At 32.0% G+C, this 144,179-nt stretch overlaps 2 protein-coding genes and 1 long non-coding RNA gene across 4 annotated transcripts; 2 read left to right on the top strand and 1 right to left on the bottom strand.

The window, feature by feature from the left end:
- Positions 1 to 26,528: 26,528 nt before the first annotated feature.
- On the top strand, positions 26,529 to 60,627 carry LOC113516263 (carboxylesterase 1E). Its single transcript, XM_026900654.3, has 5 exons — positions 26,529 to 27,118; positions 48,641 to 48,747; positions 49,214 to 50,462; positions 57,686 to 57,815; positions 59,866 to 60,627. Exons 1-5 carry the CDS (start codon positions 26,710 to 26,712, stop codon positions 60,398 to 60,400), a joined length of 2,430 nt encoding a protein of 809 aa, XP_026756455.2. The 5' UTR covers positions 26,529 to 26,709; the 3' UTR covers positions 60,401 to 60,627.
- On the bottom strand, positions 60,570 to 129,132 carry LOC113516264 (MOXD1 homolog 1-like). The gene is made up of 13 exons (XM_026900655.3): positions 128,923 to 129,132; positions 99,220 to 99,694; positions 75,864 to 76,013; positions 74,799 to 74,957; positions 71,782 to 72,094; positions 69,108 to 69,209; positions 68,218 to 68,381; positions 67,415 to 67,531; positions 66,881 to 67,027; positions 66,237 to 66,391; positions 65,353 to 65,456; positions 64,413 to 64,579; positions 60,570 to 63,377 (listed from the first exon to the last, which is right to left on the bottom strand). Exons 2-13 carry the CDS (start codon positions 99,652 to 99,654, stop codon positions 63,204 to 63,206), a joined length of 2,187 nt encoding a protein of 728 aa, XP_026756456.2. The 5' UTR covers positions 99,655 to 99,694; positions 128,923 to 129,132; the 3' UTR covers positions 60,570 to 63,203.
- On the top strand, positions 82,870 to 95,744 carry LOC128202037 (uncharacterized). 2 transcript variants are annotated; one of them, XR_008253571.1, is made up of 3 exons: positions 82,870 to 82,996; positions 94,314 to 94,491; positions 94,963 to 95,744. It is a non-coding gene; the product is annotated as an uncharacterized LOC128202037 (long non-coding RNA). The 2 variants fall into 2 exon arrangements; XR_008253570.1 differs by lacking the exon at positions 82,870 to 82,996 and adding an exon at positions 92,350 to 92,424.
- Positions 129,133 to 144,179: the final 15,047 nt, after the last annotated feature.

The following is a 144,179-nucleotide window of genomic DNA, read 5'->3' as shown; positions in this document are numbered from 1 at the left end:
CCGGTACCTTTCCTGCACTGGATTACCCAAATTAATTTATTTTCTCTCTAACTAAACTGGGTTGGCTGGAAGAGATCTTTTTCAGAGATAAGTCCTCCCTTGCTAACAAGTTGTTAAACTAATCGTCGCATGTATTGTTTAAGTGCAATAAAGAATATATAAAAAAAAGTCCGTGCAAAGCTGGGCCTGTCGATTTACATGTATAAAGTATTGTTTTGAGGTTTCCTTTTCTACCGAACAAACCGATAGCCTGTTTAATAGGAAATGGTAATTGTCGTGTCATTACCATTCTCTGCATATACTGTGATGTCTAATAGATTACCCCTTATGCGTTATTATGCTTGACGACTTTGACTTTTATCCTATGGGTGAATTTATTTGTTACCTTTTGATTAAGGCTCAACCAATCGTCATAAAATATTGTTACAAATTCTATGTGATAAAAAAGGACCTGGAATACTTTTTATCCCGGTCAATGAACAGCGACGCGGATGAAGTCACTTGTAAAACCTAGTTCATAATTTTTTCTATACCACGAATATGGCAAACAAGCATATAGCCGGTCTGATGGTAAACAGTTACTGTAGCCTATGGACGCCTGCAACGTTAGGGTTGTCACGTCCACAGTCTAAACGTTCGCGTAACAAGTTTTTTTTGAAAACTCACAGTACATGACCTTCAGGTATATTACTAAATATCATTTCACAATATTATTACTTTAATTTATATTATTTATTAAATGAAATCAATTATATTTCAAATTATCTAACATTTTGTTCCAAATATTATCTCACATGTTTATTACAGATATAATGAAACAGAAGTTGAGGAGTACTAGGATTGCCCCTTGAACCTTTTGGAGGATCATCGTCGATATTTTGTTGAAGTACTCTATTTCTATCTATAAGTTGTAGACTTTGTCACAATTTAGTGAGAACAAGAGAGAAGGGTCTTGTCAACATTCATAAAAAGTTAGCAACTAATATTCGATTGTTCTTACAACACATATAACAGACGCCATGTTACCCATGTCAAATCGCGAGGACATGGCGTCTCTCTGTTGGAAACTACAACTTATAAAAAATAATCCAATTGTTCTCCATAAAAAGTAGATATATATTTTTTTAGTCACACATATTACTTTTTTATTATTGTAGAATTGTAAACTTTTAATATTTTATTTATTTCGTTAAAAAGGTGAGCTATTTAGTAACCTATCTAAATCTATCTTTTACTAGAGGGAGAGTTTGTACAAAAGTCGTCTGCTTGGGTAGCTCTGTTCCACTGGTATTTCTGTCGTAAAACAGTTGTATTTACATGGCTGTATTTCTGTTTGAAGGGTTGGTTTTTGCCAATGTAATTATAGAGTACAGAGACATAAGAACTTAGTTCTCAAAACTGGCAGCGCATGAAGAGTACTATCCGCGACACAGTATACTCTGTTATGCCCATGATACTATTTATATTTATAAAAACAAAAGTAAGCAAGATACAAAAAAATATCGTGATGAATAGATACATATTTTACAGAATTAAAGCTCTCATTGGTGAATATAGCTGTGTCCCACGGTTTTACTCTCGTCAATGGAGATCTAATATATCCAACATCGTAATTCTAGTTATGGTCTATTTGTGTTTCAAATTCTACTCAAATCTGTTCAGTAGTTCATGAGTAATTGAGTGATAAACATTTTATTTCGAACATTGTTATTTATACATAGTTAGATTAGATACTTGGCAATTTATTACATAATTGATAAATGTTATTAAAATATTCACATATGTTTTCAAACTTTCACAGTTAGTTTAAAACTACTTGGATACGCTCATTTGTGCTCGCATCTCATCTATAATTTCTAGAACGTAGATATTTCTATTTCAATTCATGTAAATGTAAAATTGTAATGTAAGCTAGAAACAATACTTGGCTGAGTTTATCTATCTCTAGATAATTGATTCTTAGAAGTTGCCTAAATTGATATCGCATGTTATACTCGTATCTACTACTTACAGAAATGGAAAAGAGATGACGTTAATATAATATTTGATATTAAAGATATTAAGATGCTTATGATATTATAAATCTTTTAAGAACCATATTTTTTTAACTCCTTCCCATTCCGCGATGCGCAACTGTGGAACAGACTTCTTCTAACATATAGGATAGTCCTTTCATTACTTCCTTCAAGAAAAAGTAGAAGTGTCACTTTTTAACTAGTAATACATAATATGTACTTGCTTATAAATGTATTGTATATGTATATATACTGTATACTTATTTTATAAATATACATATATTTATTGTTGAGAGATAAACAGTAGCGTACCTCTTAAAACATCGCCGAAGTCTAGCTGCGGTTGTCAACTTGCCTCCCAAACGTGGCAACTACTGACGCAACCCCCCTATAGGGGAAGGCCTATATTCAGCAGTGGACAGTCAATGGATAATAATATGATGATGATATACTTATTTACAATGTGTATATTTATTTTATTTGTATTCTTTTATATTTGTAATAACGCTATTTGTATTTAAAATTTTACAAATAAGTTCATTATAAACTACATGCACGATAGAAAGCTTTTTTAATAAATCTCTCACATAAAAATCTTAAAAGTTAATAGATCAGACGAATATTTAAAAACTGGGTGAGTCCACTGAACTGAGTACTTTTGCCCAAATTGTGTTATGAAGGACAGGAACAAACTTTCAGAATCAGAAATAAACGCACCTCGAATGGTGGTCGTTTGATCTTTAGTTTCTTTAAGAACAATTTGAATGTATTTTAAGAATTAATGAACACGCCTCAGTTTTAAGCTACTATTATATATTTGGGGCCATAATAATAATAAGACGATTTAATTAAATAACAAGACAAGAAAGGAAAATGTACAAAAGTCATAAGTGCTTGGATATCTCCAAGCAAAGACAAATGGCACACCACATGTCTTTTCTTAGAGATTTCATATTGGCTGTAATTGAAATTAATATTATGAGAATATTTTTTTTTACTTGATCCATCGCAATCTCTTGAACGTAGATTAAGGTTAATAAAATCTCTCGAAAAATATCTATCTTGTATTTTTTTCCCTGAATTAAAAAAAAATATATATCTGTTTTATACGTTCGGCTGTTAAGACACCACCAAGAGATATAAAAAACAAACAAACAAACTCACTTTCACATTTATAATATTATTAAGTACAAACACTAGTAGTTATAAACAACTGCTAAAGGCATAAATATGGTAAATACTTCTTCCTTCTATATCTCTTATTTTTATAAGCTTCTAAATATGGTTTACAACAAACAGGAATTAATGCGATCATTTAAATAAACTATTATTCTAAACCACACACACACACACACACACGCACGCACGCACGCATGCACGCACGCACGCACGCAAACACACACACATTTTATAAACTATAAAACTTATAAACCATAAAATTAAAATTTTAATAATTGCTTCTATATTTCTTTGATAAAAGCTTGAAGTTGTTGCAATGAAGTGAAATCAACACCCTGAGTGGTTATTTAGAAAATGAAATACTTAGTATTGTTTACATTTTATTAAGCAATAAGAATACAATATCTGGTATACTGTATTCTTATTACTAGGATTATTTATAGGAAGTAATTACATTTTACTACATCTTATGAGATTTTGTGCGATATTATCATACTTTATCAACCTACAATATCCTACTGTTGAGCACGGGTAACTTTGTAGAAAGAAAAAATGATACATAAAACTAGTATTACCACGTTAAGCAAGTAGTATCGTGTATAGTATTTTGTTTCTCTTTGTTGTATTGTGCTTTATTTTCTTAGTTGTCTTTTAAAATGTAATAAACATAAATTATACCTTTACCTAAAATCTACTAGAGGGAATGGAATTAAAAAAAAAAAATTATAAAGTTATAGGTATAATACTTAAGTAGGTATTAGATTCAGTAATTGTATATTATATCGATAAATTTATAAAATAAATAAATATACGATATACTCCATGAAAAATTAATGTACAATAGAAACATATCGTAGATATAAAATATTATATATGATATAACCTTGTATTGTGATCTTGCTAGTGGTCTTAAGTTAATAAAATAAAGAAATATATCCTCACAATTTTAAACCCTGAAGGAGTATGAACTTAGACGCATTTGTTGATTGTTACCTTTGTGGTGAACGTAACACTCGACATGTCTGATATATATCAGTTGATTGATATAATTGAGTTGGGTACAGGGACGCAAATAAAAGACAACTCTCCGTAGCAGATATCACTACGAAAGAGGATAGGGTTGTCACCTTTACTTAGTAATTTCCAATTTATTTAGTTTTTAGTTGGGAAACTTGTTTCTTGTCACACTTAATATATGCATATAAATAACACAAAAATCCGCGTAGTTTCCACAAATAAATAGATCATTTAGACAAAAATAGATTACCCATTCTTAATTATAACAAACAACAAAGCCTACTATTCACCAAGCACATTTGAATACAAAGGCGGTGAGGAGTCTGCCTCCTACATATATACACTATGGCAAATCTATGCATATTACCTTCTTAATTTTAAACAGCTAGTTTGTTACTATACATTATAATCTGTAAGTATAAATCAATGTTCTTTTATTCGTTAAACTATCTAGTAAAAATATTCTAGGCAATAACTCACTGTACACGAGTATTTATTACCTCCATTGTAAAATTGGGAAAAATGCAAAGAAAGAAAATTTAAAGAAGCCTTTGTAATATATTTTATAGAGAAAACTTTAGAGAAAAAATAATTTTAGTGGAGGTTGCTGGAAAAAATATGACTGATATATCTTAATACTATATACTTAAAATGAATCGTAATTATAATATTGTAATGCTTATGCTACTTACTGATACTGTACCTTTCTGTAGGTCAAAAAATTTAAAAAATGGTTGAGTACTTTCTGAGTTTATCCATAAACAAACAAACATTCTTACGGAAATATAAGTTATGGAAATATATTCATAATATTATCATATATTTATTTTTATTTATTTTTTTTGTTATATATTTTTTTAGGAAAGCTTACTGCTGTAACATCTTTTATAATTACTATACATGACAATAATAAGGTAATCAGAAGCTACCATATATAATTAGTGAAAATTGAATTACAGTCTAAATAAGTAATACATTTGAAAACACAGGCTAAACGTTGTTAAAAACAAATGTTAAAATAAAATGAGTAATTTGCGATGGTTTTTCTTATATAACTGCTGCTACTATTAAATATATCTACTTCGTTATCTTTACTACATACATCATTGAAAATAGTGGAAGCTCGTATTATGAAGCAATTGCTTCTGTACTGGTTGCGAGTCAGTGGAATATTAAAAAGTCTAAAGTGACGCGAATTTATATTAGAAACTTTTAGAGAAATTTTGCTTAGCAGTCGATCAATATAATATCAAAGGTGGAATATTGGGATTGATTCTGAAGTGCCATTTAAAGCTTACACTTATTTATATAACAGCGACATCTTTGTTTTAAGAAGCAATGTGAACTTTTAATAGATTTAAGTCTAAATCATTAATTTAGTTTATAGTAATCCATAAAACAGTAATTTCGCAAATTTGTCCAATTAAAATATTAGGTTAAGAGTTATATTTAGGGAAATGGCATTGCAGAACCGGCCCCCATTTTTATTGACTATCAGATAAATCATGCACTTACTTTGGCGGAGATATCGAGTAACAGACACATACAAAAAAGGCGAATTGAGAAGCTGCTCCGTTATGAATTCACTTAAAAATACATTCAAAGTAAAAGCGTTAAAGTTAAATCTACGTTCCTATTGTTCAGTAATAAAAGAGCAATAAACCCTACCCTTTTCATTTTTTCATGGCGCTTAGCACATTATTTTCAATTTAACCAAATCTGTTATGCTGGGCAAACTCATCGTTATGGAGCCAATAATAGGCTATTATTGCATCTCGGCTGTTTAGCCCGAGATAGGCCAATTTCATGGAAGATAAATAACTTTACTGAACTTTGACATTATAAAATTGTACAGCCATTCGCGTCAGCCTTAGAGGCTATTTAGAAGAATGCTTTAACATAATTCAAATTTAACGGCATCGTTTTGAATTTAATAAGTGATTAAATAGCTATTTTAATTCTAACAAGAGTAATATTGACTAGTAATTTTCGACTGACTTCAATGAGATGGTTCTCAGTTTGGTTGTATATTTTTATGTTTATTACTTTATAACTCCGTTAGTAAAAAACCGATTTGGACAATTCTTCGTATTTAATTCTTGAATATACAGATTGATATCATAGGAATAATATCAAAATTGTTTTAGAAATTTAGTTTTTAATAATAAGTGCCATAAGTTCTTTTTATATGAAATATTATCTTAAATTATGCTATTCTTATTTTAAAACAAATAAAGCAAACCTGTGAATCACAAGATTTAATATTTCAAAGACATTTTAAATTTGAAATATTTAAGTTAATGAATGAATCTACTAATAAATATTTAAACGTAAAAAACCTGTGTGTATCTTGATAAAATTTATGTTAACCAATAATCAAAGAATAATAATAATTACTAGTAATTATTATATAAAAAAATACACTGGTAGATTTTGCACTGTAATGAGCAGTATTGATTCGATATAAAAAACAGTGGAGTAATTCTCGTAGTCCCGAAAGTTTACATGTCTACAAAAAATACTGTATTGTATTATAAAATCTTTATTGTGCATATTTCTTATTGGCTTTTTTTTAAATATTTATCTATTTATTTATAGAAAGTATACAAGATCAGGCATCTTGGAAATTATAATAAACACCAATGTTTTTCGCACTTGCAACATTATAAGACCATAGACGTCGACCGTCCAACCGTTAGATTTTATTAACGGATAACCTTAGTACACTATTACTACACGCACCTTTGTATTATTTAATTTGTTATAAAAATTAAAACACGAAAAATGCATTTTATTTCATTATGATCTTCTTAGTTTCAAACGCAAACAAAAACTAAAACGTACCACAAATCTATTTTAACTATTACAGTGACTAGCCACTGTCTTCGTAATTGAGAAAATAGTGTAAAAAAAAATAAGATAAAACATTTCAATAGCTAAAATAGGTTTATAAGTGATTTAATATTTTTATAACAATAAAATGAGGTTAATGTATAATGGCAGACTTATCGCATACAGGAATTTCTTACAGTCAACCTTTTAGAAACTGAAAGAAGACTTTAGAATGTTCAAGGGTAAAAACTGTATAGCTAAAGATAAAACCTTATACCTAGTTAAAATTAAACAAATATTATAATAAGAAGTAATAGTATACACCTACTTATACAAATAATAATAAGTAACCTAAATATACAATATATATGTATATATATAGAATATATTTATTGATAGCTGCTTTAAAAGGATTTAAATACTTTTGAGACTTAAGAGGGAGACTTTGTACAAAAGTCGATTGCTTGGGTACCTCTGTCCCATTCGTGTTTCAACCGTGAAGCAGTTGTGTTTGCATGGCTGTGTTTCGGTTTGAAGGGTGGGATATGGTGTGAATTTACTGGGTACAGAGGAATAACACCTGAGTCCTCAGGAATGGCAACGCATGGGGGTTATCATAGGCGAAACAGTATACCCTGTTATATCCATGGTACTGCTCATGTCTATAGGCGAAGGTTACCACTTTCCATCAGGTGGGCCGTCAGCTTGTTTGCCATTCTAAGTTGTATAAAAAAAAGTAGGTAATCTAAATTCACAGGGATTCAAACTCGCATCTCTCTACTGCCCGAGTTGAGTGTATTTGCTGAAAAAAATAGGTTTGAATATTTACCGATTATTATATCCCTTCTTTAATATAACTCGAAATAGACTCTAATTTAGACCAAATTAATCCCAGTAATGGCGGTAGGCTCACCCCCCGCCATGTTGGATTCTAATATGCGCGGCGTAACGTGAGCATGTTGAATTTTACGTTCCCCACAATAATAACGACAAATGTCTCTGACTACTTCATTCCCGATTGCACTCGTAAGCAATTCTTTTTTATTTAATAAAAAAAAAATCTGCAAAAATTCTTTCATTTCTATTAAAGCAAAAATGTCTATTATCTTTGAAGGACATTTAACAATTCATCTAAATTTTTCCTCATGCTTGAGGGGTTTTTGGTAATAAAATGTGAAACTCTTACTTTTTTTAACTTACTGGCTTTTACCCGCAACTTTAACTGCGTAACCGAGACATGGTTACTGACTGACAAGTTATCTTACTACCTCATTAGGGATTACAGTCCTGAGCATCATCATCATTATCATCTCAGCCATTATTTGTCTACTGTTGAATATAGGATTTTACCTCCTCCAATTTATTTATTTATTTGGGCCACCTTATACGACATGACGATTTTTTTAAGAGCATAGTAGAAGGAAAAATAGGAGGGCAAAAGAGGAAAAGGAAGAGCCAGGAATAACTACATGGGACAGATAAAAGAAACACTAGTTGTCATGTCGTATAGGGAGGTCAAGGATATGGCCTAGGATAAAGCTGGCTGGAAGAAGATGCATGAATTAGTTGCACCGACAAGAGGAAACTCTGAAATGAAAAGAGAGAATATAGAATAGAATATAGGCTTCTCCCATAGACCCACTGAGTAATTTTAAGTTTGTGTATAAAGGCAACCGTATAAGACCATGTTTCAGTTCCATAGGTCATCACTGGCAACACATACTGGTTAAAGACCTTTGTCTTCAAGCTTAAAGGTATTTTGGATGAAAAATTGTGGCGTAGTTTTCCAAACATTACCCAGCCTGAGCATATTTATTTTTAGCTTTTGGTATACAAATGGATCATAATATCTCAGGTTATATTTGTAAGTAGGCTATTTTTTTATCTAATTCATCTGGGAATAAAATTTTCGCAATTCTTTCAATAGTCATATTATAAATATTGATTTGTATGATATAGGATTGAATTAAATTTAGAACACAAATAGACTGTATATTTATACTAGATTAATACATGACACTTTTTCTCCTAATTTACGTAGGTATACCCGCTATAAAGTAAATGGAGTGTGACAAATAAAATTTGGTACTTAAATGAAATTCAAACCTGTTTCACAGGTTATTGGTACATACAGCTCCCTCAGTGCCTCATTCTTCTACGTTTCTGTCCAAATATTTACTAAAATTATAGACAAAGAAACGACGCAATTTTCACTTGAAATTACCGTGGACAATTTTAGGAACCTTTTAAATAAACAACTAAGAATCCCATGGGAACATTACAGATTCACAAAGAACATTCTCATACGAGGTTTGTTTCAGACAAGTACAAATGTGACCATTTGTAGAACTAAACAAAGAAATGTGGCGAACTAGCTTGTAGAAGCGACTTTACCCGCGTGACTGGGATATTTTCACTGACCAGGATAAAAAGTAGCCTATGTTCTTGTCCATTCTGTATTGTACGTAAATACCAAATTCCTAATATTCCGGCGGAAAGGGATTGTTAGTAATGGAGACTGAGAATCCCATTGCTAGCAATACAGCCAACCAAGTCGACCTCCTCGCGGTTCTCCCTGGAAACTATCATGGTTAATTCCTGATGAATTCATCATGATGGGCTAACTGGCCTGTTTTTATTCTCATCTATCACCCTACACTGGTGCTCCGCCAGAGTATCCCGTTAGCGCAGGCGGGGTTACCATACAATTTTTACCCATAAAAAATTTCTAATATTTGGTATGCCGTTAAAGTCTTAACTCGCTTTCACATTTATTTATTTGTGGAATGAAAAAAGAAAGCAATATTAAATATTTACTAATATTATCATGTATTAAAATATTTTGTTATTTGTTTGTTTGTTACCATTTAGCTTGACTAGTATTATATTATCTGTAGCTTAGCTAATCACCATGAATTTTGGTATACACTTAGGTTGGAGAAAGACATGATATATTTATTGTCATGGTATTTTAATGTTATTAATATTATTCCTTTTAGAATTGTAAAGTATGTGTTTGTAAAGTATTGTACTGATGCTTTCCTGGGCATTTGATGAGCATATTGTGAGACTGTAAAGCTCACCCAGTTGATGAAATAAATAAATAAATTATCTTGATTATGCAGACGAGTAGATTATCTAATCCAACTGTTATCAAATCCTTTGGTTTTTTTAATTAATTCTTTTTAAATGCATCGATTGAGAGCGTGGCGTAGCTCTTTTTGCATCGTTCATTAACGATGCGTTTATATTTATCAGACTCCCAATTTGTTTTCGAAAATCCAAAATAAACAACAATACAAACTGCTATTAAACATAAATATTACTGAGCGTAAACACCCTTATTCATTATTGTAATCTCCGAAAGTGTATCCGGCCGTTTGTTACTTTTTCGACCGAACCAATTTAGATAAAATGACATAATAATAAAGGAAAAGGTATTACAATTAGGCATGGGTAATATCGGTATCTATATATTGGGTTCCTCCGGATACTGATGGCGGAAAAACGGGCAGTACACATTTTGATATCACTCATATCAGTCAGATTTCAATATTCATTTCATTTCGATATATATATAGACATTGTAACTGCAATATATAAATATTATCATCATCCTTAGTGACAATAACTATATATATATATATATATATATATATATATATATATATATATATATATATATATATATATATATATATATATATATATATGCGACGAACTATTTATAATATATATTTAATATCAATAAGAAATAACCGGTCAGGTGCGAGTTAACCTTACAAAAGGGTTCCGTACAGAAATATCTACAGCATAAGATGATCTTTACTGAAATAAATACCTAATAATAATTATACTACAATTATTAATATACATATACCATAGTTCATAACATTCATTTGTGCCATAATTATCGTAAAAAACTGAACCGCATAATTAAATTTGATTATGTTGGTTTTTTTATAATTTCAAGTAAAAAAAAGTTATAATCACCAACTAATTCTCGTGGGTGCTGGTGCTTCCGAGCATCCACCCACCAATTCAGCGCCCCTGATTACTTGCTTTTTTTATAAACAATCCTATGTTGTCGTATAGAAAAAGAATAAACTTCCATTTAGTGTAGGTTTTATCAAAAAGAACCAATTCCTTATAAATACGGCACTATCGTCTTTAACAAAACTTTAGATACAGATAACTCTTACTTCCGGCTATTATTCCTATGCAACCGTATGTTACTGTATATAGAAAAAAAAATCCATTTGGCATTTTAATTTTACTAAAAAGAATGATAAGTTAACTAAATGTACTAAAATTTTTGCCTATTTTCATTTAGCAGTTCTAGGTTGCGATTAATTGAGATCACGAAACCCCGATGAATTGTATTATACTTTCGCTCATCATTCAGTTAAATGCAAGTTCCATTAAAAAGTTTAGTACCTGCAGAATTTAGCTGCAGGCTCTTAGGCTATAAGCAGTCTAATGGTATGAGATAAGAACTTTGTTTCATTATATTATACAAGGAGTAGTAAAGAGGATCCGATATCCCGTGATACAATTCATGAATCTAAACATCCTTAATTAAGAGATTATGTGCCAATATATAAAACAATTTCAGAACTCATACAATTACGGATTACGTGCCTCTACGGGTTGTATATATAATATATAAGTAAATTTATTCCAATACGACAATTACATATATGTATATTTTATGATTAAGATCGATATTACAATTTACAATATCTGTTTTTACCATAAAACATGGAACATCTTATCAACATAAGACAATAATTTCGTCGTTATTCTTTTGAGCTAAATTCTTAATTAAAAGTAAGTGTGAAAATAAACTTGTAAATACTTACAATTTATAATTTTTTTCCCCGGAAACAATATAAATGAAGGACATATAGGTAAGGTGAGGATGAAAGTTCGGGTGAACTTTAGGGTATTTCCGATTTTTTTCATTTAAACCACCCATGTATTATAATGAACAAAAAGAAATAATTAAAATCGGTCAAGCCATTTTTGAGCTTGGAGACTTTATCTAAAAGTTTTCTGCGTGGTTGTCTTTGTCTCACTCATGTTTCTGTAATGAAATAGGTGTCACAGTATATTCTGTAATGTCCATCATACTGTTCATGTATGTAAGCGACAGTTACCGTTTTCGTCAACTTATATTTTATTCTAAATATTACGAATAAATAAAGTTTAAAATAATTGTATAATAAAATATATGAGTCATTATGCTCAAACGGAAGCAAAAATGCACCCTCAAATTGTATTTTTTCTATCTCGTTACCCAAATTGAATTTTTCCTGAGATGACACTTAACTAGATCAAATCATTCCAGAAAACTCAAATTTAGCAAAGTTCATGGAAATATGAGAGGTTTTCTTGTGATTCTAAAATATCTTATAGGACGTTGGGGGAGATTTGTTTTTTGTAGTATTTGTTTTAAGTAAAGTTTGTGGGTTTGGATGTTCGGGGTAATCTCCGGTACTACTGATCTAATTTTTAATAATACTTTCACAGTTAGAAAGGTTATCCTTAAGTATTATATACTTTTTTATTTTTGTAAATACATATTTTCAATAAATAATCACATTAAATGTAATTCAAATCGGCAAAAATAATTACTTTCAAGCTATTCATTACTTTTAGCTTTACATTGTACCCGTGTGAAGCCGGGGCCGGTCGCTAGTTAATTTATATGGGAACAAAGTTACGACTTGCAACCTTCTCGGACCTATGAACGATGAATGATGGTCGCAGGTTCGATCTCTATATAGTACAAGCATTTATATTTATAACTAATTTTCATGATTGTAGTACTTTCTATGTGTGTATCTAGAAATAAAAGTGTTTAAAGACCTGTATTAACTGTTATAGAGATGGCTAAAAGAACTTTATGGTCCAGGATGACCAGTAGCGTCCGTCTTAAGATATCACTAAAGCCTAACTGCAATTGCCAACCCGCCTGCGAAGCAACTATGGGGAAAACACCTCAAGAGGAAGGCGTATGTTTTGCCATGGACAGTTAATGGCTGTTATGATGATGATAATGATTACTGTTGACTGCGGGTTTCAACTACGCACTTGTGTACTTATGAAAAAATTCTGTCAGTATTTTCGAAGATCTCACCTCCTATCTTCTCTCTCACTTATTAACTCGCTTCTTTCATAAAATCTCTGTTCTAATATTTACGACACACAACAAACATAAACACAATCACAAATATATAATTAGTGAATTAAATAGTACACGTGTTCTTAACTGATGCGTTTATATACATTCGGAAATTTATTTTTATTTAGATATAATAACATCTATAAATTTTGCGTGAATAATATTCCAAGTTATTGTAGAACCGTATTTAATGTAAATTATAACTTAAAATAAATCGCCATAGAATTATCCCCATTATTCCACTTCTGCGAACGACGGGGTTAATTATTTGGCTTTCCATTTGTAAAAGACAAACTTCGAGTTTTAACATAAAATAATTGATTCTCCTGCCATTAAAGACAATCGGGTTTGTTCTTCAAAACCTATTTAGAAGTGAATGAATTAATATTCAGTCCATCACTGAAATTCAAAAGGATTTTACACTGTTTTAAACACATTTTTCGTGATGGATCAGTGTAAATAAAATTTAATAAGTATTCACGAACTTCGAATAGAATAATGCCTTCTAATTTGAAGTATCTTTTTTTAACCAACTCTGATAGCGAATCAAGCTAATGGTCCATCTGATGAAAAGTGTTAGTGGTAATAGTGGTCGAAACTATTTTATAATTGTCCTTATGCATACATGAGACTTGCAAATTAGAATACAATTATTTTTATGTACATACGTTTTAAGATTTTGTGAATGACGGGAATCATCATCAACATCTCAGCCATTATCTGTCTACTGCTGCACATAGATCTCTTCTATATTCTGCCATATGGAACAATTCTGAGCCACCTGCATCCACTGACTCCCTGCAACGCATTTAAGGTCGTCACTCCATTTAATGGAGGGTAATAAAAGTATGGAAACCCCACAGCGGGGAAAAAGGATTGTTAGTAATGGAGTCAAATAGCCCCATTACTAATAATATACCCTATCAGGTCGACCTCCACGTGGTTCCCCCTGGAAACCATCGTGTTCAATTCTTGTTGAATTCGTCTGGATGGGCTAACTGCCCTGCTTTCATCCTTATCTGTCATCTCTCACTGGTGCCTCGCCAGTGTATACCGATAGCGCAGGCAGGATTACTATATAATTATCACCCATTAAAAAAACCCCACCTAAGCTATCGTTTATACATTAGCGAGGCACTAGTTAGGAATGATAGGTCAGAAAAAAGCAGATCAGTTAGCCCATCGTGATGAATACATCTGGAAAGGGGGGAAGGGATTATTAGCAATGGAGTTTGACAGCCCCATTGCTAGCAATATCAGGTCGACCTCCACGTGGTTCCCCCTGGAAACCATCGTGAATAATTCTTGTTGAATTCGTCACGATGGGCTAACTGACCTGCTTTATCCTCATCCAACATCCTTCACTGGTGCCCCGCTGGTGTATACCGATAGCGCGGGTGAGGTTATTATTTCATTTATCACCAATAAAAAAAAAAAATACACCTGGAAATTAGCATAATGATTTCTAGGGTACGCCATAAGGAGGCAACCTGATAGGATATATTGCTAGTACTGGTAGTTTTCATTACTAACAATCCTGTAGATACTTTTTATTGATAAATTTTAAGAATTCTTAATGTAGATACAAGTACCTAAGAACTTTTATTTATTGATTTATATTAACATTTAATATTTATAAAAACGTCTCACAGTTAATAAAACAAAAATATGTCTCAGAATTTAACCTCATACATTCTAGAAAGTAATAGTATTATGCATAGGTACTGTTTTTTCTATTTCTATGTTACCAACTGCCAATCTGATAACGGCCAATTGGACTTCATGAATAACAAAATGGAGCCTTGAACTGTTTATACCGCTAAATGGTGGACGGTAGCCCCAAAATCAAGGTCGATCAAGACGTTGATTTAGTGTTAGGTACTGAAATAATAGCGAAGAAATGCTCTGTAACCGTAACTAATTACATCATATTGCCATAAACGCACCATAAATGTAGTAATATTTTATTTTATTCACCATTTTATTATTTATTTAAATTGCAGTTTACTTATTTCATATAATATATTTCATATATTATTAGTAATATATTTACCATGTGGTCCGGGCATAGAATATTCACCCCTTCTTATCACGTGGGTATCTTAAGAGCTGACTAAGGGGGGAGGGGGGTATGAGAGATGGGCAGCAGCTCTTAAAATTTTCTAAAGTCTGTGGTTGCCAATCCAGGGCTGATATGATATGATGATATAATATAAATAAACGATAGTCAATAATTATATATAAATAATATATTGTGAGTTTAAAATTATATATATTCACGACTATAATACCTAATTAGGATAGATGCATTTGTCAACTGTTACCGTTGCAAAGAATACGAGTAACGCTCAACATAGGTACCTACTGTAGCTAACGGTTTAATCGTTTTTTTGTTTTTTATTTTAATATCATTTGTTTGTATTTTTACATTTTATTTAATACATCATTTTAATTTTTTGTTCGCGTGTGGATTTTTTATTTTTATAAAATAATAATATTTTCATTGAAAAAACTATTTTTCTTTATAAAGGACATTACAGCCACCGCAATGACAGTTCGTCAAGAATATTAAAATTCAAATTGCAAAGGCAAAAATATACCTAACTATATTTTAATTTTGAAGAATATTTCAAAATTTTCGTTTCTAAATATAATATCAAAGCAAAATCGATATTAGGATGATGAGGACAAAACCTTAGGTCATAATTTATAAGTAACTAATCAGTGCAATAAGCCACGATCAAGTAATTTCAAAGCTCAAATCCTTTGACACTTTGATCGTTGAAACCATTAATTAGATTTTGACATAAATCGCTTAAAAGCCAGTATAATATTTCAAAACTTTTGACTAGTTAGAAACGTTGAAATATTATTAACAACTCCAGTATTTTTGATAAAAATATAAATTTAATCACTCTCCGTTGATAGCGGAAACTTTAAACACAATTTTTTAAAATCTAAAACATAATCTTTTCATGTTTCACATCATGTGTAATTCGATGAATAATACAAATTGTCCAACTGTCCTTTACAATGGGATATTTTGGACGGACTTTTTATTTATGTCTTCTATTCTAACTTCTAACTACGATGTAGATAACCTGAAATACTCAATTGAAAACTTTTGGACTCCGCAAATAGGTGATCACATATTTATTCCGATTCAATTGAGTTCCATACGACCCTAAAGATTAGATCATCTATCCACAAAGATGAAGGTAAAGGAAGTTTCAATCGCAAAATCTTTGAGTCAATTTAAATTAGTGAGAAACTGCCCGATAACTGAGAACACCGTTATTAAACGCATTTAATCAAAAGTCTAATTGAATCCTTTGCTATGTTATCCTTCCTTTGCTATACCATTATTCTTTTCTAAAGTTACAAGAGTTACTATTTATAAAAATAATATATCAGAAAATGACTAGAACAGACTTTAAAGATAAATATTGTATTTATTTCGACAGGCGACTGTAGAAAAGATGTAAATTAAGCAATAGCATAACTCGCGTTACACACACTTTTTTTGAACACTATACCCTAACCAAAATTAAGGCTCAATTTATAGTTATTATTTAAACATATTATAATATCTTAATTCTGATAAAACTTAGAAATTTAATAAATACTGTAAATAACTTTACATAGACATTATAACTTCAAGTATATTTACTTTACAAAATACTTAGAATAACAAACAAGCTGATGGATGGTAACCGGTATATTATCCTATGACATCATTAAATTGGGTAATAGAATGATGTCATATTAACAATTTAAGTTAGTTAATTGGGTAACCACGATAATTAAATGGTCATATACAACTCCAATTACGTTAAAAATACAACAATACTGAGCAATTTCAGACATAATAAAGATAGTATGAGACAAAAAATTAGAATGGTTTACTCCTGAAAACCATTTTTATTAAGAAAAGTATCATCATCATCGAACCACAACTGGCGAAGATATCACATTACTTGTACACAGAAATAAAAAAAATTACAATCTAATCGAGAATCTCTTTCTTTCAGTCGGTTAAAATTACTTGAGCTTAATGAAAACTCATAAATTTAACAAACACTTCGCCGCTTTAATTTAAACTTACTGGAGCTATGGCAACTCCAGTTATGTTCTAATAAACAGTTTTCAGCACCAGCCCTAAACTATAATCACAGATTATTCGGACAGTTAAATAAATTGCTGGTATTATGGTAACACTGGCCTTGAGTTTTGACATTAGAAACGATGCGATTATTTTAAGTAAACAAATGTACTCGTGACTTTGTCTGTATTGAAGTGGATTAAAATAATTCACAAGAACATTTATTTTTATACAACATGAAATGACAAAAAAGATGGCGACTCATATAATGGGAAATGGCAACCGTCGCTTACATATTTGTATCTATGAATATTATTATTAAACTAATATTATAAAGAGTAAATATTTTTTAGTATGTTAATGTATCAACATTAAAAAAAATTATAAGTAATTTTAAAATTTCTTTACATATAGAATATAGAAAGCTACGTTATTAGCGAATAATATGAGCTGTATTTTCTTTTATAAAAAGTCCTGAGAAGCCGGGGTGGGTCGCAAGTATAATAGTGACAATCACGGTATCATGTATTGTTATTTTTGAGAATTAAGGTGAAAATATATTCATTTATTTATACTTTTGCAAACATTAATATATGTATATAGGACAGACTTAATGGCATTCTCTACCAGTCAACCGTTACGCTAAACAGAGAGAGAGTAAATGACAGTGCATTGATCTGACAAAATCAAATTGTAGAAGAAAAAAATATTTTAATAGTTTAACATTAATACATTTCATGATGAATAAATATATAGATTAATAAACCTATAAAAATTATACATACATATATAAATATATATTAATATAATAAATATATAAGTCATAGCTAATTATATAATAGTATACGAGGTTTGTCCGGAAAGTACGTATAAAAGTTTTTTAAAAATTTTATTTTACAATTATTCAGGTAAATCAATTTTATCCCCTTCAAAGTACTCCCCCTGTGACATAATGCACTTGTGCCAACGCCGTTTCCACTGTGAGAAGGCTCCTTGAAAGTCCTCTGGTTGTAGGTTTCTCAGCTGCCCCGTCGTAGCTTTTTTTATCTCATTTATGTCCCCCAAATGCCGCCCCCGAAGTACCAATTTGGTTTTTGGGAACAAGAAGAAGTCACACGGGGCCAAATCCGGCGAATAGGGGGGTGTTCGGTCACCGTAATGGAATTTTTACTCAAAAACTCACGGACAACAAGAGAGGTGTGGGCAGGGGCATTGTCGTGGTGAAGAATCCAACGCCCCTCTCGCGCCAATTCTGGACGAACTCGTGCCACACGAGCTTTGAGGCGTCTGAGCACATCGACGTAGAATTTTCCATCAACTGTCTGGCCTGGAGGGACGAATTCTTGATGGACAATCCCCCGAACATCGAACTCTTTCTCGGCCCTCTCTGAATCTTTTTAGCCACTTGTGGACGGTTGGTTCCTTCACAGCATCATCCCCATAAACTGTTCTGAGATCGGCAAAAATTTCACGGCCATTCTTGCCGAGTTTCGAGAGAAACTTGATTACGACGCGCTGCTCTTCAACGGAAGCGGGCTCCATGCCGACGGGGTTTCGTTAAGAGGTAACTTCACAGATGGCGTGACAAGCCAGTTCGCACCGCACGGCGGTCAGACCAGAACTGAAACATTGTTAGGGACATAAGGAAGGGGTCCTGCGCTTACCTGGCCTCCCCACTCCTCTTTCTCGCATTCCAGAACACTTTTATACGAACTTTCCGGACAGACCTCGTAGATTGAAGCTCTTCATTGTTGTAATAATTTGAAGTAATGTTCAAACATCCTTGAAATTAATTTACATTGTGGCAACCATTATAACTCTCCTGTATAGCAATAAACCGTAAGATGTCCTTCGTACCTTGCAATTTTACTGCCATACCTCACCCTTCAAATTTAGAATAACTATGCAAACACAACCAGACACTGACAGAAAAGGGCTCGAGCTACATGATTTTTATATAAAGTCCTACTCTGGTACGCATAATATGAATATTTCTTATGACAAACATTTGGAAAATATATATTTCGCAATGACATAAATAATGTTAATAAAAATTTAGTTAACAAGAAATATGATGCTATATCACATCGCCTTAAAACAAAAGAGTATACTAAATATGGCTTCAAAAATTTACAGCAAACAAACAGATAAAAGAACCGTCTCTAACAGAGTTTCAATCCCAATTACGCAGAATTTTAATAAATAAATGTTATTACGATTTGGACATTTTTCTGACAGATCCATCATTCTGAAATTATAATTGTGAATAGATTTGGTTTTACTTTTTTATTATTAATGTATATTTATTATAATCCGATTCAATTTGATTCATTAACAAAACTATCCGTATTAAACGTTATGTAAATTGTACGCCAAATGACGATAAAATACAGCGATATATGAGTATTAAATAATAATACCTGTGTCTATGTTTATGCACATTATTGATTGATTGAACAATCTGTTTGACGAATCAAGGTGTATCTCATTACTCGCTCGTTCTACATACATACATACATATCTGTCACGCCTGTCTCCCATTAGGGTAGGCAGAAACAATGGAATCGCTCGTTTTATTCTGTTAAAATATACACTTACCGATTTTTAAGTTGTTTAATTTATTTATTTAATTTATATACATTTTAGTGCCTCAATTATAAAAATAATAATACAATCATAATGAGAAGTGATACAAAAGGCGGCCTTATTGATAAGCGATCTCTTCCAGACAACCTTTGGGTAGAGGGCATTGAGAAGAAAGGCAAAGGTAGGATGCGCACTATCACTTACTCGATTATAAAGTATGTTTGAAATTCATTCGGCCATTTTCTCATATACTACCGACTGTATGAGAAAGGTTCAACCTATTGCTGACAAATCCTTTTCTCTGAATTTAAATGGATATGCCTGGAGTTTGCTTATCTTATGATAGAATTCACAATAAGGAGATCCGCAGAAGAAAAGTAACCAATATCTTTCTAAGGATTGACAATTTAAAGTATTAATACGTATATATTCTACATAGCTTGATGTACCAGTAAGCGAAGCAAGACTGAAAAATATTTAGTCTGTATTTTTTTCTGAATATTACGTATACGAAATCTCTAATCAATAACTAATTATTAATCTAGGTAATCGATTTTGATGATTATTTTTTATTTTACCTATATACCAGAAGGAGACTTTGTACAAAAGTCGATTGCTTGGGTACTTCTGTCCCGTTTGTGTTTCAACCGTGAAGCAGTTGTGTTTGCATGGCTGTGTTTCGGTGTGAAGGGTGGGATATGGCGTGAATTTACTGGGTACAGAGGAATAACACCTGAGTCCTCAAGATTTGCAACGCATGGGAGGTATCATGGGCGAAACAGTATACTCTGTTATTTCCATGGTACTGCTCACGTCTATAGGCAACGGTTACCACTTTCCATCAGGTGGGCCGTCAGCTTGTTTGCCATTCTAAGTTGTATAAAAAAAAAACATTTTTACTTTTTTTCTATACTTTATGCACATGAAATTTTATCAAGTGAAATGTGAATAGATTTTCTAAGGATTACCTTTATACGAAACCTGTATTAACTGTGTTAAGAACACAAAGTTCCGCTTTAGTAGTTTAACATATACTCGTAAATGCACCGATACTGAAATGCGTGTTAACTTTGAACATAAAATTAACTCGCGAATCAAAATTGACAATGCATTCAAATGGAATAATTTTCAATCGAACCGTGTATGCTGATTAAACTTAGAGGAAATTTTGACTTTGAGACTTACAGTTAGTTGAAGTAATCCCTACCCTTTACCTGGCACTGGGACTCAAAGCTCTTATTATAAAAGCATCAACTTTGAACTACCGGGCTTTGCAGACTCACCGTATCCCTAAAATTTAAGCTTCCAAAAAGTTACCCTACGAAATTTCAGCATTTGTTATGATCCTGAAATAATTTATAGGTTAAAATTATAATCATTATTACCATTTTAGGGGTGTATTCTATCTGTATAACTGAATTCCTTCCCATGGTCGAAAAACCATAAAAAAATTGAACATCTCTTAAATATTATGACGCTTAAGCGTCATAATATTTAAGAGAATGAAATGTCATAATGAAAAAATTAACCTTCCATATTAATATGGAAGGTTAATTTTTTCATTATGATTACGATTTTACGGTGATAAAAAAAAATATTATGTTGAAGATAATATTCAATATTGTAAAAAAGAACAATCCTACTCCTTTTACTACTACTACTACTACTACTGGGATTTTAGCTTTTTAACAGTGTTTTTTTGACAGAGAGTGGGAACTTCAAATTAATACACAAAACTTTGGATCTCCACAAGATTCGAATTACTGACCTTTAGACCGTTATACTATAAAACCATAGACTTTCTGTTTCTACGGTCTATAAATGTTTAACATAATTCAAAATTATAAATTCCATATTCACAATCTATTAATACAGTGAGTAGTATAGTGACGAACTATTGTAATTAACTTATAAAATGATTTCTATTTTCTGACATGTAAGGTTCTTTATGGATGTTTATGTAAACCTATAATGGAACTACAACTACAGGTTATATAGTGCCAATACCGTAGTATTCCGTGTCTGGGTGCTATAAAATCGAGCGGTATTGAATACAGAACCTTTTTCTATGCGGAACGTAATTATGAACTTTGAGTTTTTCAAATATGTATAATTATTGTGAAAAACTAACAATAACGTAATTCATGCAAATTACAATTTTATTTATATCTAATAATACAATCTATATTTTATTAAAACATTTCTTGAAACGAAATAAGTACCTTAAGCAAGAGCTTGTTAAAGAAATCAAAGTTGTCTCGCAATTAGTAAGAAATACAGACACGAGAACATGTTAGTTCTAGTAGATGTAGGTACTACTTAGATGTTATTGAGTCTTAAGATTTTACTATTTAATTGGCAAATATTTTTTACTTTCGTTTCTCATATATAAGTTTCTAATTATGAAAAAAAAAACATTTTACGGCTATAATGTAAAGATTATAAATTTAGGCACATTATTACGAGTATGGACATAATCTAGAGTTTGTTTGTTTACTTGATCGCTGGAACTACCGTTGCATTTGAAACATTATTTTTGGCGTTGATAGAATATTTCTTGAAGATGGTTATAGACTATTTAACATCACGATGCGACCACGTGCGGAGCCGAGAATAAAGCTAGTATAGTGTAACTGTTATTACTTCAATTTACTATTATAAAAGGTCCAACATATATTAAAAGATTATTGCATAATAAATTTAGGTAACCAAATTATAAACGATCTTTACCTCAGGTGTTGACGTCATAAATTTGTCCTTGTTATTTTTATCTTTATTATTTTTGTTAATCAGACTCTAAAATAGTGATGCGCGACTTTACTAATCTGACCACTAATTATTAGATTAATCAATCCATTCGGATTATTCGAATAATTTTCAATTTATTCGACTACTAATTTCATTACACTATTCATTTCATTCGTTTACTAACAACTAAAATTATTCATTGGTAGTTGTTCATGTACGAGTCGGTCCGAACATAACCGAGTCGAGCCGATCTCTGGAATGTTCTTACTTGTCAATGGTTAAGTGTGTTGCCAATTTATAATTAGTAAAAATTATCATTTTTGATACTCGATTTCGATTTGGTCGTTACTTGTTATCATTTATTGTTAGGGTTTAGTGGGATGATGGTAATGGATACAGGGAACGGACTTGGTAGTAGTAGTCACAGAAAAAGGTCTTTGTTTTTATTTTTCTACTTGGTTACTAATTAGTAAAACCATTTAAATACGAAAATTAGTATATTACTAATTTAGTAGTCAAATAATAAATTTAGTAATTACTAATTATTCTAATAACAAACTCATTCGGATTCGGATTTAATTATATTGCCATCGACTGCATACGTGCAGTGACAAACAGCGCGCTAGATACGCAGTGCTGCTCGCGACACATGTACCGTGCTCATGAATAAGGGATCCCATTGAGTTCGAAACTAGTTCGAGTATCCCCGAATATAAAACGTAACTCTAGCTGTTATAATAATTACAATACAGTATGACTCACGATAGTTACTATTTAATTTTTTTTTAATTAAAATATTTATCGTCTTTATAAACAGACTTATTTGTAAATAAATGGAACAATTGATGAAATTTTATATAAATTTATTGTATTGAATAAAGAAAATCTATCTGAATATTATTAATGTTTCTACTGCTAAACAGCTAAGGTTGTGTTTCGATTTGAAAGCTGCAATATTACAACGAAATTATAAGGTACAGAGGCATAACACCTGAGTCCTCAGAGAATACCAACGCATACGCATGTATATATATATATATATATATATATATATATATATATATATATATATATATATATATATATATATATATATATATATATATATATATATATATATATATATATATATATATATATATATAAGAGTAATACAGTATATTATGTGATATTCATTGTACGGTACATGTTTGTAGGTAATAGTTTCCATTTTCAATCAGGCTTCTTGTAAGCTTACTTGCCATTCTAAGTTGCATAAAAAAACTATTGTAGCAGACTTTGGCACTTAATGTTATTGTTATTATTTACATTTTATATTTGTGTCACTAAATATTAAAAATTCCGTATTTCGTTCACGGAAACTGCTCAATAGTTTTTAGTAAAATTTTGTACATATATATCCTTTTCTTAAATTTGAGAAATAAGAAGTTGTTACCCAATAAGAAAAAATGAGCCTGGTAAATGGCAATAGACAAAACAACGTTTGTCGAGCTCGGTTAGTTCATTCTGTAAAATTTAGTCATAAAGATATGTACAAATCGATAGTGACCTATTGTGGGGGAGATGCGGAATGTAAAAAGGCGACCAGAAGCCGAATGCAATGACTTCAAGCTTAGTCTCGGTCACGCGATACTTTCGCGTCACAAGCTTGCTGCCTACTTAATATTCACTTCATAATATTTAGACACGGCTCTGTTACAACAAAACGGTATTTATTTCAATTTATTTTCTAATTTACGCGAAATCCACTCTGAACTTGGTTGTATTACCACAATATTTAATTCCGGTAAATAGATCATTAATGACACCTAGTTTATATTCAGTAAATGTGGCTGCAGTTCGTAATTTAAATTTTCAAACAAATACATTTACAGAAAATAGGTACTTTAGTAGGGATAGGATACATTGATGAACGACGAGATACAACCACAATTTGTTTTTTTACAAACACTTTCTACTTTGTGTTTATAAATAATCTGTTTCATTTTTCATCTGACTTCAAAAATATGGTTCTCAATACGATCGTATTTTTATGCTCTTTACCTCATAATTCCGTCAGTTATAAACCAGTTTGGAAAATTCATTTATCAATATCGGTTTCAGTAATTTAGTTCTGTAAGTAAAAGTTTTGTCACAACGAAGTTTTTTCTTTTTGTAGAATACAATTTTATCTTTAAAAACAACGGTTTCAATCGCATTACCAATACAGAGATAAACCTTATTAATTACAAAAAAATAATCAAAATCCGTTCAGAATTTACTCGACATAATCGCGTAACATGCAGACAAATTGTAAACTTCCTCCTTTTGGAATTAATTGCAACATAGAAGACAGTGAGTGCTCGCATCTCATGATATGTCACTTCACATTAGACTATTTTTTTATACAACTTAGAATGGCAAACAAGCTGACGGCCCACCTGATGGAAAATGGTAACCGTCGCCTATAGACATGAGCAGTACCATGGACATAACAGAGTATACTGTTTCGCCCATGATACCCCCCATGCGTTGCCATTCCTGAGGACTTAGGTGTTATTCCTCCGTATCCAGTAAATTCACGCCATATCCCATCCTTCAAACCGAAACACAGCCATGCAAACACAACTGCTTCACGGTTGAAACACGAATGGGACAGAGGTACCCGACTTTTGTACAAAGTCTCCCTTTGGTACAAGTAAAATTATTGCGCAGGTTTTTTTTTAAACGGATGAAAATTAAATAATAAAATAAACTCGATTACTCTATTTATTCTGGCGGTGTATTAGTAAGAGATGACTGCTGAGGAATATACATACATTGGTTTTCAGTGAGGACCGTGTGGAGGTCGACTTGATATGATCATGACTACAGCAATAAAACTACAGCAATAATTGTAATTATTTATTTCAATTTTACTCATATTTTAAATTCGAGGATATCCGACTAGTTTCAAATTCAATAGGAGCCCTTATTCATGAGCGCGGTTCACGGTTGTGTCACAAGCAGCATTATGTAACCAGCAAGCTCTTTGTTGCTGTGTGCGGCCGGCCGTGACGATGGTAGTAACATGAATAAGGGTTCATATCTAGTTTGGAACTGGCCGGACATCCCCGAATTTAAAACGTGAGTAACATCGAAGTAAATAATTATAATACAGTATGACTCACAGTGCTAGTAATTATTATTCAACAAATCCTCTATATTTCGCCGGTAGCGCTCTATCTCTTTAGTTTCAATAATTATATGTAGGTTTATTGAAATATTTTATGTGGTCCCGGCATAGAATAGGTCACCCTCTATCTTTCTCGTGGGTGTCGTAATAGGTGACTAAAGGAAGACGAGGAATGGGCAACAGCGTACCTTTTAATACGTCTCTAAGGCCTGAATGCGGTTGCTAATCTGCCTGCCAAACATGGCAATTGCTGGCAAAACGCCTCTTCCTTCCTTCTTTTTTCCTTTCTTCCCCCACTTCCCACTTGGATGAAACTTATGTTCAGCAGTGGACAGTTAAACGCTGATATGATGATACTGAAATATAAAGGTAAAAAAAAACATTTAAAAATAAAGCTTGATTTTGTTTAACAAATTCGCAATGACGTAACCGATATATGCAATTTATTTGTAGGTTTACCATACATAAAATTGTTTATATACACTTAAATATCATTAAATTACCATAAGTTGCAGCAAGAGAAATAACTTTTCAAGAATATTGGAAATCCACAAAATGTTCTCACAATACAATCAAGTAGCCACTTCTAAATCACACTAACCCACAAAAGCAATTCCTTGGTCGCTATAACGACGGACAGCCCCACTGTTTACGAACCGAAGTCTGCACGAGAAACAGTAACGCACCACCTTCGAACCCGAACGAACACCACCCGCCCTGAACGGCACCACCTTAATAAAATAAATATCACACAAAAATAAACCAAATTTAAAATTAAAATGAACATTACATCGGAAATTGAATCGGATACAGCGACTGTTCTATTTTCAAATTAACAACGAACATAAAAGTTTTAAATTTCGAACTATCGTGTGATTCGCTGTTCAAAATGATTTGTGTTTTAGTGTTGGCATTGTTGACAACTCTCGCATTATCGGCACGGGAGCCGCGTCAAATTACTCTTGCGGATCAAGGAACAATATCTGGAATGTATATAACGAGATTCCGAACAAAGAGAATAGCTGCGTACGTGGGTATACCATACGCACAGCCCCCGCTTGACTTCAGAAGGTTTGCTCCGCCCGAGTTTACGGACCTTCCAAAATGGGAGGAAGTTAGAAATATGACAATATACGCACCTGATTGCATGCAAACCGACCCGAAGGGGGAAGATGTGCAGAATCCATTGCCGAAACACGACGAGTTGTTCAATAAATTGTTGGAATCTCAACTAGAGGAGCCGAGAAAGAAAGAGTTTTCTGAAGATTGCTTGTATTTAAATGTTTATGTGCCAGATGGTAAGAACTATTTTAATTTTATTATAATCGTTGGGCCATTTTTAACACAGATTAAAAAAATCAATGGTTCTATCGAATATAACATTTACGTCTGTGACGTCAGAGCTATTAAATGCATATTTCATTCAACCAATCCTACATCCAACTATTGGACATTGGTCTTTTCTAACATGAGAACATGTTATTTGACATTGTTTTGGTTTTATCTCTTTTGCACTAGTATACGTAGTTATTGTTAGTATACGTGTATTATTATATTATTACTTACCTTTTAAGACATTTTGGGAAAATTATATTTATGAAAATTTGTAAAGCACGAACCGTTGTTAATTACGCTCAAACTAATGAATAGGTAAAAATAAAACTAAGTACACAGATAAATCATAATCCCAAATTACTGGATACTTTTTATCTTATAGGCTTAGATTATACCTACAGACTAGTTTTGTCTATACATATAATAAAATTGTAGAGGGCGAATGTCTGTACATAGAAAAAAAACGCTAAAAACTGTATCAGGGGGATATTAGAAGTGAAATAGAATACATCTATATATTTTTAATTTTTTTTTATATTATATATTTTTTAAATTTTTGTTTATCTGTCTGTTTGTCTACTTGTCTGTTTGTACGGGCTAATTCCCGAAACTATATGATCAATTTAAATGAAATTTTGCATGGTGGTACGTTATAACACCGGTCAATATTTAAGGTACTTTTAATCACGGGAATTAATTAAAGAGTTCCCGAGGGATAATTACAAAACTACAGTAACTTATACAGCTTAGTATATAACCTACTTAAGTAAAGTTATTTTGATCTAAGGCAAAGAGTGAGAACAACACGTCATTTGTTAATTTTGATCCAGTATTCCTAAACATAATAAATAGGTAGGTACGTACATTGATACATACTAAACAGGAATTACAAATACCACGCGGATTATGTCACGGACATCAGCTAGTCTAAACTAATATTATACAGATAAAAGATTTTATTTTTTATAAATATCAGAGGGAGACTTTGTACAAAAATCGTTTGCTAGGGTACCTCTGTCCCATTCGTGTTTCAACCTTAAAGCAGTTGTGTTTGCATGGCTGTGTTTCGGTTTGAAGGGTGGAATATGGCGTGAATTTACAGGGTACAGAGGAATAACACCTGAGTCCTCAGAAATGGCAACGCATGGGGGGTATCATGGGCGAAACAGTATACTCTGTTATGTTCATGGTACTGCTCATGTCTATAAGCGACGGTTACTATTTTCCATCAAGTGAACCGTCAGCTTGTTTGCCATTCTAAATTATTTAAAAAAAAATTTAAAAATATTTATCGACTTTACAAATTATTTTACGTATAGAAAGTTACATTGTCAGTATGTAACATGCGCTGCATTTTATTCTCAAAAGAAATACACATCTTCGTATCAACGCGTGCGAGTCCGGGGCGTGTAGCTAGTCATATATATGTCGACCTCTTCATAATAAACGAGTCACCTCATTATCACTCAATATACACTTGTAACTTGAAGTTAATTAAATATAATTGGATTATGAGACTTCGTATATCGAACAGAGCATCTGTCGACCATTTTCAATAAAATACTAAGGAATTTTGTCCATATTAAGTCCTTTATTATTTTATATTCGAAGGGGCTTGCCCCTAAGTGAACGTTTGACATTCATTTGACATTGTGAAATTCCTACGCTCAACCCTTCTTAGGATTATATGCATAAATCTATTGACTATATTAATATTATAGAGAGGGAAGATTTTTCTATATAATTGTTTTTAAAAATTCTTTCGCCTATAAAAAGATACATTATCAGCGAGTAACATAGACTATATTATCTTTCTATTTACCCATGCGAAGCCAGAGGTGATTCACTAGTATTAAATATACTTGGTAAGTTATTATGGTACATAAAAGTTTTATGTGCCTACGAGTATGTATGTAAAGTTGCCCAATAAATTGTTGTCACAGCTTCGTTTTCAGCAAGCAAACATTGTAGATGATAGGTAATGCCGATCAATATATTTTTCTTTAGTTCACGATAGATAAAGGTGACACTAGATATACATGAGTAAAAGGAATGTAGTAGAAAAACGAGCTATGAAATAGGGAAATAGTCTATAAGTATGATCGAGCGAATTTTTTTATGTATATATATATATATATATATATATATATATATATATATATATATATATATATATAGTTTTAAATTTACTTATAAAGTACAGAAGATGATTTTATCACTAAAGCAATCTCTTTTTCTGGATAGAGGAGAAAATAAAAAGAGGACAGTAGCTATTTAACTAGAAAATCAGCTGACGGCCCATCTGATGGAAAGTGCTAAATGTTGTCTGTAGATATAAACAGTACTTAGGTACTATAATGTTATAGAATAAACTGTGACGCGTATGGTATACCTCGTGCATTGCCATTCCTGAGGGCTAAGATATTATGCCAACGTTAACTACACTGCCATATCCCATGCTTCAAACAAAATCACAGACATGCAAATAATTTTTGGCAGCAGAAACACAAGTGGGATAAAGGTACTTAAGCAAACGAATTTTGTACAAAGTGTTCCAGCATAGTCAAATGTACAATAATGTTCTTGCAAATGTCACAACAAAGTTCATTAAAGACAGTATTTTAAATAGGTTTATTTTAAAATTATTTTATTTTATAATTGCATATTGTATATGATATAGTCGTGTGGTCCGGCATAGAATAGGCCACCCTTTCCTTTCTCGTAAGTATGGTCAAAGGCGACTAAAAAAGGGCGAAGGATGGGCAGCAGCATCATTCTTAAAACATCTCCAAAGCCTAACTGCGGTTGTCACTTCGTCTGCCAAGGATAGCAACTCTTAGCAAAATCTTTTACAATTACGTACATTTTGCTCTCTTTTTTATTGTATCGTAGCAATAAAATTAAAACAGCATCTATTTATGCCTTATGTTAATACATATAAGACTCTTTTCGCTATTTCTTTTCCTAACCGTTATTTCCTTCTTCCTAGTGGAGAACTAACCTAATTCTCAATATCATAGAAAATGTGAAGGGAAGCACTTGAATGATTTCAATTCCATTGACGACGTCCCACATCTGTAACAAATCGATTCGCACCTCATTCAATCTGCTACGAAAATTCTTTATCATAGGAATATATTATACTGGCTAAAGTTATCAATTGATGCTATATGATTTTGCTCTTACAAAAATTCATGATATTTTTTTTTTCTGATGGAAAATGTTAACCGGAGAATAAAGACATAAGCAGTACCATGGACTTAACAGAGTATACTGTTCTATCCATGATACTCTTCATGCGTTGCTATTCCTGAGGTCTAAGGTGTTATGTATCTATACCCTATAAATGCACTGCCATATCCCCCCCTTCAAACTGAAACATATATGTAAAAAACTCATAGCACGATATTTATTCGCTAATCTCTCAAACTGTTCATTTTCATTCAATCGATAATATAAAAATTATATAAAACATTAAAAAAAAATTGTAAGTGTATATTCTTTAGAGAGAGAATAGTTATTATTTTAATATGAAAAATGGGTTCAGTAGGTAGCGGTAGGAATTAAAAAAACGTTTGATACGGTATCAAATTTTTAAGCATAACCAAAAAAAGTAATCGAGCTAAAATTTATATGTAAATGAGACCGCATAACATACAGGACAAATAATACATTCAACAACATACAAAAAATAGTCAAAACATTGACTAATACTCATCTATATACTAGTAGATACAGATATGACTCGTAGATACAGATGTCTGTACTGCAGCTACATAGATTTTATTTAATTTATATATTAATCAATCGACTTCATGGACACTCATTGTTATAGTTCTTTCATATACACCCACTCTAACTTGCCTAACTTGCTTTAGACTTATAATTTTCGTTCATGTAATTAAAATCCGTTATTGGCTGTATTTATAAGAGACTTAGTATGCAAGTTATTTTTTAAGAGCTGCAGATTTTTAGATTAAATAATAAAAAAATATTATAATACTATAGATACAAATTAATTACCGAATGTATGTAAATATATCACTTCAGAACAACTGTATCTATTTGACTAATTTTTTGTTTGTTTTATTTGTAATCATCAAGAGAGGGCATGGTTTGTATGGATTAAAATGTTAATGTAAAAATGGGTGTATAATTCTACTGTTACTACGCATTAAAAAACAAATACAAAAATATTTATATATAAAAAATATTATGAAACACAAAACAATTTTCTTATTAGATTTTGTGCGACTAAATTATAAGTTTTACAATTCAATTACAACATAAAACGAATGTGTAACAAACAAAACAAAAAGTCCTTCGTTAACCTAGTTTTCCAAATCCACAAGGTCCCCCTCGATCTGATAAGGGAGTCATTTTCTTCGGGCCCTTATATGGGCCGCCATCATTGCCATTCTACGCTGCCCTCGTTCGATTCTCATGCATTCATATTTTGTAATGATTCATTTTTGAGGCCTTCACATAGTTAAAAGTATTTTCAAAAAAATTTTAAATAATAATTTTTACTAATATTATAAGTCTTTCACCATTAGAAAGCTACATTCACCCTCAGTAACATAGGCTATATTTATTGCTAGAAAAGATTAAGGATTTTAACTTAAACTTTAATAACGTAACGAGTGCAAAAAAAAGTGCTGTAAAATATCTTTTGTCGCGTGCGCTGCGGAAACTATTGGTGATAGAACAAAAGTATATTGTACAATATTGAACAAAATATCATTAACTACAAAAAACTTCGCGATACTATATGTCCAACTATTATCGTTATGTCACAATAATCACTTTTTAAAATGTTGTAAAAATGTCCATCCGTGCGAAGCCGGGACGGGTCGCTAGTGTAATTAATATTTTAAATTGAAAATTAGTTTATTCGTTCGTTCTCTTAGCGTCTTAATGGCTTAATCAATCACTATGAAATTTGGTATATACGCACTATGTATGATGGAGAACTACTTTTATCCTGATTTACGCATACAAATTCGTGTAAAGCTAGTTATATGTAAATGTAAGTTAATAGGGAGATTTTGTACAAAAGTCGATTGCTTGGGTACCTCTGTCCCATTCGTCTTTCTGCCATGAAGCAGTTGTGTTTTCATGGCTGTGCTTCGGTTTGAAGGGTGGGATATGGCGTGAATTTATAGGGTACAAAGGAATAACATCTGATTTCTCAGGAATGGCAACGCATGGGGGGTATCACGGGCGAAACACTATACTCTGTTATGTCGATGGTACTGCTTATGTCTATAGGCGACGGTTACCACTTTCCATCAGGTGGGCCGTCAGCTTGTTTGCCATTCTAAGTTGTATAAAAAAATGTATGATACCATTTGGCGTTCTAACGACTTAATTAATCGTCGTGAATTCTTTTATAAATATAGTATTTGGGATGAAAAAGGGCTGAAACTAATTTTTGTCCTTGCCAATAACATATCCTGGTGACGCGAATAAGATCACGAGGAATGACCTACATCGCTATTAGCCATAATAATAATAGTATTATTTAATAAATGCAAAAGTTTGTAAAGAAATATGAATGAACGTTTGTTACTCTTTTACGCAAAAACTATTGAACGGATTTGTATGAAACTTGGAACACGGATAGGTTACATCCTAACTTAGCAAATAGTATTAGTATACTCTAAGTACCTACTGATTCAAGCGGGCGAAGCGATGAAATATAATTAGTTATGAATAACGTGAATTTGTTTTGAATGTATACGATTTCTACTTACTGTGTGATGCTTATTTCATCATCGTCATCATCATATCAACCCTTAACCGTCCATTGCTGAACATAAGCTTCCCCCGTGGAGGATTTTGCTAGTAGTTATTACGGTTGTCACTTGCCATGCTTGGCAAACGGATTGGAAATCACAGTTAGACTTTAAAGATGTTTTAAAAGGGACGCTGCTGCCCATTCCTCGCCCTTCCTTAGTCGCCTCTTACGACACCTACAGGAAAGGTAGGGATGGCCTATTCTATGCCGGGACCATACAGCCATGCCTATTTACTAAAGATGACTTGTTATTTATTATATTAATACTTAGTTAGTAAAGAAGATTTATAAAATTATATTTTCTCTTTTTTTTTTGTTGCTAAATTTCACATTTCGTGACTGCCATTTTGACTATAGACGGCATACGTCATAGACGCGAATCAATCATGAATAATATAATGATGTCTCATTTATCAAAATCTGTCATACCATTACAAGCGGTCACTACAACTGCCTAAAGAAATCCATTCTAATGTTGTAAATTATGCGAAAATAACTCTGTCTGTTACCTTTACACCCCAAAACTGGATCAATTTTGATGCATTTTTGCATGATAAATTGTACTTTGGAGATGGATATAGGCTACATTTTGTCGCAATAATAAAACTGAAAGGTGTTGAAATAGAAGTTAAAAGTTTGATATAAAACACAGTCCTAGGCAGACGAAGTCGCGGGCATCGACTTGTTCATATATATAAACTAGCTGATTATATATTTATAAATGTATATTACTACTTTTTACCCGTGACTTTTTATGTGAAACTGGGTTAAGTTGATAAAGCGGGATAGAAATAGCCCGTGTCCTTTTCCATCCCAAATACATAAAGTTTGATGACAATTGGTTGAACCGTTAAAGCGTCAAGTGATAACAAAAAACGTACCCACTTTCACACTTTGTGTGCTTTCGTCGGATCGCATGTGCAAAATTTGAATGATTCTAAAATATAATACTAGCTTTTATTCGCGACTTCGTCTGCATGACTGGATGTATTCACTGAAATTTAAAAATGATAGGTTAAGCTATTAAAGCATCAGGAGGTAATACTCCAAAAGAAGGATATAATGTATGTACATATGTATGTGTGTATATATATAATTATTAATTTTATTGAATCCTTTCCAATTTTGTCGAAATAAATTTCATCATATACCTACACATTTTTTACATAGGAATAGATTGTTGTTGATAGAATGTTTTTATAAGGATAATAAAATTATATGAAAGACACGCAAGTTATGTCATAATTTTAGTGCTTTACATAGTAATAAGAATTCAGCTTCAGTTTCCTATAAAGTAGACAATTAGTTCATTTGCTTCTAATAAAAAAAAGCAGGAAATTAAAAAGACCATCCAAACCGATTATTAATTACTAATACTATTATACATTTTTTGCCAAGAGAGAAAAAAGAAGTGTAATGTTTTTAGGGTTCACATATATGAGTATCTTTGTTTCACTATAACTTCTAAATGCCTAAATAAATTTGATATATGGGGCATCGTTAGAATCCATATATTATTCAGAGTAGCACTAACTGTAATTTTTTTTATATAGTTTGTTTCAAACACGGAAAACGTGTTGCAAAGTAAAATGTGCTTGTTATTTTCTACTTTTCAACCGACTTCAAAAAAGGGGGAGGTTCTTTGCTTCGGTTGTATTTTCCACTGTTTATAAATTAATTTGGAAAATTATTCTTTATCTGAAAACATATTTTTTCTTTATATAGATCTTTATATAGATAAATTCCATAGAAAATTTATCGAAGTATCTAGCTTTGTCACGATAGTTTTATATCTAAAAAATCTATTTTTTTTTACAAAAGACAATTGATCCTAAAACAGTTTTTTGAATTGCTAAATCGTTTAAGACATTTTCCAAATGATAACTTCTACAAAAGGACAGCACTTCATTTTTATTTTAATCCTGTTATTTTATTAATTCAATTATTATTCCTATTACAATATTATAAATGCGAAAATTTGTGACGATGAATGGATGTTTATTACCCTTTCATGTAAAATTTCTGAACGAATATGAATGAAACGTGGAACGCGGTAAAGTCAAATCCTAACTTAGCACGTTGAATACTTTATGTACTGATTCACGTGGGAAAAACCGCGGGATAAAGCTATCAGATAAATATAAGTAAAACTTTGTATTCATACCCACACTCTTATTGGTATTTTATTGTAAATAATAAATATATGGTAATAAAAGTTTTTTAATATAATCAACAAGTACTTATAATTATGCTATCCACGTAAGACATTGAAGTAGTTAAATAAACAGGTAAACTAGGAGGACAAAGGAAAATCTAATGGAAAAATTAATCTTATTATTTAATTATATTGCTAAAGTTAATTACCATATTTATTTATATTGTGTAGTTACTTATGTTAGAAAATAAGAGGTGGCTTAAACTGCCAGAATTAAATTACTCGAAAGCTGCGATTAAGGGATTTATTGAAAAATACTCAAAGAAGTTAACTTTTTTAAATAAAAATAATATTTGTGTATTAAGAAGGACTCTGCAAATTAAGTAAGCACATGGCCCATCTAGACTTATGTCCAAAATCTGCTTGCAAATTACGAATAGAATAATTATGACCGATCATAATAAAGAAGAAATGCTACAGCGCGTCATTTATAACTGCAAACCACTCATGCATAAACGTAAACGACATATCGTTTTTGAAAAATACACTTCATATTCTATATACACATAAGTGATAAAAAAATCTTTAAATTCTTATCATTGATAGGAATTTGTAGCGAACTTTAAAAAAACGATCACAGTAGATCACAGAGGTCGCAGTGTTACAGATTTTTCTATCTTACAAAACCCATTATTCAAAAATATTTAAATAAATACAAATATTTTTATTTTCTCTTCATAAATCATAATAGTTAGGCCTTATATTCATCCTATGGGATGTAAAATATTGGGAATGTAAAATAATTAACAGATGAATTATAAAAATGAAATCCATAACAATACAATCGAAACAACGCAAATGCTCTTTTTCATTTGTCCTAAAGTTATTACATGTTCCTCGCCTTTCCCAAGAATTACTATTAATTCGACTTACACAGAATATCCTTACAAATTGGTTCGTTGCCTCACGTTACGCCTACATATTACGTGCTGACGATATCAGCATTCAGGCGAATGGAATTAGGCTCCTGAGAACAAGAAAGGATAAAATATTTGTCATTGGTTTTACTGAAATTAGGATTAAATTGAAATATATGTATATCCAAGTGATTTGAGGTGTGGATACAATCAATTTATTGATAGTATATACTACTTTATATGTGTGGTCCGGGCCGTGTGGTCCCGGCATAGAATAGGACCACATGACCCACCCTTCCCTTTCCCGTGGGTGTTGTAAGAGACGACTAAGAGAGAAGAGAGACAGAGAGAAAGATGGGCAGCAGCGTACCTCTTAAAATATCTTCAAGCCTAACTACAGTTGCCAATCCGCCTGCCAAGCGTGACAACTACTGGCAGAACCCCCCTAGGGGGAGGGGTATGTTTAGCAATGGACAGTTAAAGGCTGATATGAAGATAATTTCTTATTTTTATCTCTTAATATTCTATAAGATTATCTCTTAGCGCCTCGAGGACTTTTTTTTATACAACTTAGAATGGCAAACAAGCTGACGGCCCACCTAATGGAAAGTGGTCCCCATCGCCTTTAGACATGAGTAGTACCATGGACATAACAGAGTATACTGTTTCGTACATGATACCCCCATGCGTTGCCATTCCTGAGGACTCAGATGTACCCTGAAAATTAAAACAGGCCAGTTAGCCCATCATGATGAATTCATTAGGAATTAACCATGATAGTTTTCAGGGAGAAGGTCGCTTCTCGCGAGGAGGTCGACCTGGTTGGGTATATTGCTAGCAATGAGATTCTCAGTCTCCATTACTAACAATCCGTTTCCCCCCGTTTCTTCAGGGTTGACAACGGACGGGTAATGTAGAGTCTTCCTCTGATAAACAATGAAAATACTATAGTTACAGTACAGTATCAATCTCAGTTATAGTAGTATAGATTTATACAAATTAAGCAACTAATAGCTTACATAAATTGTTCATATATTTAATTAGTTACACGCCATTATATTATATACAAACTTGGGAACTTCGGTTTACCCATCTGTTACCTATTTGTGGAGTTTGGTGATTTAATTTGTTGCTAACGGTTAGATATTTAATGACTGATACTGTGATATATGTCTAATTCGTTTTTGTTTCATGAGCAGATTAGTGATACATCTTATGTCAAGAAATTCTAAGTCAACCTCGGGGTCTTAAATAGCTTATTTAGTCTCATGTGACTGGAGAATAAAAAAAAACGAAGTCAAGTCGTTTGAAGACATACATATACATATACATACATACATATACATACATACATATATATATATATATATATATATATATATATATATATATATATATATATATATATATATATATATACATATATATATATACTGTATGTGTGTGTGTGTACTCTGCCGTGATCTTGGCTGTTTTGATTCTTATAGAATACAAATTAAATGTATAGCTTTGGAGCGCATTTCTTTTACATTTAAAAATACAAAAAAATTTCAAGAATGGCAATGCATGGGAAGTATCATAGCAATACAGTATACTCTATTATGTCCATGGTACTGCTCATGTCTATAGGCGATGGTTACCACTTTCCATTAGGTGGGCCATCAGCTTGTTATGCGTTATGCGTTGTCATTATTAAAAACGATGATATTACGTAATTTCACTGATATATCCCTAACCTTTGCATTGCTGTGTTACGGTTTGAAAAGAGAGGATGAATTTACAAAATACAGAGGTATAACAAGTTAGTTCTCAGGAATGGTAATGCATGAAGTAAATTATAGGCGATATAGTATTCAGTTTGTATGCCATTTTAAATTTTATATATATATTTTGTAGCTTATGTATTGATTAGTATTAATATTTATTCGTATTCGTAGTATTGAGAGTCGCGCGTACAGCACTCGTGCACTTTAGCTGCCTGCTAGCGACATGCTTTCCTATATTGTGTTGACTGGAAGAGATCTCTTTCAAAGCTAAATCCACCCTTGCTCACATTATTTATAAATGTTATCTATGTAATTTACATATATATGTATATATAAACTTTATTATTCTGAAAAATGCGGTCGAAAACTCTAAATACCATAATTGAAAGTATGTACTTAATTATAAGAATTGTTCAAGCAATCCGAATGTATATATGCGAGTTTTTTAACGTTGCATGCAAGTAGAATGTAAACAATCGTTGTACAGCTGAACATTTGCCGTTTTAAAATTCTCGTTGTTAGCATTCGGGGTACATTAGCTTCCTGCTTAATTACCTAAGCTAATAAATGCAACAGCTTTCCTACTACGTGAAAATATAAACGGAAAGCGGTTTATTGAATTTTGATGTTTGGATTTGCGTTTGCATTATATTATTACTAGCTATATACTGCGGCGTTGCTCACCTAAATTAAAATATACCCTATGTATTAATTTTGGATTTAGCCTAACTGCTTATAAAATATCATTTAAATTCGTTAAAACACACAAAATTGAGTGACAAACATCCATATATGTTTTTAAATTTTCACATTTATAACATAAGTAGAACTGCGAGAAGCAATGAAACTATATTTTGATTTGAATGATGAAGTATAAAATTACAAATTACACCAAAATAATTTCTTAGTCCTCATGAATATGTACCGCGGGCGTCACTGTATATTCTGTGTTATCTATGGTGCTATTTATCAGTGTGTACAGACCACTTTCCATCGGGTGAGCCGTCAGCTTGTTTGCAATCCTAAGTCATCCTACTAATCCTATTAATATAATAAATGCGAAAGTAAGCGGATGGATAAATATTTGTTACTCTTCTATGCAAAAACTGCTAAACTGATTTGAATGAAATCTGGCATATGAGTAAGTTATATCCTAACTTAACACATAGAAAACTATATATAAATATTGGTTTGTACAGACAAAGCCGCGGCAAATAGCTAGTTGTTGATGTTTGTTCCTCAATCAAGCTTAATTGGCTAAACAGATTGATATAAAATTTGGTTCACGAGTAGGTTATATCCTAAATTAAAACATAGGTTACTTTATATATTGATTCACATGGGATAAGTCGTGGGAAAGTTAGTAAAAAATAAACCCACCAATCTACCTAAAAAAATATTAAGCAGAAATATTATTGTTACTTAACCTCTTTCAAAAGAGGACTATTGAAAACACAGGGGCAAACGAGCATGCGGCTCACCTGAAAGTAAGTGATCACCCTCAACACCAAAGACATTGCAGGTACACTTCCGGCTTTTTAAAAAGGAAATGCTCTTTTCTTGAAGGTTATGATGTCGTATCAATTCGAAAATACTGGTGCTAGAAGTTAATTCCAAAGAATGGTTGTGCGTAGAAGAAAGTACCTCGAAAAACGCACCGCATGGTGGAAGATTTGCGGTCTTCCATAAAGAACAGCAATAAGTGGTAATACTTTCAGAGACCCACTGATAATAATATAAAAAAAAATTCGAACGATTCACCGCAAATACCCAAACATAAATTCTTCAACAATCAAATCAAACCAACTATTATAAAGATTATAAATATAAATATAATTTAATTGCTTCAATATTTATTATGATCTATTCATCGATATATTTCCGTTACTTAGGGTGAGAAGTAGCACGTGGATCATAAATAATTTATGTCTCCTGGAAACATCGCCAACTTTAGAAAGATCGATCGATAATAAATTAAATTACATTGGTGTTATTACATCTTGTTCTATTTTCAAATGGCCAAGTAAGGATGTGCACGTTTTTTTTATTCGACGGCAAAAGAAACTGTAATTAGTATATGTGTTTAACTTTGCAATTATGTTAGGCAGGTATATATAAAACTTTGGCGGAACGTACCTTCGTAACAAGTAATATTCTTTCTCATTTCTTATATTATCATATTCTTCGTAATAGTCTGAAATGTCGATAGTTTCTCTATAAATCTATATTTTCTTCGTGGAAGTGCTATTATAATATTGTGTAATATATATATATATATATATATATATATATATATATATATATATATATATATATATATATATATATATATCTCAAGGCTCCGCCCGCGTTAATCAGTACATGAAGTATTATATCTATCGTGTACCAAATTTCATTAAAATCCGTTCAGTAGTTTTTATGTGAAAAATTAACAAACATACATCCATCCGTCCATTGTTACAAATCTTCTGTATTCATTATTTTAATCATAATAGGATGCAATTAACTTATATATTCTTATCCGTTCCTTGAAAAATTCACATGACAAAGACATGGACATTACAGAATATTGTCTCGTACCGTAACTACATATTTTTTCTACTGACATGTTCCATATTTGAAACTGAAAACAGCTATGCACACACAGCTATTTGGCAACAGAAATATCAACGTAGATATATATTATACTATATATACATATATATATATATATATATATATATATATATATATATATATATAACCCTAAATAAAAGTAAATTAAAAAAAGAAGCAGCTGATACTATGCAGTTGATTTTTATAGTTTTTACCCTTTACTACAATCCCCGTAAACAAGTACCTATATTATTAATCGCTCCGTCCTCCATAATTATAACGGGGTAATTAACAGTGAAGTATGTAGTTTCCGTTACTTTTTTACACTCAACCATAAATTTTTATATGGAAATTTATATTGTATCCACTTAATAAATTAGCATAATATTGTTAAGCACCTACACGTAATTCATCAAATTTAAGGAACAAACGTGAATATATTCTTCATAACACGAATACTTCCATACTTTCTTGACACTACGTGATGGAACGATTCCCACCGCTTGGCAATTTTTCTTAGAAATATTCTTATATATAATTATTTTTATTGAACACGTTTTCCCCTTCGATATTCTTTTAAAATTAATATTTTATTGCAAAAAATGACTAGCGAATTTAATTTTATATTTTATTTTTGTTTATTTGAATTCCATAATATTGCTATAGGTGTCCGGTGACATAAATTTATAACTATAGTGAGCTATATGGCTATTGGGCATAACGAGTAACAATAAGAGAGATAGCCTTATTTTTTTCTAAAACAAATTTGATTCACGAATATATATATATATATATTTTATACAACTTAGAATGGCACACAAGTTGACGGCCCACGTCAGTATTCTACGACTATGACGATATACAATATCAGTAATAACTCTCATTGTAATTTATATTTATATAAAATAAATTTTATATTATATTAATATAAAATAATTGCCACGTGATCTCTGAATATGGGCTACCCCTTACTTTTCCGGGGGTCTCATAAGAAGCGACGAAGGAAACTCAATGGTCAAGGGATAAGCATCGGCGTCGCTTTTAAAACCGACAGCGGTTGCCAACTCGCTTTCCAACCGTGGTATCTATGAGGAAAACTTCCCATAAGTAGGCCTATGTTCAGCAGTGGACAGTTAACAGTTGATTTTAAGTGTGAAAGTAATGACGGGAAGATAATTTTCCAACACTTATTTTTGGCATTTTTATTAATCATTACAAGTATATTCGCAATATTATACAAACGATAGCGATAATTGGATCTAAAAAAGTCTTTATTAGTCTCAAATACTGTATGTATGCTAAATATGTTTATTTATTAAAAATATTAAAAAATGCTTAATTTAAAATTAAATTAAACGGCCACTTTCTATCATCGTACGGCTCGCCATCGACAGAGAGTTCACCCTCATACCTTACAGCCTAAATGTATATATATTACTATATATACAATTTAGGCCTATACCTATACCTATAGGTTACTTACACGTACAACGCGGTTTCAGAGATGTTTTCTCTCACGAACACTCAGGTTATGGAATGAGCTCCCTGGTTTTCCCAAGAGACTACAGCATGAGGTTCTTCAAAAGCCGAGTAAAGAGATTTTTTTAGGGGCGGCAACGCGCACGTAATACCTCTGGCATTGCAGGCGTTCATAGGCTACGTTAACCGCTTACCATCAGATGGGCCGTATGCTTGTTTGCCACCTCAGTGGTATAAAAAAAAACTTTTGGGTTCTTCATGCTGATATTATATATTAGATAACCAATATTTAGTATATTTTTATTGAGTCAATATATAAATATTGTGACCAGAATATATAGATATTGCTAAATATTATCCACTCTTAATATTCACATTTATAACATACCATAAGTAAACTATAATGAACAACTATTATTGCAAAACAAACCGACAGATTAATTGAACCTAAATAAAAAAGTTAAAATGGCAAAAATTAAGTTAAAGAGTTAATATGTAAACTGATTCCATTCGAATTTTCCTATCTGTATAACCATCTGTATAAGTTTAAACAGTTTTATTCGCCAAAAAGAGAAATCTCTTCTAAGCATTATCAGTGACTTTAAATCGACTTAATCCTTTAAGACTTGGATTCCAAAGCTTATTGAATGTAAGGTCTCGTCGACATCATTTTTACAGTACAACTCAATAAAAAGTAATTGAGCACAGCTATAAAACGAGAGAGTAAATTAAATTTAAATGTTACTGGATTTTACTCATTAACAAAATAATCAATTTGTACTTTTAAATCGTCTTAAAATCCTTTACTATTTTAAATTTATGTAATTTGTCATGATTTATGGCAGTTCTTTTTTTTTGTGGAAAAACATTTGAATCTGTCATTTTAAAATTTTAAAACTGTATTTGTTTAGGATTTGGTATTGGTTTCAATAAAGGAACCTTTCTAAATTATTATTATTTATTACCACTGTTATGTTATTTATATTTATATTATTATATATATTACATTATATTTATATTATGACTACAGCATGGGGTTTTTTAAAAGAGGGGTAAAGAGGTTTCTTCAGGGTCGGCAACGCACGCGTAATACCTCCAGTATTGCAGGCATTCATAGGCTACGGTAACCGCTTACCATCAGGTGAGCCGTATGCTTGTTTCCCACCTCAGTGGTATAAAACGTGTGGTACCGGCATAGAGTAGGCCACCCCTTCCTTTCCCGTAGGTGTTATAAAAGACGACTAAGGGTAGGCGAGGGATGGGCAGCAGCGGCCCTCTTAAAACATCTCCAAAGCCTAACTATAGTTACCAATCTGCCTGCCAAGCGTAGCAACTGCGGGCAAAACTCCCCAAGGGGGAGGCTTTTGTTCAGCAGTGGGCAGTTAATGGCTGATATGATGATGATAATGATACCTATTATCCTGGCTTTCATTATCACATAGATACAGTTATAGTGTGAAAATTATTGAAACTCAAACTGAATAAAGTATATGTAGTATTAAACAACTAAATACATATTTTAAACACATAATGTAATAATAATAATAAAAAAGATCTAAATCAATACAAGCAAACAAATGATTATTGGTCAATCAATGTTTATATTATATAGGGAGGTAGTTTGTATAAAACCGTATCCAAACGGAAGATGAAGCAATATGTTAAACCATCAAAACACCAAGATGTACGTGTAAGATCACAAATCCCAATTTCATTATAAATTTATTACACAATCACGTTAGGGTTGTCAAAACTTATTTTAGTTCAAGGTTATTGTTAATATATTATTAAAGCGGTAATATTAGTTGATTGGTATGTACGTAAAAGGTCAAAATGAGTGTGTGACCCGAAATTCTAATTATCCTCCCGGCAATGACCTGGATAAGTATGTAAATTCCTAATGAACGATTTAAACCATTCGTTCATTGGGGCTCGCAATTCCATCTACTTTAATTACTCTGGCATATTTTTTTCTTAACGATTCGCCGTCTACGATTAATGACTATTAAGAAATGTTGAAATTGAAAATATAAAGAATAATAGATTTTTTTAAACAATGTTTACTAGTCATAGCTATGTGCTGTTTTACTTGAATGTTTCAAATAAAACATGTTGTGCTACATATGTGTTTACACGATATGTACATACCCTTATTTTATTTTTTTTTCTCTCATTATTTATTTGCTCATTACGTTGCACCATCAATTATATTTACTATTATTCCTATCTATTTTTTTTTCTTTACTATCACGGCACATTGATTTTATAGCCACCTGATGGAAAGATTATAATATTTATCTGTATGAGCCATAGGTCCAACTCAAGATTGCATCGGGGGGAAAGGGATTGTTAGCAATGGGGTTTGACAGCCCCATTGCTAGCAATATGCCTTATTAGGTCGACCTCCACGTGGTTCCCCCTGGAAACCATCGTGAACAATTCTTGTTAAATTCGTCACGAAAGGCTAACTGACGTACTTCATCCTCATCTATCATCCTTCATTGGTGCCCCGCCGGCGTATACCGATAGCGCGGGTGGGGTTACCATTCCATTATCATCCATTAAAAAAAAACTCAAGATTGCATCTAACTTATCGTCAGATGCAATCTTGAGTTTTTTTTTAGCCATTATAGTGTTAAGTTCGCATATCATAAGTATATATTTAGATATATCTGTATATTATTTAGGATAAACTTAAACACGAATAAAATCCAATCCAATTTCTATATATTGGGTTCATCGATATTTTGATAAAATGTAATCACCCATTTCATTTCAACTTAATTTTTTAAATATTTCTATGCACATTTAAACCCTAGTAATTTTGGTCTGGTTTAATTTTAGTTTCTCTCTAGGAGTAAAGGCATTTCATTTAGGCATTTAATCTTCTTAATTTATTTTTATCTGCTGAACTAAATTATACTTAAATTCGAGTTTGTATACACATAAAAATATATTTTAGTTATCTTTTATTTGGGACTCCATAAGTCCATTGAATGCGTAACTACTTTTATTTCTTTCAATATAAATAACAAGACATAATAGCTTGATTAACACCTATAGTGGGATTAGATAAATCATTTTTTTTTTTAATTTATCGTCATCATTATGTCAGCCTTTAACTGTCCACTGCTGAACATAAGCCTCCCCCTTGAGGGGTTAGGCAAGTAGCTGCCACGCTTGCCAGGCGGATTAGGCACCGCAGTTAGGCTTTGTAGATGTTTTAAGAGGGACGCTGCTTCCCATCCCTCGTCTTTCTTTAGTCTCCTTTTACGACACCCACGGGAAAGGAAGGAGTGGCTCATTCTATGCCGGGACCACACGGCCTTCTTTTGTTATAATCCTTAAATTATGAAACCGCCTGAAGTCTTTATTATTATAGAAAGATGAATAAGCATTCAAACATGAAAATGAGTATATTTGGCGAAAGAATTGCTTAATATAACACAAAATTTCACTCGACTTAAGAATCACTTCTTTTAAGTTGTTTGAAAATAAAATTCTATATTCATGGTTACTTCAAGCTCGGTAGCTTTGTGATAGATTGAGTTACTGGACAAAGTTTTATAACATGATTTAATACAATGATGTATATGCGTTCCTCATACTTGAGAACAAGTATTCTAACATAAATGTTTTGATGTTGTTAATCAATTTAAGAAGAAATATAAATAAGTCAATCAAAATTTCCATACTAAGCAGCTGTCCCTATTAATAATAATAATAGAAGTATTATATCTGCTATTCTTATCTTTGTGTATAATAAAGTATACCTTATATATGTATAACTATATTTGTTATTTATATACATATATATTTATTATGGCAGTCTAGCATAGTCTAGCAGCATGCTGGACATGGGGAGGTTTATGTATACGGACATAAGCCTCCCCATGTCCAGCAGTGGACGGATAATGGCTGAAATGATGATGATATATTTATTTATTTATATATGTAAATTGTAGTATATATGTATATCAATTATCAATTATTATTAGTACCGCATTCGAGTATTCGGACACTTCCCTAAGGTTGACTAGGAGATAATGCTTTTGGCATTGAGTTTGCCTTGTGCATATATGTACGAATGATTAAATAAATAAAAATAAATAATTTTATTTTTATTGATTTGAATGATTGATTGATATGGTAAGAACTTAATTATTCAAAATTCCCATCCCCAGCCGTAGACCGTTGATAGGTTGTTGTGATAATGTTAAAAACAAAAAAATAATTAGTTACTCCTAACTCAAAAAACACATAAAAACAATAATAAGCTAAGAAATCAGGTGACCTAAGTTCCACCGATTCACACCTACCAATGATTCATAATATGCACATACCCAGGGTGAATTTCCAGTCATTAATGCAAGAATTCCGTGACGTTGCTACACTTCGAGCAATCGACTTAACCCTAATCTTTGCGGTGACCTAGATATTAACAGTGCTGGATTTTACTCGCAATTCGAATGATTTCATGGCAAATAAGTACTACTTACTTTAATAAAAATTAGCTCTTGTCAAATAGCTTTATTTTATTTTATAGTAATAAAGAAATTTGCAGTAATGGACAATATTTATTGACCTTAAAAAAATTTCACACTAAAAGTACAAATCATACATATGGGAACACTTACAGCTAAAGAATACTTTCTTAGACAAGTGAGATATGAATCTATCGATAGAATCGTTATCGCTAGTAGATCCACGAAATAAAATGAGATGGTGAGATCTTATATCTTATTCTTTCTCAGGCGAAAGCTTTGTGTCCAGAGAAGTAATTAAGGATTAATCTGAACTTTTAACAAATAGCTGTAGAAATTGGCAAGATATTCTTTTGAGGATAAACAATATATTATAGTACATTCAATACTTTGTAATACATTTTTTTATTACATGAAAATTTATAAATTATATTACTTTGTATTCATATTTTTTTTCAAACTTAATGCTTTAGTATTAAAAAAAAGATATATTGTTATTTAAAAAATTGCTTGGGTACCTCTGTCCTATTCGTGTTTCTACCGTGAAGCAGTTGTGTTTACATGGCTGTGTTTCGGTTTGAAGGGTGGGATATGGCGTGAATTTACAGGGTACAGAGGAATAATATCTGAGTCCTCAGTCCTCAGTTTCGCCCTTGATACCACCCATGCATTAGCATTCCTGAGGACTCAGAGGATTAACCTCTGTAACCTGTTCATTCACTGCCATATCTCATCCTTTAAACCGAAACACAGCTATGCAAACAACTTCTTCACGGTAGAAACACGAAAGCGACAAAGGTGCCAAAGCAAACAACTTTTGTACAAAGTCTCACTCTGGTATTATTGAATTTAAAATTATTCAAAATAAATAGTGTAGGTTGCTGATAATGCAGCTTTCTATATGTGCAAGAATTTCATCAGTTACAGTCAGTTAACCAGTTTTAAGTCCATTACAAATAAATAAATAAACAAATCTTTTCTCTTTACAATATTCGAAGAGATGACTTGCTTGCTGTTATTAAATATGAATTTTATCAATTGCTGCAATGTAATTATGAAAGACGTTTCTGTTTTAATTTTTATTTTTATTAATATTTTTTTATAAACGGTTTTAATTTAAATTAAGTTCGTTTATCATTTATAAACGTGGCTAAATTTAAATGTATAATAAACCGTTTAAAGGTGTAGCCTATATTATACGTGTGCTTACAATATTTGTAGAGAGATTACTAAAATTGATCGAGTGGCATTGATATCATAATAATGATAAAGGTTTTTTTATACCACTGAGGTGACAATCAAATATACGGCCCACCTGATGGTAAGTGGTTACCGTAGCCTATAAACGCCTGCAATACCAGGGGTATTATGCGTGCGTTGCCAACCATACAGAAACCTCTTTACCCCCTTTTGAAGAACCCCATGCAGTAGTCTTGATAGAGATGATGATGAAACATTTAATTTTTACGAGTAAAAATAAAATCAAATTAAAGAATAAAAAAATATGAATATTTTTAATTAACAGGTAACTTATTAATACTGATGAGAACCGGTTATTTATATGTTAAATTTAATATATTGTTTCTGTTAATGTTACGCTAGATGATTCTATGCTCTTTTGTTTTAATAGTTTAAATCCACCTTTATTCGAAATCATCAGAAACATTGATTTATCCTGTATTCCGTCTGTATACCTAAAAGTGCAGATTTTTCAAATTGCATTCTTTATTTACGTCACTTTATTTTTTTCCTGTTGTAAGAATCACATTGTTAAATGATTAAATTTTACATTACTCACCTGAGTTATTGGAATGACAATATTATCTACCTATATCTATATATAATATATAATATTTTACAATAAATGATAGTAATACCTCTAATTTATATATTGTTTACCTTGTTTTCCAAACATATTCTTAATAATATATCATTTACACAATAATATAGCATTTTTATTTTTCCATTTAAACTTATAATATAATTTCTCTCATATACTGTATAATAAATGTGCCTTATGGTATCCCCATTCATGGATATGTGTCCAGTTATTCAATTAGTATGTCAAATATCTTTTTTTATTTTCGTTTTAGTTTTTGAATGTTTAAATCATGAAATTTTGACATTATTCTAATGTAGATGATATGAGAGTAAATTCATAGTTTTACATATAAATAAGGGGTTCACTTTCATCTCATACAAGCAGTAGTTTGTACAAACAATTAACAACATGATATCGAAAGCAAACTTAGGTATTCTAACAATATCCTTGTTTTCTGCTTGTTACAGATTTCAAAGTGGAAGGCTATCCGACAATGGTGTGGTTTCACGGTGGGAACTTTGTCCGAGGCAGCCCCAATAATGTAAATCCGTTCCATCTTGTGTTGAAGCATAAGGTACTATTATATTAATATTATAATATTAGTATACGAATACATAACTGATTATTATTTGTAATTATGTTTTATTACTTAATTATTACAGATACAAATATTTTCAGCAAAATTTTTTGAATCTTATAAAGACACTAAATCATTATTGGAGTCTGTTTAAATATTTAATTATTAAATTTTTTGTAGAATAAGTGGTATAATATACTCATAAATTTAATTAAACCCGTTTTAAATATAGTTTAACCTTAATTTATATTAATGGTTTTGTAAGTACTTAATTTGGTAATAAATATTATTGTATCCTGATAGGCAAAAAAGATCCCGACATTCTCTGTCTTAAATACTAGAACAAATTACTTTTAATTGTTCATAGTTACATGTTTGTTTATTAAAAAACCATAAATAAATATAATGTGCACCAGAACATTGAAAATCCTTGATTCAAAATTTAATTTTCATACGTTTTCAGGTCATTTTCGTTTCTGCTGCATATCGATTGAACATTTTTGGATTTTTCTCATCATTAGATAATGAATCTCCTGGAAATTATGGATTGCTCGATCAAGTAGCAGCTTTAACTTGGGTCAAGAATAATATAGAAAGTTTTGGTGGTGACCCTGAAAATATATGTATCTTCGGTCATGAAGCTGGTGCAGTAAGCGTTGGTCTTCATTTAATATCTTCTCATTCTTCCGGACTCTTCCAAAAGGCTATAGCCATGAGTGGTAATGTACTGTCACCAAATACAGTCAACACAGTTAGCAAAGAACTTCTCACAGTAGACAAAGTAGCTAGTGCTTTCGGGTGCTATCGAAAACCAACAATTCAATTATTAGATTGTCTAAGAAGAGCAAATTATCAGGCTCTATTAGATGTTGGTGGACCATTGGCTGAATGGGGCCCTATTGTAGATGGTTCTTTTAGTAATAGTTCGATGTATGTACCGTTTTTACCTGATTTACCGAGCAAAATGTTCAAAAGTGATATTTTTACGCCAATACCAGTTCTAACTGGTTACACCAATATGGAAGATGCTCTCCGCCTTCACAAAGAGGATGATAAAAATGATGGTTTAAGCCCTAGAGAATTTGAGGTAATGCGTGAAGAAATAATATTATCAGATATAACAATAGATAATAGTTCTTGTTTCACAAACCAACACCATATACAGGATGCAGTAGCATTTTTTTACAAGCCTATACCACCTACTACAAATGAAACTGTTTTGCGAAAACTCTTTTTGGAGTTTTACACTGACAAAGTACACGGAGCTACTACTTATCAACTAGCACAATTTCTTAGTAAGCATTCACCTGTGTATCTATATAGGTTTGATTTGAAACCTTTTTCGGATATAGCTAACGAAGGTATACCAGAATGGATAGCAGTACCTCATAATTTTGATTTAACATTCACTTTTGGCTTGCCCCATTTAGCTTTACCTGAAGATTTTGCTAAATGGGATATCAGGGATAAGAGTATTTCTGACGTTATAATGAAAATGTGGTCTAATTTTGCGTGGTATTCTAATCCAACTAACTCTGGAGTTAATATAATGTGGGAGCCTTTTGAAATAGAAAAACCGGGATATCTGATTATTGATCGTAAGAACTTCACAATGAGCACACCAGAGACAGTAAATTATAAAGCATTCGAGTTCTGGACAGACTTTTATCCTAAAGTTGTTGAAATTGGAACGAAATGCTGTAAAGAAAAAGATGAAGATTCTGGAACTGAATCGGTTGTAATGAAAAGAATTATATCCAGTTTATTGACTTTACATTTACTTTTAGTTTTAACGTCATAACCATGTACCCAAAAAGAACTAACGCTGTGAGACCTCGTAACGTTATTTTTGTATAGTTTATTTATAGACTTAAGATGTATAATTTATTTATGGGAAGTTATTGCCATGTTACGAGAATAAATATTAAGAAGAAAACAATATTTACCTTTATAATGTAAAAATCTGTCGTGAATAAAAATATTTGTAATAATTTTTCTTTTTGTTACACTATAATATATAATTAAAATTAATATCTATGTGGAAAGGGATAAGTTGAACGCCCCATAAACTTCAGACCTTGAAACACAAGGTCGAACCAAAGCGGTTCCAAGCGTGTCCTCAAATCTATATCAATAAAGTCACGACATACATTTTTCACGAAATGGCTATGAATTTTCTTAGAAAACAAGGATTACAGTAAGTAATTATGTATTCTAAGAAATTAAAAAGTCATTAAAGTGTTTAAGGTCGAGGAAAGCTAGAAGTACTTAAAACTGCTTCGTAGTCTTGCAAGTAATATTTTTATATTGCATAATGTTGATTTTAAAAATTAAACATAATAAAACCATTATTTGCATGCATTAGTTAAATCATTTTGTGCCTCTTACATTACTAATATGATTTATTTAGATAAATGATTTAAAGTATGAATATTGCAGAACTTTCAGTTTAGAAATTTATATAACGTTTTATTTACTGTGCAATGCGATATCGTGCTAAAACCATATTATTCATATAACTCAGCTGTTCGAACGTCAAGCATAGACGATAAAACTTGAATAAACACCTGGATTTGCAATGCATGTCATTCCATGGATTTATAAAAGGTAATAGGTAGATTAGAATGATCAGTTAGTAGATATACCGAGGCATAAGCAGCGCAATTTAATACATATTTATTTATCAATGATGATGATGAGAATTTCTTTAATTTATCAACCAACTTCAAAAAGATGGAAGTTTTCAATTGAGTTGTATTTTTTTTAAGTTTGTTACCTAATAACTCCATCAGTTTTAGAAAATGGAACCGATTTGGAAAATTATTTTTTTATCTGAATGGTTATAAGTTTTAGATTGGTCCCATAGAAAGTTTATCAAAATAATTTAAGATTGTGTTCCACAAAAATAAAAAACCGACTTCAATTGTGGTAAAACCAGTTTTTATGATTTAAAAACTATTACACCGATTTTGATAATTTTTTTTACAGAAACAATCAAAAAATATATATTCTTTAAATAAAAAAATAATTTCCCAAAACCATTTATAACTGACAGAGTTACGTAATAATACAATTAGTTAACAAACGTAAAAAAAACTTAATTGTGACACATTTTCTTTTAAAGAAGGTTGATAATGTATACATAATAAAGATAAACATAAATAACAACAAACAAAACAACAACAACAAGAACAGTAACAACAAAATCTATAAAGACACACAAAGAAACGAAACAATAATTACAAATTAATTATTAATTTTAAACTTTCGCGTTGTTTACACGTATTTTAAATTTACAATCAGGACTAAACGCGACGCGATTGCAGGTAAACATTACCTATATACCTGATTTTTGTTGCGAACGTTTCGAGTTAGGTCGCATCACTATTTTTTCACTTTAGTCCTACCCTGATCACGACGTGGTGCAATAGAAATCATGCATCTAGGAGTACCTAGTAAATAGTAATTTACCTGGCTGAATTATTACATAATTCAGCAGTGGCCAGTTAACATCTGATATAATAATAATCACGTCATTTCATCCATCCCTCTCTGGTACTCCACCAGCGTATACCGTTAGTATAGACAAGGTTATTACCATATAATAGGACCATTCCATTTTTCATTTTTTTTAAACAACTTAGAATGGCAAACAAGCTGACGGTCCACCTGATGGAAAATGGTAACCGTCGCCTATAGACATGAGCAGTACCATGGACATAACAAAGTATATTGTTTCGCCTATGATAAAGTGCGTTGCCATTTCTGAGGACTCATGTGTTATTCCTCTGTACCCAGTAAATATAAAAAAATAAAAATTTCATCCATTAATAAAAAAAATATTCTGTTGCTAATACCTAAATCTAAATCATTTGATGACTAATTGTAATTTTCCATTAAGCTTTAACTTGTACTAGACAATAATTGTTAGCCTCGATGCATACATTATATGTAGCATTTAACTATTGAGTACCTAACGCGTTAATCATTTTCCTACAAATATTATAACACTGCATTTATTGCATTTATTACAGTAGACCAAATGTTTATTTATTTATTTATTCTTTATTGCACAATAAATCTTTGTACAAATCGCGAGCTTAATGCCATATGGCATTCTCTACCAGTTAACCATTAGGTAAAACAGAAAGCGTATGAATTGCAGTTGTAGTGAAAAATATGTGACAATTATACTAACACATTAAAGCAATCATAAACAATATATAAGAAATGCAGATATAATACATAAACATTACTTTTAATATATATAGATATACTAATACATATGAAATATATACATTTACTAACGGAAGCGAAGTTAAACAAAATAATTTTAATAAACTAACTAGTGATATAGACTTCCGCAAAATAAAACCTAGTTCAGTAAAATATTTTCAGGTATTTAATCTAATTTATTTATAATAAGAAAATTTGTAATACTAGTGTATATAGCTGTATAAATTTACCTCAAGTTTACCTCCTATTACTATTATGAGATAGTAGTTTCAAACTTTCACAACAGTAAATCTGTAAGCAACTAATTAAGAACTGGTTGAAGCTAATGTGTAAGTACGTAGTATATTATGCTAAGTCTACGGTTTCTACCATCTATATTATATATATGTATCTGAGATGAAAAAAGAAACATTGTCTTAAATTTTACTGTGAGATAAAATGATGTGAATCATAAAATTACGTATTGTTGAAGATTATTGTTTATATGTTACCAATATAATAAAATTGTAACTAGACGATATCTGTATGTGAAAGATATTCAAGAAATATTTATGTGAGGCGTTTATATGAAGGAAATAGAAGCGAAAAAAATAATTTCGATAATTTTTATATAATATTATTTATATAATACAAAATGGTCACAACTCAGCTTATTGCATTACCCTCAAAAGAGCAAAACACTCACATTCTTTTGTGGCTAAAAACCAGAAGCAAAATTCCAAAAAAAGTATTTTTTATATATAAGTGGCGCGCCTTGCCGATCCTGAAGAAACCACTTTATCTAGAAACCGTTTTTTGAAGAATCCAATGCTGTAGTCTCTTGGACAAACCTCAATAGGTAGCTCATTCCATAACCTGAGCATTCGTGAGAGGAAACATCTCTGACACCGCGCTGCATGCAACCGTCCAAGCTCTAAGGTATAGGGGTTAAGTTCCTCTCGATGGTTGGTACAATGGTAGAATGTAGCCACGGGCATCATACTGAACAATTCCTCTGAACACAGTTTGTTGTACAAGCGTTAGAACACGCAGAGAGAGCCAAAATATCTCCAAATATTGGGTTCGATACCACTTGTAAGCCCGGGGTCATCGACAATTCTCATAGCTCATCGTGCATTGAGTCGATGAATTAAAAATCATCATCATCATCTTCCTACCCTTATCCCAATTATTATTTGGGGTCGGCGTAATATGTTTTTATCCATACTACAAAAAGATTTGGCTTTTAGTTTTACGACCGGCCGCCTGCCTGACCCCAACCCTATTTTGGGTAATTAAAAATAAATAATAAAAGTGAATTAAAATTAAATAATAAAAAAAATCTCTCACTAAAAGTTTGCACTTATTTCACATGTCGCTTTGGAATTTTGACCAGCAAAATCAATATTTGCAATGAAAGATTAATGAAAATATTATTGCACAATCAATATTTTAGTTTACTGGCATTTATTTAAAATAATCACTTAAAAATATTGATAATTGTTTTAAAATGTTTTTAAACATTAACTGATAATTGCGACGTTGCCACACTTCAGTATACTGAAGTTACGAACACTCTTAATATAATTAACACACTACTTAATGCAGCTGCATTATAGAACTTTTTTGTAACATCGTAAATAAGATTGTGATTCACAAAAAAAACCGACTTCAATTGTGGCAAAACCAGTTGTTTTGATTTAACAACAAAAAGGTGTCCCGCGCCAAAACGAACTTTTATCTATTTCTTCCTGGTAACAATAATTTATAATATTAATGATGACGCTATTAGACTTAACGACTATATCTATTTCCTGGGGTAGTTAGAAATTTTGTTAACAGCTGTCGATTATAGATTTTTTTCCTTTCTGGCATTGAAAGGTTGACAGAAAGAAGTCTCCTTGAGGAATATTGTTATTATTTTCATTAGTACATTTTACTAATAGGAATAACACCTGAGTCCTTAGAATGGCAACGAATGGAGGGTATCATGAGCGAAACAGTATACTCTGTTATGTTCATGGTACTGTTCATGTCTATAGGCGACGGTTACCACTTTCCATCGGGTGGACCCTCGGCGTGTTTGCCATTCTAAGTGGCATAAAATAAAATATAATTAGTATCTACAATAGCGGAATTATCCCATAAAGTGATAGCTTGTCTTTATTTTATCGGTTGTTACATTATACAGTAAAAATAAAAAATTCACAATCAAACCTTTTTTTAGATTATCGGTGCATAATAAAACCAACAATTTAAAAAAGTTAATCGGCCACCTATTATTAACGATTCTCGAATACAGATTTACGTATTTTAAAATATGCATAAAGGACCAAATTGCTGTGCATTTTAAAATGCTTTTAAATAACAGGAAACAATACTTATCACTTTCATGTGTATGATGGATTTTATCATACAGTGGGCTTTATGTCTCAGAAATTAAAAACAGTGACGTCATAAACCGGTACATCCCGACCGTCAAGTTTTCCTCATTCGTTTTTGTCATTTTGCTCGATGACCAGTCGACTCGATATCGCTTAAGACGGAGGTGTGTACGCAGATTTATAGCGGTAAGTTTATTTACAAATAGTATTGGCAAGTTTACTTTTACATTGCCTTATTTTATTATGTTTAGATTAATAATTTGACTGTATTTGGACATAAATTGTTCGATCTTCGTGATTAAATAAACAAGCCTAATGCGAAGATCATAAAAAATTACGAGATCACTTGCGATTCTCTTTTATTTATATTTGTGTAATGTAGCTAGCAGTAAACACAAAATAGGTAAATCTTTGCAATATCTTAGCACTTACATCCTTTGTAGATCCTCGTTACATTCTTATGAACATTATAAATGTGAAAGTGAGTTTATTCGTTTGTTACCACTTAGAACTTTATTTATAAAGGCTCAATCAATAGGCATGAATTTTTCTAAAGAAGTTGTGGGTAAAAACTCATACTACATAAACATATGTAGATGGAGATTTAAATTCCTAAGAAATTGTGGGTAAAAATTGGTACTACATAAACATAGATGGAGATTTAAATCATTATATTAGATTATATATATATATATATATAAGTAATCTGTATTTTGTAGATACTGCACAGATAGGTACCTACATCAAAATAGGTCATTGAGGACAATCATAAAATCTAAATTTGTAACTATCGCTTGTGACCACACAGTCATATTAATAGATCATATACCAACAATATTAATAATGTACCAATATCACCTTTATTATACCTAGTGTTATCTTTTTTTATTTTTATATACTAAAAGTGACGATGACAGTTCCATCTCATATATACTAATTTTATACACACAATATTATGTGTATAATATTCACTTTACTGTTAGGCAGTATAACATTTTTACTGTATTCGAGATTAGTTCTGTTATAAGATACGATGGACAGTAACATTTGTGCTAGAGAATCCCTGTGTTACAGTTATGTCCTTCTTAAACAATAAATCTAGTTTTTTTCTTTTTATTATTATTTTAAACTATATATTAAAGAACTTAACTATATAATATATAATAAAAACTAACTATAAATTTTATCATAGAGTTAGTGTTTGGATAATTCAACCTACCTAGTGTTATTTTAACTATATTGAATGTGATACTTGAATAATATGCATAATTATTATATTACATTCATATTTATCTATCAACTTTAGATCTTAATTTTGCACATAATATATCGTCCAATTCTATGTATTGTTCAAGTTAGGAGTCGTACGTAATATATATCGACATATAATTGCTTAACTTATTCAATGAACAACAACAACTACTTACCTACTTTAAAATGATTAAGTTTATAATAAATGGGTACCTGTGAGTATTTATTTTTTCTACAATAATCTAGCAGATGGACGCGTCATATTAGGTAGTGCGAAAGAAAATATTTTTGCCGTTTTTCGTCCGAGGTTTTATTTAGAAAAATATTATTCCGCTGGCAGGTAGAACACTTATAAAATAACTAGCTTTTATCCGCGACTTCGTTCTCGTGCTGAGATATGGTTACTAAGCGGGATATAAATAAATAATTTATATCCTTCATATCATATAGTACGTGTATACCCAATTTCATAGTGATTGGTTAAGCTATCAATGCTCTATAAGATTACAAACAAACAAACTCAATTTCACATTTATAATATCAGTAAGGATGTAAGGATTGTACTACTATTTGCGTGAAAACTTGTGATGATGGTTGTTTGTTACTCTTTCACGCAAAAACTAGTGAACAAGTTTAAATGAAATTAGGTACTATATTTATACGGAGGGGGGAAGGGATTGCTAGCAATGGAGTCTGACAGCCCCATTGCTAGCAATATGTCCTATCAGGTCAACCTCCACGTGGTTCCCCCTGGAAACCATCGTGAACAATTCTCGTTGAATTCGTCACGATGGGCTAACTGACCTTCTTCATCCTCATCTATCATCCTTCACTGGTACCCCGCCGGTGTATACCGATAGCGCGGGTGGGGTTACTATTTCATTATCACCTATGAAAAAAAAAAACTATATTTATACGCGGACTTACGTTACGGAGGATACAGTTAGTACTAAATGAATGCTTTGATTTCACACTGTATAGATAGAAAGTTATTCATATATTCAGATAATGACTTGAAAAGGGATACAAATGATTTCAAACCCTTTAGATATCCAACTATTCAAACTTGCAGACAATGACCCTACTACTGTTTATGACAATCATATCAGCGACAATGGTGATGGGTCAAAGACCCCAATTTGCGGGTAGCAGACCCATCGGTTACCCGGAACTTTATAACAGAACAACCACCACGCCAGATGGTCTAGAAGATCGGTAAGTGCATAATCATAAGAACAATTTATCTACTACTTATCTATATATTATGTCGACTAAGTAATCCCTTCTCCTTCCCCCAATTTCCGTTTATTAGATATCTTATGAAATATCCAGATAACAGCAATTTCTTATAAATATTCAATTAGAGCCGAGTCTTTACTGCATTCATTTGAAAACTACAAAAATATACTTACATATGTATTTGCAATTGGTAACGTCATCAGAGATTTGACATAAAAGTGTGTGTTTTTATAAAATCCTCACATTGGTAAATTCTAAGGTTTACTGGTAAAACTTAAGACTTACCAATGTACGAGTTTTTACAGTAACATATATGCAATAAGTCCGCCATTGCATACTAAATTATTTAATGTAATTTACAATACAATACAATATATATTGTAACCATTCGTGTTTCAACCGTGAAGCAGTTGTGTTTGCATGGCTGTGTTTCGGTTTGAAGGGTAGGAATGTGGCAGTGAATTTACAGGGTACAGAGGAATAACACCCGAGTTCTCAGGAATGGCAACGCATGGGGGGTATCATGGGCGAAACAGTATACACTGTTATGTCCATGGTACTGTTAATGTCTGTAGGCGACGGTTACCACTTTCCATCAGGTGGGCCGTCAGCTTGTATGCCATTCTAAGTTGTATAAAAATAAAAAAAAAACTTTGCAATAAAAAAATTTAAAGAGAAATTATTAAGTTTAACTAAGATATGTATTCTTAACAGTAAATAGTAAGCTGATATTTATACGATCTATTTTATTGCCATAAGTAAATAAAACGGTTTCTTGTGGCAATAAACTCAATAAAAATATATCCATTTCGAAGCAAAAATATAGCCGACACGAATTCAATCCCGTTATGATAGTAGTAAGCACTTTCTAAAGATGTAGGTAATATCCTCAAAATAACTTATTAATACTAAGTTTGTAAGAGTTCATAATTTACAAGTTATTTACGTACTTTACATTACGTTATTTTAAGTACTATATTTTTTAATTAAATTTAAGTATAACAATATAATTCATTCAAAAATATCAAACATGCCTGAATACATGGTAAATATCTTTATTAAACACTAGCTACCCGCATCAGCTTCGCACAGCTGGATAGAAAGATACATTATAGCAATTTTCGTAGGGAACTTTTTTTTTAATAATTAAAAACATAAGGGGAAGAAAGGTTCTTGAGTGGCGGCCACGTACGGGTAAATGCAGTGTAGGATGACTCCCCACTAGTTGGACTGACAACCTGAAATGTGTTGCAGGGAATCAGTAATTGCAGGTGGCTCAGGGCCGTTCTTTATGGCAGTCTATGGGGGAGGCTTATGTCCAGCAGTGGACGAATAATGGCTGAAATGATAATGATGATGAAGACATAAGTAATTCGCTGATAATGTAGCTTTCTATAGGTATAAGAATTTTTAGAATCGGTCAAGCAGTTTTTTAGTTTATCCATTACATACAATCAAATATATCCTCTTTTATACACTGAAGTTTCTTTTGTATACTGCATTAGATACCACATATCACGAGTATTTTTGTTACTAACATAATATATAGAATGCACCGAATAAATAGATATTCTTTGTTTTTTTTTTCAAAACGTACAATATAAAACAAAAATTACAAGAAATGGTCTCTTCCAGGCTTCTATTTTTATATTATTGTAGCTTTAATCGCTTTTATCAATGGATATACTTCGGTCCGCGACCTGATCCTCGTGATGGGTATATGTTTATTAACTAGGGTAAATGCTCTCCTTCATCCCTTATAATAGGTACGTGTTTACCAAATTTTATAGTGATTGGTTCAGTCATTAGGGTGCTAAGAGGTAAAAAACATATTTTCGCATTTGTAACATTGGTAAGGATAAAGATAGTAATATTGCACTTCCAAATAAAATTGTTAATGCATTTTGCATATCATATTACGTTTTCTTCAGGGTAAATATCGACAAATACCTCTGGCTCCCTTATTACTAATTACAGCTGTTCACATATTTTATTGCTTAATATTTACGTAACATATTTTTTTCAGATTCGGCGAAGGTACTACACAAAGGCTACCCATAGAAGCTAATGGAGATAGGGACCTTATAGATCGCCTTAGCAAACTGCCAATTGACAAACAACCCTTCTGGTTCATCAATTGGCAAGCACTTGAAGCGAATAGAAAAAATCCCCAGACTTATCCTCAAAAACCAAACGTTTTTATAGATCCTATTCCGTTAAGTAATCAACCGATTTCTTCAAATAATTCATCAGGGTCCAATTCTCAAAATCTGTCAAATACTGGGTCCAGCTCCCAAAGCAGTATAGGATTAAGTTCGAGAAACGGTGAATCAAACTCCTTGCTTAATACAGCATCCATCTCACAAAATAATGGAACATATAACCCACAAATTCCAATAAGACCAAACTTCAACACTGGATTCAGTAGTCAAAATTCGTCTAATCATACGCAAATTTTAAATGATAATTTTAAACAAGATTCTTCTTCTGTGGGGTCCGCTTCTCAAATACGAAATGCTAATCCGCAAATTTCAACAGGTTATTCGAATGTGAATGCATAAATTACTATGTTTTTTATATTTTAATAAATAATCATACGATGATGAATTCTGTAATTTATTTAACAATGGACTAACATCGATGATTCGTGAAGAGGATGCCACTTGCTTTGTAGAATAAATTATTTATTACTCATATTTGTAATCAATAAGGATAAGTAAAACAAATATATGAAAGTAATAAAACACATTATATTGACTTTTTAAATAAATAAAAAATGAATTACTAAGCGTATACTTATTAACTAAACCTTAGAACAACACCTATAAAATAAAAATTGAAATGCAGTTACTAACATTATGACTCGAAATACAAAGTTCGTTACGGAATTGATATCTACTATATAATGTTCCTAAAATACAACAATTAATATGAAAAAGACAGATTTATATTTAAAATCTGTTATTATTTCGGGGCTCCGGTTCCGGTAGAATTAAAATGATTTATCATAATCAGATAGGTCATACAATTCGAGGAAGCAGGCAAGAGTCACCGCCGACGTGCGTGTATAGGGGAAATTATTTATATAAAAGTGTTATGAGGTAAGGGCATAGAAAATTATAACATTACACGGTAAGGATGGTATACTAAGGCAACCATAATACATAAGGCCACCTACATTTGATATAGCTATTCAATTTAATGCAAATAAAAAAAAATAACATTATTATTACGTTTATTACTGGGTTATATTGAAACTTTAGCGCCCTCTTGAGTTATCTATCAATGAATCTGAACGCTTTTCTCAAATAACATGAGTTAAAAACTGATTAAAAAATATATTTTTCCATTTTTTTTTAAGATTTTTAATATGTTTTGTCATTTTTAAATTTGCGTTTCTATAAGTTTAATTTGAGACAGAAAAAAAATCATATAAGGTTGCTATTCATTTCGAATTAATTCTGTATAAATGTTGATTCTAGAAACAATATAATAGTAGATACAATAAAACACAGCCGTGAAATATTATACGATATGTTCTTAGAGTTATGACAAGTTCAGAGTTGCACTAATTTATACACGAACCTTTTCCTTCTGACAATATATTTCAAAAAGTATATTGGAGATTTTTATTTGAGCTTAGATTTAAGATAATATAGAGTAATGCTTGCATTTTTTTTTTGTTCATCTTTAACAAGCGGTGTATTATGAATTGACATTATAATAAATTTATAAGATTTGTTTTGTCCAGGTGTTCAGAACTTATGCTGAACCGGTTCTGATTGGACATGAGAATAATAATAATATAAAAGAATATAATCCAATGAATAGATATTTAAATCAAATATCGCATTGATATAATAGACATGGGAAATTATATCATCGGTTCTTAGTAAAAAATAAACATTAGAAAAAATAAACAATATGTAGCAGTATCTGTCAATTCTTCATTAAATTTGACATGATTGACTATACACCTATATTTTCACTATTTTTGATATAATTCGATACCTAGGTACATAATGGTACCTACAATAAAACATGATATTGAGTTCTATATAAGATTAATAATAGATAAGTATGTTGTAACTTGATCAGAGCTCTTGTACTAATATAACCTTAGTAATAATAATAATAAAAACTTCCAGTCTGTTTTTTTTTTTGTGGAATATAAAAATACATGTATTTAAAGTTTGGAAATATAAAAGTATGACAACTAAACCCCTTATTCATAAAAACGTTAAATGTCTCGTACCTCTAAGCTATTGATTTCTTTTTTTTTTTTTGGGCTATATTCTTATTTCAAAACTAATAACAAACTGTATTTGTAAAATGTTTTGTAATAGTTTTTATGAATAAAACGGGAAATATAAAGATTGACAATAAATTGTACAATTGTAATAAATAAATTAAGAAATATCCTATTAACATTTTAATGCGACTTAATAATTAATTTTATTGCATTGGAACATTGTACAGTCGTTAAGGCATTTATCTTATACGTAAATTGAGCCTATCGTAGTAATTTATTTTTATTCATAATTATGGATCAGTTGATGATAAGACAGAATAGAATGTATATATAATTTATTAACGGGAATTTATGAAATTGTCTTTTCTGATAACTGTTTCGAATTTGATTTCATCCGGAATTCTTTTTTAGGGTAAGTATCATCTCCTTTCATTGAATTCTCATTAATCGATTATATATAAATACAAAAGTAAACATCAGCTTTAAAAATAATAGAAAAAAAAAACACTAAAAACCACCAGTTGCTTATTTAAAAAATTAAATTGTAGAATAGACTCATTTAATTGTAATAATATTGAAAAAAAAAGACTGAATAGACAAAAACAAAATTGGAATATATAAAACAGAAAAACAAATCTATTTAGAATTTATTTGATAAAATTTGATTAGATACTTAAAATTAATTATTGTGGAGCAAATTATATCCATATAACATTTAATAGTATTGAATACCACAAATTTGGTATCGTTGCTAAATACGACCTCGCTAGTAGTTGCGTATCATGAGCAAAAGCTCATAAGTACAAAGATCACAAAATATTCACTCAGTTTCGTACAAACCATAAAGAATACGATTATGAACCTTTTTCAAACCTATGGTTAGGTTCATTATACATTAATCACATCTCTCACAAGTTGCCATATAAAGTGTGTACACACAAAAATATATTATGACAGATTGACATACAGTATAATTTGGCAAAATAATACTAAGAAAACCGAGTAGGTATCCAGAGTTTTAACAGGAGTTTCTTTTTTGTATAAAAATTCAAAACGAAAATAAAACAACATAACATCATTGGTTGCGAATGTACTTTAGGACACTTTTTTTATTACCGTGCAACTATTACAGTAAGGCATATAGCCAAGACGGCCGGCCAAATATGGCTTCTATGTGATCCTGACGCCGTCGTCACCGACGGCAGCCTGACTCGTTTGTAATGCTTCTCTGATACATCGTTGCTTGGCAACGCGTTGTAGGTTGGGTAAGCTTGAATTTGAATAGGCTGAAATTGTAGAAAGCATTGGTTGATTGATGACAGTGACTTAAACTTAATTCCCTTATTTATAGAAACATCATACCTCTTATAAACCTATTCTAAATAGTTAGCTTCAATAGTTGAAGTGCTTATTTTTTTTTTTTTTTTTTGTTGCGCTAATTTCTTAATTTGAATGACAGTGGCAAAACATTTTAATAGTTAAAATAGGTTTGTAGAATGTTTTAGTTTTTATAAATATGGGGGTAAAACAACTCTTTTATACCACTTAGATGGCAACAAATATACGGCCCACCTGATGGTATTGATCACCGTATTCTACCAGAGAGAATGTGTGTGCATTGTCAATCCCCTTTTTTTAAATACTCCCATAGTGTTAGTCTTTCAATGTTTCAAAATCTCACAAAACTCAATGTGTGGAAAAAAGATATGTATTCTGATAAAGGGTGAGATATATCTCTGAAATTACCAGTAATTGTCCCTCCATACTATACTCAAGGTACTGCATTTAACCCTTAAATACCTGAAGTTTCAAATTTGATACCGGGGTTTGCACTGTTTTATTGTTAAATAAATTTAAATATTTTGATTACCGTAATGCCTAAAGTATCAAAAATGATACTAAGTGTTAGATCTCAAAATAAATATATAAAAATAGCATTTTGTTTTTTTTTTTTACTATTTTTCCCCATTAGTAAACACAGTAAAGGGTACACTTATATATTTTTTAATTTGATTAAAAACAAATCAGGCTTTTAAGGGTTAAACAAATATAGACAACAACAGTGATAATGTGAGGATGGCCAAAGACTATCATTAGTGGTTCTGCCACAAAAAAAGTTATTTGTGTGACTTTATTTCTATTTGAAGGATATGATGTGGCAGTGAAATTACAGGGTACGGAGATATTACATTTCATTTCCTAAGAATCACAACGAATATACCTTAGTGCTATTCATATATCTATAAACGACGGTTTCCGCTCTTAATCAGGTAGACCGTTAGTTGGTTTGTTATTCCACATAGTATAAAAAATATACTTACAATTCCCCAACTATCATCTTGTTTCTTGCAGAACATCATATGCAAACCTCGGTACAGCCGCTGTTCTATTGGCTCGGTCAGTAAAGGTTCAGACCATTGCATTTCATTCAGATGTGCCATGAACGATTTGTTGCGAAATTCCGCAGGGTTCTTTATAACTAGGGATTCTGTAAGAGATAAATAACTATTATTTTACTGAAATACGTGTTATTTTACGGAAACCCATATCACTGGTAATTTGATTACAATTATTTTATTCATCACAATTACTAACTTTGAAATTTCACAACCTTCCATGTTAGCCATCAATCTCCGACTGCCATTTTGTTCACGCACGTTTTACGACACGTGATTCACCTCTGAAATACGTGTCTTCGAGTGTTAGCAGTCACACGCATACTAATAGTAGCGGAAGTAAACGAAACAATTCTAATCAAATAACCAGTAAAATATTTTTTTTTCTTAACAGTAATTTTTTTTTAATGTTTTACGAATTTTAGTAATTTTGTAAATATTAAAGTGAGTTTATTTGATGTCTTTGGCGCCTTAAAGGCTTAATTAATCTTCATGAAATTTGAAATACTATATGCAGAAGAATACTTATTTCGATTAATGATATATCGCAATCACATAGATGAAGACGGGGATAAAATTTAATAATGTTATATAATCGACAGGGCCAATACTGAGGTGTTTTATTTCTCTAAACCTATCTCTTACCTCTACCTTATATTTTAGTTTGATCGTTTCTCGAAATTGGTTCATTCTTGATGCATTCATCACGATGGGCCGACTAATCTGACTCTCAGCTATTATCTCCTAATGGTACCGCGACAACGTATACCGTCAGCACAAGCATATTTTCGAATTTATTGTGATTTATTAAAAACAAAAAGGATATAAGTATAAAATACAAAAAAAGTATATAAAAGTAACTAACTTAATAATCTCACGCCCTGGTCGTCTCCCTGCAAACCAGTCTCTTCTACGTAGTTTCTACTCTTCATATCGAACTCCCATGGAGAAGTTATATTTTCTAAATTTCTGTAAACAAAAAGTTATTAATTCATTTAGAAATTATGGATTATTATTAATGGATTTATTATTATTATTAATGAATTGAAACTCAGCAACAACCAGTAATCTAACACCTTTGGCATTTCCCGAAGGATTTCAGCATTTCGGGACGAGTGTTATATCTCTAGTTCATAGATGGCATCCGTGCTGATTAAAAAAATCATGGAATCTTCAAATACATAACAATTGTTGTACAGATAAAAAAGTTTAAAGTTCATTTTTTGTTTTTAATTTATTTAATCTACATACCCACTGAATAATACAGAGTAATCTGTGACATGTAGTAATCCCCCCGCCTCCCTTATATATATATATATATATATATATATATATATATATATATATATATATATATATATATATATATATATATATATATATATATATATATATATATATATATATAATGTATATAATGCTATATATATTATATATACTATTTTACATTATTACATATATCATATCTCTATATTAAGAAATAATAGAATTTCATTGTGTTTCCGATCAAATTGTTTACAATTACTCCTCTCCATCCAAAAGTTGCCTGGAAGAGATCGCTTTTAGCGATAAGGTCGCCCATTGTTTTCTCATTGTGATTATTTCTTGTCATTGTTTATATTTATAAGTTTACCATTGTAATCTTTTGGAGGAAACAATAAAGAGTATCTATCTATCTATCCCTCCTATGGAAGCATAGCTGCTCCATAGTAGAACGGTTAATTTTAAAATTAACTGACAATTACTCACCCAGACGACAAGAATAAATTTTGTATTTTAATCATGCTCATGAAATAGAACTCCTTGACACCAAATGTTTCGAAAAATTCGTCGACTGGAGTCATCGAGTAGCAACCAGCTAGCTCCGTTCGTGGGTAATACAGAACGAAGGATAAACACATCTCCTGTAAATAGAGATATACATTTTTAAAGAAATTTGGTATTATTATTAGAAAAATTCATATGACTAAATAATCCTGTTTAAAAAAGTTTTTAAATAGATATATTTAGTCCACCAAACGTGATTTGACTCCGAATATTTTGTGAAATTTTTACATCTTAAAAATGAATGCTAAAACATATCATTTTTAAATGTAAAATTAATACTTTATAATAGAATTAAAATGTTGTGAACGATTTATAATTTTGTTGGAAAAAGGAAAACTGATACTAAATAAATAGGATTTATATATATTACCCAAAATATGTGAGGATTAGAATTATGAGATAGATAATATGGGGTCTGTAAGACTTGTGGAGACGGAACCCTAAACAACATTAAAGATACAGATCTTCAGAAGAATCCAAACTCATGCACTGGATTTAGTTTTTTATTGCTATTTTATTTATTATATATATAATTTTCTTCTCAATTGTTTCATTTCTTTACTAACCTGTGACGTAGAGTAACCCCCTAAAATAGGCTTATCCCGTGCTGTAGTGTCGTAAGTGCATTCCGTAATCATAATATCCCCTTTCAAAAATTGTCTTCCGCCAGGAACAACTCGAGATTGTTGATAACGAGCATCATATGAGTTTTCCTGTAATGCAAATAAAAATATGAATAAAAAAATGTTAACGCCATCTATTAGTAATAAGATAAACTAAAATTACATTAGTGGCAATTATATTTTCCATGCCCAACATATCTGCCATCTAGCGTAGATTTTATGAACAAAAATCTCTTAAAAATACAATAGGGTTCGTATCTGTACACCGTTCGACAAACAGAATTTTCTTCTACTTTTACATATCATTATTATTTATTTATGGTTTATTGTATAGATGTCTCTCAGTACCAATTTCAATTTGATAGCACAGTACATAAACATGTTCCAACTTTCCACCATGAGTATTTTTGCCATTCCAGGTTGCATAAAAAAATAATACATAAATGTATTTATTAGTTGATTGAATTTGCACTTTACCTCAGATATTACAGATAATTCTTGCTGCCCTCTCACGTGTTTGAGAGAGATTTTTCGAGCGGTTCCATGGGCGTGCAATAGTACTGACACAATATTTATTCCGGTGTCTGGCAAAGTCTGGAAAAAGAAATAATATGCTGAAATTCCATATAGTTTATGTTTATATATAAAAATCTACTGTAAACGAATTGAATTATAATTTATAGCCTGTGTTAACAAAACGAAATGAAAATGTAACCAAATTTTATTGAAATTATCATACAAATAATCAGTAAATGAAACTAGTAACGACTCAAAACATTCAGTCAAATGTTCGATTTTTGATCTGTCTTACTATTAGATATTAGCAGACCGGCGCATAGTTGAATGAATTATACGTTTGTTTACAATTGGTATTTCATGCATGTATATATTAATTTAATATGTTTATTATATATTAAGTATTTAGTTTATCTATATTCGTAACTCATGTATTATATACAACATGAGTACATTGGACCCTGTACTAGACGAACCGCGGGGATCCATAATTGCCAAGACACAGTGTTTTACAAATATAAATCAGTGAACCAATTTCACTGAAACAAACATGATAGAAGGACATATTTACCTAATGTAAAAGTACTTCGTGAAGACATGCGCATTGTTACTTCATAACTCCGTCAATTTAGACCTTTTTATCTTTCAGATTACTGCCATAAAATTTTTATCATAATCTGTTCAATAGTTTAGTTTTTAAATAAAAATAACTAGTTTTAAATTATTGCTAACTTTATGTGGGGAAATTGGTGTAAAACACTTACGCTATTAGTACATTCAGAACTGCAGATGCCCACTGTTCTGTATTGCCTTTGTTTGGGTGGTATGAGGTGCAATGCTGATACCCCAACTCCCGCCCCCAACAGCGCAGCCTCATGCTGTCTTAGTGTTGGTGTGTGTAGTATACGGATGCCAGAACTGTCGAGCACTGTAACAAAAATAAATAAATTATTATAATAAAATTACTATTGTGGGGAACATAATATATTAGATATCTACATTTCACCGAATATATTTGAATTCATCGTGGCTAGGTGTACATTTTCTATGCTCACTCGAATAAATATGGTTTGATAACGATATTTTACATCCCTAAAGTGTTTTTATTTTTTGTCGAATTTTTTTACAAAAATTTTGATGTCGCTCAAATTGGAACTCAGCAACAACCAATAATCTGACACCTTTAGCACGTCCCGAAGGACTTCAACATTTCGGGACGAGTGTTTTCGTGTCGAGGAAAGCTCAAGATGGTAAAAGTGCTAAGAAAAGTATACAGGGGGTAGAGAGCAAAAAAAATTTTTCAATATTTTACTGAATAAGTGTTACATGTGTTGCAAAATGTGCGTGGACGTAATGGCAGTCGGAGATTGATAGCTAATATGGAAGGTAGTGAAACTATAGTAGTAATAGTGGTGGTCAATTTTCGAATGCTAGTAATTAAACAATGGTAGAGGAATTAATGTTTAATGTTTAACTTTGTTAATGACGAATATTTAAATAAAGTTTTTCGTTTATTCTCTTATCACATTAAGTAAGTAAGTAAGTAAACAAAATATAACACGTGTTCAGATCTAGTTATACGAGACTACACAATGAACAAACCCAAAACTTACAAGACACGTTACGAAGATATACGAAGGCATAATAAACTTACCTTCATGAAGGGCTTGGTTGTCGTAGTGAATCTCAAGCATGTAGAACGAAATGCCCCCTTTCTCGCCTAGAGGGATGCCGACGTTGTGAGGTAGGAATTCACCTGGAATTATCGTGTTAATTATCTAACTACATGTATATCAGTCGAAAAATAATTTCAGTCACGCAGCTGAAGGATGCTGGGTCCATAACCTTTTGATGTTATCGATTTTTGGTAGATATAAGCAAAATTAATTTACAAATTTCTGTGTCAGTTGTCAGTCATTACCTACAATACTTATACTATTAATACTGATATCTACAATACATATTAATACTGATATTTTCAGCAGAAACCGCTTTGTATGAAACAGATCAATAACGATATTAGCATAACCCTTGTCTATAACATAAAATAATAATACTAATTTCATTACACAGAAATAAATTTATTCACATCTCGTACTTTATATGGTAATCTCTCTCTCTCTCTCTCTCTCTCTCTTGATCTTGATTAGATATTTCACATTTTTATGAATAAAGATATTTGTTTACAATGATTTAAACAATTAAAGAGTATGGTACTGTTATTTTTTTACCCAAAACGTATGTGTTTAAATAAAGGACATTAGTAACTAAGCTGGGTCCATTACGATCTCAAAACATAACACGTACACAACATTATGTTTATACGAGTATGTGACAATAATAAGAAAAATAAAAGTACATTTTTATAGGTTAAGACAAAGTTTAATGCCCTTTATAGAAACGGACGAGACGTTGTTTACGTTATAATCCACATAGACATAATAAAATTGTACGTAAACAATATCTGTACATAAGACATAATTAAAAAAAAAAATATGAAGAGACTTAATAAGGATAATAAACACCAAAAATAATATTTTTTCGAATTTTGGTTTGTATGTGTATTCTAACATTACTGCATTAAATTGGAACTAAATAACTCTTAGACTTTTGGTTTGTATGTGTTCTGGCATCACTGCATCAAATTGGAAGCGATTTTCAGTTGTTTTTTCGACTTTAAAATCCTAAAGTACAGTTCATCTTAGTACACTCGAAGGTTAGTACACTCGAAGGTTAATACAAAATGTACCATTAATGAAAATTAATTTTATGAGAAATTTTGTTGCTACTTCTTGGCGTCTAAACTGCTAAACAAAAATTATGAAAGGCATTCATTCACGTGTTATTTGGCAATGGACAAGAATGGAAAAAGACCATTATATATTTTTACCCTAGTCATTCGAACTAAATGGAAATAGCTAATATTGCATACAAGTCCGCTGTTTAAAGTACTATTTAGGTAACAGCCAGTTAAAATATATCAAGCAGTACAAGTAAATATACTTGCAACGAAACTAGAAAATTGATACAATTGTTTTTAAGTGATGTTAGGTAAAACACATACACGAAAATGAATAAAATAAATAAATTTTAAAAAGAGTATATTATAGTTCAGATATAAGTACTCCAAATGTGCATACAATTACGATGTGTAAATAAATAATTATAATTACCAAACAGTTTGCGAATAATTATTTATTTATTATTTATTAATGATGTTACAAAAAATGTTTGGTACAAAACGCGAACTTAATGTTATACAGCATACTTGTGGGATATAATTAAAAAATGCATTTTTTTATAGATGATAATGAAATGGTAACGCCGCCTACACTATCGATATACACTGGCGTGGCCAGTGAAGGGTGACAGGCGCGAAGGTAAATAAACAGACTATTTCTGTAAAGACTCATCCAAAACAATAGAAAATTATGAAGACACCATAGTTTGCTACAAATTGATTATATAGAAGGAAAACAATAAATTATAATTACCCTAACTGACTCGACGGAATGTCGAGATGATAGGCTAACTGGCCTGTTTTCATTCTCATCTATCACCCTTCACTGGTGCTCCGCTAGCGTATCCCGTTAGCGCAGGCGGGGTTACCATACCATTTTCACCCATAAAAAAACTGACTCGACAAACATTGTTTTGCCTTCAGCCACCTACACGGTCCATTTATTCCTATCGGTATAAAACCTATCTCTTGAGTTGAAACAATCAATACAAATTTAAATACGAAATATTGTTAAAATTGGTTCAGTGGTCTCCAAGTAATCATCTCGCATCGTGATATGAGATTTTTATATATTAAGATTATTATTGTACTAGCTTTTATCCGCGGCATCGTCTGATTGACCGGAATAAAAATAGCCCTATATCCTTCTCCATTTCATACATAAGGTTGCCTGTAAGAGACTGCCCTAGTGATAAGACCGCCTTTTGTACCTTTATGTGTATATTTCAATCTGTATTTATGTTACTGTATTGCACTTGGATTATTCACTTGTCATTGTATATTTTTGTTTATGGTGCAATAGAGTTTAAATAAATAAAATAAAAATAGTACTAAATTTCATAGTGTTTAGTTAAGCCGTTAAGGCACTAAGAGGTAACAAAAGAATTCAGTTTCACGTTTATAATATTAGTTAACATTGTAAAAAGTTTCGTAAATACACATATTATAGTCAGGTTCGTGCTCACATTACAGTCGCTCATGACTATACTATACTATATGGTCTCGGATGATTCTTAAACTACTCTAGCTTTTTCCACTAAAATACACGGTAGTTCTTACATTAAAATATAAAAAAATTTATAAGTACCTTTGGATCCCATAGCCCAAGCTGCTATTGGCGTGGCGCATATCGCCCACTCGCTAGGTCGGTTCGGTCCAAAATACCCCACAGATTCGGCCCACTCGTTCCACGAATACTCATCAGGATCCACAGCACACTCGTACAATACCATATGATGTACTGGAGACAGACTGTTCTTCTCTACGACCGGTACCCCATTTCTAATCGGTCTACTATCTATAAGCGGTAGGTATCCAACAATATGATGTTTCTTTGGTAGATCGGGTACTTTGAAGATTTTGCACCAGAATAACGTTGCCATGTCATGTGGAATTGATAGCTGTGAACGAAATATTAAATATTCAGCGAGGAGAATAAAATAGAAATAATATTTATTCAAATAGAATAGTTTACAAGCTGTTTTAAATCGTCACTTTTTAGAAAACAACTATATAGTCAGTAATAAAATCTCAGAAACTGCTAAATCTAATTAAACGAAAATTCGATGGATAATATAAGTGTCGATATTTTTTAATTAACGTGATAGTCCGGGATATTCCTAAAGTTATTACAAAGAATTCAAAGGAATTTCCGAGAATAAGTTAATATCGACGCAGTGAAATCAGGACTAATAGATAATTTTATTATACGCTTTTCGAAGACGTTCCATAAGTTCCGTTATTTTATTATCAATATTTTATTATTTAATTAATATTTTATTTCATTTTACATTTTAATTGTCAATATTTATTAGTAATATTTGAAAATACATATACTTATTTAATCATGAATAACAAGTTAGTCGAATTATTGGTTATTACACCATATTAAATAAAAAAGACGTAAAATTGATTGTAAATTATCGATTACTTGTACTTAACTAAACATAATGTACTTATTTTGCAATAATTATTAAAATAAGAAATAAAACAAAAACTCAAAAGATAATTAGCTGATTATAGTCACAAAGCCAGTACAATTTATTTTAAAAATAAGTTGTGTATTTAGTTTTAATTTATGTATAGTGCTGGTAGCACTTTTCACTGCAACAATGCGCATAAAATTATTACGAGATATAAGTAGTGTTGAGTACTTTTGACCCCGCCATAAACAAATTAGATTGTCTAGTTGTACGATATAAAGGTACAGAGATTTTAATATAAAAGCTACAAATTGCGGTGAAGATACAAGATTACAATTTAAATCTATTAAAACTGCAAGGATTAATTTATAAAGCGCCACTACACAATACCACAGAATAATTAATTGTAATAACAACACAAGAATAAGAACTTAAAGATTTTCTTTTAAATCTTTTCTTTGAATTGTTTTTGCAAGTTTGTTACTTTGAACCTACTTGACATATCACGTATGGTCTGGTTCAAACTAATAAAAATGTAATCAAACCAACCCGACCATTAAATGCAGGCTGCTAATGATCAAATAAAAAAAAAACAATAGATAAATTATTTAAATGTTTTGAATTCTTAGTAATTTTATTTAGGGAATCTTTCTGTGATAATTTCAAAAAAATATGGTTATCTTATCTATTGAAACAGACATTTTGATTTGACCTGTATGTCCTTAGATTCGCAACTCCAGAAAGAAAGCACAGAAGAGAAATATGAAATGAATACGTAAAAATAGGGTCCTGTATCAAAAAAGTACAAAGGAACCTTTGTAGTTCGACTTTCTCCATCCATCCTTCTGTCACAGCGCTATATTTCAGAAACTATATATGATATATGTTGAAGCGTAAAGAAATCATGTATTAATGATTTTTTGATTTGATTTGAAATTTGGAATATTTTTACTTTTATTGCTAGGGTGTCTAAAAGGGGTATACAAAATTTCAAAATAGAATCGGTTGCAACTTTTGAATGTTTGTTGCAACTATTCAATTTCTAAATCGATGTAGAAAATTCCCGATTTAGTTTGTTCCCATTTAAATTTTATTAACATCGGTTCAATAGCTTAGTTTTTAATCAAAAATAACTGGTTTTGTCACAATTGAAGTCCGTTGATTTGTGGGACACAATCTTTATTTTTATTTTCAAATAACCGCAAGTAGCACGCAAATATTTAAGCACTTTTTATATAGAGAACCTAATTATTTTTAAATTGCCTTTTAATAGTGTTTGTCGTTACTATAGACTGTGTAAGGGGCTTATTAAAGCTTGTAATACAGTTGTTTTCTCATACAATTTGTGCTTGTCGAAAGATTTGTGTCTACATTGTTCTATTATTTAGTACACCACCATTGAAAAGGTAAAATTAGCCGAGCCCATTTTTCAGCGAAACTAGGATATGTTTTTTGACTGACAAAAAGTAATTTACTTATCCATTCTTTATGCCAAGTTGTCTGTAAGAGATTGCTTTCAGCGATAAGGCCGCCTTTTGTATATGCACATTCTGTATAAATACTCCTTGTATACATCTCTACTGTGCGCAATAAAGAGTTTATTATTATTATTTACGTCCTTTTCTATCTCTATTGCTACGTAAAAGACAAGTTTTTTGAAGATTACTTTAGGGATTAAAAACAATCTTCCTAAATTAGAATATGAAGTATGTATTAATGATATGATTCATGATGTGCCAAGTTCAACACAATTCTTTCAGACTTTTGAGACTGATTGAGTGGCGAACATCTAAACATCTCGTGAAAACCGCAAGATCAACACGAGTATATGTTAAAAAAGGGGCCGCTAGTCATTATTAGTATCATTTCCATCACAGTATTAAGCGTAAATTAAAACAGGATTAGGAAAAATGCCCTTTTAATACAATAAATCCAAAAGTTTGTTACGATGGAGGAATGGATGTTTGTTATTCTATCACGAAAAAACACTGAACCTATTTGAATAAAATTTAGTACATGGATAGGTTACATCCTAACCTAGCACATAGGTTACTTTATATACTGATTCACATGGGTTAAACCACGGGATACATCATCATCATTTGATCATTCGTTTTTTAAAAAAAATTGAGTCAATATTGATGCGACTGCTTATTAGAACTTTATATATTTTTCTACTTACGTTATTAATCGTCACATCCCAATGCATTTGTGGTGCGGAATTAGGACTTGTAAATGGCTGCAGCAGCCGCAATGGCCTGGAGCCACTGTCCACATGTTTCGGCAGTTGGCCATCCGAGCCTGGAGGTCCGAGAGCATACAGAACTTGGGTTGTATCGTCCTGCAATAAAACATTTATTTAAATTCTTCCCATTTGTTCATCTGCAAATATAGGCGTATTTAAGTGCCCACCCCAGATTTGTCTCGTGCCCACACCTGATTTGTCTGGTGCACACCCTAGCACCAGAAATAGAGCTTTCAGTTATGGATTAATACACACGTCTAAAAGTACATGTGCGCCATTTTTAAAAGTCCTTGCCCTTCCTGGAAAATAATCTCAAATATGTCAATGGCTGCAAATACCGTTTAGTTATACCAAGGGGTTTATTTATCCTGTATATGTTTTAAACATGTAATTCTCAAGAATTTTCTCTAAATTTTCATAATTAAATACATCCTTTTAAAGTAATAAAAATGGACCGGCATATAAATTATGTATATGTGAGCTTCATATCGAAAAATGTTTCTTGTAAAAAAAATTGGTACGAGAAAAGTATGTATGTACTGGATGTCTATGCTTTCAAATAAATACACAACCCTAGGAATATAAAGTAAGCATAACTTTTCAAATATTCAATATCTCGATCAGGTAGGTAAAATATAATTATTTATTTATTTGGCTACCCTTTATAATCTTCTAACTTTTTATTTTTTAGTCGTCTATTCTTTATATAGCTAACGGCCGAATGCGGGGCCAGAATACCGTAATAAAGAGTATCCTCTAGGACAGATTCTGTCCAATCTGAATGTTAAAATACCTATATATTTTCAATTTTGTAATCTATAGAAATTAAGTGCCATTGTGATTGAAAATAAAGGTTATATGGAGTTCAAATAAGATTATGCGACGTGAAAGTCAATCAATATCTTTGATATTTATTTTTAGATTTACTGTAATCATATTACATATACATATTTTTTTTTCATATATATTTTTTGGCAATGTAACTGAAACAAAAGTACTTACACCGATGACAAAGTCCTGATTGTCTTTTGTGTTTAGTAATCTCCTAAACTCAATAGTGGTATGCGTACGATTCTGGTGACCTGATATCAATTCATAATTCTGTACTTCATCAGCAACTGGTTTCCCTTCTACCTCGAGACCATGGCAGTCCTGGAATAAGAAGAGATGTTTTAATTATAAATTTATTGCGGAGGAAAATATATATAACAGTGAAGTCGGGTTAATTGGCTCATCGGAACGACGATAGGGACCAGGGTATATTGATAGTAATGGGGCTGTTAATTCCCATTACTACAAATCCATATGGAGATTTTATACAAAAGTTGTATGCATGGATATCTCAGTACCACTCGTATGTATGTCTGCCACTAAACCGCTGTACTTGTATGTCTGTTTTAATTTGAAGTACCTGACTGATCATGAACTTTAGACATAGTACAGTTAAATAAATACATGTAAACTTATAATATGCGTTAACAAAGCTTTAAAAGAATAACTGTTGTGTTTCTTGCCGGCTCTTCTCAACAGATAACCTTCCGAACCCTGCAGTAGATTAAAAAAAAATACGATTTAAAAGTGCTTGTAAACAAGTCTATTTGAAGAAAGATAATTTCAAGTTTGAAATTTTTTACAGTAATAACATACGGAGGCATAACTTCATAACCTTTAGATTCTTAAACGAAGAATGGCAATGTAGACAGCATCGTAATGTATTCTGTGATGTCGATGGTGGTAGTAACGTTTACTGACTACAGTTACCACATTCTATCAGGTCAGACGTCAACTTGTTTGCCATTCTATTCAGCGTAAAAAATAGGTGAATGAGAGGCCTGTTTTGATATCAGAAGCTCATAATAAAATAATAATAAAAAAAATATAAAGTTACAGAGACTATAAAAGTTAAGACTGAAAAAAGCTTTGCAAAGGGCACCAATACGTTAGAAATAACAGAAGTTAACATTTGAAAGGCAACCAACGACCTTTCAATCTAACCTTTTATATCTGAAGAATAATCTAGTAACATGCTTTGTTCTATGTACAAATTCGAAATCATTGCAATTTAATCTTTATATTCTTAAGAATGAGTATAAATTCGAATTTCTATTTAGGGAAACATCGAATAGAATCTAAGAGGACAGATGACGGGATATTAAAATAGAAGCAGATGTGTCGGAAGAGCGCAATAAGGTAGGTACTAATAATAATTTTTTTTCGTTCTTTTTTCACCAGCAGATGTCGTAGCACGTGCCTCGAGCACCTGGCTTAATGATAGGGGGTTATTCTACAAATGTCATGGTAAGAATGATATCCTATCTTTAGTATTAAGAACAGCTGATGCTTATTGTGTAAGGACGGTTACTTGGATCATGTAATGGTATTGAAGATACACTTTTGGCCGTATATGTGCGTTGTAGTGTGATGCTAATGTCAGCTAATGATATAAACGATATCACGTATCGTCGTAAAATAATTATAATATATTTCGGTGAGACTTCGAAATTTAAATTTATTCATTAAACATTATAGTTATCATAACCAAATGTTTTGTTGAATCCATTTCCAATTTAATATTTTTTATTTCTCTATAAATTTAATTAGATTCCTGTCACACGCACTATGTTGTATGAATAAAAGAAGCATAAAGGGAAAGTATAATACGAATACAAAAAATTAAGTGACATTATTGTATATAACATGAAAGTAAATATCATTAGACAAAGCGCCTTCTAAGCAGAAGTTGCACTATGGGTATTAGACTATTGATAGAAAGTTTTTGTTTTTTGTAAATTTATCTTTTGTATGAAAGGGTGGCAAAATGTATTTATTTATTCATTACAAAGTTGTTACATCCTAATACATAATTGATTCAACATAACCTAGTATTTATTTTTCCGTATACTTGTATATATACAACACATACATATTATACATAGAAAACACTGAGAACAATACAAACATACTCATGAATACAAATGTTTGTATTGTGCGGTAAATGGCATCTATAGTGCTTATTATATCCACAGGCAATAGTTACTATTTTCATTCGGAAGACTAGCAACTTTTTGACTTTACAAATTTCATAAAAAAATAAAGAAATACATTGCAACATATTATTCACACCATACTGGGAGAGGCATAATGAATAATTTTCAATTTTATTGTTTTAAAACATTAAAACAATTGTTGTCGTATTGTTTCTGCCCTCTACTTGAAATAATAGTTGTATTTAAGTGTTTTATTGCAATGTACACAAATAATATGATTGCACATTTTTATTTTTTAATAACAATTTTATTCACATGAAAAGGTTTGCTGGAAGAAATCTCTTATTAGACCTTATCTTCTCTTATCTTATCGATAAGCTTAAGCTCTTAGAGATAAGCTCGCTTTTGTACATTACTTTTAAAAATAAATGTTTGTGTACAATACAGAATAATGCATTAAATACAAACACAATAGGATTGTTGTGGGTACCTGAAGATTATTAAGTCTACATTATACGTAATAATGTTCTGCTAATTATCAAATACTAACTATCCACCCCAACTTTGCACGAGTAGATAAAATATAATATTTAGTCTATGTTACTCGCTTATAGGTAAAAGAATTTTTAAAATAGATTAAATAGTTTTTGAGTTTAACCATTACAAACAGAGAAAAAATCATTACAAAGAAGGAAAAATACAAAAACTCAAATCTTTCATATTTATAATATTAATATAGATAGTAGAGACGTTACGGTAGGTCTAAAACGGGTGAAGGATCAATACCTTAATTTTTTTTTATTAGTAACTTCTAAACTACAAAATTTGAAATTGTGATTGTGACATACACAGCATGATCACAATAACAGGAGCAAAGGCACCAACATCTAATACATACAGCCAACGTACATATTGTCCATAAAAATTACTCGTAAACTGGATTTCGCGATAGCTGTAGTGTAGGTACGTTCCCACGGTACAAAAAATATGTACCTACACATAATTACATCCTGGGTTTTTAGCAGATTTACTTGATCAACTGGTTTACAATTGACATTCATATTTCCGTGATTATAATGCTGCTGCCATTAACCGTTCATTGCTTAATATAGACTTACCCCTTGGGGGTATTTTGGCAGTAGTTGCTACGCCTGGCAGACGGGTTGGCAACCGTAGTTAGGCTATGGTGAAGTTTTAAAACTGCTGCCCATTTCTCGACAAATAAGTTTCCTTAATCGCTTTTTACGACACCCACGGGAAAGGAAGTGGTGGCCAATTTTATGCCGGAATCACACTGTTATATTATTAAATTACTAGCTTTTTAGCTAGATTAGCGCGATCAAACAAATACTTTGGCTGTACTGCTTTATATAGATATGATCACTCCTCAGTCACATAAAGTTGTAAAAGCTAACTAAGTAGTAACTAGTAAAATAGCAATATATAACATTGAGTGTGCAATGTTCAATAACGGTAAATGTTTACAAGATTATCATTAATATATAAAAATCAAATAAATTACTTTTAAGCTCCAATTAAAAACAAGCTGTTATCGTAAGACAAGGTGTGAGTGGAGTCAAGTATTTATCGAAAATGTGCAATTCCTTAGATGTTTTTATTTTTGATAAAAATACACGTACCTTTAACTCCAAGTGCCTTTCTCAGATTGGGAATAATTTAGTTTAATTAGTGCAAAATTCAATATTAATAATAAATTGATTGAACATTAAATTTTCAATGTTACTTTCAATTGAAAAGAAAGAAATATTTATATACTGTTTAATTTAACACTTCATTACAAAAATATTTAACAAGAAATAAAAGTAAACAAAAAGGAAAAGAATTAGATGAAATAAATATTCAAGAGGAATTACGTAGTTTTACAATATTTTAACTGAGCATTATAAATTTAACTGCCATGCCACAATTTAATTTTGGATATACTGTAGGATTATACTCACAGATAAATCGCAAAAAAAGACATAAAACTGCTCTAGTCGAATTTTTAATGGCCTCATCGCACCTGAGTATAAAATAACAATTTAATACATGCTATATTAATGAATGTGATGTACATTTTAAACTACCCTATACTGATTCACGGTCATTCCCAGAGCTTCAATCAGATATTCATTGATCTTGACTTGCATATCGTATGCCCAGTAGGCCTATATAGACAGTGGCTATAAAATTGCTCTGTGACACGTTCAGAATTGTAAATGTAGCAGAATGATTGCGGACTATCAAGTGGCGGTATTACGTAACAAGCCATTTCTATTGTGCTATTTTATACCAAGTTCAAACGGAAGCATTAAAATTCTTTCTACATTCACACAAAAGAATAAGTTTTAAGAATCGGCTGGATGGTTCGCGCATGAGAATCGAGGCACAATGGCTGCGCCATACGGAATAACGTCAAACACCCGAGGACCTGGACAGGCGATCGATTCTCCACTTTTACCCATCGTAATAAGATTGTAATTAAATAAAGTAACCTCAGGTAGATTGGAATTCAATTTAAGCGGAATTTGCGCAACATGATACAATTTAATATCGTCCGTGTATGGCTGTATGATTGCAATCTTGCGGTAGTTCCCATGTTTAGTTTTAGCATTGCTGTCATATTTTTTGGTATGCCGCTTAGTTCTTCGAAACGCAGCTTCTCGGACAAATTAAGTTGGTAATTATTTTTACTGTACTATTCTCTATTTGCATTAGATTTCTCATCATATTGACTTATATAATACTATTATATTCAGTGCATTATCTAGCATTTCTAGTTGGTTACACGATAGAATGGTCACAAATTATCGCAGTCTAAATAAAAAAATCTGACAGCATTGCTTTATTATCGCCTTACCTTCACCCAATAAATATAAAAATTCCCCATATATCAGATGTCAATACCATATACCTATGTATATTAACCTACTAATCCTTACGTTGCCGCACTCCTCATGGAAAATCCAAATTAATTTTAAGACCTGCGTTGATAAAACATTTTGTCTGCGAACAAAATTTTTGATAATATTTGCCTCGTTACCCTAGGCTTTAAATCCAATACGAGACAATCGTAGGAGTTATTTTCTTTTGGTTATAAATCTCTTAAAACTGCTTGCACACGTATTGAATGAACGGATGCTTATACAAAAGGAAAATTTGACAAAATGTACTGTCTACGCAGGCCTTTACATTTGTTTTATGATATCTAAACAGTAGAGATTGTATTTTTTTTTTTAAAACAACATACAGAAGCAATAGAGACATTGTAATTAATCGAGAACGTGTCTCGATGCTGTCGATGTTCGTTATCAAGTTTAGCATTGGACGGGTGCCAATTGGCTTCATTAATAGAAAGCTACAGTATTCATGCACGTGCATAGAAAAAGTCGTATGAAAGATGGCTAAGTTGATTGTAATGAAACGATAAAAGGATTAAGAGCTTAGGAGATATCTAATTGAAGGCATTGGTGTCTGAGATATAGGCTAGGCCTAGTTTAGACACTAATGTGCTAGGCATAATGTTACATTTTATACTTATATATTAAACTTTGTAATTACTGTTGCCCATAGATATATATTTCTATGTTCAATAAATATTTATTGCACATAAAAACATACATTTATTTCAAATATATACTTTACTACTGTTATTATTAATTAATGAACTAAAAAATAAACTCGTGGAATAGTATCATTACTAAGTACAACAATAACGAGGATAATTTAAATATGCTAATAGTGCCAAATGGAAACGTTGCTCGGATTTCTTATGTAGTTATTCTAACTCTAGAATACAATTTATGTTATTCTCCATTAGCATATATTTCGAGTGTATTTGACATTAATACAAGATTAAATTGCGCAAACTTACTTATATACAATTAATGTAAGTCTGAACAGAGATATATTTGTTCCTTTCAAGCCCCAATTTCGAGATTGCTTACAATATTTACATATGCCTAGTATCTACTCAACATTAAAATCGTTTAATGTAATCGCTTGTCAAGAATGTACCTAATGAATTATTAAATAGAATTCGTATTACAAAAACTAAAGTTTGAATGTCTGTTCTTCAATCAGAGCAAAATGCTTTTTAAGCAGTTTCTTAAAAAGGGCATAACAATTCTTCTCAATAATTCATGTGTACTTTTAAGGCTATGTTATGCGATAACGTCAAACGTTTGAACAGATTTCGATAATTCTTTTTGCTATCAATTGGGTATAACGCTGTTTTATGAGAGGAAAGGGATTGTTAGTAATACGGGCTATCAGATACCATTGCTAGCTATATACCCTATCAGGTCAAGCCCCACGTGGTCTCCGTGGAAACCGTCGTGCTGAATTATCGTCGTGCTGCTGTAATATCCTAATAAATAAATAGCCCTTTTGTATTAAACAATTAGTAAATGCATTTAGGCAGAACAGTTTTGCAAGTAGGTATAACCAGCGGCCATACATATATATAATTAATCACTTCATAAACATAATGTATAGATTTCATGAGCTTCACAAATTCACACATACAGTTTGAAGAATACAGATAAAAGATCACCTATCAATTACTCACTAGCGTCTCGAGAGAATCTCTATCCATAATCAATCATTCTGTCATTCTATAGTTTCTAAGGCACAATAATATACGTAACCTATTTAATACAATTACAAATGTAACACATTAAGTTTACTTGACTGTCAGATCGTTTATTTGATGAGTATATTTTGCTCTGCAAAAAAAGCCTTTCAATTGTGACGAAACACGCACACATTGTTTTTTGGGTACATTAATTTGATATTGAAAATATGATATTTGAATTTAGAACGTCGAATCTTAATTAATAATCGACGTTATTTCTTGAATACATTAATTTAAAAATATGATATTTAAATTTGGAACGTTTAATTTCGTGAATCGATGATGTTTTTCAAATATGTAAGTTTGAAATTTTTTGAATTTAAAATGTCTAATCGTGTCAAAATGCAGATTCTTGCTTCACTATGAACATATAAGTAAAATCTATAGATTACAAAAAAAATCTAAGAATTTGAGATCCTCTTCCTGTAGGAAGTCGCTTCATAACTTGGGATGAATATCAAAATTGAGCACCATCTATTACCAACGATTTCGTACGGTATTTGAATAAGAAGGTAGCTGCTACAGTACTACAGTAATAGTTACATCTATTAGGATATTTATTTATGAAAGTTCAATATATAGCGTCTAATTAATACAACACTCGCTGTATTGTATGAATTCAATTAGACCTTTGTATGTGTTAACTTGTATCTATACTTGTACAAGTATATTCAATTCTGTTACACATCTAGTATTTAATATTCATAATGCATTATATTTACTTAAATAATAAATTTTGTACCATAATGTGCATCAGCTAACGTCCATCTATTATACTAGTCTAAGATATTTGGATATTTCCTACTTAATCATAATTAAACAGATGAATCAATTTGAATGAAATTTGGTACAAAGATAATAATCCGGAATTAACATATAAGTTTTTATCTAAATAGTAATAATACGATTTTACACCAGACACCCTATGGCAGAGAAGTAACATTTATATTTCACTCCTCCAATTTCAATTCTTCGAGATATCCTTAGAGTATAAATCCCCATCATAATTATTAATACGGAAATAAACCCTATCGATTGCAAAAATTCTGAAATTCAATATAGAATCTGCGAAGTAATCGTAACATAGCCACAAAAATATCTCATTGAGAACTTCCTTTTGAAGTGCTTTAAAAACTGTAAACGAAAGGAAACGACTTCGCGCTAACGAAAGCAGTTGGCTATAATTAAGCATATCTTAATCTAGATTAAAGTCGGGGATTTACGAAGATTCAATTTATACAGTGACGGAAGGGAATAGTAAAAAGCTGTGGCCAACTTAACTAAGTTAATTCAAGCTGCGTTCGAACTACGAATACATAATCATAAGGTGCAGGTGTCAAGTGCCCGCATGCACCTTGCACGAGTGACTATTATCAACGCCTTTGTTTTAAAACGCCCGGTAATGACACGATGTTCACAATAAAATACATTTAATTTTGTTGTGTCGTAATATATGTAAATGATTACGAGATTTACATGATACTAATTTTGACCTATGACTTCGTCCGTGTGACCTTGATACATTTATTGCCCAAAAAAAAGTAAATCCTATGCTACATTCCTGAAAATGTTTGTGAACTAAATTTTAAAACAGTCAGTTAAGACGTCAAAAGTAAACAAACAGTTTTGCTCAGATTAAGATTGGATGAAAAGCTAAGGTCCCAACTGATAGAAAATATGACCGTCAATTACATCAGCATGGATATCACAATGTAATTATATACTGTGACGTTACCTAAAGATTTAAGCTGTTATGCTTTTATAATAGCCATAAGCATTAGGAATGGAGAACTCTATATATTGTTTTTACAATATCCATATCTTTTTCCGCCATCAATGCCCAGAGGAACCCAATATATAGATATCGAAGCAGTACTGATATTACCCATGCCCAATATACATAGATAGCGTAACGTAACGCTTGATGCATATGTAAGGGCGAAATGATCGACCTTTTCGCATACACATGCCAGCTCCATTCCATGAAGGTCGTCGAAGAATGTCCGCAATATTTCTAAAATACCTGTTCTTCCTGTGAAATTGTGCTTTACACTTATTTCTATATAAAACTTATAAAATATAAGGAATCTCATAACAGGAATCGCATTTAAAATTTTTGTCTATATTCTATTTTTAATACAATTTTAAAACATTTCCATATTTAAATGTCAAAATTGTTCTAGGATCAAGCTTAGTGATTGACGTAATAGTGTTCGATACATTTATCGATATTTAAGTTCGAGTCAAATCGTTTGACTTGAGTTGATCTCTCAACTTAGACTAATAGCTTACCTAAATTTCATAATAGTAATAAAGAAAAATGCATATAATGAAGAATCCTATTGATAAGCATTTTGTAGTTATTACATTTGCGCGAGCGATGATATCCAATGTATATCGATATCGAGTTGTGGATTTATGTCAATGCTATCTAATTCCTAAATTGAAGGATTGTGTCGAGTCGACACCTGTCATTATGACAGATGAACGAAGACATCCGGCCCCTGTATAAAACGCTCAAAATTATCCATCTCTATTTAAATAGATATGAACACGGCCTAATGAAACCGAAATACAGATAAGCAAGAATAGCTGTTTGCCCTGTGGTCCCGATATAAAATAGGCCACCCCTTCCTATCCCGTGGGTGTCGTTAGAAGTGACTTAGAGAGCTTAATAGTCAAGAGATGGGCAGCAGCGTCTCTCCTAAAACATCTCCAACGTCAAATTACGGTTACCAACCCGCCTGCCAAGCGTACTACTGGCAAACCCCTCCAATAGATGGAGGCCTATGTGCAACAGTGGACAATTAACAGCTGATGTGGTATAGTATGGTATAGCATAGCTATTCGGCAATAGAAACACGAGTAAAACAGAGTTTCTCTTGCATTCGACGATGACGACAGCATGGTCTTCTTCTAATATAGTCGATCGCGACTATTAGTCCAGTCGATCGTGGCAAGGCAAAAATATAATATTTTGTTCTTCTAGCGGAAGATGCTCAAACATAATGCTCACACTAATATAAATAAGTAGTTACTAAAAATAATTTTCAGTTTTATGTTTTCCCTCTTAATTGTACTGAACTATGTCATTTGAGATCTCTAGTATGTAATTGGTAGATCGCACAGGGTTTCGCCGGTAAACAGTAGATCTTGGGTCTAGTCAAGTCGGCCATCTCTTCTCTAGTGTATATATGTGTATATGTTATTTTTACTTACATATAACATAAAAACTAACCCCAATCACTCGATCCAAGATCATGGAGATACCGAAATCGGTGAATATTCCATGAAATACAATTATATATTCAATAAACGTAACACACTAAGTGTGTGATATACTCAATGTTGTAAGGTTAATTCCGAGTTCATTTAAAACTCGGCGTCAGTAGTGGAATTTCAAGTAACTCACCCGAATAAGACGTGACATGTTTAATGCAAGATCGAAGGGTATATGGCGTCCGTCGGTCAACATACGCATATATCTTTCAGATAAAGTGTAGCCAATTAAATAAAAAACTGGTCATGTACGAATCGGTCTCAAACGTCGAGGGTTCAGCAGTTAACCCTCTTGGATTTTTATATTACATGTCACACATTTGATAATTCTACTTCTTTAGTGCTGAAAGAAATATATTTATACTCTATTAAATGGGTTCTGCATGATGGCACTCAACTTACTGCCAAGGTATCAACATACTAATTTAAAAGCATACTTAACAAAAAAAACCAAGTCAAGTGAGAGTCGGATTCGCGCAACGAGGTTCCGTACAAAATCATTAAGTTTTTTATGAAATAACTACAAATTTATATTTTGATTGCGTCGACTTAGAAGCTTGAATTTTTCACTGCTTCAAGAGATTGCAAACTTGAATATATGATATTAATTTCCACTTGATACCTCCATGCGTTCCTAGGAAAAAGGGTCTTGACGGACGTACAAACGAGCAGATGGACGGACAACGAAGTGATCATATAAGGGTTCCGTTTTTTATTTTAGAGGTACAGAACTCTAAAAAAGACAGAGTTGTTTGTCAACATGTGAGTAAATCCAATGGGTTGAAAAAAATATATTTTGAATCAGTAACGGAAACGAATTTACGTTTTAACCTTTGGGTATTGAACCCTAAAAATCGTTATCTTATTCTCAAAATAATCATCCCACAATCAGTAGTCAGGTTCTCTCGTTAATCTCGAGCATATGAAAAACATTTAATAATTCCTATTTCACTATTTCTTATTGTCCTTTCAACTTCGATAAATTAACTACAATTAATTAATCAATGATAAAATTTTACAAGGGAGAAACTACTTAGAGTTTTATTAAAGACTTGCTGTTTACCGTGGCTTTGCTTACTTACTTTATATACATCAGTATATAAAGTATTCTATGTATTAAGTTAGGACGGTTAGTTATCTATCAGTATATTAAATTTCAATTAAATCTGTTTAGCCGTTTATGCATGATTAACTAACATATTATATATTTAGACATCCAAACATCTTTACAAACTTCCACATTTATAATATTGGTATGATTCCGCTAAAATAGATAGATAGATAGATATTCTTTATTGATTGAGCTCAGAGGAATTGCTCAATATGATACCCACAGCCACTTTCTACCATCGTACGGCTCGCCATCGACAGGGACTTCATGTCCTACAGCCTCAATGGTCGCGTACTGGGCGGTTTCAGAGATGTTCCTCCCACAAACACTCAGGTTGTGGAATGAGCTCCCTGCCGAGGTTTTCCCAAGAGACTATAGCATGGGGTTCTTCAAAATGGGGGTAAAGAGGTTTCTTCTGGGTCGGCAACGCGCGCGTAATACCTCTGGTATTGCAGGTGTTCATAGGCTACGGTCACCACTTACCATCAGGTGGGCCGTATGCTTGTTTGTCACCTCAGTGGTATAAAAAAAAATTATAGCAATAAACTTATAAACACAAAAAATTACAAGAAATGATCACACTGAGAAAACAATGGACGGCCTTATCAGTAAAAGCGATCTTTTCCAGGCAACCTTTATATCTTATATATAATAATAAATCTATATCGGCTGTACAGGTATTAGAATGGATATCATACTTTCCATCACACTAAAACATGTAAAATACGAGATAAGCTAACTTTTTTTTATACAACTTAAAATGGCAAACATGTTGACGGCCTACCTGATGGAAAGTGGTGACCGTAGCCTATGAACACCTGCAATACCAGAGCTATTACGTGCGCGTTGCCAACCCAGAAGAAACCTCTTTACCCCCATTTTGAAGAACCTCATGCTATAGTCTCTTGGGAAAACCTCGCCTATAGACATGAGCAGTACTATGGAAATAACAGAGTATACTGTTTCGCCCATGATACCCCCACGCGTTGCCATTCCTGAGGACTCAGGTGTTATTCCTCTGTACCCAGTAAATTCACGCCATATCCCACCCTTCAAACCGAAACACAGCCATGCAAACACAACTACTTCACGGTTGAAACACGAATAGGACAGAGGTACACAAGCAACAATTTAGAAGGTCATTAAACAAAATGCTCATACTAATTCTAAGTATGGCTATAAATTCCAAAATTTCAATATTCAATAACAAGAAAGGGAATTTTGGGTAGCCCCTGCTTCATGGATACGAGTATATAGGTTTATGGCGTATATGATTATAGCCGGAGGGTAACTAAAATTAAATTGCCCATTGATTTCTGAACTATCGCATTCTCGGTATCTTCTAAAAAAGGACCAATTATATATTAGTCTCACTTCCTGCAGTTAATCAAGTTTGAATAATTTTAAAATGGCGGCCGCATCGATATGTAGAAAACAATAGACCAAACAATGTGTATCGGGTCACGCCTGTTAACTCATAATTTTATAAAGTATTGACATCTAAGAAAAAAATAAAGAAGTATCAAAGTGATATTTTTTAATTTTATACGCATGTATGCTCATGTTAAAAGAAATATGGTGAACAATAGTTGTTTACATATTAACATTCTACGGAGGAAAAAGCAATTGAGGAAGCCTATGTTTTTTTATTTATTTTTTTTATTTGAAATGAAAACATGGAATCAATATAGTAGTAACTTACTATAGAGTACTATAGTATACTATAGAGTCTATAGTCAGTTAAAATTTGACAGAGTAAGCGCGTAACATACACATAAAAAAAATAGTTGCGAATTAGGAACTTCCTCCTTCTGGAAGAAGGAAGGTACTAATATAAATGTGAATGTGAGTTTGTTTATTACATCTTGGCGCCTTAACGACTTAATCCAACACTCAGAATATGTACATATACTATATGGAATGGAGAAGGACATAGGGAACTTTTTATCCAGGTCAGTGAATACATCATGATCATGCGCGTCGAAGTCGTGGGTAACAGCTAGTAGACTAATAAATTTTAACGAACTTGACGGGCTTTATAAAACAAACAAGAAGGAAATCCGCTTAAATTTCCAACGCGCATAATCTATCCGTGAATTTTTTCAATGCTCTTTTCATGGTTTCTTAAGAAACCTCCATGCAAAATTCCATATTTCTGTATTCAATTACGAAACAGGAATAAAAATAAAAATGCGTTTATAGTAAGTAAAATGAGATTTACTTAAGTTGTTCTGATATTATAAATTTATATTATAGATACAAGATGTTTCAAATTTAATAATTAAGATTTTCCACAAAACAACCAACAACTACAACCAGAGGGATAAAAGGACAAAAGACGTTTGCACCTCTGTTCCATTCGTATTTCTACCGTGAAGCAGTTGTGTTTGCATGGCTGTGTTTCGGTTTGAAGGGTGGGAATGTGGCAGTGAATTTACAGGGTTGTTTACCATTCTAAATTGCATAAAAAAATTCATTTTCAATTGTGGCAAAAACAGTTATTTTCATTTAAAAACTAAATTACTGAAGCAATTTTGATATTTTTTTTACAGTACCAATCTGTAAGTATATTCTTTCAGATAAAGTCTAAATCAGTTTACAACTGTAGGAGTTATAATGATAAAAGAAATTACAACCGAAATGAGAATCTGGTTCTGTTGTTAACAAAATGTTGTTTGTTTGTAATGGATAAACTCAAAAACTACTTAACAATTTAAATTCTTTCACCTAGACTTTAGCAGCGGTTAACATAGGCTATATATTATTTTTACAAATCTATCTATCGATGCGTATTTAAGGCGGAGCACTATTTTATAATATTTGAATTTAGAACACGAAATTGTGTATAAAATAAATTTTGATTCACAACAAACTCAAAGTCAATTCATAATTGGCAAAGAATATCTCCTACCTGATATAAAAAATGCCATTAAATTAATATCCCGATTTTCTAACACAGTTAAGCGTTTATTTCTAGGCAAGGCATGTTAAAGACAAGTGTAATCAGTTTACACTCCGACCCTAAAAAATATAACTCCAACAATTTGTGTTGTGGCAAAGGGACCTTCTAAATTTAATTAGTTTATGTTTTCTGACTTCACACTACACATAAATATACAAATCTGGCAGTGTGTGTACTCCTGCGGGAGTAAATTGTTACATTGTATGTGTGTCTGTTGTAATATATTGGGTGATTCACTGTACGTGATTGTAATACGTGGGTACAAATACAAATAGGTATTCCGTGGTGCGTGTGACAGGCTTCTGCGTACTTACGAGTAATAAAGTGGCTGCTAAAATTATTTTAATGTCCTTTTCAAAGCAACAGAACAATAAAAGATGCTATATAGAGATATAAAAAGAAGAAACAACATATAAACCATTTAAGGGAATCGTTAAGGAAGTTATTCAAGTATTCACTGAGATACAGGTTCGGCCTACATCGGTAACTTGTAGGTCTAAGTAAATGTAATTAATTATTCAATAAAAACAGTTATTATTATTAAAGGGAAAAGTGATTCCTAGACAAGTCGTGCAGTCTAAATTGTATTTTTTTTAGTTTGCTAAATTAGCCAAGACAATTTAACAGTTTACAAATTAAATGTATATCAACGCCAGAATGGTAATAAATGACTAATGCCTCTGAATATCGAATTAGAAACTACAGTCATAAGTATATTCATTTTTTTTTTAATTTGTCACACACTTACTGTTTTTTTTTTTTTTTGTGGTGCAAAATATTCATATGGGGAATAAAATCTTAAATTATTTCTAAACATTCGTTTGAGTGACAAAGAAAATGCAACAATTATCCGCAATGTCGGAAGCGAAAGTAATTAAAATAACTGTGACTGATTTATGATGAAATTATTACAAATTAGATTAAAGCCATAAATAAACTAAAATTGACCCCACGCTGTGACTAATTTCTTTATTTTTTAAGTTATAATATTAGTTATCATTCTACTCGTATTACCACTTGTATAATAGTTGGTAATCGTGAGTCATGCTTTAATTAATTATATACAGTACAACAGTTCATATTATACAATTAGAAGTCGAATTCACGAGTTCATTCGCGTAACTGGGACGTATTGATTGACCGGGATAATTAGTAACATACGTCCTTCTCCATCTCAAATACTATGTTTATGCCAGAGCTAAACTTTGTCCACTTTATTAGTTCTGCCTTTACAACGTCAAAAAGTAAGCAATCGTATAAATGTGACCACTTATAACCAGGACGGAGGGGCTCAAAAATCATAAAATTCGCGTGATGTAATTTATAGCCGTAGCAAGTTTGCCAGATACGTTTAGTGAAATTAAGAATAAGATTCGAATTAGAATTGGAATTTTTTGATATATCTTTCTCCCACTTCTTTCTTATCTTCATTCTTTCCTTTTTTAATTTTCCTTATTTTTTTGTCGTTTTTAACCCATTTTCTTTGATAAAAATTGTTAATTCTTATTAGTTCCATGAAAGGGTGCTAATAATTTCCATTTGATCCAGTATACGTATAGTATAGGAGACACCTTTGTCCAATTTCTCTCTTAATTCTAATGACATAATTAAGTATACGTGATGTGCATACGAATTGCTCTGTTTCTGTCGTCCGATCCATACAAAAACAAAAAAAAACAAGATTTTTTGTTGACCGTGAGGTCAAATTGTTCGGTATGCCCGATTGTTTCGGCGCGGACACGCATATTATTTTGCTCCGTAAGAAAATAGTGACTGTTCGCGACATTATTTGTATATATCGTAATTTATAGTTGTTAAGTCCTAGTTAATCGTTTTGTATTCTGTTATTTTATATAGATTTACATAGATTTAAGATAGTGTAAGTTAAATAAAGTATTCCTTTGCGTGTTGTCATTATTACCTACAAATAGAAATAGAAATTGTAACAATAAATAGAATTAAGAAATTGTAAATTGTAATAAATAAATAAACGCTATAGGGTACCGATCTGAAGAGACACGCGTCTCGTTCATTCTCGCCCCGTCCCGCTCACACAGATTCGCTAACGCGAGTTGGAAACGTTATCGTGCGAGCGGGCGGGTATAAAGATAGGCCGCCTCCCGTCGAGCGGCATTCGCTTCCGGGCAGCGACGCACTACACTCGAGAAGAAATAGGACAAGAAGAAAAAATACTCTCTTCAGACGGTACCGGAGGCTTCAGAATAGTAATCGCCGTGTTTCACTCCAGCCTGAACCAACGCCCCTACAGTCCACGCTCACCGTACGGCAGTCCACACCGCACAGTGACTTTAATCGTGGCATTAAGACAAACACGCAAATAAACGTTATCGATTGCAAAAAGAAAGACCACAAATGTTTTAGAATTGGCGAATGTAAATGAAGTACGAATAAACTTATTTATGTAAATTAAATGTTATTCAGTTTTTCCCCCGAGTGTACCAGTTCTAACTAAGCGGGGATTCCGCACAGGAGTGGTTAACCATTTGTTACATTACACTGCGAGGCAGTCGGCGTTTGTACGGCTTTTAAATGAGCCCCTGATAATATTTGGCCTGGCTTTAAAACAGGTAAATATGTCAAAATATCTGCAAATAGACCAAAAGCAGATTATACACTGTACTGACATAACATATTCATGTTCATTAATGTATAACTAATTTCAGTGAATGTATTTGTGTACAATCGATAGTAAGTTGTATTTATATTAGAATGTATATGTAATATATATTCTATTATGTATATTTAATAGGTAATGAAAATTTATAATCATTGGCTACATTTATGTATACTAATATACCATCAGACGGGCCGTATGGCAAACAATGACAGCAAAGTAGTATAAAAAATATTCTAAATTTTTAACAAATTTTAATGGTTATTTTTTACATCGAAGTGTTGTACTAGTTTTGATCTCACACGTCAAAATTGAAAAAGGATGAAATATATATATATATATATATATATATATATATATATATATATATATATATATATATATATATATATATATTACAATATACGTTTTGTTGTTACATAACAACTATCCTGTATTAATTTCCTTTTCTGTGTAAACAAAACTGAAATGGTCATCTATTCTACCCTATTGTCATATTGACGCATAACTATAAAGTTATACGTCGCCAAAGGAACAACAACAACATTGTTTTTTATAATATTAGTTGAATATGAGATATATCTTATCTATTTAGACACAGCCATTAAACGTCCGGATATAGAATCGTCCTTTGTTGTTACCAATCGAAGCCAAACAATCGCCTATTCAGTTATTTACTTCAAAGGATGTTGTACTTGATCCGAACAACTTAGAGATCGATTTATATAACAATAAGACATAAGTTATGAGTGTAATAAGATAAATTTATTGTTTACCTACTTATAATATCCTGCTCAAGTTATTTACCGACTTAGAACCAGAGACGTTTCTCAATTTGACTGTATTTGACGTGTGTTATATGTTATGCAATATTTGGGAACCGTCTCAAGAGTGTTGGTTTCATGTTAATTTTGGTACGAATGAATTGTTTTTTTATGGGACAAAATATTGTTTTCTACGTTGTGTGTTTTCTTTGTACTTTTTAGCTCCATAGGCAAATCATTTCGATAACACTATATCATTGCTTTATCAAATAACGAATATATTTGTAAAATTTTAACGCAATCGTAAGATTTGATTACTCAAGGACAGTGGAAGCTTAGAGACTACTACCACTTAGTTGAAAAGCTATCTCGGAAGTTTTTGGCTTGTGATATACTAATAAGTATTACAAAAAAATTCCACGCAAACTTAAGTTTGTTTTTCACATTTTCATATTAAATTATTTATTGAACTGAATACACCTTGTCAGTGTAAAAGGCGGCATCACGCAAAAATTACTGCACGAAATTGGATGCGGTTTTCACGGTTGTTACTAAAGGTGTAACTTTAAAAATCGTGTATGTTTCATATTGACCATTACATAGTAGTGGTAGACACCATCTAGAATTAGACTTTTTTAAGGTAAATGTACTTTCATAATCATCATATCAACCTTTAACTGTCCACTACTGTGGTCGCCTTTGCTAGCATTGTTATTAACTTATTGTTGTCACTGTATGTTTTAGTGCAATAAAGAATATATATATACTGAACATAAGCCTCCCCCTTGGGGAGTTTTGCCAATAGTTGACACGCTTGGCAGGCGTGACAACCGCAGTTAGGTTTTAGAGATGTTTTAAGAGGAATGCTGCTGCCCATCTCTCGCTCCCCCTTAGTCGATTTTAACGACACATACAGGAAAGGAAGGGGTGGTCTATTCTATGCTGGGACCACACGGTAATTCATTTTTTTTTCATTTACTATTCTACTTCTGAAATACGTGTACGAAGTAGCAGACATAAAACTAGTTAGTAATATTATGTAAAAGTGAGATTATTTATTACCTCTTGGTGCTTTAAGGAACTTAAGAGGAAGAGGAAGACCGAGGAATAACTACATGGAACAGATAAAGGAAACACTAGGTGTCATGTCGTATAGGGAGATCAAGGATATGGCCTGGGATAAAACTGGCTGAAAGAAGATGCATGAATTAGTTGCACCGACAAGAGGAAACTCTTAAATGAAAAGAAGAAGAAAGGTACTTTAGGGCTCAACTAATCATAAGATTTAACATAGTTACACGTAGTTTTTGATATTGTAAAGGACAAAGGTTAAAATCGTTAACATATATAGTAATATCATAACATACTATCTAGATATATTACTAAAATAAGCACGAAACTTAGGGTACCTTCATTAATTTTGGGCAAATGTTTGCTATATTTGAAGGAACGTAATTGGTTATTTCTCGAACAAAAGCCTGTATTATCTTCTGGAAATTGCTCGCGGTACTATAATTCAAAAAGTTATTAAAGATTAATATTATAATTGAGGTTGTGAATGACTATACTTAGTAAAATGTTTGTAGTTTCCTAACTATTCTCTGCATTTATTAACGTAGAAAGTGACGTAAGAGTAATTAAAGTTTATTTATTGTATATGTTTATGTATATTGTATATTTCCACTCTCCATCAAGTAGGATGTCAGATTGTATTTTTTTTTTGATAGGTGAAAATAGAATAGTAACCCCGCCTGCGCTAACGGGATTCGCTGGCGGAGCACCAGCGAAGGGTGATAGATGAGAATGAAATAAGGCCAGTTAGCCCATCATGATGAATTCATCAGGAATTAACCGTGATAGTTTCCAGGGGGAACCGCGAGGAGGTCGACCTGGTTGGGTATATTGCTAGCAATGGGATTCTCAGTCTCTATTACTAACAATCACTTTCCCCCCCCCCCCTGTCAGCTTGTATTTTATGTCGCATAAAAACTACTTCTATCGTGGCAAACACAGGATTAAAGCAAATCTATAATAAAAATAATCATCGTAATCGGGTTAGAATGTCGCCAGTTAATAACATCACGTAATATTTATACAAAAAATACTGATAGAGAAACATCGCTTTTTTAAGTTGGTTAAAAATAAATTGCATATAAGCCTCGTAAGCTAAAAATTACAAGTTTCTTAATTCAGACGAGTATTTTTCATTTTTTTTATAATAGTCGAATAATGATTCGCTATAAATCCAGTGCGGTACAAATTTCACTTTTGTTCATGATTGCTTTCATTCAGCTTATCAAAGGGCGACTGGAAGAGATCCCTTTAAGGAGATAAGTCCGCCATTGTATAGATTTATTTCATGTCAACATTTTTACTTTCCTAAACAGTGAGGATTTAACGAACAAGCAATCTATTCACAGTCCATTTATTTAGACAAGGATATTTTTTTCACAAAAAAGCGCCCTTAGTAATTTTATATATTTATATACATATATATGATATTTATACATATATACAGTGTGAAGGGAATATGTCACGAGAAAGCTTATCCTATAATGTTACATCTATTTTTAACACACAAATACCGATGAAGGACAAGAAGTTTCATAGATCAGATAAAAAATTTAAAACGCAGAATCGCATGTTATCTTATAAGTAGACTTGGCTACGCGAAATGCAGTTTTTTGCTCCGTAAAGAAAAACAACAAAAGAATAAATAAATAAAAGTGTATCACGTTTCTAAATAATAATTTAAAAACGTGATGTAAATGTTTTTACGTTCTGGCGACCGCAGACCTACTATCTAATATCTAGAATAAATTTTCTCAAGTGCTGCACATCTGTATGCAAATTGTATTTGCAGTTTGGGATTGTATAGATACCTACCGACTACTGTATGCATGAAATATGTACTTCTGAGTATTTCGTATATTATTAAAATACTAGTTGTTCCTATAACTATGTCTGCTAGGTAGTATTTTAGATATTATGACTATACTCTTTATTACCTAACACTGGACCGACAATATCCATCTGTCTTGAAATATAAGTAAAATAGTTTATTTATAATGAATATAAATTAGTGTTTAATATTCTTATTCGTAACCATCAAAAGATTAAATTTCTTTTTATTACTATACAACATTCTGATTTATTAGCTATTTAAAAAAGTCGGTCTCTTTCAAATAAAATATAATTTCTATTCCTATTTTTTTTTTATATTTAGTATTAAAATCAAATCACTAACTTAATATCTTTACATATTAAATTAATTTATACATATATTTTTATGCAACTTAGAATGGCAAACAAGCTGACAGCCCACCTGATGGAAACTGGTAACCGTCGGCTATAGACATGAACTCTACTACGGCCATAACAGAAAATACTGTATTGCCCATAATACCTTTCATGCGTTATCATTCCTGAGAACTAAAGTGTTATGCCTCTGTACCTTGTAATTTCATTACCATATCCCACCCTTCAAACTGAAACACAGCAATGCAAACGATAAAATATTTGACAATGTAAAAACCCCTAAACCATTTAAAACAATTAATAAAAATAAATTTTTCAAGGCACTTTCTTCCACGCACAACCATTCTTTGGAATCAACTTCCAGCAGCAGTATTTCCGAACCGATACGACAACATAACCTTCAAGAAAAGAGTATATTCCTTTTTAAAAGGCCGGCAGCACACCTGCAATGCCGCTGGTGTTGTGGGTGATCATGGGCGGCGGTAGTCACTTACCATCAGGTGAGCCGCATGCTCGTTTGCCCCCTGTGTTGTAAAAAAAAAAAAAAAACAGCTCTGAACGTCTTTAGTTATCACGGTTAATAGCTGAAAAAAAATATAAGTGGCCATTATATTTACGACTACACAAAATGTACGCAATTATCTTTTCTAAAACAGAGCACGGAAGAGACAACGATGGTGTCAACCGTCATGGTTCGTTTCTTGGGCCGTTGACATGCCATCGAAAACCGCAGAGCATTGTCTTTTATAAGAAACATAGCTTAGGTCTTATATTAGACGGCTTTAGAACGAATTTTCCTCGAGTAATTTACCACTCCAAAGAAAACCTTAATAACACTAACAGCCTATTTAGTATTTCGGCTAATTTTCTTTTCGTGGTCAATAATTACCAAACCATAGAAAATAAGTGATTTTATGCTATGTTTATGTTTTGCTTGAAAAGGAACTACCTACTTTCTTCCCACAAACAGAAAATACGTCATCATAAACAGGCGAGTTTTTTTTATACAACTTAGAATGGCAAACAAGCTGACGGCCCACCTGATGGAAAGTGGTAACCGTCACCTATAGACATGAGCAGTACCATGGACATAACAGAGTATACTGTTTCGCCCATGATACCCCTCATGCGTTACCATTCCTGAGGACTCAGGTGTTACTCCTCTGTATCCTGTAAATTCACGCCATATCCCACCCTTGAAACCGAAACACAGCCATGCAAACACAACTGCTTCACCGTTATTAACTTCTTACAATAATAGTCATTGCTGTATAAAGAGCGAAATGCCAATATAATGAGGTTATATATTTTGTATCGTTTTAAATATTACTTAATAGCTTTTACCACGAGTTTGTCCGCATGACCGAGATATTATTCGGGGAAAAAAGTAACCTATATCTTTCCCCTTCCCATACAGTACGTGTATACCAAATTTCATAGTGATTGTTTAAGCTGCTAAGACGCTATAAGATGATAGAAAAACAAAATCACTTTCATATTTATAGTTTTAGTAGAAATATTTGTTAAAATCTACATTACAATGATAGATTACTGGTAGTTCGCCAGCACACTAGCACAGTTATCATCCCATTTTCATTTTATAAAAAAATTAATATATACTGTTTAAAATATTTTAGTCAAAACATCATGCAATATATACAATTATATTAAATAATTAACTATAATTAACTCATAAATTAATCAAAGGTGACCAATAGCTCAAAAAATCTTAACATCATCGTAATGAGAAAATTCTGCTTGTAATATGAGTCAGTCAGCTCTCGTATTCCTTGGAATGAGAATCAGTCGAATGAATTCATCGATGATAATGATTGATGATCAATTCCAAATATGTAAACGAAATTGAATTATTTCTAGCAAGCGTTACAAAATACAAATACTACGTCAGTCGAAATTTGGGTAAAATATTTTGTGTGAGATATTAAAAGCATAAAACATAGTTTTAAAAATACGCTTCATAAAATTTAATGCAATATACAATACGCTACCATTTTGCAATACTATTATACATTTTTATAATTTAGTCTCCAGACAGTAATAATATATCAACGATGCAGTATCCGAGCACCGCTGCGAAATTGCTTTTATATTTTACCGTTAAATTAGATATTCCATTATTTTACATGATTTAATTAAAATAAGTTACACGGAGGGTATCTAATTAGCAACCTTGTAATAAAAGCTTGGATTCGAAGGGCATAACTCGAAAATGGCCAATAAGGGAGATGTCAATACCAAAGTGTACATTATTTATATTAGATATATTTATACATTCCTCCTTTTAATGGGAAATTCATGTCGTTCAGCAGTGAGACGTTAAAGGTATGTAATAGTTATGTAATACATAATCATGAAGAGATTTAATAATGTTTGTTTGTATGTATGTTTAATTATATGATGAATGTCATAGTATTTATCTGGAAATAAAAGCTAAAAACTATAATAAAGCTTAAAACTATAATTTTAAAAATATCGAACACAAAATCGATAAAAATAAAAAAGTAAATACAAAGCATGCCAGTACTAAAACTAACTTTATTGGAAAAGAGAAAATACAATATTGCTTGTTTTTCACTACCTGTTATTACTTAATGGTAGAGAATAACAAAGGACATTAAACTTGCCATTTGAACAAATTTTATTGTGCTTAATTTTTTAGAACTTTAGAATTAATTTTAAAGAACAAACAAATTTTTAGAACTCACCAAAATCTGAGCCCGCCCGGAATCGTCGTCGATCCATCCAATCACCAAATCCGCACCTTTCATGTTACTCTCCCAGTTGAACCCTAAACCGACGTAACCGAGAGTTCTCGCTTCGACTCTGAACATGATATCAGTCTGGGAGCTCGTCCATTTTAACACAACGTCACCATTCTGATCTAAAGTTTCAGAGTGTGTCCAATTCAAACCAGAATCATAGAGATTCGGATAAAACACTTCCCTACGATGCCTCACATACTGATCAACTATTCGACTAGTTTTCTCGTTTTTCAACTCTGGTTGTAATAGACGAATTGCTTGACTATATTCTGTTGGATTCAATGGCAGCTCGTTGGGCTGGTTATACGGTTTTGATTTCGGTAACTTTGCATCGCACAAGAGGATAACGCTTAATGTTAAAATTGTTTGTATGTACATTTTTGCTTTCACTGTCCTTGACTCATTACTTTTGGAGCATCTGAAACAAAGACAAATATCGATTAAAATGATATTAATATACATACATAAAGAGATACTCGTAAACATGTGAAATATTTTTAAAATAACACAAGATGACAATAATTTAACTATAGTTGGTAATAATTTGAAGCTAATTAAAATAAGTAGAATTAGGGCAATTTTTTCGTCTGGCATGCGTTGAAAACAAAATTACATAATGGACGAGTCTGATGAGCTGAAACAACGAACGCGCTATTTCAATATATCTATAACGTATTTAACTTGTACCTTACCTACAATAGAATACCTGAATAGGAAAGTAAAATTTGCTCAATTAGAAAAAAAATCAATTAGAAAATTAAACCTGTAACAAATATATACTCAATTAATGTCATCAAAAGCAGCATTCATAAAAATATACAAAGATCATATTATATAATAGTAGTTAGTAAAAGAATTCTCATTAGCATACTGGTCAATATATGATTGGCACCATCGGAAAATGAGTCAAAATGCTCATATGAATTGGTCATCCATTAAATTGTGTTTATTGCGTTCTATTAAAGCATATAAAATATGTTATTTTAAAATATTTTATCGAATAAAAAAGCAAACGAACAAAAAATGGTAACGAGGTGATAATTTTAGCATAGGATGCCACCTACGTAATTTTATAACGCCATAGTAACTAAAATAATCCGAAGACAATCGTGTCTTTTCTCTCGTAAAGAATGATTTTAATTATCTTAAACCGCGGAGCAACTTCGAAAAATAGACGTGAGAATTTCGTTCGCAGCAAAAACTCCAGAGTTCGCCATCTGTTACAGACGCTTTGTAGGGTTAGCACGTGTGTAAAATTTAACTTTGTATTTCGTTTTACTGAAAGATATAATTCAATTTAATATTAGGTGGTTGAAATAAAATTAAACTATTCTAATAAAATAGAATTTCTTGAAGCGACACATTCATTTTTATAAACAAAGTAACAAAATAATATTCATATATTTATACGAATATTTAACCTTATTTTAGCATTATAAGGAAAATTGCTATTAGTGTTTATAAATAGTATTTCGTATTATGTTTAACATCTACATAATGTACAACGGCTCTTCAAAATTGAAATTTTAGTGGCATCCCTGTTTACAGATCAAGTAAAATTTAAGGGCATATGTGTGAATAAATCATTCGCATACTCTTTGCTTACAAGCCGTCGCATTAAGACGGCGACAGCTTTTGCATAATCACTGCGTTCAAGGGAAAGAATAATAAGATTATCCTATCTAAATGTACTTTAAAATAATATAGAAACTAAATATTTTATAAAAAAAAAAATAAGGGTTTTTAGGACCAACAAATTTATAGGATAGATAATATTAAACAAGTATAAAGTGCATACATAGGCGACGATAACAACTTTTTATGAAGTAAAGAATTTATAACTATTAGCCCACAGTATACCACAGATACCCATCAGCGATGCTTCCAGATATATATTGAGTTGTGGCCTATACTGACCCTTAATATTAGGTTGTATCACATTTAGTTGTTTATAATGGCTATAGTTAAGTAGATATTATCAACTTGTTTACCATTTTAGTTTTTTTTTCAATGTTAAGTCAATAAAGTCATATTTTATTCAATTTGATAAATTGTTGTATGACATTCTAAGTATGATGACCGAGCTTAAACATTTCGACTTTTATAACAGAACTTTGGTTCTCTATCCTGTTGGATTTTTAGGAATTTATTATTGTTAAATTACCTAGTAAACTTAAGCAATCGTGACTGTGGCGCGTGTTACGGATGGTCGACTGGATGCTCGCAGTCAGCTTTCCTACCAAGATCAACCGCCATATTAGAAATAGAACGGAAAGGCAAACAGCAACAAAAACCAACTGCGGTCGCACCGGCAAAACGAGATAACAAATCATTATCCAATTATTGGGAGGAAGTCGAAACCGCTTCCATAGTCGTTATAAACAAATGGAGCAATATTTTTTTGGTGTGATTTAACCTAACCAGAATTCACGCCTTTAATTGGGCGTCTTAAGTTTTGCCAAACTCAATCTGTTTGACTTCCTGTAGATGTTTCTACATATTAATGTCCCACTTCTGGGCACAGGCCTCTCCTTATCAACGGAAGATATAGTCTAATATTGCCACACCGCAATGAGAGTTGAGTGTATTCACACATCTTCTAATAAAAAATATTAAAACAAAAGTATTATTCGTATTAATACCAGATGCTAAATTTTATAATCGTACAACCTGCCACAAGCCATGTCGGCCATCTGGATGAGTGGCAGTCCTCCACCGTAAGTTTATGTAAACACTTTCTTAGCAGTAGTATTTCCTAATAGATATGATATAAAAACCTTAAAGACTTTTAACCTTTTCTAAAAGGCCGGTAAAACACCTACAATTTTTCTGATGTTGAATGGGCTCTGATAATCAAAATAAACTATTTCAATTGTAATGAGAAAAATTAAATAAAATTAGTACTTATTAGTGGAATATGAGTAAACAATACGTAAGAAATACTAAAGAATTGCTTTTATTTATTTTATAAAGTCATTTCAAACGTTAATAAAATCAAGTAATGTGACATTGCAGTAACAATTTTTTTATACGACAAGGGCAAACGAGCATGCAGCTCTTACGAGTATGATAGATCAAATAGATAAAAGCTATTTCGTTTATTACATATAAACGAAAATTACCTTGACGAATATCGCAAATGTTTTTGCGTACCATTTTTGCCGTACGATCGATCACTTGCACATCCACTAAATTTCGAATATGAAGTTTTATAGAAAAAGAAGATCGTTAAATACAACGTTGCAGGTGATATTTTCATAACTTTTTGATACGGTAGAAGTTTTGCTGTTAATACGAGTATTTTATTACCTTCACACACTTTAATAATTTTAATTTACCATCTGTGTTACCATTTACGAGTGTTTGTTTAATTTCTTAAATATATTTAAATTCTAGATACTCCGTGTTCTATAACATCATCCTTTATATTCTTCTTTCATACTGTCTCCCAATAAAATTGACGAACTATTATTTCCTGCAAATTATTGCTTTTCAAGATACGGTGCGCTAGATTTTCGCTATATTTTTACATTTTATTTTTCGAGGTATGGCGTCGTCTATGTCCATTTATGTCTGCATCTGAAGAATACTCCTCAAACACAGAAAACTATTTTATTCTCATTAACAATATGAATATAGAATGCGATGCGAATTACAATCCAAAGGCTAATTTCAATTCATAGATCAAACAAAGCTATTTTAACAGTTACAACGTTATATTCTTTATTGTTTTTTTTTTTCTAGGGAAAATAATCCGAGGTCTTATTAATGAATACTAATTTTAAGAAATGGATTTCGTTAATTAACGTACTGTATATTTAGTGTTAATCAAAATATATATTAAATGCCATACACTGCATTTTTTTAGATCCGTTACTTTCTAGATACAATGGTGACATCAGAAACATTGAATCACGACAAGTAGCTACTTGCCGCGCATACTAATATTGAAATGTCCAGTGAATCTAACCCGGAACTAAGCAACTAAAAGCTCCATAAAGAACAAATATGGCCGTATCGTTCTCTAAAGCATTATCTCTCTTTTTTACTTATATGATGAGGGTACTTCAAAAAGAATTAATTAAATATTTTTGTTCGATACCTTGTTGCCAATATCCAAACGCAATATCGGCAACTGGGTGTTGATCGAAACGACAAACTTCTCGATTTGTTTTTGTTTAACAAATATGAAACATTTTCAGTTTCCATAGCCCGAGTTTTACTGTACATAGTCGCTATTTTGATTATGTTCTTAAACCAATACTACAATAAATTAATAAACAAAGCAAATTCAATAAATATGACAATACAATAATTATACAAGTTCTATATATTATATTATTAAAAGATCATATTATAATCCTTACTAATATTATGCAACATTGAGTTTGTTTGTTAGCACCTTAACGGCTTGAACAATCGTTGTGAAATTTTACATAATCGTAGTGGTAATCGTATAGGATAGTGGCTATTTTTGATCCTGTTCGTATGGTCTCGAGATAGAATGGTCTACCCCTTTTTTCTCGTGGGTGTCGTGAAGGGCTACTAAGGGAACTTAATGGTGGAGAGATTATATAAAAATATATAAAAATTATCAAACTTATATAAAAATACATATAACAAAAAATATCGACGATACGCCATATTCTCACGGTGTCGTTAAACGAAACTAAATTTTAATTTGAGCTGCAGATTTATTTAATAGTTCGACCTATTGTAAATTTGTAACGGTTTACGGTAAGAAAAAGTAGTGATATTTGAGAATGTTGGTATAAGTACATAAGTATAGATATTGAATAATCTTTTGGTTATTAATTCGATAATATTTGTCAAATTTTCGCGGTTATAGCACTGATTCGAATTAGATGAAACACGAAAAAAAAAACTGTGCAAGGACGATATAACGTCAAAAAAATATTGACGGAAATTAAATTGAGGTAAGAAATTAACAATAAACTACCAGATGTGGTTATTACACAAAAGAATAATATATAATATGGAAATTGATCATTCTGTAATAGGTATATTATGTACAATAATTACATTCGAAAAACAATAATCATTTTAGCAATAGGTAATGTATTTGTATAGGTGTAATGGTAAAATATCTAACATTTTAGAATAATTATTTGAAAATTGGGTCTCTAATAAATACAATTACATGTATTTTAGAAATGAAATACAAATAACAAAACAAATTAATCAATCAATTATATAGCGTTTAGACGATACTTTATTTTTAAGTTATTGCTTCTTATATTTTTGATTTGATCAAAAATATAAGAAAAATATAATATTGCTTCTTATATTTTTGATCAAATAACTTTAAGACCCCTTATAAATAACTTTAAGAAAATGTTTAATGAAGTCATAAAATGTATGCATATATTCTATATATTCTAGTTAAGTATGAGTTTTCTGGTTATCTTTCAACACAGTTGACTAATAGTTGATTCATATTTCCAGCAAAAAATGATAAGTCATTGCATTGAATGGATACTCGCCGACCAATTAGTCAGTATCGACATGAATTTGAGAAACGACAAAAACGTTAGCCATAAATTAAATTAGGTGTATTTAACTCAGTTACCTACTACTTTGATACAGACCGCAACTAATCGAATTATTACAAAAACGCAAAAGAATTTCTTTATATAGATAGCGATGCAAAACATATTTTGAAACCAAATAATCTGTACATTCAGAAGAATCAACAAGCTGAAATGACGATACCCAGTAACGAAAAGGCAAAGCACCGATAACCAATGATAAGAAAGGTACTCTCAAGTAGCAACAGCATACAGGCAATATAGAGTATTGTATGTTGCAAGGTCTTAAAGCAAGCTTGTGGACCAAGGATACTCTACATGATGATAATCTATGGAGTAGGCCTACAATTAGTTGTAGACAGTAAATAGCTAAAATTGTGATCAAACATTTATAAGAATTATATTTATGTAAATCAAGATTGTATACTTATTAAAAATTTAAAACGTATCAATAATAATAATAATAACGTATGCCCAGAGTAAGTTCCATATTCAAAAGTTGAACTAATAGCGGGTCGTACAAGTTACAATTTGTAAGCGTGATCGGACTTTTGTCGTTATGTCACGCAGTGATTATAGGTATAATTGTGGCTTAATTCGAAAATCACGGGCTCACGCAATCCTGACTGATGGCTACGAGAGCAATGCACCTTGCACCTGTCCATTCCCAAATAAAATTTCCAAATCGTTTCGAATTGCAAATCCTTTTTTAAATCCATGAAATTGAATTTACCTGAATTAACTAAAGATTATACTTTCAAAAGTCCAAAAACAATTCTACTATTACGAGTAACTGCGATAAATAAAAATGAAGTATATTAGACTTTATATTCTATTATAGATGAAACAGGAACATTGCAAACCGATCTCGGACATCTCAAATAGACTATTAAAGTAGTAGACGTTTGCCGACACGAATGCATTAAGCCATATCCATACAAAAACATTCGCACTAGCACGCTCAAGAAGACTGTTACGAAAGGTGCTTCGGACCGTGAACATTCCACCGGCCACGCAGCAATGGGCATGAGCCAACTGGAACAGACAAAAACGTCAACACAATACCTTCATCTGAGTAGGCTTTCCACGGATAACTGGATATTGTAAATCTTCATCATTTTACTCATTTATGGCCATCTCACATCATTATGAGAAAAAAGATATACCTTCAAAATCCGTAATTCGTTCTCAATTTATGAATAGAATAGAATAGAAATCATTTATTCAAATAAACTTACATTGAAGCACTTTTGAAAAGTCATTACATTTTTTTTTAATTTACCGCTCGTTCGGAAAGCTGTCTCATCACAAGAAGAACGAGCAAGAAACTTGCGTGATGCTCTTTTAAATAATTTTATTATTATTTTACATTTTTAAGTTTAATTGTGTGAATACAAACCACCAATTAGCACTAATTCAATTAAATACTCAAAAAGAAAAAAAAAATTGAATACATAACCAACTGGTTAAACAATTAATAAGAGGAAATCAGTCATAGTGATTAGAGCAGACCAGTCCCTACAAGCAGCACCCGTTCACGAGTATGACGGATGAGCCAGCCATCACTGCGCTCGACCATATTTTAGGGAGCCCAATGACCCGGCCCACCACGCCGCCACAAGTCTGGACATTTTAGTGAGCATGACTACTCAAAACACTAGACCACGTCAAAGCTACTCACAATTGCCATCTGATAGTTATAGTATTCACATTTTACATAAGAATGCATGCGGCAATTAATACAAAAAACCGCTACGCTTTCATATTTCTAAAATTAATCAATTAAATCAAGAAAGCAATGAGAAAATAAAATTATAACGTTGTATGCTAATAAACTAATTATTTACTTGATATGTTGTCATCTATGAATTCGTCTATCCTGTAATAGGCTTTCTTACATAAAAATTGTTTAATATAAGATTTGAATTGCCTCTCTGTCAGATTTAATGCAGATTCCGGCAGTTTATTATAAAATCTTATGCAATTACCATAGAATGAATTACTGATTTTGTGCAGACGGCATTTAGGTAAAATAAGCTTATTTATATTGCGTAAGTTTCTACTTGTACAGTCTTTGAGTTTTTTAAAACTCGCTAAGTTCTTCCGTGTATACATAATATTTTCATAAATGTATTGTGAAGTAACTGTGAGGATATTTGAGTCTTTAAAGCACTGACGTAATGACTCTCTTGAACCCATACCATAAATAGAACGTATGGCTCTCTTTTGTAAAACAAATATAGTATTTATATCGGCTGCTTTACCCCACAGCAGTATGCCATAAGACATTATGCTATGGAAATAACTAAAATATACAAGTTTAGCCGTCGCCACGTCTGTTAATTGCCTAATTCTTCTAATTGCATATGCAGCAGAACTGAGTCTACTGGCCAATTTTGAAATATGGGGCCCCCATTGTAATTTCGAGTCCACTGTTATACCTAAAAAAACTGTATCATTAACAAAATTTACTATTTCGTCATTAAGCAATAACTGTGTATTTATTAGTCTTACATTAGGAAGTGTAAATTTTATACACTTTGTTTTGCTGGAATTTAATAATAGGTTATTACATGTAAACCAATTTAATATTGCAGACATAGCACAATTTACATCGTCTAATTGATTACTTTGACGTCCAATTTTAAACACTAACGAAGTATCATCCGCAAACAGCACTATATCTGCAATTTTCTCTACCATAAAGGGAAGGTCATTTATGTAGATTAAAAAGAGAAAGGGGCCTAAGATTGACCCTTGTGGAACGCCCATCTTAATATTAGCTCCCTTAGATTTTACACCGTCAATATCTACAGTTTGAACCCTATCCTCTAAATAAGTTCTCATTAATTTTAGATCATTATCTCTTATACCATAATGTTCGAGCTTGTACAAAAGCGTTTTATGATCCACACAATCAAATGCCTTTGATAGGTCACAAAAAACTCCGAGTGCATCCTGTGACCTCTCCCAAGATTCGAAAATATGTGTCATTAGCGCAACACCTGCGTCAGTGGTAGACTTGCCGGCGGTGAAACCATATTGCTGACTGTGAAGCAGTCCGTTAACCCTGAAGTGATGTAACATTTGATTTAACATTATCTTTTCAAACACCTTACTTAGAACTGGCAAAATAGATATAGGTCTATAGTTCCCTGGCTCAAATTTATCTCCTGATTTAAATAGTGGGATTAATTTGCTAAATTTCATTAAATGTGGAAAAACGCCATTATCAATACATTTATTAAAAATAGTGGCTAGATATGGAGCAACAATATCTATGAAAGAACTAACTACTTTTACAGACATGCCCCAAAGGTCTTCCGTATTTTTTAAATTTAGCTGTTTGAATATTTTTATGATATGAAAGGGGCTAACATGTGAAAATTTAAATCTTAAAGAACAACAACCGATATTAGTCTCTAGTAATTTTTTTGCTCGAGATTGAGATGAGTCCAGAGAAGATGTAATATCAATCGGAATATTAGCAAAAAAATCTTCAAAAATATTAACTACATCTTTTGTTGTTGTTATTAATTTATTATCATAATTTAATGTAAATTGATTACAGGCTATTTTAGATCTTCCAGTTTCTTTATTTATAATGCTCCAGATGGTTTTAATTTTGTCAGAAGACTGCTTAATTTGTTTATTAAAATAATTAGACTTAGCCATAATACAAACTTTTTTAAAAATTTTAGAATAATTTTTTACATAAGTGGTGAATTTGTCATCAAATCGATATTTTTTTTGATCGTATAAATCAAACAAAATATTTCTACTTTTAAGTATTCCTACTGTTGCCCATTCCGTGAATTTAGATTTAACATGAACTTCTTTTTTCTTGAAAAATTGTTCATATTCTCCGGATAAAATATTAATTAGCTTGGTGTAAAGATAATCTCAATTCTCAATTTATCGCAATTATAACTTAAAAATAATGTGATGATTTAGAACATCAAACAAAATAACCAATGATACCGAGTTATAAGAATCGCCGTAGTCATACGCGAAAGGAAGATTGTATTTTATAGCTGAATCTAAACCAAAAATGAATCTATATCTTTGTTTTCTATACAATAGATAGATGCTAATGAGAGTGACATTATAAAAAAAGTTTCCTATTGATTAAACTTTATGCGTGTTGCAGCTGCGCTTGCAGCTTCTAATTCCTCTTCACGGCAGAACCGTTAATGACCGTCGCTGAGGTTCCGTAGCAAAATGGCCACAATGATTCCATAATTAACCACTATTCGGAGCACGCCACTCTACCACGACGGCCTTGTTTCCGATTCGACTCGGTTTGATATCGTAAATCGCTTATCACATCACAGAAAATGGTAAAGGAATTAATAGGTAGGTGAGATTGAATTTAATGCAGATCTCGATGTCTTGTAAATACAACGAATACTTCTGTATATTGCCGCCTTTGAAATTTTGTTTCCACTTGAAAGATTACCATCAAGAACATTAATAACGTGTTTATTAACATTGCGAAATATGTATTATAAAAATTGTTTTGATTCTATCTGTTCATCCCGGTTTAATAATTTCTTTCAATTTACACTTTGAGTAAGTGCTTCACGTGATGATTCACAGGATCTCAAGAAAGGTTGTTTGAAAATCTTACTTTCTATATGTACCTATGTGTAATTTTTTTTGTCAAATTGGCCGAATACTCGAAAGTCTAAATGAAATTGAAAAAAATATATGTCAAGGAAATGGTAGTCTGACACAGGACAATTTATGCCGAGTGATGTATCCCCAACCTATTACCCAACGGGATTCTAAAATGGAAGGAGCCAAATTATGATTACAATGAACATTCTTATTTACCTAATATAAAATTCATATAATTTTCAATTTCTTTACTTTTACTCTTGAGTAATAGAATAAATGGAACAATTTTTCTCAACTCTCAGCTTGAGTTTATACAATGCCAGTTAGCATCATTATTTATTTATTTTTAGGGTCGAACTTTTGAAGTAATCATTAATTTACCGTTCAACTTTTGTTTCAGAAAACAATTTGAGGTGATAGATTATTTTAATAATTTATTCACATTACACATACCTCGTCCAAATTAAGATTACGTACGCGGAACTGACAAATATGGATACATAAAGTGGAATGCCCCTTGGCATGGCCTAATATCGCATGAAACTTGTATCATAATCATCGTCATACCAGGCGTTAACTATCCACTGGTGAACATAGACGTCGCTCAAAGGGGAAAAGGGGAACAATCACATTTAGCAGGCGGGTTTACAACCGCAATTAGACAGACGGTGATGATGTTTTAAGAGGACGCTGCTGCCCATTCCTCGACCATTAAAATCCCTTAGTCGCCTCTTATGACAGCCACGAGAAAAGTTGGGCTATTATTCTGTGCCGTGACCATACGTCGTTTGTGTGACAATGCTTTCATATAAATAATTCCTATCTCTAAATAATATAAACATAAGTTTAACCAGTTGCAGTGATAATAAGTTGAACTGTTGAGTAGAACCCCAGATTACACGTATATCTAGTTCGTGATTTAATTACTGTGAAACTAGGGGACTAATAAAAAAATGCCTAATATTATAACAAAATCTCTAAAGAATACTTTATATTCAGCATTGTGACACGTGTTTCATACCGGTATGCTACATTGCTATACTGCTAACAACACAAAAACTATTGCCTCAAGCTAGGTAAACGGTCCACTGCTATTGCTTGTTAATCTTCCACAATTATCTCCACTTCAAAATTTATCCATCATGCCATAAAGCTTCTCTAAGTACAGCTCCCTAAAGCTAAGGTCCTAGAACTACTTCTAGTTTCCGTATACGGCCTACAGTACGAGTTTATTGTATCTCGATGATACGATAATCTCCCGTATCATACATTTTTACCACAAACAAAAAGTCAATTTTGGGTACTTATAATTATGTATTTATTAAAATATTTTGAAAAACATTAGAAAATAGTAGTGAAAATATATAATGATAGATAAGAAATATACTTTATATAACAAAAAATATATCTTACCATCAGTTATTTTTATAACCTGATAGCAGATTAACGTAAAACGTCTGACTGGTTTCTGTTTGAGTCATCAAAGATATTCTATCGGTGAGCCGCGTTTCACATCCTCTTTTTTGTACACATAGCTAATGCAAATGTTTTATTTTTCGTCCCACGTAAATAATCTAACTCCTTAACGTTTTTATATCATATCTGAAGTAGATCAGTAACCTAATAAAACGATTTAGGAAATAGTTTCTTCAACGTGTTATAGAAAATTGAGAATCCTCATTTGATCCGCAGTATTCTATCTTTGTAGCAAATCCTTTACGCGGTAGACAGAGAATGCCAATACAGAAACTATATTCATAAGCACATCATTTACTTTATGGTTTATAAGAGACATGAATTAACGTCGTTTAGATTTTACTAGATTACTTTTTGGATCAGGTTACACCTCAAAATAACTCAGGTAAATTATCATCGTTTACTTAAATTACTGCATTATTTCCCGTTTTTATAAATCGTAAACCATGCAAGATAAAAGTCTAAAAGTTATTATCACTTACTTTGTCTCTTTTATATCGACAGAGAAGGACATGAAGTATCTTCGCCAATCGATATAAATAAATACTATGGACCACACGAAATTAAGTATTGTAGCGACGGTGCAATACCACTCCTATTACTATGGTGATGATTAGTCGTCGTTTTGTATCTTAAAAAATTTTTAATACTATTTTTTTATTGTAGGAAAACCAGCAATTACAAAATTTCAATATAAAAAAGGACAAAAACAGGCAATTACAGGTTTTTACTAATAAAAATAATATCGCAAATTCACATTGATAGATACTGAAAAATAAATACTCAACTGACAATAAAACCGCTTGCCAAGAAAACGTGGGATAAGGCTGAATACATTAATTAGCAAATGTGAAGTCAATATCACTAATGTGAAAAAATCTGAGAACGATTGTGATCTTTTTGTAGGTTCAGCATCGAGAAACTTCCTAGTACTATCTTCATTCGCTGATACAAATACAAGACAAGAACGTTTAATGTAAAAACAGAGAAATGTAGGCGGTGAGAATGATAGTAAACGATTGCATTTACTCCACATACTTCTTAGACACTTGTAATGGAAATTACTCAAATATTACACGTATGATAACAAAAATTTAAAACAAAGTAAATTTGACAAATACCTTATGAAAAGGGTATAAGCAAAAATCTTCTTGATAATAGTAACAAAATTAATAAATCGGTCAACAAGTTAGTTCAGAGCTAACAAGTTAATCAGTCAATATCACTCGCTACGTATAAGTAAACGACATAAAAGACTAAAGCAGAATTTTGCTAAAATTTAAACCGGTTTTATAAAGTTGATGTAGGCTGTGATTTTTTGAATCCCAAAATAAATCAAAACAAAATCAACACAATCGTATCAGATATACTACAGTATTAGTGCTTTAATAAAATTAAATCATAAAGCAAACAAATTACAGCTCTATTTTCATTGACCAGAAAGTTTAACCGTTGCAACATATTGTAAGGGAAACGATCCATTCATTGTTACTATTGTACCACTTAAATGATTATCCATTGCATTGACGACTTTATTACGCAAGTAAGACATCTCAAATTCACGTTTTCAGTTCTAAAGCAGTTACGACCTTGCATTTTGAGAGGCAGTTCAGGAACGGACGTTGAAAAAAGGGGCACGACGGGAACGCACCTGTCAGTACTGTAGTGTTGCCAGTTTTTGAAGAGACCGGGTGAATGGCAACCGGTAGAATGAATTGTAAAATTTTCGAGTTTTGAGGACTACCCGAACAAATGTCTTTGATGTTTCCAGTTTGCTTTTGCTTTGCCGTACGCAAATCGAGTTAAACCGTTACCGAGAATGATATTCAAACTGAACATTAATCTATTTGGAAAGTAACCGTTCTCTGTCACGCGATTTTTAACATGAAAGTTATAATAATCTTTTATTTTAAAAGATTTAAGTGGCTGATTTGATATGCGTGATATAAATAACCATTTTAATTACTATTCTATAATAGGCATGAATAATTCCGCCATAATCAGAACATAAAACGAATACGAATTTAGTCTACAATTCGGCGACTAAGAAGCTAACAAATATGACCTAAATGTGTGACATTGTATTATATATAATACTGCGTGACAAGAATAAAGGCAAGATGACAAATTAATGAAGATTTATAACATTTACATCTTGTAGTCTATTAGTTTAACTTTGAAGTAAGATTAGGGACACTCAATCTCCAATTATTACCGGTGTGTCACTTACATACATTATACTGAATTTACACTATAGCCAAATTAATAAGGTCAAAACTTTTAGCAAGTATTTACATTAATGTTAAATAAGTTTTAATGTTAAAAAAAATAGATTATTTAAAGAAAACACACATAATAACCAAAGAACACATGTTGGAAAATATGCAATAAAAAAAATCACATATACGAAATAAAACAACTAAAGGACCTATCATAAATATTTAAGTTCGTTTAGATATTTATTAATCAAAACCTTACCTACCTTATGTACCTAAATGAAATCGTATCGTTATTGCAAGTATAGGAAGTAGATAATATACTATAGCATAGTAAACATGAAAAAATATTATCTTCGCACTAAATATTCTTCTCCTTCTTCCTACCCTTAATCCCAACATTATCAGTCAGTAACGGTACGGTCTTTTTGTACAGCAGCGCCAGAATATATAGAATTTTCGCGTTGAATAAATTTATAAACATCAATCATAAGCCTTAATCCAGATCTCTTGATTTAATAGTTGTCAACAAGCAATAGCAATGTCATTCACATGGACTCGTCGTTTAGTTACATCATAACCAGTCCAGTGACAGATCAGTCAACAAACTCCTGCGCACCATTCATGCGCCCACGAGGAATTCTAAAACTTATAATGAAATAAATCTTTTTGAGGCCTATTAAGGTAACTTGTATCCTAATGTTTATATTATTAGAGTTTATAATTAGTATATAGTAAATTCCTGTATGTTGATATTGTGACGTTTAAAAAATGAAGCATACATAATAGGTACACGCTCATTTCAAGAACAATGCAATGTTCTTGTCACATATAAAATTACTTTCTGAGACCAGACCACCTTTTATGTTATGAAGTACATAAAATTTTACTTTATAATATCTTTATTTTTGTGGTGAGTTTCATAAAACATTTTTAATTAGAAACCAATTAGTATATATATTATATAAATCATATAGATCATTCAGAATAAAAAAAAATCTAAGTGCTGGTAATTAGAAAAACAGTCTAAACATAATTTAGACTGCCTTTAACATACTCAATAATAATATTAGTACTTAAAATTTTGCATCCACAAATTGACTTCGAATTAGAAAAATCCAAGTATAAACAGTTTAACAATCCAATTTTTTTAATAAGTCTCTAAATATTAGAAAAATTAAATATAAAAAATATCATAAATCGTGAAAAAAATATTAACCAACAGTTGGAAAAAAATTATCAATAAATAATTTAATTTGATAATAATTTGGTACCATGTCGACATTCAATAACCATGGCACATTTAATTATAATGACAACATATCCCATTTTAGATATATTGAAAACGAAATTGAGGGTGTCAAAGCCACTCGACGTACATTTTTATATCTGCTTCTAAAACTGTGTTACAAATCCAACCCCAACATTGGCTACCGTATTCCGTAGACGTATCACAGCGTTATAATATTTGCATAAAGCTTACCTCTTGTAGGAGCTCTAGAGAATCCATAATCAGTTTCTGGTGGTATCGCGATCGAGATTATCTTCAAAAGTATTGGATTTGAAAAAATAATGGGAGATGCGTGTTCAATACGTGTTAGATTACGATTTTCATATTATGATGTATTTAACTTCAAAAGTTCTACAATTCATTTTTATTTTTAACAGATTTCTTTATTTAATATATTTTATGTTACTCAATATCTTTGCAGTCAACTTATTTTATCTCCTGTATTAGTATTTTGTTAATTTCTTGACTATAGATATATGTTTTTGTTATTTATGTTTTTTTTTTTTTATTTTAAAATAGATAATGACAGTTATTATACGGAAAATTCTACTTTGCTGTATATCAAGCTAATACTAAAACCCTTACTTCGTGGCTAAATTCTAAAGTTCATGTAGGTGTATTATTATATTCTATAACTAATGTTTATTTTTTAAAAATAAACATCCATGTTCAGTGAATATGAACATTTATTTTTGCATTATTATAATTTGTTTTACAATATATTTTTCTTTTAATCAAAATGTACCCGATTCCATAATCCAAGTTTTTCTATTTTAGCTTATTATTTTATTTTAAATACACTTATAAATTTGTTTAAAAGTATAACATAATTATAAAAGACATAGATAAGAAACAACAAATAATCTCAATACATAAAACCGTTCATTACTCATAATATTATACTCGAAGAAAGATTATGCATTTCATTAGACTTTACAAAGTACGCATAACAAAAAAAAAGCCTTCAAACCATTTGAGCCGATCATTTCATCTTGTCAGTTGGGAGCCGCGCCGCGGAGCCATCATTAAACGAAATCTCAGCAATCATTCATCATCAACAGTGATTTGACCAGCGGTTAACCTGCCAGAAGGCAAAGCTCCCGAGGTAGTCTTCGAGAAAAAAAAATAACGCAGACATTAAAGTTGGTACGTTTAATACAGGTTTGGTATATTGAAATTGTGCTCCATAATTACGTATGATTTTTCAAAATTAATAAATAGAAGAATGGAATTGATTGCTTACGTGTTTTAACCTACTGTACTTTAAAATACTAAAGTGGCGTAAAGTTGAGTAGCAATCTGGGCATTCCTAGTCGAATTCCCATCACTGATAACTACATAGCCAGAATCTAGAGGTACAAGGAGTATACATTCGAAAACAATGAGACGCCCAAAAAATCCCTAATAAAAACAAATGAATACAAGCATCACTGGATGATTAGAAAAATTTCCAAAACATTAAATAAATGTGCCCTTTTCAAAGCCGCTTTGCAGTTTTCAATTGTAACTTTTATATATATTTTTTAAATCAATATATTTACATCATATTTTCCTCTTCAAAGACTGGTCGTGTGCTCAGAACATCTGAAATATAAAACATGCAGTGTACGTAGTACTTTACCTGCTATTATCATACATAATTTTCGGCACGCGAATAAAGGGGCGAAAACTGGTGAACGGTAGCCAGTCTGTGTAAAACTCGTTTTTATATCCTCTAAAACATATGTAAAGGATATCCGGCGTAGTCTATAAGGGAGCATAAGTATAGTGTAAACCACTCGTTCTGCTAAAATGCGTTTTATAAACTCGTTTGCCTGATTAACAAGTCTCCGTATATCTGCTAATTTGCATAAAAAACATAATTTCATGGTTTTCGATATTCAAATGTAATTTTAATCAGTCATTGACATCTCAGATTAAATTAACAGCTTAAAACATAACAAAAACATATGTCACATTAGTTCCCGTCACACTGAATTTAATTAAAGCAATTTTTTTTAATTTAATAAACGACTTTAAGTCGTTTATACGATTATTTGGTAATTTAGATAATAGTCAATAAATATTTGTATTCGCTCGATCACTAATTTAGGTTGATTAAAATATGTCTATTTTGCATTACTTTAGAGGCATAGGTGCATCCAAAAAAAAAATCCAATGAATTATTACGACAGTAAAGACAGATTTTAACAAATCGGTATAATAGAAAATTATTTTCAAAAACAAGAAGTTTAAATACATTTTTCACGCACAAAAACCGCACCTCGACACAGATAAAATTAGTTCCACTTATTACAAATGCTTGTATAAGTGAATCAGAGTCAGTTGTACCAATAAAGTAGGATGTTAATGAGCTGTTTCCTTTTAAAAAGATTATAAAACTCACGTGTAAGAATATAATTTGTTCGGCTACCTAATTTCAAACTGTATTCTAATAAAGCGACATAATCTGATTTCGCTTATGCAAAATCATTTCTGCCAATGGAATTTCAAGAAATACTTTTTTACTCTTCACTTTAGTTATACTATAAAGAACCTCTATTCAGAATTTTACGTTTATATGTGCCTTAAACACTTTATTCACATAAAAGAACAAATCTATTACTGCTACGTGGAGGTAAAGAATAAAAAAAATTAAGACACCTTTTATCGAACTCCTTTTAAATCATTTAATATATAACAAGCTAGGTATAGGAGAACGTTATGTATATTAAAAAAATCACACGTATGAAATCAACTTCCTCTGTGGGTTTGAAACCATTAATATTAGTTTACACTCTTATGTCAACGTTTAATTACGCTAATTACTTCAAGCGATACACTTTTATATGAGACATCCGACTAACAAATGTTAGAGATCAGTCAAGTTCAAGATCTCATGAACCGGTCACGACATGTCTACTAAGATGTTATGAAATTGTATGACTCACGGCTAACATCTGACAGTTTGTTTGTTCATTGCTTGCTAATTTATGGAACACATTTAGTGGCTTAACATATTATATAAGTACATAAAAATGATAGAGTGAGCGTCGCTAACGTTAATTTTTAAATTCTTAAATAAAGTTTCGTTGAATTAAATTCCTCAGATAAGTGTCTGATTTATTTAATCCTAATAGAAAAAAAAATATATATAAACTTACAAATATTTTAGAAATAATTTTAAATTAGGAAAAATATAAAAATAAAGTTTGAACCTAAACGATTATAAAAAGTAGCTAAACAACTTTATAATACAGTTATTTAAGTAAAAGATATTTTGATTCTGAGCTATTTAACAGCTTTCAAACTGCAATGAAATCCTAGAATTGCACAATTTTAGAAAAATAAAAAAATTTTCATCATGAACCATTTATACAGTTATGCAACTTCAATGAAATTCTAGGACTGCAGAAATTTTAGGAAAGTAAACTATTTGAAAAAGACGTTTTGGCCCATAGATTTGAAAATTCATACATTTTACTACACTAAGATTATAAACATTAGGAAAAATAAATTTCTTAAAAGACATTACATACTGAGCGATTAAGATGGTATGCAACTAATAATGGATGATATAAAAATACTAGCTTTTACCCGTGACTTTGTCCGCGTGATTGGGAAATTATTACTAATCGGGATAAAAATAGCCTATAAACCTTCACTATGTTATATAGTACATTTATAACAAATTTCATAGTGATCTGTTAAGCCGTTAAGGCTATAAGGTAACAAACACATTTTCACATTTATAATATTAGAAAGGATAATAAATTAGGATATAATACAATAACTATGTAATTTTACTTGCTGTAAACATTCTAGACTACGGAATTATTTTCGAAAAAGATATTCCTAACCAAAGTGATTTAAAAAGATATGCAATGCATAAAAAATAACAACCAATAAAACTTAACGATAATAAATTGAAAGCAGATGCATGCAAATTACCTCGGTATACCTATACTCAACAAACGTCCACGCAGGCATTGAGAAATAGCCACGATGAATTATCAACTATTCTGACCCCAACGAATGTTGGACCATTATTATACATAAAAGAATCCTCAACATTCCACAAGCTGGCAACAATTATGGCCCTTCGCAGGACATGGGATTCGGTCCTTTGATATTACGGTCTGGCTTTTTTTCTAGGCTTCCAATTTAGTAGCGAGCTAAACATAATGGAGGTCGAATGAGAATGTGTGCAATTTCACCTTTCTGACCCTATCTTGTATCCTATTAACTTTATAAGTGTGCACTAAACATTTTAAGATGGAGAGTTGGATTAAATTGGCTATTTCTTGTAAAGTAATTACCAATTATGGTGCGTGCGAAATCTTAAGACGTCGCGATTGAATATACGAGATATTTTAAAAAGCTACGCAAAGTATAGTAACGTAGAAACATAGCAGTATTTCTTTAATATATAAATAAAAATATCAGCATGAGTACTGTCTCTAATAAAAATAAAATGTACAAGAAAATGATAAGTGCTACTGACGTACATATTTTTATGAACTATGTTATATACGGGTTATGAACAGTAGATGAAACAAAAGCATATTATTTACAATATGTTCGGCCTTTAAAATTGAGGTAGATTTTACCTTTCATACTTTCTTATTTAAAAAATAGACGTCAGTATATATAGTAAACATTGATAAACATCTCAGGGTTTACGAGTTGCGGTAAAACTTTATTTATGTATGTACCTATCTAATGTTGATTGCAAAAGGTTAAATTCTGCAAATACTTATCTGTCTGTTTCAATATAAAATATCTTAAATATTTAGTAGGCACATCTTCCATTATTTACTTCTTTGTCTCATTCAATTGTATAAGCTTTCCTTTTCACTCTCAAGAATATTATTGTGGCTATTCAGAGGCCGCAGATCCTTGTTATCATTAGCACCTCGAGCACTCCCACGGCATATTTCCAAATACACTGCCGTCCTGGGAAACATTCTATTTGATCTGAATGCTGTTCGAGCTTGCTGTTCGGTAATGTAAACTAATTTGTAAAATGAACAACTTGTATTTATAAAGAGCGAAAATTCAGCAGTTGCAATTACTTAAACGAAATTTTAAGTAAGTCACGTTCTACTTTGACGCTCTAAATTTATCAAAGACGCTATGATGAATCAAATTGAATTATTCTATTAAGTACTGCAAGGGATAATACTAAAAGTATTACGTTTGTAAATGATATTACTGTTGTTCCTGGATGTAAACAGAGTGGTAAAACTATTATATACTTTAGTACTTTTAATTAAAATATATTTTCGCTTGACTTCTTTAGTTTTGATTATACAGCAGGAGTAAAGGAAATGATATGGTGTCGTGAGCCAACCCTGCCAACACAGCTGACCCTAATTTATAGTTAGGTACATACATAAAAAAATAAACAAGTAGTCGTTGTTTAATTTTACCGGTCACCTGGCTTATGGAAGTTATTTTAGTAATCCTTAACACCCATTTCGGTTACAATATAACCCGTTTACGAGCATTTACGGATTGCGAATGATTTTAATATTTCCTTGTGATATCCCAAAATGGAATAAAGGCAAGGCAATAACGAGTAACTCAAAATATGTAATTAAATTCTTTAGCACAAAAATGTGTACATAAACTTAAAACAGGCAATAAATTTATACACATATGGCGTATATGTGCGGTCCCGGCATAGAATAGGCCATCCCTTCCTTTCCCGTGGGTGCCGTGAGAGAGAACTAAGGGAACTAATGATCGAGTTAATGGTCGAGGAACGAGCAACAGCGTCCCTCTTAAAACATCATTAAAGCCTAACTGCGGTTGCCAACCCATGGCAACCACTGGTAAAACCCCCCCAGAGGAGGAAGCCTATATTCAGCAGTGGGCATTTAACGACTGATATGATAATAATGAAGAATTAGTTAATTATTTATAAAAATAATGTAAGTATATACAATTTTATAAATACATGTGTAGACACATAATTTTAAATGGCGGTTCCTTTTAAACTAATGGTACATAAACATTTCAACACTACAACTAAAGGTGACTCACAACTCGTTATTTAGGATTAGGCATGCAATGAAAACTAAAAATACAGCATTATTCAGTATCATAGGGGTCGAGGCCGGGCTACAAGTGGCAATCAACCCAGTCTATGCCCCCTAGTGACCATATTTTATACTCAGAATCTTGGTGAAAAAGATTAATTCAGTCTAAAGTGTATTTAGGATTTCAGAATCCTGAGTTTATGGACTATAGTCCACGATCCCATACCATGTGTTATTGTACACAAAGTAGGATTCGACTGCTGTGGAAGTTAAGTATCGCTAAGTTCTGGTCCAAATTACTATTGAATTGTCGCCGTGTGGTCTCGGTATATAGTCGACCATTTCTTCCTTTCCTCTGATCGAGGCATGTGCAGCAGCATCCCTCTTAAAACATAACCAAAAGCAGAATTGCGATTTCTGATCCGCCTGCCAACCGCGATAACTAATGCCAAACCCTTTCTTTTAGACGAGGCTTATATACAGGCAGAGAACATAAACGGCTGATATGATGATGATTAAATTGATATACGAAGATTTCATAAAAAATATTTCTGTGCTATTTGCATTTATTATGAGGTAATTTAAGATTTTATCAATAGCCAACTACTTGCAAAAGCCCTGCTATAACCCTAGATACTCGTATATTATTACGACATTTTAGATTAGTTATTTTTCTATATAAATAAATGGTTATACTCAAGATTCCATATACCTATTGGTTTTATTTCATTTGTGAGTTTAACTTATTACTTAGCCCTGTAATGAAACTAAAAATACAGTGAGACCCAAAGGGGTCGAGGCCAAACTCGACTTGTAGAGTAAACGTCGTTCTAGAGTTATTATGACCACACTATCTTTAATTTGAGGAATATACCAATAGTAATATATAAACCACTTGCTTCGCCTTTTGCAATCTGGCTTTGATAATATTAATTGCGATAAAAAGTATCCCAATTAATATTTCTACACATATAATTTTTTTTATAGAATATAGTGAAAATAAAAATAAACATTCTTTATATTGATTAACCACAAATCGCTTGATATTTGCAACAAATACGTAAAACACTTACCTATTTCAAACGAAAAAATAAGGTAACTCATAACTTTTTACGTGACAATCATGTATTTTTATTCGAGTTTTCAAATAAAATTTTGTAGGTACTACTACTCAACTCGGTTATAAAATGCCCCCGTAAACATTTTACAACCTGAACAGAATTCCTCAAACAAAGAACATATAGCAAAATTCGCTTTAATTTATATTAAACGCCTTCACTAAGGACATAAAATGAGGTATTTATTTATCCCGTAAAGAACTCGCGCTATGGTCACAGTAGTCGCAGGAAGTCACTGTTTAGCTTATCTGGATGGCACGGCGAGTATTCGAGACCTGTTTACCTGTACAGTTTGTATGAATGATACCATTAATTACAATTCCGCTGTATGGATCTGAATTTACTTTTTTACGTTATTTGTAATCGAAGGAGCCGCTACTGATGTCCATCCAGATAATGAACTTTTTGTGCCAAAATTTTACGCAATTTTAAGGACTTATCACCGGAATAAAATATAGCACAAGGATTTTTTAGTTTGTTAGGTATACACAACAGGAATGAGCTAGATTGAGACCCAGATATGAAAAGAAGAAGGACTAAAAGGCCTAGAAAACGAAGCAAATATAAAGACAAGTTTTATCGTTAGACATAATGCCTCTCATGCACGCAGGCCATAATCCTTCATCTGATTCAAGGTATTGAATAAAGTAAAGAATACAAATTTCCTGGAGTCGAGCAGAATAATCTTTTTGTCTAAGTAGATGGTTTTTGTTTATATAAAAATATAGTAAGTAAATTATATTTTTCGGTTTCATTTAACTGGGTGTTTCGTTCTCTCTGTTTAATTCTGGTGACGGGTATAAATTTACAGGTATACACATACATTAAAAATGTCTAGAGATCAAGTACATTTTTAACTATAAAAATTATACAATTAATATTTACCGAATGTAGTCGTCCAGACTGGCTTCTTACTTTAACTCCTATATTTAAGTTAATAACTTATCTCCATATACTTTATATATATGAACCTATAGTGTATGTTAGGTACGTAATTGTCACATATTGTATGCCTTTAAAAAAGTATATAAGGGATTAAATATGTAAAGATGATAATAATAATTAAAATTAAGAAAAATTATAATTTTGTATTTTTGGCATGTATTTTTAGCATATGAAATATGATATATTCACATATCGTATTAACTAATTTTTTTTTGTAATAGTATTGAATGTTTCGATGTTAATATAATTACCTGTTCTTAAATTGTTGCATGCCCGATAGGGTATAACTGTTGATACTGATGTCAAATTCAAAGCAATAGTTACTGCTATATGTATGTACACAGTTAGTAATAAAATTCTATTCTATTCTATTCTTTATTGCAAATATATCGCCTATTACCTACACATTTTTATGTTTATCATTGCAATCGTAAGGGCTCTATACTATTTTTGTCCCAATGCTTGTTTGTTTTTTTTTTTTTTAAGGTACAAAAACTTAAACTGTTTATTTATGAAGTGTCAAAAAACAATGCATGTGATAAATTTTAATTATTATTCAATAAATTCTACAACGCAAATATACCTAGTCATTAGATACATATTTATAGCTACAGAACCATATTTGTGTTTACACGCTCTTAACTAGTATTATAATTTCGTGTAAAGTTGTATTTTTAACTGTGAATGTTTGGTCTTAATGAACAACTACTGAGTTTCGTATACTTTCACTATCCAACTTACCTATTAGAGCAAATAAAACCAAATTAACGTAGTTATTACACTACTACTCTATATATGGTAAATATATATTATTTAACAGTTACAGTTTTTATTAAAATATAAAAGATCTAAACATAAGCACGAATATAATACTGTGGAGGCAAGAGATTGTTAGCAATGGAGTTTGACAGCCCCATTGCTAGCAATATGCCTTATTAGGTCGACCTCCACGTGGTTCCCCCTGGAAACCATCGTGAACAATTCTTGTTGAATTCGTCACAATGTGGCTAACTGACCTGCTTCATACTCACCTATCATCCTTCACTGGTGCCTCGCCGGTGTATACCGATAGCGCGAGTGGGGTTACCATTCCATTATCATCCATTAAATATATATATATATATATATATATATATATATATATATATATATATATATATATATATATATATATATATATATATATATACTGTATAAGTATATACTAATATCATAGTGTAAGGGACAAAGAGTTACTTAGAACTAGCTTTTACCTGCAACTTTGTTCGCGTACTCGAAATATTTTTATTGACCATGATAAAAAGTAGCTTGTCCTTTTCCATCCCCATGTAGTATGTGTATACCAAATTTCATAGTGATTGGTTAGACCGTTAAGGCTCATAAAGCAACGAACTCACTTTCACATTTATAATATTCGTAAGGATAACATAAATGTAAAAGTTTGTAAAGTTTTTGCATGTTTTGTATTCAATCACGCTTAAACAGTTGGACAGATTGTAATAAAACTTGATACATAAATAGACTAACATACAGGATCCTAGATTAACACACAGAATACTTACAGTCCCAATTCAGACAACAGTCAAAGCTGCGAGATGTGTCTAGTAAGAATTAATACAGAAATTCTTTGTCATAGTGATTTTTGCAAACATAATATAATATGATAAAGGACACTTGATAAAGTAATAATAAATCTTCGAAACAGATAACGTCAATTCTAGAAGACGAATCGGTCATTTTGTAAATCAACGCAAATGGACAGATTGGCTATTCCCATACCAAGTAAGATGTCCGCAAGGCAATGATCAAATCATTGCCTTGAGGGACATTCTCGAATATTCTGATGGATTTTAGCATCTTCAGCCTTATTACGGTAATATATACCTACGTATAGGATTATATCTAAATCTTTGTTCAGCAGCGAATGATAAATTTGTTACGCAATATCATCGCCAATTATGAGCTGATTTTAATGATTTTTTTTGCAATCGATTAAGGTTTTACTCTTGTGTTGCTGCCATATAACAATAATAAATATTTTTATTTCAGGTATACACCTATAGTTTACATTCATTACGATAATAGTTAAATTTTCATTAATTAAATTTACATTATATTTTTTTTTTCAATGTTAAAGAAAATGTTAAGAGATAAGATTTGGTTCCTGTTTGTAATGAATAAACTAAAAAATATTGAAGTACCCGAATTTAAAAATTCTATTACTATAAAGTTACATTATGAGCGAATAATATATACAACAAAAAAATTTGACATTATCATAGTTCAGTTTACCGTGTGGTCCCGGCACAAAATAGGCCACCCCTTTCTTACCCTTAGTCGCCTCTTCCTAGACTAGGGGAGGGTGAGCGATGGGCAAAAGTGTCCTTCTTAAAACATCTTCAAAGCCTAACTGCGGTTGCCAACCCGCCTACCAAGCGTGGCGACTACTAGCAAAACCCCCTAAGGGAGAGGCTTATGTTCAGCAGTGGACAGTTATTGGCTGTTAGCTGCTAGCTATTTCCCGCGGCTTTAGTCGCGTGTCACATACACAAATGAATATCCAATGTATACTTGTAGGTAGGTACATTATGAGTCTATAGGCACGGAATGCGTAAGTACATCGAATTCTTTGTTTTTTTTTATTTTTGTCATTGCTAAACAACGCAGTCATGACATTTTGTATGCAAATCAAAGTAACTTACTTAAGCAATATAACCATTACAAAGCAAATCACGTTATTTTTACATTATTAAACAAAATGCGGTTAAGTACCTACACTAGCTACCTACGCAGGTAAGTGGGTACTTAACTAAGACTATAAGAAAGAAAATATATGAACAAATCTAGACTTAGTTAGTCTAACTGCACTGCTATTTAATTTGTGCTGTCTGCAGCTATCTTAAGCGCTAGTTCAATGACCGAATGTAATTGGTAAGAGGTACCTAATATATATCTATCGATATAAAGGTGAGTAGATAGGTATTAGGTAATGAAGTCGCTACTCATCTGCGTAGGATTAGTAAAAGCCTAGTATCTACTCTTAGATTATGTAAGTACGTTATATTGAGCCTATGTACCTACTATGGTCTGCTCATGGTTCTCGTAATACCTACTTTAATAAGTATTTTATCTACAATAAATTCTAAGCGACAAAATAGACCGACTGGGACAATTAGCTAAAATATAGCATTTTTTTAACATTATCACTCTTCATACAAAAGCTGTGTAATCCATGGACGCCAGTAAGCTATTATAAATAGATGTAGTATGAACGGATGCGTTTGTTTTGTAAGTACATATGGTCATAGATTTTTTTATAAATAAAAATGGATTGATATAAGTACACTTGCCTATGTAAATAATGTATAGTGGCGAGGTATCAGTAAATGATGACAGTTAAGAATGAACTCAGATCTTTCTATAATAGATAAAGATAGAATGAATAAAATATTCCCACCTACGATATCGGTATACGATTACGGAGCATCATAGGTGAGGGTGAGAGCAGGCCAACTAAATTGCGTCACCATCCATCGTGACGAATTTCCCAAAAAATAACCACAATGGTTTCCAGAAGGAACTGCGTGAAGATCGACCTGTTTTTTTTTGATGGGTGAAAATGATATGATAACTCCGCCTGCGTTACCGGGATACGCTGGCGGAGCACCAGTGATGGATGATAGATAAGAATGAAAACAGGCAAGTTAGCCCATCATGATGAATTCATCAGGAATTAACCATGATAGTTTCCAGGGAGAACCGCGAGGAGACCTGGTTGGGTATATTGCTAGCAATAGGATTCTCAGTCTCCATTACTAACAACCCCTTTCCCCCAGATCGACCTATTACGATATATTGCTAGCAATGGTGCTGTTAAATCCCTACTACTAAAAATCCCTTTCACCCAGATACCTATGTGCAGAGATTACTTAGTAAATGAAAATGGACTGGTAGGTACTCGTCTAAGTTAATAATGTATAATGGCGAGTAGTGACGATACTTGAGGATGAAGTCTTTTTTTTTTAATGGATGAAATGAAATTGTACATCTATCCCAACGATATATTTTGATGAGTCAATTGAATATGAAATGACGGGCACGAAGACGAGTCAGTTAGCCTACCGTGCATCACAGCGAATTCACTATGAGTTAACCACGACGGTTTCCAGGAGGGACCGCGTGAAGCTCGAACATACAGGGTATATTATTGGCGATGGTGACTAACATACCTATTACTAATAATACCTTCCTTCGATGAAATTAGATCGGCTTTTTTAATGGGTGATAATGGCAAGAAAACGCCTGCGCTAACAGTATACGCTAGCGAGGCATCAGTGAGGGATGATATGTACGAATGTAAAGGCAGGCACATCGTAATGAATACACCCGGAATTCAACAAGATGGTTTCCAGGGGGTACCACATGGCGGTCGACCTGACAGAGTATATAGCTAGCAATGGGACTGGTAGTCTGCATTAGTAGCACTACCTTCCCCCACCCCCAGTCAGATCGATTGACCCATCGTGACAAATTAATCAAGAATTATTCTTCACTAGTACATCGCCAGCATAAACCAGCAGTAGTGCGGGTGGTTGTTTGTAATGGGGACGTTAATCTCCGTTGCCAACAATATAGCCTATCAGGTCGACCTCCACGCGGTTCCTCCTTGAAATCGTCATGATTAATTCTTGTTGAATCCGTCATAACAGGCTAACTGACCTGGTTTCATCCTCACCTATCACCACTCACTGCTGCCCAGCATATACCGATAGCGTAGGCGGGATTACATCCTATTATCATTCACTAAGAACACTGTGAAATTACATAATGCACTGCGATGTCCATGAAGATTATACCTTTGTATCTCGTACCGAGTAATTTTACTGCCATACAAGAATATTGTTAGTAATTGTCACAATGGGCTAACTGACCTGGTTTCATCATCACCTATCAAAACTCACTGGAGCCCCGACAGTGTATACTGATGGCGTAGACTGGGTTACCATTTCACAGTCATCCATTAGGAATTAACAGAGTTACAATTTATTATCATTGAGAAAAAATATCTAGTAGAAACCTAATTAATTTGACACCTTACGTAAACGACTTCATACAAGCAAAGCTGTGTCGACTTACTAGTTAAACTACTAAATACCTACCTAATCTAATTACATACAGACGATTTTGTCAGCAATGTGTTCATACCAAAGGTGTTCGTTTATTTATGCCAGCCGTATCATAAACTGGACCAAGCCTGAAAGGCAGGTGATATGGACAGAATAAAAAAAACAGAACAACTATGTTACATTGGTATTATATTATTACCGTATAGTTATTATAATTAATAACATAATATATAATTATTGATAATTTTGCTATATAGAGGGGTAGGTAGACACGAAAATACCTCAGTATCGATTTACACATAGCCACGTATAAGTACCTACTTAGGGTCCTACGTAGATTATCTGTAGAACAAATGAAGTGATGAGTGATCAAGCTTTATAAATATCTAAATTTAATCTATATCTACCTACATATTAAGATTCATAGGATTCCGAAATTCAAATTAATAATAATTTAGTCTCTCTGTTTAGCGTAACGGTTGACTGGTAGAGAATGCAATCAAGCATTAACTCCGCCCTGTAAATATATTTTAGTGTGCAAAAGTATAAATAGATAATTAAAATACATATGTTGAAAAAAAATCACTGCGGTAACTTCCTCTACTATCCATCTGTCTATCAGATTCTCTATTTCTAATGTAGGTAGGTAATTAATAATACTATCGTTTCAAAGAATAGGTAGTTTAAATTTTGTTTTTTGTGGGTAATTTAACCTACGCTACTTATCGTACCTATAAAAGGGCTTAATTTGTACATTTCAAAATAGGTATTTTTATTTTTCTTACCATGCATTTATAAGAAATAAAGAAAAAATACATAACCCTAACTCTAAATAAATACACACTACTTAATTGGTATTTGGGGCTCATCACCAGACAAATTTTTTTAAGCCGCCGGTCTGTCGGTACTTTAATGATTAAATCATGATCAATTTTGTGGACCACAATGAATAAATTATTTAGTTATAATATAAGTAGGTACCGCTGGTTATTAGAACACTGATTTATCTATGCTATCAAATATTTTCTTTTTAACAAAAAAGAACAAACAACACAGAACGCGCCGGTAACATAACCTCTCAAATTTTTAATTATAAATAAGTTTCATTTTCTCGATACTGAGATCAGCAGAAATATCTATTTGCAAATTGTACAATAAAAAGCAAGAATTGTTATGTAGTAGGTACACAATAAATAGCAAAGATCCTGTCTGAAATTATCAGTGCCGGCCATCGCAGAACGACAGTGGCATGAGAAAAAGTATAAAAAACATAAATACTCACTCAGAAAGAGGTTGATTAATTCCTACTTCAGTTGTTTCTTGCCTTGTGTTCCAATAATTTACATAAAATTGACAAAATCAAATGAAAAACAAAATATTTGGCACAAAATTGTTCACTTGTTTATTTACGTTCTTTCGTGACAGCCAGTCAGTAACGCATGCGCGCAACGAGGCACTCGTACAACGGTCAGCACAAAACTGAACGATCGAGTTTGAGTGAGCGAAGCAAACAATTGCGAACGATTTGAGTTGGCCGAATGACTTGTAAAGAAAAGAGATAACAACTTACTACTAACGATAGTTAAAGAGAGATAGCACAAGTTTTCAACAAGGGTGAATGTAGCGAATGATTTTATACTATTCGTATATGATGTGGGTGACAGGTCAATAAACGTAACTTACAGATTCAACAAAACACTTAATCGTGAGAAAGTATCTATGTGTTATAATTATCGAATTGACTTCGACTCTAAGAATTTCTTTCAATACTGTCCTTTCAATGTAAAAACTAGTGAAGCTGACACCCGCACCACACCCATAAATAAAAGTTGGTCCATTTTGTTTTTATATTATTAATCGATAAAAATTGTTTAGTAACCCCGCCCGAAGGAGGAAAAGGAGGATTGTTAGTAATCGAACTACCAATCCCATTGTTAGCAATATACCCTGACAGGTTGACCTCTCCACGTGGTCCCCCCTGGAAACCATTATGCTCTATTCCAGGTGTATTCATCATGATGGGCTAACTGACTTGCCTGGGGGGAATGGGATTGCTAGCGATGGGGTCTAACAGCCGCATTGCTAACAATCTTACTAATCAGGTCGACTTCCACATGCTTCCCTCTGAAAACCATCGTGGTTACTTCTCGTGGAATTCTTCACGATCTGACCTGCCTTTTCATTCTTACCTATCACCCTTCACAGGAGCCTCGCCAGTGCATTCCGTTACCATAAGCGGAGTTTTTTTTTTATATAGAGTTACATAATATATGAATATACCATATAGAAGAATAAGCCACAGAATAATGTTGTCTATCAATGGTTTATAAACCTATGCCCAGTTCTTTTTAACGGGTGAGAATTTTCTTTTATGCAACTTCGAATGGCAAACAAGCTGACGGCAAAGCTGACCACTGATGGAAAATTGTAACCGCCGCCTATATATATGAACAGTACCATGGAATGAAATATATACACTAGAATGAAACGGTAACCCCGCTTGGGCTATCGGTATACGTTGGCGGGGCACCAATGAGAGATGATAGGTAAAGGTGAAAGAAGGTTAGTTGGCCCATTGTGATAAATTTAATGAATATTAAACATAATGGGCTCCAGGGGGAGCCACATGGAGGTCGACTTGATGAGGTATGTTACGAGCAATGGGTCTGTTTGACCTCATTATTAACACTATCCTCGGGGTCCCATTGCTAGCAATGTACCCTCTTAGGTCGATTGCTTGGGTACCTCTGTCCCATTCGTGTTTCAACCGTAAAACAGTTGTGTTTGCATGACTGTGTTTCGGTTTGAAGGGTGGGATATGGCGTAACAACTGAGTCCTCAAGAATGGCAACGCATGGGGGGGGTATCATGGGTGAAATGTCATGAATACCCTGTTATGTCCATGGTACTGCTCATGTCTATAGGCGACGGTTACCACTTTCCATCAGGTGGGCCGTCAGCTTGTTTGCCATTCTAAGTTGAATAAAAAAAAAACTAATTCTTGTTTAATTCGTCACGATGGACCAACTGATCTGTTGTATCTTTACTGATGATGCCCTCAGTGATGCTTCGCTTGTGTATACCAATTGTACAGACATAATTACCATTTCATTATCATCTATTGAAAAAAAAAATCCTTCATGTCCTCCTATTTGCATTTGTTTAAAAGTATACTTAAAATCCTCCTTAGTGTAAAATCAATTATATGCATATGTGCTTTATATGCAAACCCTATAGACACTTTCTCCTTTCGGATTCTCAAGGTTGACTGTAAGAAATCCCTTTAAGGGTTATCTCTTAAAGGACTTATATCCGCCTGTTTATATTTTTGTTATAACTTTATATCTATACTATAAATAAATGTACAATAGCATATAAATAAATAAAATATTTTTGAACTAAATTCTATATAAGTATAACCATTAGAGAGAATTTTTGTGACATTAAAGTAGACTTGTTGAGATAAATTATTTAAAATTACTTACCAAAGGGAGACTACAAAAATTCGCTCCATCCCATTCGTGTTTCTACCGTGAAGCAATTGTGTTTGTGTTTCGATTTGAAGGGTGGACATATGGCAGTGAAGTTACTGGGTATAAACGAATAACACCTGAGTCCTCAGGAACGACAACATGGAGACAATCATGGGCGAAACAGTATACACTGTTATGTCCATAGTACTGCTCATATCTATAGGCGACGGTAACCACTTTCCATTAAGTGGACTTCATTAGGTAGTCGGCTTGTTTGCCATTCTAAGTTGCATAAACAGAATAAAATAAATTTGTTGCTGTTGTTCAGATGAGTCAGCAAATGAGTGAATATTTGAGTTGTAATTGTAGGCTAGAGTGGTGGCTAACAACAGAATCTTTCTTCCATATTAATTTTGTTAATGTAACTAGCTTTTACCGCGACTTCATCCTTATGACCGAAATACGTCTCCTACCCGAGATAGTAAGCCTATAATAACCTCCTCCATCGTATATGGTATGTGTATGCTGCGATTTTAGGAGAGTTCAGAATGCTTTAAAAAGACATAAATTGAATAAGGGAATATCTACTTATTTATCTATGTTTAGAAGTGTACTTTTAAACAATTGGAAATAGGTGTATATAAAATTTAACCTTTACCCCCCTCCCCCTCAATTAAATTTCATAGTAATTGATTAAATCATTAAAGCGCTTTAGGGCAACAAATAAACACACTTTCACATTTATAATATTAGTGAAGATATTACTTAAAATATTTGAACTTTGTTCCACGGCATTTATCAAAATGTTTTCTGAATCATATTTATTTTGTCATGATTGAAGTAGATACCTAGTGGTTTTTATGCGAAGCAAAAATCTACAAATCTACTCTATAAAACAGAACTAAATCTCTATACAACCATGACGCATCAGCTGACAGCAAAAAAACTACATCCCTCTAGGCAAAAGATCGATCTATAAATAATTCTTACCTACTAAAAAAAATTACTACTTCAAAGATGGCATTTCAAACCATTACTCACACACTGGATTGCACAAAGCTCAGTGTTTAGAAGTTGCCTGTGTTTAAATATAAATATAGACTTTATTACTATAAGTATAGTTATCAAAATTCATTGTACTGGTACTAATATTGCAAGGGTGTAGGGTAGCTCTTTTATTTTCGAACAGGATATCCTGGTCTGGCTGCTTCCGAGCGTACAGTTCATTAATGTTTGTACCGTGGTGGCTACAAAAAACTCGCCGTCTCTACACGTGCTACAAGTGTTCTCAAAAATACACTGACAGCCCAACCAGTCGTCATGAAAGTACACGTGGTATTTGTATATATATATATATATATATATATATATATGTGTGTGTGCGTGTGTAATTCTAATTTTAAGGGAGTTTTTTTTTTATTGGATGATAATGGAATGGTAACCCCACCTGCGCTAACGATATACGCTGGTAGGGAACCAGTGAGGGATGGTAGGTGAAAATGAAAAAGCAGGTCAGTTAGCCCATCGTAATGAATACATCTCGAATTCAGCACGATGGTTTCCAGGAGGAACCACGTGGAGGTCGACCTGATAGAGTATATTGCTAGCAATGGGACTGGTAGTCCGCATTACTAACAATCCCTTCCCCCCAATTTTAAGTGAGTATGACTGGGGGGGGGGGGGGGAGGATTACTTCCCTCTTATTTTAAGTAATGTGAATTACTTGCTCTATTGCTACCAATATATCCAGTCAGATTCGCCTCCACACGGTTGCTCCTTGCAATTATCGTAGCTAATTCTTGTAAAATTCAACACGATAGACCTACGGACGTGACTCCATCGAAAACGGCTCAGCAGTTTAATTTTTAAATCTGTTAATTAAATAAAATAACTGGTTTTGCTACAATCGATACCATTTTTTGTAGAATACGTGTTTAAATTGTTTACACTGTAGAATAAAATCTATGATTGAATATTTAATTCACCAATTTCCTGACCTATTTATATTATATATAAATAGGTCAGGAAATATATACATTTTATATGTAATATTTATATTATATATATTTATTTTATAACATGAATAGATTCTTAGTTTTACATGCGATTAATGGCTTTGATTTCACTTTGCAGACTTACTAAAGAAAATCAATTTAACCCGATGTTTTTTTTATACCTTCGTACTTACTACGAACCTTCGGCGTCGGTAGCTTGAAAGGAACAAACAAAACGGCTAGTAATCCTATTACTAATAATAATTACGTTACAAGTACAACCAAGGTTTTTTGTAAACCCTTTCGAGAGGGTCTTTTGTTTGCCCACTCAAAACACTCGTACAACGGCCATTTTCTAATAAAAATGGACGTTTGTTTGTTCGTGACTTTGTCGTCAATTCAATACACAGAACAATGTGTATTATAAATTTTCTATGACCATATATTGTTCTATATTTAGAAAAACTATAAAACATATCCTTATATTAACATCCATAACTTACTTTACTAAAATTATAAATAACATATAAAAGTGAGTTTTTTTATTTGTATCTTAATTATTTTTAGAATTTTTGTCTATCTGTTTGTCTGTTACGTCATCTCGCAAAAATTTCTCCACCATTGAATGCGATTATCAAAATTTATCAACACTATTGTCTCAGCTATTATCTGTATAAGTAACGATACTCAGCTTGCATACACTGACTCCCTGCAATGCATCTAAGGTCGTCTCTCCTCTAATATGGGTCGACGTACACTGCGTTTTCCCGTACGAGGTCGCTACTCAAGAACCTTTCTTCCCCATCAGTTGTCAGTTCTTCGAGCTACCAGTGTGTACCACTGTGACCAGCCCATTGCACCTTCAGCTTATTTATACTTCGGGCTAAGTCGATTACTTTGGTACTTTTGCTTTTTTTAGATTTCCACAGCTGTGTTCCCGAAATTTTCTTTAAGTTTTACCTCGATGATTCTTGATAAGGCATCTAGAAGTGTTTAGTCACTACCAACCACGCGTACGAAATTGCGGGCAAAAACTAATACATAATAAAATAAAGCCTCTTAAATTTCCACTTACATCGCCCGAGGTTCATCGCTCATTGGCACACACAATGTAGAATTATGCCGCAGTATAAACTGGTTACACAGGAAACATCAGTGGGAATGAGTTGTGTCGTGGAATTGTCCTGAATATTATATTCAACTATGTTGTGTTTGTGTAACTGGAAAAGCGCTCGGAAATGTATGTGGCTTTGTGAGCCCGGAACGAATAATATTATGTAATGCAAACCATTATTAAAATTAATACAAACAATAATTGTAGATGAAGCTGACAGGTGAAGAAAAAATGATGGTAACAGCGGTGTTTCAGAACAAATACTTTTTTGGGATCTTCAGAAAGAACTTATTTGATGTTGTTAGTCTATGGTATCTGTTCATATAAAAAAAAAAACATAATTTAAGGCAAATAACTTATTTTAATTAATACGTTGTTTAATGATGAAAGAAAAGAAGAGGCAGATACTTCCCAATAGGGATTTAGACCAATATAGTGGGAGACCTCAAAACATTTCAAGAAAGGACAAGACTGGATACAAACTTCTAGTGCTAAATTTAAGATTTTATATTATAGTGTAAGTAAGATAAGAATTTAAATCATATATAATATGATTTTCCATTAGACGATCTGCCAGATTATTAATGATAAAAATTATGTATAGAAAAAAGAAGTATAAGAAATAACCTAGGTGTTACTAGCATCTGTTCAACCGGCCTATTTTATATGTATTTATATTTTTATATTATTTATTTTTTATTCGTTTTGATATGTTTCTTTTTTGCAATTCTTCTCAGTCAGTTCAAATATATAGATCTAAGTGATGTTTGTTTTTAATTTTTTTTTGTTTCTATTTTATCCTTCTGCAGGATAGATAAAGTAACAAAGCCCACACAGCCTAGTGTGACGTCCAATATCCTATATTTTTTTTTAATGGGTGAAAATGGAATGGTAACCCCGCCTGCGCTAACGGGATAGGCTGGGGTGATCGATGATAATGAAAACACGCCAATTAGCCCATCCTGACGAATTCAATTAGAATTAGCCACGATGGTTTCCAGGGGGAACCGCGAGAGGTCGACCTGAGAGGGTATATTGCTAGCAATGGAACTGATAGCTCGCATTACTAACAATCCTTTCCCCCCAATATCCTTTATTAATGATTACGCCTGTTAGCATGGTATAGGCACAGATAATACTACACTAGTATTCGATTTTTTTTTCTCTTAGTGCTTGTATATTATGCTTTGTAGCCTGTTGCTACATCCAAGGGTTGAGAAGGAGTGGCCAACAATAGTAATTTATAGTGGCTGTCACCAAAATAAGTACTTTCGTCATTACCAGCCGACCTACAAGCAAATGAACTTGCCAAGGTCACTCAAATTGTGTCGCGTTGTGAACACGAATTATGTAAATTGGAATAGACAATTAGAATTATGGGTGAATGGCACTGTAATGGCGTAAGTTATGTCTAGCTCGAGTATTAGGTATGGTATGTCACTAGCTAATAATGTTTATCTCGACATAATATGACAGGAAAATTATAATATGTAATGTATATTTGGAAATTATTTTAGAAATTCATTGCTTGGGTACCTCTGTCCCATTCGTATTTCTACCGTGAAGCAGTTGTGTTTGCATGGCTGTGTTTCAGTTTGAAGGGTGGGATATGGTATGAATTTACAGGGTACAGAGGAATAACATCTGAGTCCTCAGGAATGGCAACGCATGGGGGGTATCATGGGCGTAACAGTATACTCTGTTATGCCGATGGTACTGCTCATGTCTATAGGCGACGGTTACCACTTTCCATCAGGTGGGTCGTCAGCTTGTTTGCCACTCTAAGTTGTATAAAAAAAATCAATAAGCCCTGTGGTACCAGTAAAAAATGAGCTATCCCATTTTTTGCATGAGCATCGTAAAGGGAATTTATTGGTGGCGGGATAGACAATAGCGTCCCTTTTAAAATATCACGAAAGCGTAACTGCGGTTGCCAACCTGCCTGCCAACCATGGCAGTTACTGGCAAATGCCACAAGGGCCTTCCCTTGGGAGATTTGTTCAGTAGTTAGGACACTTAACGGCTGATATAATGACGACGATGGTATTTAAATTCAATAAGTAGGTACAGTAAGGTAAGTAGGACAGAGAAGAATATGATAGGACCTACATTATAGGATTTACAAATGTCATAAGGGATTGTTAACAAACCAAACTACCAAATAATGGGAAGTTAAGCAAATTATACCAAAAATGACCTTTGTTATCTGAGTAAATTAATTATTAATATTAAAATTAAAAGGTGATTAAAGTAATTAATTTAATATATTAATCTATATATTCTGGCACACAAAATTATAAATAAAAATTATTACACTGATTAAATAATATTTAATTAAATAGAAAGAAAGAAAGAAAGAAAGAAAAATATTTTATTCAGTGCAATGTAAAAAATACAATATAAACAACAAACGAGAAAAAAAATGAGCAAATAAAATGTACATATAATTAAACTTAATTTACCATAATTAAAAATTAACATAAAATAATCATTTTTACATCCAAAAATGCACTGAAATGGCTCCACTCAGCTTTAATGTACGAGGTTTGTCCGGAAAGTACGTATAAAAGTTTTTTAAAAATTTTATTTTACAATTATTCAGGTAAATCAATTTTATCCCCTTCAAAGTACTCCCCCTGTGACATAATGCACTTGTGCCAACGCCGTTTCCACTGTGAGAAGGCTCCTTGAAAGTCCTCTGGTTGTAGGTTTCTCAGCTGCCCCGTCGTAGCTTTTTTTATCTCATTTATGTCCCCCAAATGCCGCCCCCGAAGTACCAATTTGGTTTTTGGGAACAAGAAGAAGTCACACGGGGCCAAATCCGGCGAATAGGGGGGGGGGTGTTCGGTCACCGTAATGGAATTTTTACTCAAAAACTCACGGACAACAAGAGAGGTGTGGGCAGGGGCATTGTCGTGGTGAAGAATCCAACGCCCCTCTCGCGCCAATTCTGGACGAACTCGTGCCACACGAGCTTTGAGGCGTCTGAGCACATCGACGTAGAATTTTCCATCAACTGTCTGGCCTGGAGGGACGAATTCTTGATGGACAATCCCCCGAACATCGAAAAAAACAATCAACATTGTCTTGACATTTGAGCGGGATTTTCTTGATTTTTTTGTTCGTGGTTCCCCGGATGTCTTATCGAATTAGATCGGCAAAAATTTCACGGCCATTCTTGCCGAGTTTCGAGAGAAACTTGATTACGACGCGCTGCTCTTCAACAGAAGCGGGCTCCATGCCGACGGGGTTTCGTTAAGAGGTAACTTCACAGATGGCGTGACAAGCCAGTTCGCACCGCACGGCGGTCAGACCAGAACTGAAGCATTGTTAGGGACATAAGGAAGGGGTCCTGCGCTTACCTGGCCTCCCCACTCCTCTTTCTCGCATTCCAGAACACTTTTATACGAACTTTCCGGACAGACCTCGTATGTCCTAGGTGAACATACAGCTGGTTTTCAGTGGCACCAAAAATATATATATAAAAGGGGGGGAGAGAGAGGGCACTATTTATAATATTCATGATAATAATTAAAACAAAATTACAACTAATAAATACAAACCAATTACATATACTAGAAAGAACAAAATAGAATAAAATAACATTAATAAATATAAACATTAAACATATATATACAACTACTTTGCCGTAAGATTTATAGGTTAAATAGTACATAGATAATTCTTGTATAGTTTTTTAAAGGTGAATAATGATTTGGCGTTCCTAACTGGCGGTGGAAGATTGTTCCAGCATTTCGTAGCAGCGTACTGGAAGCTACCACGAAAAACAGCTGTTCTGTATCGTGGACAAAGTAAAAGAGAATTTATTCTTATGTTACGCTTTGAAAATTTTAATTTATCATACAGATATGAGGGCTTTTTACTGTGTATTACGCCAAAAAGCAATGAAGCAAAATGTAAATTTCGACGTGCTGTCATATTTAACAAGTTATTCTGTTCCAAAAAGGGAGTGATATGAGCACGACGAGCAATAGGAAAGCAAAATCGAGCACATGCGTTTTGGATACGTTGTATCATTTTCTTAGTTCGAGCTAAAAGGCACTCCCCAAACACATTATCAGCGTAATTAAACTTAGACAACACTAACGCTTCGCACAGTTTGATTCGAATATCAACAGATAAGAATTCGCGCAGCCTGTACAGTACTTTTAGTCTGTAAAAACAATTACGCATGATATCCAAAATATGTTTTTCGAATTGTAATCTCTCGTCCATAACAAGACCTAAATTTCGTGCATATGTCACTTGTTCTATATGATTTCCAGACAAAACGATTTGTGGTTTACGTGCATTAATATCAGTTACTTGACGTTCGGAGCCCAATAATATGAACTTCGACTTACTGGGATTAACAACTAAACAATTTTGTTCACACCAAGAGGCTAAGCGATTCAGATCTTCATTTATTCTATTTACTACCGACTCAGTTGTATCCGGTTTTACAGATATGTATAATTGAAGGTCGTCAGCATATAAATGATAATTACAATTTTGAATAGTGTAAGTAATATCAGTCGTATACAAAATAAAAAGGATAGGCCCTAGTACTCGTATAGATCCCTGTGGGACACATTACTTAGATACATTTTTGTTAAATGTTGTTTTGAATAAATAGTATTTTAATTAATATATATTTACGGTAATAGTATTATTATACGTACGAGTAGGAATATAGTATATATGGTACCAAAATATGATAAAATACCGTTAAAAGAAAGTTCTATCATGTTTAATTCTTCTTATTGCAATAAAAGTAGGTAAGAACTTTATTTTTAAGTGACTAAGAAACATCGTTCATAATTAATTTCCCTGTATTTCCTTGTATACAGGTATACTACGCGAGAACTTTACGAATTTGGGCATATTGCTAGCAATAGGATTGCTAATCCCCATTGCTAACTAACCCTTCTCCCTTTTAATTCATGATTGGATCCTAAAAGTGATTGCCATTTACTTCATGCCACGAAGGGTACCTACTCAAATTCGTCGCCCGGTAAGACATAGAAGAGGCTTTCGTTTAAAACTAAGGATGTCTAAACGACTTCAAAAAAGGACCCGGTTCTATGTGCGAATTTATATTTTTTTTACATTAGAAAGTGCCGTCCGTTACAAGGAGTACTTACGTCGTAGTAAAATTATATTTTTTTCTATCCTGAAGTAAATTTTGTGTCACGTCCGTTGTTTGATGTAGAAGAAACTTAATACATCACATTAATAATGTAAAAGTAAATATTAGATGTTTATTCTTGCTTGCTTTGAAAATTTCCCAGAAAACAGAACCAATCTCTTAAAACTTGTAACGTTGTTTATCTACTTACCTACCTATTCATAGTATACTATCGTAGATTTATATAAAATCTCTACTTCGCTTTTTTCAATTACAATAGGTTTTTTCATAGGAAGAAAGTGGAATGGTAACCCCGCCAATAACGGACAATTTTTTTTTTGGTGGATGAAAATGGAATGGTAACTCCGCCTGCGCTAATGGGATACGCTAGCGGAGCACCTTAGTGAAAGGTGATGGATGAGAATGAAAACAGGTCAGTTAGCCCATCATGATGAATTCATCAGGAATTAACCATGATAGTTTCCAGGGAGAACCACGAGGAGGTCGACCTGGTTGAGTATATTGCTAGCAACGGGATTTTTAGTCTCCATTACTAACAATCCCTTTCCCCCCAATAACGAACTATTAGTAATATACTAATTTTGCCACTAAACTAACTAACTAAGCTAAGCTAAAACTAACTACTAAACTAAGGTTGCCATGTGGTCCCAACGTAGAATAGGCCACCTCTTCGTTTTCCGTGTATGTCGTAAGAGGTGACTTAGGGAATTTAAAAGTCGGATACAAATCGTCCCTCTTAGAATAATCACCAAAGTTTAGCTGTGATTGCCAATCCGGCTGCCGAGCGTAGCAACTACTGGCAAACTCCACCTTTTTTTTTGTAATGGGTGATAATGGGATAGTAACCCCACCCGCGATATTGGTATACGCCGGCGGGGCACCAGTGAAGGGTGATCGATGAGAATGAAAACAGGTCAGTTAGCCCATCGTGACGAATTCAATAAGAATTGTTCACGATAGTTTTCAGGGGGGACAACGTGGAGGTCGACTTAATAGGGCATATTGCTAGTAATGGGGCAAACTCCATTGCTAACAATTCCTTTCCTCCTAACTCCGCCTTTTGGAAGAGAGTGATATGATAATGATAATGATGAGATATGGGATATTAATAACTGATAAATTAGTGAAGATGAAGTCTGTTCGTCCCTATGTATGCTTAAATCTTTAAAACTACACTACGGATTTAGAATGTTCTTTTTTTGAATTTTTTTTTAATACATAGAGTGTTTCAAGAGGAAGGTTTATATGTATGAAACATGCATAATATAGTAGAGGAACACTGATAATTTTTGAGGTTTCTAATGTAGTGCTGTAAAGTAATGGGGGAGCGGCGGCGCTATTTAGTATCAGCATTGCACCCGTGCGAAGCCGGGGCGGGTCGCTAGTGTACAATATAATATATCGATACATCAAACGAGCGACTCGCCTCTACTTCGCATAGGTAGATCGACAGATTCTGTATAATTATTGTTTTATTATATTAGCTTTAATAGACAAATTTTATATTATTTTAAAATTATTTTAATTTTAAATTTATATTTAATAGGATTTTTTTTTACTTGGATTACGTTATTGTAATTTTTAACTCGTACTTTAAAAAAAAAAAACAATAATTAAACTACGTTACGATTTTAAAGATACTTTCAACTATAGAATAATAAATATAGAAGAATAAATTATACGCGAGTAACATGGACTCTAGTAAATTTATTTTACCCGTGCGCAGTCGGGACGGGTCACTAGTCGCGTATGAAATAATACAATAGCGTGCGTAGCCGTATGTATTACAGCTTGCTATATTAAAAAAAGACACTTTATATTACGGGTTGTCGTTCAATTGAATGAATTTTTACCTGAACTGGGGTCTTGGCCTTCATTCACTAAATTCCATTGTTGATGAAAAGGTAGCGAATTCCTTAGAAATATCATCTAAATTGTCTACGTACCATATATTGAAACCCCTATATCGTTTTGCGCCCGCCACGTGTATGGGTGACACTGAATCAATATCTGTATCTATTTCTGGTTGAATGTGCGAACCTCTTTATAGAATGATCGATTTATCCTCCAAAATACGTATAGTAGATACACATATATGGATAATAGTGGGTATCCTCGAAATATTGAATTATATGTACACTACATTTAATTCGCGATACTGTACACGTGGTCAGAATAAAAGTAACCTATATCTTTCTTCATTCCAAATACTAGGTGTGTATAAAATTTTATGATATCTGATTAAACCAAGAGATATCAAGAGGTAACAAAAGGAAACAAACAAATTTACTGTCACGTTTATAAAATTAATAAGTATACAGAAGACTCTTCTATTTATTAGCTTTTAAGGGTGATCATTCTTTAAATATTAAAGTTAAAAAAATTATGTTAATCTTTTCTTAAAGGGAAAAACAGACAAACAAATCAACTTTGGTATTTAACTTACTATAAACTCGATAAAATTGGTAACTATATAATTAACCTAGGAGTAAATTGTTAATTATGCTTCTTTGATAATTATTTTTGAACGTGTAATTTCTACTTTTTATTTTGAATAACTGTCTATCTATAATGTTTGTACTACAATAATGTTATTATTTTAAGTTTAATTCTGTTGATTGTAAGTGGCGATGTCAGTTGCATTTACTTGAATCTTGTTTCTATTTGTGGAAACCTGTAATTGGTTTTTGTCTTTACCGTCTTTTTTTATAATGAACCTTTTTAACTGTTGGTTTTTTTCGTACTTATTAATAAAATAAATAAATTTACACTTATTTTAATCAAATGAATTTGATTAAAATAAGTTTAATTGAAATGAGCTCTTTCTTACCTACCTAATATTCTATCGCAATATGTACCTACCTACCTACAGACAGATGATACTTACTGTTGAATTCAAATTCTCCTCCTTTTTGAAGTCGGATAAAAGTATAATCGGATTAATAATAAAGTGGTATACTACTAAGTTTTCCTATTGATAAAGTCTGCATTGTTTATGGTTTTATCTTTAATTAATTTACCGCAGAAGGTTTATAATGAATTAAATCAAAACAGTGACTAACTAACTGAGTTTTAATCGCCTTAAGAATGGGTTATTATTTACGTTCGATGTCAGTGATATTAATTATTTTTTATATTACTATATAACTATTGGCAAAGCCCCCCAAGGGGGAGGCTGATGTTCACCAATGAACAGTTAAAGGTTGATATGATGATGATTATTATATAAACTGGTATAAATGTAATTCAAACGACCTCCATTATTATGGCCTAAATACTTATCTACGAAAATAAGTATCTATCTTAAATAGCCAAGTTATTATAGATTTGAAATCTTACAACTATTTGTAGCAAAAGAAATACGCTGGGAGACTTAGCATTTTTTTACACTTTATGTTTTTGATGGGCTTAAGCTAAATTTGAAATGAAGGATGTATGCGATAAACTTTTTAATATATTGTATTTTTTATGGATCAAAATGGAATGGTCTCATGAAATAAGATCAGGCTGACGAATTTACCAGAAGCAGAAATTTGTAATAGAATTTGAAATACACATTCCTTATTCAAAGTGTACACTGGTGTTATAGAGTAATTAAATGTCAGAGGATAAACGCGGATAGATTTATACATAAACTGATATCCAGTGACAGGTCGAGAGAACCATTTTATCCTTGATTAAACGGGATTTTGATGTCAAGGGTTAGACCATTAATAATCTTTTAGTATATCTTTAAATTTTATACTAATGTATGTATAATATATATATATATATATATATATATATATATATATATATATATATATATGTAATTTTAATATTTCTTTTAAAATTTTAGTAAGTTGGGTACCTATGATGGGTACCAATTGCGTAAATATTATATATTTATTTGCGTTGCCAATTGCGTATTTGGCCAAAAATATTTGTACCATTAAGTTCTCTTAGTTGACTCTTACAACACCCACGGGAACGGAAGAGATGGCCCATCCTATGCCGGGACCATACGGCTTGTATTTTATTTATACATTTTTAGTAAATACGTACAATATTATATATAAAAAATAAGCAGATATATACACAAATACAAATTTTTATATCATGCGGGGTCAAACCCTATAATTATTTGAAAAAAGAGATTATATGTTAACCGCTAGGGTTTATGTTAACTGCGAGAAGCTGAAGACCGTGCACAATGGAATAACATCAAAAGAGAGGCAACGGACACCTTTCAAGGATACGACCTTCAGTAATGAAGAGGACGAAGAGAGAGAGAGAGAGAGAGAGAGAGTTAACCGCTATATAACAAAGAATGACAATAAGTCACAAAACAATTACTTCAATAATTCCTCGTGAAGTATGCACAGACAGACAATAACTACTTAAAAAAAAAAAAACTAAATCTGTTTCATAATTGCCCTCTTCACCCAACCAAGTAAAACAATTATCAGAAGTATCACTCAAACACAGTCAAAATAGTTCTCAAATACTTTTGTTCAAAGTCACGCGCTATTCACCCTGGTCTTTTGTTATCCATGAAGTACGTACGAATAAGCCTCATCTTATTTATGGTACTCTCGAAATGCATGTTTTTTCGATGACGCTAATACAGATAATATAATACTATTGTTTTTTTTTTATTGTTTAGGAGGCAGGCTCGAGACTGCGTTATTTTGCGATGCTATTCTATTTTTGCTAACCAAAATATAAACAATGTCGCATTTATCTGTCAATTTCTAAAAAAATTAATTTAACATTTTTCGATATTTCTGACTAATTCTTTAAACTGTTAACAACGTTTATTTAACAAAA

This window comes from Galleria mellonella, unplaced genomic scaffold (genome assembly GCF_026898425.1).
Source record: "Galleria mellonella isolate WM207_F2 unplaced genomic scaffold, CSIRO_AGI_GalMel_v1 utg718, whole genome shotgun sequence".
In the NCBI taxonomy this organism is placed as follows: Eukaryota; Metazoa; Arthropoda; class Insecta; order Lepidoptera; family Pyralidae; genus Galleria; species Galleria mellonella.
Note: the sequence above shows the minus strand (reverse complement) of the source record. Positions and strands in the feature narration are given on the sequence as shown.

What these genes read in the sequence shown, in the direction of transcription:
- LOC113516264 (XM_026900655.3), bottom strand. Translation starts at nt 99,654, where the DNA reads ATGTACATACAAACAATTTTAACATTAAGCGTTATCCTCTTGTGCGAT. An exon ending in GGGATGTGACGATTAATAAC is followed by an intron (nt 72,095 to 74,798) that starts GTAAGTAGAAAA and finishes TTTCGTTCACAG; the next exon opens with CTATCAATTCCACATGACAT. An exon ending in GGGGTTACTCTACGTCACAG is followed by an intron (nt 66,392 to 66,880) that starts GTTAGTAAAGAA and finishes CTCTATTTACAG; the next exon opens with GAGATGTGTTTATCCTTCGT.
- LOC113516263 (XM_026900654.3), top strand. Translation starts at nt 26,710, where the DNA reads ATGATTTGTGTTTTAGTGTTGGCATTGTTGACAACTCTCGCATTATCG. An exon ending in ATCTTGTGTTGAAGCATAAG is followed by an intron (nt 48,748 to 49,213) that starts GTACTATTATAT and finishes ATACGTTTTCAG; the next exon opens with GTCATTTTCGTTTCTGCTGC. An exon ending in CCAGATGGTCTAGAAGATCG is followed by an intron (nt 57,816 to 59,865) that starts GTAAGTGCATAA and finishes TATTTTTTTCAG; the next exon opens with ATTCGGCGAAGGTACTACAC.